Source organism: Helianthus annuus, chromosome 9 (genome assembly GCF_002127325.2).
Source record: "Helianthus annuus cultivar XRQ/B chromosome 9, HanXRQr2.0-SUNRISE, whole genome shotgun sequence".
In the NCBI taxonomy this organism is placed as follows: Eukaryota; Viridiplantae; Streptophyta; class Magnoliopsida; order Asterales; family Asteraceae; genus Helianthus; species Helianthus annuus.
In genome coordinates this window covers 183,960,590-184,104,768 of record NC_035441.2, presented here as the reverse complement: position 1 = coordinate 184,104,768, position 144,179 = coordinate 183,960,590, and the positions used below count along the sequence as shown (strand labels likewise).

Below are 144,179 nucleotides of genomic sequence, written 5' to 3'. Positions count from 1 at the left end.
CAATCAGAACCCATTGGGGTTCACTCAGCGTGCTCCAGCGCCTCAGCAGGGTCAGCAGTACCAGCAGTACAATCAACCCTACCAGCAGCGTCCATATTCGTACCAGAATCAGGGCACTGGGAGTAGCTCCCAGCAACAGGCCCCTCAGTCCAATTCCAAGCTGGAGGATATGATGGCTCAGCTTCTCTCTAGCTCCGAAAAACGATACCAACAAAGCGAGGATCGTTTTCTGGCTAACGAGGGAGAAATGAGGAGTCAGAAGGCCTCGATTCAGAATATCGAGAATCAGGTTGGTCAGCTGGCACAGATGATGTCCAAAAGGCCCCCAGGCGGTCTTCCGGGTAATACAGAACCAAACCCGGGCGGACAGAGGGATGTAAATGCTGTGATGACCCCGCACACATCATAAGTGTGGGGAGGAGAGAGTCTACGCTGCTGACTCGTGGATCAAAAATGCAGCAAGAGCGTATTTTACGCTTTAGGGGTAGTTTAGTCAATTAGGATTTATTTTCTAGTTTTAGGCTTGAGTCTTGCTATCGACTCGTCGACAAAAATTTAGCATGAGTCTACGCTACTGACTCGCCGACAAAAATGTAGCAGGAGCGTCTTTGGCGCTATAGGGGCAAAATTGTCCATTTTTATGTTTTTGTAGTTTTAGCGTAATTTAGGGTAGTTAGGTTGTTTCCGTTAGTTTGTACAGTTTCGATTCGTGCCGGGCGAGGGTTCTGTAGTGCAATATTGTTAGAACAGTTGGGGTGTCGAAAAAACGGCGAAAAACGGCCGAAACAGTTGCTGGAAATGCATTCTGCAGAAAATTCTGATCTGCAGCTGATGCACGACCGTGCCAGGATTCGCACGACCGTGCGTTTTCGAGTATCTGGCACGGCGGGTCGCACCCTCGGTGCATCACCGAGGAAAATGAGAAATCGCCGGAACCGCACGACCGTGCCATTCGGCGAACGACCGTGCGGCTCGCTAAGGGCATTTTTGTCATTTTGCACACTATATATACCATAACCTGTTGCAAAAGCCCTCATTCGCGAACCCTAGCAACTGCAGCCGTTCCAGAGCCGTTTTCACACGAAATCGCACGTTTCCTCGCACGATCTCGCGCCCAACTTCGCACGGTACGTCTCTAGTGTTAGATTTCCTGTTTCTTGCGTTCTAGGGTAGGTTTTCTCCGATTCAACAAGGGATTTCTTAGGGTTCTCTTCATAAACAAATCGAAACCCTAACCCTTGTTTGAATCATGCTTATCGTGAACAACCGGTTGAATTTCCGACCCCTGTTTGTACAAAAAAGTTGTTGATTTTGGAAAAATCAGGCTATTTAAAGTTCAGGGGTTCGAAATCTGCAGATCAGAAGTTGCACGGTCGTTCCCTGTCTGGAACGGTCGTGCCGTTCCGGATTGTTCCACGATGTCAGCATTATCTCGGTGTTGCACGGTGGTGCCGATTAGCCGCACGCCGTGCGGATCCGAGCTTGATCGGCAGAAGGTGCACGTCGTCGGTGATGCACGACCGTGCATATGGCCGCACGACCGTGCATGATGCCCAGATCAGATTCACAGTAGCTTCATAATGCGCTGCTCGGTTATTTTCAAATTCATTTTCTGCTGTTTCTGTCTTTCTAACAATATTCCCCATTGCAGATGAATCATCCCTTCTTACAGTTTGACCCCAACGACGAGCGTGAAGCTTTATGCATTCCAAAAAGAGATGAATTATGGGCCCGGAGGGGGCAATTCGGAGTCCCAAGATGGCTTGATTGGGAAGTGATGCAAGAACTGAATCAATATGATCGTTTGGAAAATATGATGAGTCGTCCATTAATAAATTTGGTCGGTTGCAACCGACCCGTTTACTTGGAGCTTACCATCGAGTTCTTTGCATCGTATGCTTACGAGAAGCCAGTTGCTGCTCGACGACCCAAATTCCGCTACAAGGATCGCATAGCTTTCAGATTGTGTGGAAGATGGCACAAGTGGTCAGTCGGTCGTTTGGGAAGGAGACTTGGGATCTACACTAGGGAAGACATGGATGATCCCAATGTCTTCACAGATAAATTCACCTTCCCGTCTGATGCAGCTAGGGATGAGTTTTGGGCTGAAAACGCTGTTGGGGACCCATACAACCCAAGGATGTCAAAGGCTTCACGCCTTAAAGACCCTCTGGTGCGAGTGATGCACCATGTATTCAGCCACACTATATGCGGGCGCATGGACAGTCTTGGTAACTGTCCAACACCAGATCTGATTTTTCTTTACGCATTGGTGGAGAAGGCGCCAATTAACTTAGCGGCGCGTATGGCTGAATACTTTATGAAGTGTTCAGGGAGGACTGCTAGCAGTCAAATACATGGCGGTCAGTATGTGACCGAAATTGCTTACAATGAGCATCTTATGACTGATGAGGTACTTCAGAGTCTCACTCTGATCACTGAAGGGGTCCATATTGACATCAGGTCGCTGAAGGCAATGGGTTTGATTGTAGAGACTGATCAGGGGGATAGGTTGAGGGGGCTGAATAACGAGGTCTGGGACCCGTTACCTCCGCTCCCATCAGAGGAAGAGGAAGAAGATGTAGAGATGCATGAGCAGCATCAGCCACAGACACCGCCACACCAGACACCGCCACACCAGCCGCAGCACCATGAGTTCTACCAGCACCAGGACTGGCCTGACTTTTATCAGCAGTTCCAGCAGATGCGTGTCACGCAGGAACAGCATGGTACATACATTGATCAGATCAGGACCAGCCAGGACCAGATCCGAGCTGGTCAGGATCAGCTCAGGGCCACACAGGATCAGCTGAGGCAGAGCCAGGAGAGCTTGTATCAGGGGGTTAGTGCCGGGTTTTCGTACCTATTTGGGGAAATGCACCATGCATATCCCAACTACTTCCAGAACCCTCCAGAGTTCCCACCGTGGAACCCTCCTGGTTACGGTGGTGCAGGCCCCTCATTCACGAGAGATGATGACGGCGATGACGAGTAGGCGTTGGTGGTGATTTTCGTTGGTGGTTTTTATGGTTATTATTAGTATTTGTTATTTCGGGTGTTCTTTTTGCATACTATTTCGAACACCCTCGGGCTGTATTGTACTTTTAAACACTTTTCTTTATGTATGTTTTTATTTGGATTATTAGTATTCATGTATATTATGGTTTATTTGTATTTATTCTGTTACTGTTCGGTGTTGCTATGCCATATGACATATTTACAGGTTTTGGCTATCAAGTCTTTGACCGGAGCAGATCACAGATTCAGCTTTGGAAGTCTCGTTTCATAACATCATCTTGAGGGGAGTATTATTATCCTTTTTCTCTATATTTCGGGTTTCGCATTGGGGACAATGCGAAGTTCAAGTGTGGGGAGGGGGTTAACTTTGTTAACTTTGTTTGTCCTCATTTATATAAAAAAAAAAAAAAAGAAAAACATCAGAAAATTCAGAAAATCATTCAAAAATACCTATATTTTGTATATATATTAGTAAATAAACCGGTTGGTTGTGTTTTAGAAAGCTTCGGACTTGATAAAAACTTGACAAGCAAAATATTTTTGAAAAAGGAAACCGGAAAGCGTGACAAACAAAGAAAGACTTGCATGATAGTTTTCATACTTTTACCCATTCCTTCCGTTACGTGAGCATGTTTGAGCCTTGATATTGTTATATATTTGTTCATTTCGGATATAGGAGTGAGCCGGATGTTATGTGTAATTTAGAACTTGTCACTAGTATGCTTGTTAAGACCATGAATGTGCGGATTTGTGTAAAAGTGATAGAGGCACTTAGATTACCCTTTGTTGTAAACCTTGTTCTTTGTGTTGTGATTCCCGTTCACCTTATGTTACCCTTTAGGATTAACCATGTCGAGCCTTCCCGTTTACCTTTGTTTACCCACATTATCGCCCACTTAGCCAAATTTAGCCTTTGTATGTTTTAAACCCTTTTTAGTGTTAAAACTCGGACAAAATAATCGTTTAACTAGCGTTTGTTTAAGTTTATTGTATAGTATGTTAAAAAAAAAAATAATAATAATAAATAATGAAAAAAAAAAAAACAGAAAATAAAACACCCTAAAATAGGGTGAAGTTGATAGAAATCGAGCGATTTTGAATGCTTAAATGTTAAAATTTCGTTGATAAGCTCGATTGCGCTTTAGTCGCCTTTTAAAGGCGTTTGTATGTATAGTTGTATTATTTTCTTGCTAGTTAAACGCTAAAGCCGAGTTTTAACCATTTTCGCCATTTTAAATGTCCACTTCCATACCCTTCGCCCAAGCCTAACGTTACAACCCGTAAAGACCTCTTGATTTACACTTATTTGCATGTTAGTTGGTGGAGACGAGATCTTATGACAAGCTTATGATATTACATGTTTCATTGACTAGGCGTTGAGTGTTTGCACATACACATTTTATGTATGTTTCATAAATAAAACCGAGTGTGTGTGAATATTGTGAGTCGTGTGAAGATTAACATGTCGAGTCAATTAAATGTGAAGTCACGGCTTTTTGGTTGTCGCTATTATAATTGCATATGCTTGTTGGGTTTTAGTCTTTTGATGATGTCTTTCGACAAACCGGCTAACCGTTTATAGTAGTTTTAAATAAAATAGTGTGTAAATTATCGTACTTGTTTGTTTCCTTCTTTTATTGCTTTTTAGTTCAGCTTGCTTGAGGACAAGCAAGGTTCAAGTGTGGGGAGATTTGATATTCGCTAATTTACACATATTTTAGTCCCCCGTTTTACCCCCATTTTATGCGTTTTCGGCCGTAAAACCGTCATTCGGATACTTATTTATCTACATTTTTGTTTACAGGCCTAAAACTGCATACCAGACAAGATGAAAGCGAAAACGAGGACTTTCCGGACAAAACGACAAAGCTGCGAAGATTCTGTGGAAAAACTGACCTGGGCGTTTGGCACGGTCATGCGGGCATCCGCACGACCGTGCATATCCGACAAACAAGAAAGTGTCGGCGGTGCACCAGGCGTGCAAGCACGGCGTGCAAGGCTATGAAGGCCAATCCGAAATGGCACGGTCGTTCCGGATGTGGAACGGTCGTGCATATCCGAGAACCAACATAACCTCGGAACTGAACGGCCAAGGAACAAAGCGTGCAAGCCAAATGCCGGTTTGGCACGCCCGTGCCATACCTGGAACGTCCGTGCGTGTCCGAAGACCAGTCAACGATCTGTGACGTCATGCGGTATGGTGGCCCACCACCAATAATGCTTAAAGTGCACGGTCGTGCCAAACCAAGAACGACCGTGCCGATCAGAAAAACCATTTAAACAGAACAGAAGCATTTTAGACGTAACTCTGGAATTTTGGAGAGCTCTGCAGGCGATTTTGAGGCTCCGAAGGCTGCTGCTTTCACTCGGATTCAAGCCACATTGCCCGGTTTTGCTCATATACTATCCAGATTCTCATTCTTATGCTTGTTTATGGTTTGGTTTCTCAAATCTTTCCATACTTTTGTTATATTTCAAGCATTTAGACTGATTATTATGTATTAATGTAAGCCTTTGGGCAAAAACACAACAATCCCTTGCTTGATTAGTATGTTAATCTATGTTTGTAATGACATTTTGAAGTATTTTCTATGATTATCTTTGATGATTAGTTTGCAACCTTGTTATTGATATTGATTTCTTGATTATAAGTAATTGTGTTGGATGATTGGTGCTTGGTTAGGTAAGATAGTTGCAAAATGAAGCTTATTTAATCATGTATTAGTAAACTTTTAATTTGGTTAACTAGTTTAACTTGGTTAAAATGTAGGCACCATGATACTCTAACGGGTTAGTGGTTTAATAAAATGCAATTATTATTAATCAAGAGAGCTTGCCCTCACGGAAGGACTCTAACGGGTTAGATGGTGTTGTTACGAATTCTTGCCATGATTTGTTAGCTTAGTTAGTAGTTTCGGCCAAAATTGCTATCTTGGTGAATTTATGTGTAAGATTTGTAAAATGAACTCGGTTGTGATTTAATCTAGTTTATGCTTGTCTCGGTGGTTGCATTGTGTTTATCGGTGTTGCTTTCCTTGATTAAGTGAGGTTAGAAAACTCCTAACGGATGACTAACTTATTTTTAGGAGATCTTCATAGACATTTATCAATTGCACGTTAAAGAACAATTTTAGGTGGTTAAAGTGTGTTTATCGTTTTAACTTTCCGAATGATTGTCATGTTAGGATTCCCGAAAGGGATACTAATTGTCTCGAAATGGAAAATTGACCGAATGTTTCTAAATGCCAAAACTGACTTAGTTGACATGCTGCGGTTATGTATTAAGCAAGGCTATTTATATATAATCTACTATGTTTGATAAATATTTATTTATGCTTACTTTAGATTAATTAAAACCAAAACAAATTATGTTTTTACCGGTAATTTAGTGGCAAAGGTCTAGTATTATTTCTCCGCCCATTTCCGTGGATCGATACTTGGTTCTTACCGATACTTTACTACATATATGACGGGGTACACTTGCCTCTTTCGTGTGTGTTTTGATGTAAAAGTAATAATCACTTTTATAAATTTAAAACCAATTCGTGTGTAATTTCATTGTAAAAATATGTATAGTCGCGCACGTACCAACACCTATCCTCTCATTGCCAGAGGGCACGGAGGATTTTGTGGTTTATTGTGACGCATCGATACAGGGTCTTGGGTGTGTATTGATGCAACGGGATAAAGTTATTGCCTACGCTTCTCGTCAACTCAAGGTTCATGAATGGAACTACACGACGCACGATTTAGAGCTGGGAGCTGTTGTTTTTGCGCTTAAGATATGGCGACACTACCTGTACGGTACCAAGTGCACTATTTACACCGATCACAGGAGTCTCGAGCATATCCTTAAGCAAAAGGATTTGAACATGCGACAACGAAGATGGGTCGAACTTTTGAATGATTATGAATGCGCCATCAAGTACCATCCAGGCAAAGCCAATGTTGTGGCTGACGCCCTCAGTCGGAAAGATACTACACCTAAGCGCGTACGAGCATTGCAACTCACCATTCAGTCTAATCTTCCAGCACAGATAAGAGATGCTCAGGTAGAAGCATTGAAACCAGAAAATGTCAAGGCTGAAGCCTTACGCGGCTCAAGGCAACGATTAGAACAGAAGGAAGACGGTGCCTACTATGTAACAGGGCGTATTTGGGTCCCACTTTACGGCGACTTGCGTGAGCTAGTGATGGATGAAGCTCACAAATCTCGCTACTCAGTACATCCAGGGTCGGATAAAATGTACTACGACATCAGAACAACGTATTGGTGGCCTAGCATGAAGGCCAACATCGCTACCTATGTCAGCAAATGTTTGACCTGTGCAAGAGTCAAGGCAGAATATCAGAAACCAGCAGGCTTACTTCAGCAACCAAAGATACCACAGTGGAAATGGGAGGAAATTTCCATGGATTTTGTTACAAGCCTACCTAGATCCCAGCGCGGGAACGATACTATTTGGGTGATCGTGGATCGACTCACCAAGTCTGCTCATTTCCTGACAATCAAAGAAACAGACAAGTTTTCCACACTAGCAGACCTATACTTGAAGGAAGTAGTCTCAAGGCACGGGGTGCCCACCTCTATCATTTCGGATCGCGATGCACGATTCACATCAGAACTATGGCAAGCAATGCACAAGGCTTTCGGCTCTCGGTTAGATATGAGCACGGCTTATCACCCTCAGACGGATGGGCAGTCTGAGCGCACGATTCAAACTCTAGAAGACATGCTTCGGGCATGTGTCATCGATTTCGGCAACGGCTGGGAAAAGCATCTCCCTTTGGTGGAGTTCCCATACAATAACAGTTATCACACCAGCATACAAGCCGCTCCATTTGAGGCATTATACGGGCGTAAATGCCGGTCACCTCTCTGTTGGGCAGAGGTGGGGGATAGTCAGATCACGGGTCCAGAACTTATAGTGGACACCACGGAAAAGATTGCACAGATACGACAACGCATGGCGGCAGCTCGCGACCGTCAGAAAAGCTACGCGGATAAGCGTAGGAAGCCATTGGAATTTCAGGTCGGGGATCGGGTTTTACTCAAAGTCTCACCCTGGAAGGGTGTGGTTCGTTTTGGCAAACGGGGCAAACTCAATCCGCGGTATGTCGGACCGTTCGAAATCGCAGAAAGAATAGGCAAAGTGGCCTACAGACTAAACTTACCAGCTGAACTCGGTGCAGTTCACAATGTTTTTCACGTGTCGAATCTGAAGAAGTGCCTTTCAGATGAAACCCTCATAGTTCCCTTGAAGGAGCTCACTATCGACGAGCGGTTGCAGTTCGTCGAGGAACCTGTTGAAATCACGGACCAGGATGTTAAGGTCCTCAAGAACACGAGAATCCCTCTTGCTCGCGTTCGTTGGAACTCCCGTCACGGCCCAGAGTTCACCTGGGAGCGTGAAGATCAAATGAAACTCAAGTATCCCCAGTTATTCGGAACCAATGCAACCACTACTGAGGCTGAAGCTACTACTGCAGAATTTCGGGACGAAATTCCAAATCAACGGGGGGATGATGTGACACCCCAGGAAAACCAGTAAACGATACAACTTACCTAGCTTCCTCAGTAACCGCATGCTAAATTTCGGGACGAAATTTCTTTCAAGTTGGGGATAATGTGACAACTCGAGTTTCCGATTTTCACTTTCACATTTATTGTGCACGTTGACTTTGACTGTTTAATTGTTTGAATTTGTTTAAATTGTAACTGTACGTTGGATTATAAGTAAGATGAATGTTGAATCTTTATGTGATGAATATGTGTAAAGTACTTGATTGCATGAACGTGTAAACTGCTTAAAACTTGAGCAACCCGGCGAAACACAAGTGTGTTTCGCCATACGCACCTCGACGAAACAAGGGTGTGATTCGTCACCCGTAGCTCGATGAAACATGATTTGTTTCGCCGGCCCAACCATTTCGCCAAAGCCCATCACGGGCCCAGAACGTTAATTCGTAGATATTAACATGTAACGACTTTTATATCACACCTTTGGCAAAAGTTTCAACCCTAGAACTCTCTGTGACGCCAGCAACTATTCTCACCATCACTTTCCTATCTCGAATCCTTATTCACCCCGAATCGGTTAGTGCAAACCCTACTGTATGTGTATCTGTTAATTGACGCCTTTATGTGTTTAGGCTAGGGTTCAATGAGTGATGGTAGTGGTGGATGTTTACGATCACAGTGATTTGCTTATGTTAATTTGTAAACATGATTCATTGATATATTATGTAAGGCTCTATCATGCGTTCGAATTCTCCATAAGTAGTTAGTTGGTGATTATGATAATATATGAACAGGATAAAAATACTTGTAAACCTGATTCAGACCTATGTGATTGGTGACATGTCGAACCCGTTAAAGATTAGGATTTGTTAATGTTTGTTATTGCTAAATCTGTAAACTGCATGTTAGATCGTTAAGATTTCAAATGTATGATGATCGCTTGATGATAGCATGTAGCGGCTGTTAGCAATAGTTAGGGTTTCCTGTGATATTGCGTAACTGTTGAAATTGTAACTGATCTGATTGACGTAACTGACATCACCCCGAAACAGACTTGACGAAATAGACCTCTCGGCGAAACAGAATGTGTTTCGCCAAGGGGCAGTCGACGAGACAGAACTTTGTTTCGCCAAAGGAGATCACGACGAAACATAATGTGTTTCGCCAATTCTGTGTTTCGCCGAAGGGGAAATTTTGCACAGTAACTTGATGTAACTCTGTTAAGTGTTAACTTGATTGACTAACTGCCGTTAGATGATGAACATGATTTGTATGGACAAGAATACGTACTCTGTGCTACTTGATGATCACTAATTCATTAACCACTGTGATTATACCTATACGTGAACAACATGAACATAAACTGATTATTGTATACGTGCATACTTTAGGACGTGATTGGTTTACTTTGAGCACATAACTTAGCATACCGAGCAAACCAAGGTGAGTTCACACAGCCGAGGCATGGGTTCCCGGGGTGGGAATGGGTTTTGGATTATTTACTCGTACTTACTTAGCTTATGGAACTTAGTTATGGTCCTCGGGAGAGGAGGGGTTATTGATATGATACGACTAGACTAGTGATGCTCATAGAAACTGATCTTCGCACACACGCCAGGGGTTGGCCGCGATATTATGACTAATCTTCGCACACATGCCTAGGAAGGCCGCGAACTATACTCTAAACTTCGCATACATACCGGGTGGCCACGATACAAACATACCTAGTCTAGAATACTTGGGAACTTTCCCCAATCTTCGCACACATGCCTAGAGGGCCGCGATACGAACTAATACGATACATGACTTAATGAACGAACACAAGGCTTACTATACTATTACGATTACTGAACTACTAACTGTGAACTCGCTCAACCAGTTGTTGACTCTCTGCTGCATGCCTTGCAGGACCTTAAGTACTTATGGAGCTTGCACAGGAAAGAGCCGGTCGTTGTGGAGCATGGATCGTGGATGCCATGTTAACGTTTAAACATTGAACTTATGATTTACACTGAATTTACATACTTATGCTTCCGCTACTCAGATTACGTTTTTGTTAAACACCAATTATATTGTGATGGGTTGTTTTGATTATCTTTACTATTTAAATGATATGTTCAATATGATTGGTGGCTTGATACTGGTCATGTCACGCCTCCAAGCGGTGGTACTCCGCGTGTGGATTTTTGGGGTGTGACATTATATATTGTTAGATAGTGTTATATAGTATTACATAGTGTTATATGGTGTTACATAGTGTTATACGGTGTTATATGATGGATGTATAGTGTTCTATATTTCTTATAGCAGTTACATATTTCTAGATTTTTTAGAATGTCTGGATTTTAGAGTAAGTTTAAAATTGAATCGCTAGAATTTAGGAGTGAATCGTTAGAATTTAGGAGAGGTTACCTAATTTGAAACATATACAATTATACAAAGACACTATTACCTCTACAATTTTCAAATCAGTCTAAATAATTAAAACACAATTTATAATTTGGTCCCTATTGATCTCAACCATTAGATTAAAGATCTAATAGTTTAAAACGCTTCTTACATTTCTCACACTTAAGACACTTCGTACACTATCCCTACTCTATATATGTATTCAGAATTTTAATTGTATAATTTAATTACAACTAAATTGAGTTTTATTGTTAAATTTACCACTAAATAAAGTACCATTATTACAATTTTTTTAGTATGCACTATGCAATTTGTAAAGTATAAAAAGTTATATCCATTTGGATTAACATTGGGCGTGCTCATATAAATAAAAAAATGAAAAAAAACAAAACATTAAAATTTATTTCGACTTGAATATCAATGTTTTTTTCAACTTTTCGATTTATATATATGAGCACGCCCAACATTAATACAAACTGATATAAGTTTTTATACTTTACAAATTATAAAGTGCATATTAAAAAAGTTGTAATTAATGTTCCAGCTATATGGTTGGAACGGTAAATTTGTTTGCGATTTTAAAATAACGGCTTGTAAAAGTGGCTTTTCATTGGTTTTGTACTGGGGTTTTCGCTAGTTCCCCGCTAGCCTGTTTTAATAAATGTTGTTGTTCAAAAAAAAATTAAGTCGCTATGATCTCTAAAAATATAACATCTAAGATAAACTGTAAAAAAAAGTTGTATATGATTAATGTCTTAAGAACACTTCATATAATTACCATACCTGTAGTAAAATAATTCTCCCTTAAATTATTTAAAAAAAAAAACAAAAGAAAGAATTATGATATATGATCAGTGTTTTATGGGACATACCCAAATATAAATGAAAAGTATAAACTAATGGTTGGCATTTATGAGCTCAAATTGTTAGGTTGGAAAGATTTGAGAAAGTTTGACATTAAAGAATTATGATAACACTGGTGCCCCATGTCTTACCATCCTTTGAAATGTATTCAACATTCTTGTCCAACAAAGTTATTAATATTTAGTCGACACGTTATATTTATGTTAATTATATGTAACAAAACAAAGTATAATGATGTCAATAATATTTTTCTTAAATCCATGTGATTTTAATGCAAATAGTCCACACACACCCACAATTTAAACAAAACCATAAAATGCATAAAACATTAAAACCATAGATACCTAAAATAGGTAATCCAGTTACAACTGATAGAAAACCTGAAAAACAGAAATGCATGACAAAGTCTTATTGTAAAAAAAACATCAAGCAAACTAGAAACTTCAGGTGATAAAACCAGACCAAACTGAACATTAACCATGCATCACAAACAGCCACACGCATGCTTCCAGCTAAGCCGCCTAAGTATGGTTCGGATCAGGGTTGATGCTAGGACTTGCACTGGATTCAGCCAATGGGTCACCGCCCCACTGTTTGTCTGCTTTAAGTGGCTCGAGAACATAAACTCCACCATCCGAAAGCCCAATTGCAAGTTGATTTGGATCAGAAGGATGTGCAGCAATTGCTTTAGGACTCACCCTTATTGCACTGTAAAAAAAGTAATTTCATCATGTAAATATATAATCTTTACTAGGAATGTTTATATATATATGTATGTATGTATGTACCTGCGTTTCGATGGCATATAGGCTGCACAATTGATCCGACACTTGAGCTTGAGGGGGTTTGCTTCAAGGATACTCACACTTCCATCCTCAACACACACAAATATAGATTGACCATCACATGAATAAACTGCATCTGCTATAGAACCACTTGCTTGCCGAGGGACCCACTGGCAACAAGATTCCCAAAAAAAAAAAGTTAATACAATGTATTAAACGCTAGAAGTTATGAAATGGTTACTAGCTAGTTAAATGTACCTGCATACAAGAATCCAGTTTAGCTGGATCGTAAACGGCTATCTGTGTCTCGTGAACAGCCATGAAGTGTGTTTTGTCCGGGTTGAAATGCACTCGGGTTTCTGCTTGTGAGTTGTTGGTTCTTTTAGAAGGAGGCTTTAGGAACTTGCTTGCGACTTTTTTCCAACTGGCAGTACTCCACACGCACAACTGAATCATAGAGTCATATACGAGGGAATTAGACAAACATATTAGCGAATAAGAAAAAGAATTATTGCGCGCAAGTGACGTACCTCGGCGTCAGTTCCTGCTGAGACTAACATTTTTCTCTCAATAGCGAAAGCGAGCCCTGTGACAGGCTTTTGATGACCCTTTAGCGTTTGTACCACCTATAAAGGTTAAATTATTTTACAACAAAACATGATTTGTTAGCTATACAATCAGCACAAACTATTTGGTTTAGGTGCATGAGAGACATTGTACCGAATTAGATTGAACATTGTACATAAGTATAGAACAATCCGACATTCCAATCGCGACTAGGTTATTGTCCGGTGGATAAAAAGCCAGACATGTGGACGCCGGCGGTGGGGCCTTGAAGGACGTCATGGTCTGCAAAGCGAAAGAAGGAAGCATTAATATACGAAACGCAAAAAAAAGGTGAAAATACATCCATAAGTTTATTTACCTTAAAACTTGGCAAGTTGAAGAGTGAGATTTTCCCTCCCGATGCTGATAGAACATATGAATTGTTCTTAGACAGCGCGAAGCTAGGAATAGTATCATCTGTGTTCGCATCCTTTATATCATTAGTCATCAAAATGCCACTTGGAGGTTGCCAAATTTGTGGCGCAATATCAGCAGTTGCCTATTAAAAACAAACACACTTATAAGTTGAAGCCTTAGGGATATCATAATAAATTAATAATCATATCATGGATGTTAATTTTAGTACATTTGGAGTTGGATTTTGTTCACTCTTGTGCCATCTCCAAAGCTTGTGTATAGCATTATAAGCAAGTGCAAGTACGCCACTACCCGAGTGTGTATACATAAGCCTTATAACCTGATAATACCCACAAACAAAAGAATTAAGTGAAATATACAATAATACAAAACCCTATAGCATGTTAAGCTCAATAGAATTGAGTGAAATATATATTAATACAAAACCATATTGCATGTTAAGTTCATTAAGGTGTACTTACCTTAACCGGTAAAAGACTATCAGGAAGTCTCAACGAACGAAGTTGTGATGGTTCAGAGATTTCTTTCGGCCTCCACAAAATCGGGAATTCAAACTCGTCTGTTATTTTACCTCTGACATCTGACATATTCTGGTTATCCTGATTCTAAATAATTCATAAGAAGTTGATTAATAGTTAGTTAATTAATTACAAAATAAAAAATACAGGCATATAGTGATGATTAATCAGTCTTATGCTTAGCACAGTAGACATAACTGGAAACGGTACACTTCTATCAGGAAAACCGATGTTTGTAAGTGTTCCTGCTGATGAGGTAGAAGCAGCGTTAACGTTAGAGGCCTGCACAACATGTTATCAATGTAAGAATGACATTAAATAGTTTTAGAAGATGTTATATATTTACACAAGTGAATAGAATCATAGATCAGATTACCTTAGCAGCACTTGCAGAAGCAAGTCTAAGTGCTTCTGGATGATTCTCAGAAGATTTCACCAACCGTTGACCTTCTGGATTCGCAAGTATTTTTACGCCGTTATCAATAGTTGTTACAGCCAATAGTATGCCGTCTTTACTGAAGCGAACACAAGGTGAGGCCTGAAAATTTATTTAATAAAATGAGTTATGGAAAATATAACAATTTAAGAATTGGAAAAATAAAAATGTTAAACGGATTCATGAAGATGTTACCGGTAATCCACCGTCTGCATCCGTGGTGTGCAGAATGAATTTGTTATCCATGTCCCAAAACTTAACTAGAGACTCGTCTCCAGCTGCCAAAAATCTGTTGGCTGTATCGAATTGCATAACACCTACATGTTGTTTCCCAAGACCGATATATTGTCGTTTGACTGTACCTTGACTTTCGGCCCATTCTACAAGGAACGAAACCCTGTCTTCTCTTGAACCGCATGAGAAAAACCTATGAGTTTTATGTGAATAAATACAAAGATCCACCAATAGTTAAAATCAGTGTTAAATAACTAAATATAAGCAATACCGTGACCCATCGCTACTGTATGCCATTTGTGTCCATACATAACCAGGGGTTTCGTAGTCAATCTTTGAAACCCGATCAGCATGTAACCATGCCTTGATCTTCCCGTCAGTAGCAGTTGAAAAGATGTACTATAAAACAAACACTTCAAATTAAAAAGAAAGAAAAAAGAAGTTTCCATTAAATTACTCGAAAGTTTGATGTTGAAGAAGAGCATACACTATCACATGCCTGAACGTTATCTTTCGTATGTGGGCATATAGAAGTCACAGGTGCGTCATGACCTTCGAAGACGAAAAAATTTGCACCCGTCGTAGCATCCCAAAGCTGTACAAATCCAAGAAATTAAAGGCACATTTCATGGTTTTATCCATTTAATATTGTGACAACGGTGAATTTGTTGTGGTAAATAACCTTAACAGTTTTGTCTTCTCCACAAGTTATGAAGATTAATTTCTTGTGTCTAATGGTAAAGGCAAGATCACTAACATGGCCGGCATGAGCTTCAATCTGAGTAAAAGTAACTAGTAATTAGTGACAAAAGAAAATATTAATATATCACTAAGCGAAGTACTAAGCAGCTAAGTTATGAAGTTTATTGCTGGACACACCTCTAGGTGCCTTTTTAGTTCATGACCAGCACGATACAAATATACATGTACAATATGCTTCGAGTACGCAACACCTGATACAGAAATTGAAGTATTAAGACCAGTTTCAGTAAACATCCTTAGAAGAAGAAGAATGTTAATAATACTTACCCAAAAATAAGCCATCAGGACTCCACCTAAGACAATTGACCACCACAGGATATCCATCATTGAAAGTAGCCTGCACACCATAAAAATGACATAAGTGTTAATACAACTATTATAACCTAATTATTCAGTTCCAAATGAAAGGGTCATACCTGAATAGCCATGGAATATGCAGTAATATTCCATACACAGAAATTTTTATGTTCAATCCGCATCCGGTTACCAATCTCCCATATTGAAACATCACCAGTGTTTGTGCCAACTGAATATATAAGCCACATATAAAATCGTATTGTGTACAGAAAATAGTTGATTTCGAATATATTTCTTTATTAATTAAGATGGACAGAACTAAACTAAGTCTAACCTGCTAGTAGAGTTCGGTGTTGAGGATGAAAATCCATGGTTTTCACTTCTGAACCCTGATTAATAACCGAAACAACTTCTTTGGGCACGTCATCAGTTGGAAGAAAGTTAAACATGTGATGGCTCTGAGTAGTGCGCGCAACCGATGATGTGGGAACATTTCTAATCTGCACAAGTTTATAACATGAAATTACATTTGAACTGTAACTTGTTAGTACTAGTATACTCAATATCTAATATATATATACCTCCTCTGACATCCCAAAATGCATTGATCTCCTTAAGACAATCTCAGTATCTGCATGTTTACATTTAATTAGTGTATTGTTAGATGTAATGGGACACTTAAACGGCTAGAATAAAATTAACAACTTAGGTTACCTGCATTATTTTGATTATTGCGAACAAGAACCCCTGACATGTTAGGATGTTGAACCAAAGCGGGTGGGTTGAGCGACTGTTGACCACGGGATGCACCAAGAAAAACTGCTTCGGGTGGTGGCATTAATGATGGCTGACAAAACCAAACCAAACCAAACCAAATCATTGCATCCGTAAAAAGTACATTAAATATTAGCAAATTCGAAAGTAAGTTAACTCGTTAAGTTGCCTTACCTGATGCAAAAAGCCTGCTCTAAACATGGAAGCCGTTAACTGATTGTTAACCACCGGGGCTGGAGCCTGAGCGGCTTGTGGTGGAGGCGCACAAACATGGTCCTCCAAGATTGTTGTGATCTCTGGATCGGGCCTCGGGGTCCTGCATAGATTGTGCTGCCAGTTTAGGCTGCAAAAAATGTTCATGTAAACACATGGATCAAACAAGATTAATACTGATGAATGATGATCAAGTTGACAGTAGAAACATCATGTGAGTGATATTAATAATTACCTCTGGTTGACTAAAACCCGCAGCCTCGAGGCTTTCACAGAAGGAAACTGGATCTTATCGCGCAATTCTGGGTTCGATTGAATCAGTTTCTTGAGATCATCAACCAATATACCCCTTGCATTTTTGTCATCAGTGTACTCGCTAAGCTGTGGGTTCTCCCTGATTTCAAAAGTGTATACATAATTGATTAGTGCGAGGTTTAATAATAGAAATCATTAAAAATGGAGAACCGATCAATCATAAAAAATATTTTTACATGTAAAAAAATCATTTTTATCTGTTTTCAGAACTTTTACATTTGAACTCATATAGAAGCCTAATGTTTGAGAAATAAAATAGTAAAAAAGTTGTATTTTTTTTTTATTTAAAAAACTTCTAGATGTGTTCAGATGAAAAAGCTTCAAAAAATTTATATTATTTAGTAATTTCCTGAATTCCTTATTTTTTTTCTGTGTACCTCATCGAACCCAACACTAATTGATTAAACTATATTTCCTTAGATAATATTTGAAATTGTTAAAAAAAATTGTGCTAAAGTTTAACTGTTAGAATTTTACAAACTTTCACAAGACGATTTTCACTAACCATAAATAAAATACATGTTTCATTATTGTAAACACATGTGTGTGACACATGATATATCCCCCGTCCTCACATGTCACATGAAAAATCTTATAACAATGAAATTTTAATCGACTTTAATCATATCTTAATTCCATAACTTTTCAATTTAAAAGCAAATTGATTCACCAACCACCTAATAATAATTTTATTAAAACAAATGCTTTAATGAGAAAATGACAAAAACTTTAAAATGCATGCATTTTCCTGAGGATGCTATACATGCATTCATTTAATTAACCACAATTTAACCATGATAAAATTATAAAAATGAATCACATATTACAGATTGACAAGTAAATATTTATAAGCTTTATATTAACCTGATATCATTAAGGGCGATAAGACTTGTCATTTGTTTGTAAACATCTTCATTCATAGATTTAAAAGGTTTAAGGTCCTTTTTGAGGATCTCCAAAGCCATGGGTCGATCTTTCCTGTCATACAACAAACAAAATTACAGTAAAATTTGAATCGATCAGCAATACATAAATAATAAAAATCTAAAGATTTATCGATCAACCGATCTTACGCATTCAATGCCTCTATGTATCTTTGTTTACGAATTTCAAATAACATTTTGACGGAATGGCGACTGCCATTAACGTTTATGAAACCGGCTAAGTAATTCTCCAACACATCCCAATCTCCATTAGTAACAAGCTCCGCGATATAGTCCACGTTACAAAACGCTCCAGATTCAGATTCCAACCTAAACCGATTCATAAATCCAACAAAATCGTTACAATTCGCAACAAATTCCAACATGAAATTAAGCTAAAAATAACAATAACTAGCAACTTAAAGAATTGACAAAAGATTACCTATGTAACGTTTCCCTATACTTCTCCTCATCTAAAAACTGAAGCACTAGTAACAGAAGTTCATTGCACAACTCAGTCGACATCACCTGTGTCTGATGTATAATTTCAAATTTAAGCAAAAACACAAATACAAAATCAAAAAAGTTAAAAAAAATCATAAGTCGGATTTTTAAAATTAATGAGAATTCCCCTAATCCAACATTTGAAAATTACACCAGAAAAAACTTTTTTGTTAATGGCGAATTTAAATTAAAAAAATAGAACGATACAGAAAAAATCTAATGGCTGTGCGCATGGATTACATGCACAAATGGAGAAATGTTTAAGAAAATAACTTCTATATGAATTTGGTCTGAGTGCGGGTATCTCCGTCTTGGAGATTCCCGTCTTTTTGGTTTTATTGAAGTTAACTTTTCAAAAAAAAAAAGGTAACTTTTAAATAAAATAGCCGTCGTTCCAAAAAAAAAAGAACCTAGTTAACTTTCAAGTGTTTCAACAATTTCCTTGTTGACCACCGTCAAGTATAGCTTTCCGTACACCGATGAAACACTAGAGGCGTTACACACACATAGATATTGAGAGAGAAAATCAAATATCAAAGTGAAATAAAGTTTAACAGAGAATTGATCGGCGCCGAAGCCGGAGATTTTTTTAACGGCGAATATCTATGAAAATATAGAAAACTCACCAAGGGTGTACTAAGAGAGATGTGGAAAATAGTGTGTGTAGAGAGAGAAAGAGAGAAGGGGTGTATTACACAACTGTGATTGAGAATCAGAGCTATGAAGCCCTATTTATAAAGGTTATTTGGGGTATTCAGGCGTCAATCTCAAGACGCGCTCCATTGGAGCGTTACAAGCACGCATTCAGTCGGCAGGCTTGTAAAGGCATGTTTGTGATATTCACATGCGTAAAGCGCGAGTGGACGTTATTGTCTCGCATGTTATTTGAGAGATACATACAGCTTAGTACTTTTGAAAATAGCTTAGTACTTTTGAAAAGAATGCATTAGTAGTTTTGAATACAATGCATGCAATAACTTTTTGATAAGCCAGATTACTTATCAGACAACCTTGGGACAACTATGAACATATAAAACTGTGTAATTTTATTGTAATAAATGTAATAAGATATTTAGACATGCTATGAAAAATAATATTCATGATGTTTTAAAAAATAAAATCTTATATTAATGTTAGCACTATAATATTTTCATGTTTAAAATCAATAAAGTTAATATAGAAATCAATGAGTTCATAACTAAAGTTTTATTAAATTCAAACACATTATTAAAAAGGATTTTTTTTTTTTACAAAAAATGTATAATTGAATATAAAAGCGCGTAAGGCCAACATGGCCGAGACCTGCATTTTTAAATTTTAATCAAAACTTTAATGCTGGTTTTATATCATGTTTGAGATTTACAATCTTTTTCCGCAAAAAAACGCATATTCACCTGAATCATGAGTGTGTATTTGAATTAAAAATTGTTTCATGCTTTCTATGACGGGCTAATAAAATGTTACTCAAATAATATATGAAATACATGAAGCCTTACGATAGGCATGGCATGTCTAGGGTGTTTACAAGTCGAGCTTGCTGCAACATTGATTTACGTTGAACCTAAAAGTTGTCGAACTCGAGATTGAATTGAAACTCATTTTATAAACGAGACCGAGCTTCATCTACTGAGTTTGACTAGGCTCGCAAGCTGATGAGCCTTTTGTTTTTATAAATATAATAACATTTATTTAATGTAATAAATATATATGGCAAACTAGCTATTAATATACAAATAATGAAAAAATTTATAAACGAGACCGAGCTTCATCTACTGAGTTTGACTAGGCTCGCAAGCTGATGAGCCTTTTGTTTTTATAAATATAATAACATTTATTTAGTGTAATAAATATATATGGCAAACTAGCTATTAATATACAAATAATGAAAAAATTAATATATTGTGCTAATATGCAATTATAAAGTATGTTTATTAAAAATATTTACATTGTGCGTAAATATAATAACTAGTAGATGATAATAACTAGTTTTTTTTATGTCGTGCGTTGCGGCGAAATCGAACAAATGATAATGTAAAACAAACATGATTTGAAAATAAATCATATTGTTTAGAAAAGCCAAACCATTAGAACGGTTTAGTTTGTCATCGTACCATTTTATAATATCAAATAAATACTTTATTGTGAGTACAACTTCGTTTTTAACAAAACTTATAACGGAATGTCAGGGAAAAATCAAGCACAACTACGTACTTAAGTTTTTAGAAAAAAAGTTATAAACATAAATTATTAGAGAAGTATCAAATTAATAGAAAAATTAAAATATGTTCTAAACAAAGAAAAGAGAATTATTAAAAAATGGTAAAGGAAATATATGGTTTTAAAAAAGATAAAAAATATTAAAAATATGTTACTAAAAGTTAAAATATGTTATTAAAAGTAAATATAATAATAAACTATTTTAATATATTAAATAAAAATAATAAAAAGCTAATAAAGTCACTATTTATCATCCTTCATCAACAATATATATAAATATAATTATATGAGCGAGCTCAAGCTTAGCTCATCTCAACTCGTTACGGTAGTCGTGTCTGTAATATTCATATGTGTATGAGTAAAGTGCAAGTGGCGTCTTGGTACATGAACATAATAACTTCTACATCATTTTTATTAACAAATTTAATACATAAAACTTTTTAACTTAATTTAAAATTAAAAAGAATTAAGTTTATATGTAAAACCAATAAGTTATATTAAATTTACACTCACATTATAAAAGTGTGAAAAAACAGTTAATAAGAATTTATAAAACTTCCGATACTTATAAGTTATTTTTATAACACTGGTAATATGTAATTCCGTAATAATGTTAACAATCTAGAAAAAGTAAAAAAAAATCATAACTAATTAAAGTTTAATTAACTTAACACTTAAATAACAAAATAAATAAATCTTGAAACGCATTACTGAATATGTAGTTGTGTGAGGCCAATATAATTGTAACCCTATTTTTATAAATTTCAATTGATATTTCAGTCATATTCTATTTATATTATTCATTAAATTCATAATCTGTTTTTCGTAAAACACAGGTATGAATTTAATACATAAAACTTTCTAACTTAGTTGAAAACAAAAAAGAATTAAGTTTCTATGTAAAATCATCAAGTTATATTAAATTTCCACTCACATTATGAAAAATATGAAAAGCAATTAATAAGAATTTATTAAACTTCTAATACTCATAAGTTATTTATAGAACACCATTAAGATTCACATCCTTTCTTAAATGTAATTCCATATTAATGTTAACAATCTAAAAAAGGTTAACAAAAATTAAAAAAAAAAAATCTATGGGTTCACAACTAATTAAAGTTTAATTAATTTAACACTTAAATAACAAAAAGGTAAATAAATAATCTTGAAACGTATAATTGAATATGTAGTTGTGTGAGACCAACATAGTTGTAACCCTGGTTTTATAAATTTCAATTAATATTTCTATTATATTCTTTTTATATTATTCATTAAATTCATAATCTTTAATCCGTAAAACACGCGTATAAATTTAATACATAAAACTTTCTAACTTAATTTAAAATAAAAAAGAATTAAGTTTCAATGTAAAACCAATAAGTTATATTAAATTTACACTCACATGATGAAAAGTATGAAAAACTATTAATAAGAATTTATAAAACTTCCATATAAAGTTTAATTAACTTAACACTTAAATAACAAAAAATAAACAAATAAATATTGAAACGTATAATTAAATATGTAGTTGTGTGAGGCCAAGATAGTTGTAACCCTATTTTTATAAATTCAATTGATATTTCTGTCATATCCTATTTATATTATTCATTAATTTCAGCATCTTTTTTTTCGTAAAACACGCATATGAATTTAATACATAAAACTTTCTAACTTAATTGAAAATAAAAAAGAATTAAGTTTCAATGTAAAATCATCAAGTTATATTAAATTTACACTCATATTATGAAAAGTATGAAAAAAAATTAATAAGAATTTATAAAACTTCCAATACTCATAAGTTATTTATATAACACTAGTAAGATTCACATCCTTTCTTAAATGTAATTCCATATTAATGTTAACAACCTTCAAAAGGTAAAAAAAATAAAAAAAAATCTATGAGTTCATAACTAATTAAAGTTTAATTAGTTTAACAATTAAATAACAAAAAGGTAAATAAATAAATCTTGAAACGTATAATTGAATATGTAGTTGTGTGAGACCAACATAGTTGTTACCCTGGTTTTATGAATCTCAATCAATATTTCTATTATATTCGTTTTATATTATTCATTCAATTCATAATCTTTAATCCGTAAAACACGCTTATAAATTTAATACATAAAACTTTCTAATTTAATTTAAAATAAAAAAGAATTAAGTTTCTATGTAAAACCAATAAGTTATATTAAATTTACACTCACATGATGAAAAGTATGAAAACCATTAATAAGAATTTATAAAACTTCCAATACTTATAAGTTATTTTTATAACACCAGTAAGATTCACATCCTTGTTTAAATGTAATTCCATATTAATATTAACAATCTTGAAAAGGTAAAAAAATCTATGAGTTCATAACGAATTAAAGTTTAATTAATTTGACACCTAAATTACAAAAAATAAATAAATAAATAAAATCTTGAAATATAATTCAATATGTAGTTGTGTGAGGCCAATATAGTTGTAACCCTGGTTTTATAAATTTCAATCAATATTTCTATCATATTCTTTTTATATTATTCATTAAATTTCAATCAACATAGTTGTAACCCTCGTTTTATAAATTTCAATCAATATTTATATCATATTCTTTTTATATTATTCATTAAATTCATAAACTTCTTTTTCCGTAAAACACGCATATTCACTCGGATCATGAGTATATACTATATTAAATATTATATCATGCTTCTTGTGGCGGGCTTAAGTGTTTACACAGTATGAAACATATGAAACCTTATAGCTGGCATGTCTAGGGTGTTAACGAGTCAAGTTGCTCGTGAATTACTTGAGATCAATTCACTAAAAACTCAATTTGAGACGGTCATAAGTGAGATCAAGTTCGAGGCGAAATTAAAGTTTGTTTCGTAGCTTCATACACTGAAAGGCTCTTGAGCCTAACCATTTTTTAAACATAATTCCAAACTAATGTGAACAATTAATTTTAATAAATATTTCTATATTGTGTTTAAATCGTTTATTACATTCATAGTTTTTTTTCTAGTAAGAAATATGTACGCACCCGGAACATGAGTGTATACTAGAATTGAATATTGTTCCATGCTTTTGTGACAAGCCTATGAGATACATGAAACCTTATCCTAGGCATGCCTAGGGGTTAACGAGTTAACCTACTAATGAGTTACTCGATATCAATTCCTTAAAAGCTTAAATTGAGTTTGATATTAGATAAGGTCGATTTTAAGGCTAAATTAAAGTTTGCTTCATAAACGAGCTCATACTTCTTATTTGAACAGGCTCACGAGCCTAATAAACTTTTCCCTTGTATATATAATAATTTTTATATAATGTAAAAAATATAGTACATAGTAAATATTATTATATATACTTATTAATAAATAACTAACAATGTATAGTTTGTTATATGAACAAAATTATATATTGTGATTTTCTAGCCAAGGCACGACAGTGCCTAGCTAAGGCACAATTGTGTATGGTTGGGGAACGATCGTGACTAATCCTTAGTTATTGAGAATCATAGATCGCCCATGAAGCATGACCATGTTATGATGATGCGGAACCATGCTTATCCAATAGAAAAGCTCATCTTAGCATATCTTTAGTTGACTCTCTTATCAAATCAAATGATGGAAACGTTTTTTCTTCATTGGGTTGATTAATTGGGCGGTAACGGGATACATGAACGAGTTTTGTATATTCAATTTTCTGTTGTTTGGAAACCATCGATCACTCTCCAAAACTATATGTTCTTTCTCTCATTCATATAAATAACGATATAAAAAATCGAAAGCTATAACACCCCAACAGGAGTCCAATCATTCAGGTAATGATACTCTTTAAGAAGAAAATGGTATAACAGTAAAACATTAAATAGTTTACAATATCTTACATTAATTATTCTCTCTCTAACTAATTAGTTAATTTCATTTTTTCACACACATAAAATTTTACCCAACATATATACTACATATTATCAAATTTTATATTACACATGTCGAAATTTATCCTACACGGCTCGTAATTTATCCAACACGACTCGTAATTTAACCAACACATCTCGTAATTTATCTTACACTCTAAATTATTTTGTATTTTTTATTTTTTTTAAATAATGTATATTTTTTGAAAATAAGTTAAAAATTTAATGGAGTTTGTTGTTAAAGATGAAAACTACAAATTAATGATTATGTAACTTTACCAATACACCCTTACAAATATTAAATGAAGTAAAATGAAACATTCTTATTGGCTGAAATTTCTTCTTTTTTCTTTTTACAAATAATATCTTCTCATTTAAACTATCCACTACTGGTAATAGGCTTCAAGATAACAAGTTAATGACTCACAATTGTGATATCTAAACCTTTTTGTTTTCCTGGTAATAGGCTTCAATTGGAGAGTTGAAGACTCACAATATTTAATCTAAACCTTTTTTTAATTGGTTGTGTGTGTGTGTTTAGGCTACAATGTTCATGATATTCACATACGTAAAGTGCGAGTGGGCATTGTTATCCCACATGTATTTGAGAGGTACATACAACTTAGTAACTTTTTGATAAGCCACATAGCTTATCAAACACAACCTTGGGAAATTGTGACATTTGTGAAAATCACGGTAAACAAAAACATTTATCTATAAATGAGAATTTTTATCGATAAGCACTGTCGAGGCTCTCGATACGCAATCAAACATGTTTTATATGATTCCGAGGACGTGGATTAGTTAATCTGATGCATTAACAGGTAACTTAGAGTTACAATCCTTGTCGCACTTGAAAAACATCTTAGACGATTCGTTTTTCCGATAACGAAACGTAAATGTTATGCAACTTACAAAATAAGGTCATTTGTGACGTGAATGATTTCGGGGGAATGATTTAGCTTGAACATGATCTTTAGCCGTTAACATAGGGACACTGAGACTTTAACACGTAGCGTACACGTTAATCGAAGTAGTTTCTAGTTAACGAAACACCTTCGATTTAAACACGCATTGCATCATCCGTTAAGCCTAGAAACACTTATAAAACATTTATTTAATATGTTTTAAGCAAAAACGTGAAAGCGCATGGGTTTTCATAAAGGTATGACCAACACGAAAACCACTCGTTTCGCGAACGTTTACCTAACCAGGAGAGCGTTTAAACTTGGTTTTATCCACAAACCTAAATATCTACTTAATATCATCCACAAGGTTGAAAACCTGTGAAGTCAAAGTCAAAGAGGGACATTTGTCCCCCTCCCATGTCCGATCGGACATCTACACACACCCCTCCCTTTCTTCTTTATAAAGCAACCTATTCACCCTCAAACCTTATTGCACTTTAGCCATACTTGTTCAAGCCCTTTTTCATACAAAACCACGGTATCAGAACTCCCTGTCAAGTGAATTTATAGGTATTTTTATGTTAAAAAGTGTTTTAACAAAAAGAAAGATGTTCTTGATCCATGAAACCTAATCCTTTGGCCACAAGGGTTGTTTAAACTCCTATTATGTGTAACTAGATGGTTCATAATGTTTGATGGTGAAAACTTTAGGTTATGGATCAAAAACACAAAGATTCGACAAGAAACACGAGTTTAAAACCCTAATCGGAAAAAAAAAGATGATTTCCAAGGCTTGATATGTGATGTTATATACATGTTTGTGTTGAAAATGGTTTGTAAGTATGGTACCTAGCTTTACACAAGGTCTAGTATATTTAGTATGGTACATGTTTTTCTTCATTGGGTTGATTAATTTGGTAGTATTGTGATATATGAACGAGTTTTGTATATTCAATTTCGTCATCGTTTGAGCTAGATTTCTAAAGGTAATGATACTCTTTAATCTAAAGACTTTGATTTCTAAAGAAATTCAACGATATTAATAATTAGGCTATACCAGTAATAATCAGAGAAGTTAAAGACTCATAACATTGATATCTTAACCTTTTTGTTTTCCTAATAATAGGCTTCAATCATAGAGTTTGAAGACTCACAATATTAATATCTAAACCCTTTTTTTAACTGGTTGTGTGTATGTTTAAACTACAATGTTCGTGATATTAACATGCGTAAAGTGCGAGTGGTTGTTGTTGTCCCGCATGTACTTGAGGTACATACAATTTAGTACTTTTGAAAACAGTGCATGCAAGAACTTTCTGATAAGCCATAGTTTATAAGACACAACCTTGGGAAAACAATTAATATTTAAAATTATGTAATTTATTGTAATAGATGTAATAAGATATTTGGACATGCAATAAAAATCACATTCAGGATGTTTAAAAAAACTAACTCCATATTAATGTTAGCATTCTAAAATTTTCTTGTTCAAACCAAAATCAATAAAGTTAGGATAAAAATCAATGAGTTCATAACTAAAGTTTTATTAAATTGAAACACATTATAAAGAGGAATTTAAAAAAAATGAAAATGTATAATTGAATATAGAGGCACGTAAGGACAACATAGCTGCGTCCTATGTTTTTTAAATTTTAATCAATACTTTAATGGTGATTTTATGTCATTTTTGAGATTCACAATCTTTTCCCGTAAAACGTGTAGCCACCTTAATCATGAGTGTATATTTGAATTTAAAAATGTTTCATGCTTTCCTATGACGGGCTTAATAAAGGTGTTACTCAAACATATGAAACAGCTGAAGCCTTACGAGCTGAGATTAAATTAAAATTCAGTTAATAAATAAGACTGAACTTCACCCATGGCATTATAGCCTAGTGGTATCTTGGAGGTGGGATAAGGCTTATGACTATTAGGTCATGGGTTCGATTCCCACAAAGGGGGTTTTTCCCAGATTTATTGGGTTTCCTCCTGAATTGGTGTATAGGCATTATTGCCTAGTGGAGATGGATATGATCGGGTGGTTCTGCTGGTGGCACGATGATACTCCTGTGGTCCGTCAGTGATCCAAATTTGCCGTTCAAAAAAAAAATAATAAGACTGAACTTCATCTACTATGTTTGACTAGGCTCGCGAGCTAACGAGGTTTTTGTTTTTTTATAATATAATAGCACTTATTTAGTGTAATAAAGATGTATGGAAAACTAACTATTAATATATAAACTAGTAGGGTGCCCGCGTGATGCGGTGAGGGCGACACTTTGCATTGCGGCACTCGTTTCTAGGAGTTTTCTTATTCATATAATATTTTTGATAACATTATTGTGGTGGATATATGTCATAAGTGTTACACATTTGTAAAGTTTTATTTATTTTTATAAAAATTAATAATCAAAAGACAAAAAATATTGTTTTTTTTATAAATATTAATAATCAAAAGACAAAAAAATAGAAGATAAGTTTTTATAATTGTAAAGTATGTTTATTTTATTAGTTAAATTACAAAGTATAATTTTATTCTTTAAAGTTCATAACTTTTTTTAAATATCCACATAGTACTCATCCAATAAACTTTAAGTTTAAAATTTTCGTTTTTATAAAAATTAAAAAAATAGTAATTGACCCATAAGTACGTTTTATACCTTTAACTTAAATTGTTTAATTTCGTTTTTTTATAGATACAAAAAAATTATATTTTTATTAAATTTAAAGAACCGTTTTTATAAAAAAAAAATAGGATGTTAAGAGTTTATATCTTTAATAACTTTATATCATACTAAGTTCTGATTTTTAGTTTCTAACTAATCTTATCTATATGAGTCTACTCTTAACTTATAATCCCTAAAAATATGTAACATAATCTACGATGTATCTAGTCAAGCTGATAAAGAATTCTTTCGAAACTAACTAATATTATCTATAACAATATAGTTGAGCTTATAATTCCTAAAAATTTGCAACACAATTAGTATTTATCTAGTAAAGATTGTAAATTTCTGAAGTATTTTATTTATATTACTTGTTACAAAAAATGTTTATAAAATAATTAATTTTTTATAAAAACAAAATGTTTTGTTTATAAATAAAGTAAAAAAACTGTTTTGCACATGTAAAGTTTCGTTTTTTAATAAAAAATAATAATCAAGTGACAAAAAATAAAAGATAAGTTGTTATAGTTGTAAAGTAAGTTTATTTTGTTGGTTGAATAATAAAGTTTATAATTTTATTCTTTAAAGTTCATAACTCTTTTTAAATATCCACATGGTACTCATCCAATAAATTTAAGTTTAAATTTTTGTTTTTACAAAAAATAAAAAAATAGGAGTTGACTCGTTAGTAAATTTTACACATTTAACTTTAATTGTTAAATTTCGTTTATATATATATATATATATATATATAATTTATATTTTTATGAAATTTTAAAGACATTTTTTATAAAAAAGTAGGATGTTAAGAGTTTATATCTTTATTAACTTTACATCATAGTAAGTTCAATTTTTTTAGTTTAGCTTTAAATTTTATTAATTTGTTATTTTTTAATTAAGAAATACAAATTATTATTATTAGATTAGTATCCAAGAATAAATGCAATATTTTATAATTTCAGCTCGACTATATCTAACTGCAATATCTACATATAGCAACTTTAGGATATTAACTTATATAAGTTTAGTGGACTTGTAAATTTAGGATACTAACTTTATTTTGAACTTTATTAATATGGTCAATAACTGCATTATATTAACATCAAAAATAAAGTTCAAATATAAAATAAACTTTATTCATACGTCTAGATCAAATATAACAACTGAAAATGAAAAAAAAAACATAAAAATACTTGATAGATTTCATATTAGACTACATGAAATCTGTTCCACTTCTGAATTGACACTCGAGGTATTTTTAATCGGGTTTTCTGGTTTGTGCTTGGATTGGCGGTATCTTCTAATTCCTCTTCTTTGTCATTGTCCTCAGAATCGTCTAAATTAATAACCTCACTCCATTTTTATTCAGAGAGTCTCTTGGATCTCTTCCTTTGAGTCTCAAACTTCTGATCCTTAAAAAATACAAAAATTGAATACAAAAGTTAAAAAAAGGATTAAATAAACTTTAAAATTACCTCTTTACTAAATTCATGCAAAAATTGAATCATCTAAATTAATAACCTCACTCCACCAATTGCCGCCGCCCACCACCACCGTCGCCGCCACCACCGCCACCACCAACCGCCGCCACCACCCACCCCCATCTTTGTAGCCACCCACCACCAACGGCCACCTTGCCGCCACCACCGCTCGTCGTCACCGCCGCACAGCCACCCGCCACTACCACCACCACCCATTGCCGCAGCCGACACCCACCACCGCCACCTATAACCACCCACAATCACTACCACCAACCACCACCACCACTCACCGCTGATTTTATTACTACGTTTTTCTTGCCTACCGAACAATATGCAATAATAATTCATTCCATTCACACATGGTAACCAAACAAGACATGGAATGGTAATGATCCATTGCATTCCCTCGTCCATTCCATTACCTCGTCCATTCCATTCCATCCCTTTGTCCATTCCATTACCTCATACCAAACGGACCCTTAGTACTGGAGGACGGGTAGTTGAGTCATATAGAACTTCGTTATCCCCCATTATTGTTGAGGCAATAATTTGCATGCAAGATGTCAAACCCCGATATTTCAACAACACCCGATGGGCCCGGTTGAGGTATATGTGACGAGATTGATATCAAATACACAGATAGCACAGCGGAAGTCTTGGATTTAAATTATTACAATATAAATGTCCATGTTTTTAAAACATTATACAGACGGATAATGTATCAAAAGATCCATAGGCGGATTGTAAATTTACAAAATGAAATAACAGACTATTAGGCTTCTATGTAAGGAGTTGCAGATTCCTCTTAAGCATTATCGGGCACTTCCAGCCTATTTCGTAACCTTGCGACCTTTCACTTAGTCTTTTGAAGATACGTCAGTTTACACTGGTAAATACAAATAACCGACACATTTTGAAAATATTCTAAAATTGTTTTAAGTGCATAAGGCACATGCATTTTATAAATAATTTGGGACAATAATAATTATCTTGTACACAGTTTTACGTGCCTGTCAATACATATGGGGCCCGGTATAGAAACAAATTATATGATTAACCGAAACGGACTTTTAACCCACAAAGGGGTATCCCCAATATGGGTAGAAAATATTTAGCATCTGTCGGGTGTATGCCTACACCCTGTGCTTAAGTCGTCGCCATTTTCAATTTAAATGAGCCGAGGATATCTAGGACACGGTCGCGTTAACCCCCAATGTTTAAGTTATCAAGCAAAACAGATTAAAATAGGTTATGCGGATTTTCTAGTTACAATCCAACATATGTTCCCATGCCTGACCAAGTGGTAATAATTTACCGTATCCCAAGCCCGTATAGGGAAAAAAGGTTAAGAGTATTTACCTGGCTTAAACAAGTCTTACAATGCAAGAAAATTTAATAAGCTCTAAGCTTGGTTGCAATCTACTGGAATGCCTTAGTCTGCAATGAATGGTATTATAACCAATTAGAATGTTAACGGGTCTTATTCAAGTCATAGACTTGGACCGCTTAACTTAAAATAATGAAAATGGTACGATACGCTTGATTAAGCGATGACCGTATAGAATGTAGTTTAATCCCCACAAGTACTAAGACTTGTATAATATGGGAAAACTATATACATTCTGGTATTTGAAATAAATATGAAAACATTTGACCCGTTTCGGTAAACTTACGTAAACTAGTTACATAAGCTAACCGTATGCGAATAAGCGGTATCGGGTGATCGGATGAGTTATACAAGTTCACTATGCCAAAATACTTTAATTAAGTTGTAACATCAGTAGGTTATCAACTTATATGACCATTATAGTTTTAAAATCAAACTATGCACCATAAGGGCATTTTAGTCATAATTTGGCATAATTCATGAACTTGTATAAAAACTAATGTTATAAACAAGTTCATTCTGCCAAAACATGTTAATTATATTACCATATCAGTAGGTAATTCGTTTCATATGTTTATCATTGATTAAAACCATGTTTTGCACAAAAAAGACATTTTGGTCATTATTAGGCATATAATAAGAACTTGTTTAAAAACCCAGAATCTGATTATGATCTGAAACGCCCATATTAAGGAAAAGGTCAAAAAGACACTTGGAAACGTGACTTTTTAAAACTTGCTATATCATAAATCAAATTTACTAAAATGCCCTCGAAACCGACTTACTTCACTTACACATTTATTCATTTCTAATAAAATTTCGAGACCCTAGCATCATGAAATACGACCAAATTGAACATCATACATTCTTAAGAAAAACATTGGTCATGCTTTAAGTAATGACCATATTAAACTAGTTATAGATACCCAAAATTTACAAAAATGTAAACATAGTTCTTAAGATAAAGTTTTTAAAACAACTGATCAAAATCTACATCATAATCAAAACATTTTGACCCATTTGCATATACTAGTTCGGAAGCGTGTTGTAGGCGTTGCAAATAGTGTTCGTCCCGAGCAAGGCGTGGTCATCTAAGTAGGAGCTTTACCTAAAACACAACAACAAGCATTGTTAGCAATTTGTTTCAATATTTAATACTAACTTTTAGCAAACATGATGTTCGTCTTATTATTTCATTCTAGACCTTAGTTCTTGTTCGACTAAGGACACCGTAATTTGTTGACACGTTCAAACGGATCAACATGAAACCAACCATTCTTCTCTCGTTCTCATTCTATTCCGACCGACCCATTCACAACGAATCGACATGAAACTTTACTTTTTTACTTTGTCATTCTAACCCGGTTGACCCGTTCACAATGAATCAACACGAAATCTTACTTTTTACTTTCTCATTCTAACCCGGTTGACACGTTCATAACGAATCAACATAATTCCATTCTTTTTGCATTCTCGTCTTAACCCGTATAAACCATTCATAACAAAGCAATACAAGTCCATACTTTTTACATTCTAAAATACAAACTTATCATTCAAATAGAAATCGACTAGTAGTCAAAATATTTTACAACTATAATCCTAACATAATTATGATATGGGTTCGACGACTTCTAGATATTAATGATAAGAAAGTAAAAGAACTTACCTCGTTCTTGAGTCTTTTGTTGATTTCTGGAACTTGCTCCTTCTTCTTTCAATCCTACACATAACCCATTCTTATTTAGATTATGTCATTCACATGATGGCAAACACATTCACGCATTATTCGTAATTCACATCATGTTTCGCAACATATCACATTTTATACTTCCCTTATGCAACTCAACTCTCAACTCATTCAAAACTACATAATTTATCATTTAGGCAATTCATTGAACGCTTGGAGTGCGTACAATATTTTAAGCATTGTGTACATGTGTTTATAACTAATACGTACCCTTCTAACTTATCAATCAATTCATACAATTTCTTCATGGAATAGTGATTCTAACACATCTTCTACTCTAACCCAAATCATACATAACTTAGTTCATCTCAATTTGGCTCTAGCTTCATAGTTATATCAAAACCCATTTCAAGTTTGCATAAGGTTTTCATAATAACACAATCATATGACAAATTTTATATCATACTCGTTCACACATGGTTCCAAATTTAAAATCTTTACCTAAATCATATAGCATATAATCAAGTACTTTGCAATTTGACATTCCATTGCTCTAATCATACAAAAACTTCACCAAATCAAAACTTACTACTTACCTTGTGATCTACAAGCTTAGATGGACAAGAGATTATGTTCATGCACATACTAAGGCTCCAAGTTCATCCTTAATTGCTGAATTAGGTTAATGTTGTAGTGGGGACTCTTCTCCCCTTTCATGCTCTCTATCTCGCGTACACACACTGAGCACCCATTTTTTCTCATTTAATAATTCAAGTTTTCTAGTTGTACACTTTCACCCCCCTTAACCTTTGATGGTTTTTATTATGTGCATCATATTTGGTTTGTCCTCTATTTTAAAAATAAAGGGCTTCTCAATTAACCAAGTTAACTACCCTTAATAACCATACTTTATTTTTCATTTAAGAGTGGATATTTATCCTTTCATCAATAATAAATTTTAAACATCGAGATATTATTATATAAGCATTTTGGGGTGTTACATGATCAAGTAGTATAACCACAGAGGGTTATTCTACACTATAATATGATCATAATGCAACTTAGAATCAGTAGCTAAAGTTGTTAAATCGGGTCAGAATCGAAAGTCAAAGCAGAAGTCAAACTGCTTGACTTTCGGTTGCGAACCGACACATAAGCTGGAAATGACGGGCTGAACATATTCATACATATTCTAATATCAGTTACCAACTGATATAGTGTTAAAAACATGAGTTATAACATTTACAAGTTCATTTTATAAAGTTTTCAAAAATCTGCCATTTGACTTTTTATTTAACTTAACTTTGACTCGTCATTTGACCAACTTAACATGATTTCCAGGAGGTGCCCTTTTGAGGGATTAACACCTACCTTATTATGATCAGGTAGCCATGTTCAATTCGAACAATGGCTAGACCATAATGGTCTAAACCGAAAGTGAAGCAAAAGTCAATTTGCTTGACTTTCGGCTTACAAAAGCCTATAAAATGAAAAGAGCAGGGATGGCAGATGAGAAGAGAATGAGAAAGGTGCAAGGAAATGAGTTCACATAAGGTGTCTATTTGTCACACCCCAACCGATGGCGGAATCATCGGGGCATGGCACTGAGCGAAACAGTTTGTCCAGAAGTTTCCACAACAACTATTAATACTATTCAGTTAAATGATATGTCCCATACCGTATCCCAAATAATACAATATATTATTACAGATAACAACTAGGCAAATATTCTGTTCCGACAACTCGGATTTAAATAAATAACATAAATATTGTTCAAATGCTCCTAAAGACCCAGCCTGACAAGATCTACAGACAACTATGCTCTAGTCGCTCATTCTTGACAGACAACTATTTGTTGGGGGCCTCTAGAGCTTTATTCTAGCCTCGCTTTCCTAGCAAGCAAACATCTTAAACACCTGTCACATACGTTAAAATAAAGTCAATACATATAATGTAAAGGTGAGCATACAAGTTTGATAATAGCATATAGAGTTCGAAATAGTTTACGCATAACCAGCACGTACACAGAGGAAAACGAAGCATGTTAATTATCGACACGGACCTATCGATACCAATGACTGTGGGTTGACTGTCCGAGACAGTTCGCAATACATGATTACCACCGTAATCCATGCAAGTAATTGTCCTTAACAACCCCCGTGTGAACGGGTGCTGAGTCCAAACTATAGTACTACGTCGTTAAGGCAGGTAGACAACATTCCACGTGTAAACACAATCAACAAGCATTCATTTAGTCACGTAATACATGCGAATCGGTTAGCGTTCAAATAGTTTGAGTAGTGTGATCGATTGTGTTTTGATATAAGTAACGTATGTAACACCCAAAAGTGCTAAAAGCAAAAAGGGATCGAGTATACTCACAGCGATTGATTGATGGATTGAAGGGAGCGCTTGCGCGTAGGGTTAGCCTGAACAGTTTGATAGCATAACGATGAATACACGTAAAATGGAAACAAGTGTAAGTGGGTCGAACAGCCTGGTCGATCGAATATCATGTTCGATCGAACGGGTTGTTCGTTCGGTTGGAAGGTCCGTTCGAACAGTCTGTTCGATCGGCCGGTAGGCTCGATCGGCTGGACTGTTCGAGTGGATTGTTTCTTCCTTTGAGTAGGATGTGTTTGTGTATGATGGTTTGACCTTTTGAAGTTTTCGTTGTAGTATTTGAGAACACTGAAGTGTCCTTACCTTTCAGGTCGATCAATCGAACGGTCTGTTCGATCGGCCGGCTTAACCGATCGGTTAGGAACTTCAGAAGTAGTCCTCAACAGGATGTCACTCGATAGAACAGCATGCTCGATCGGGTGGCACTCCATACTACGAACGAGTTGTAAAATCAATTAAGTGTTGAAGCATAGTATCTCATGATCCGATGAGTAATGTTATCGAACAGCTCGTTCGATCGAACATCACCTCGTTCAATACTATACTTCATGAAATTGTCAAAGTGTGGGGCCATATGCGAGCCGATCGGCTGGCCTGGTCGATCGGCTGACATGTTCGATCGGTTGGGTTGTCCGTTCGGACAGCCTAACCGTTCGGCCAGCATCCTGACCTGGTCGGCCTGTTCGTCTAACACTTGGTTGTTCTGATTATTTGACGCTATATTGAGGTAGTTTGACAACGGGTTGAACCATAACACTTTCGTTCTTACTTATTTCCCCCGCTCGGACAGGAATCACCCAAGTCCGGCCAGTGAACGGTTCGGAACGGCGGTTTAACGTTTCACCCGAAGTCGGTGAACCTCGTAGATAGAACCCGAATCTTGAACCCCACAACCATTGGAATGATTAGTGAGTTGGCTCAAGCTCCGTTTCTACCGGTTTGAAGGCATTGAGTGTAAAAGAGTTGAAAGAAAGTTGGAAATCCTTCTTTCAATCCTTTACATCATGTAAATGTTCAGATCTGTAATAAATCTTAGTTTGTTTATGTGAAAATCGGTTGGATCCGAGCTATTCATGGTGGATTGAGGCTAAAACATGATGTCCTTGAAGAACACCATGATGACATCATCCTAGAATGCTTAGATCTTGGTGATTTCACGGTTAGAAATCAAGATTTGAAAGATGGAAAGGTGTAGGAGCATGTTTTGATCAAGAAAGTACAAGATTTAGGATGAAAACTTACCGGAATCGGAAGAAATCTGAGAAAAGAAGAGGAGCACGAGCTGGCCGGTCAGAGAGTTTCCCAAAGAGGAAAGAATGATAATGATAGGCCTATTTATAAGCTTCCCAAAGAGGAAAGGGCTGGCCGATCGGCCAGGCTTCCCGATTGGACAGCCTGCTCGATTGAACAGCCTGTTCGATCGGCTGGGTTGTTCGATCGGTTAGGAGCCTGATCGATCCACAACCTGTTTCGAGTGTTCGGTGCGACGATTTCTGATATTTCGATTTCGATTGAAGACGATACGCATACGATAGAGTTTCCTATTCAAATTACTTTTAATCCCAACCACTATATCTACATACAAGCATCTACATCCCATATTCGATTTCGATTTTCGACTGAGTTCGATTGAGTTCGAGTTTCGATTGATTCGATTGATTACCACACAAAACACAAAGTAAGCACACACAGGTAACACATAATGCACACACACACAAGTAATATAACACCAAGTTCACATAATTCGAGTTTCGAGTTCGATTGATGATTCGATTAGCGTGATTACTGATTGATTGACTTTATCGCATTGTTACTTCCTACTATTCACAGTCGTAAGTCGGTTCGCGTCGATTAAACATTCGATTACTTCGATTTATTCTGATTAACAACACTTACTCCACATAATACAAGTAAAACATAAAATAGACTATTTACAGTCAAAGAAGTCAAAGTTGACTTGGACTTTGACTTTGACTTTGACTTTGACATTCGAAAACACGGGGTGTTACACTATTTATACTAGAAGAGGTTGGACTAGGATCATGACAGGTGTTGGAACTGATGTAGGATCACTCCAGGTGTTATTGGACGTGTCATGAGCAGCGGTGGCAAAGATGCAGAGAAACTTGGCCTCCAAACAAAAATCTGCCACTGGCAGTCCCTTATGGACCGGAAGGGATAAGTCCTTGCGGTCCGTAAGGACCTTATACGCACACAGTTTTCAACAGGCTTACGGACCGTAAACCATAAGGCTTTGCGGCCCGTATCCGCTATTTAAAAACCAAAATAAACCATGCTTGCAGTTCGTAAGCACAAAGGCTTACGGTCCGCAAAGGGTCACTTAGAGGCAATAATTTGGCATGTTGACACCTTTAGTCCCTCCACATTCAAACTTTCATAATTTGACAAAATTAGTCCCTCTCATCCAATATTAAGCACATTTGAGAGTGGACACGTGTCTTTAAATAATTTGACACGATTTTACGAGGTGTACACAAGATTGGATTCGAACTGGGAGAAAATGTATATACGAAGAGGAGGAGGAATGTGAAAAATTCGACGAGTTCACAAAAGGTAAATATCATTATTTTGTTAATTCTATTCATTTATCTTTATTAGTTGCTAACACTTTGAGAGGATGAAGATCGAATGAAGTTTGAAGATGTTTATTTTAATTGTTAACACACCAATGGTTGGAATTGTTTTATTTAGAGTTCGTTTTATGTTTTAAAACTTTTTATTGTTGTTACTTTTATTTTGGATGGTTTGAACTTGAATGTTGCAACTCTTACTTATATGTTTTGAATGGTTGGATTGATTTTTATTGAATTGTTAATTTTAGGATTTAATTAACAACCGGTTCCTGTGAGAACCGTTTCCACAAGAAATATTTAATCTAGTTCTAAACCAAATCGGAACCGTTAAAATACGGTTCGGTTCCGGTTCTTATTTTTAACATTAAACGGTTCTGGTTCGGTATGGTTCTGAACCGTTGCACAACCCTAGTTACCTGAAGAAATGGCAGGAGTACATGATGTATTTCATATACGTAACCTAAAGAAATGTTTAGCCGACGAATCATTGATAGTACTCATTCAAGACATAGAGGTAAATGAGAAACTGAAGTTTGTGGAAAAGCCAATACAAATTGAAGATAGAAAGATTAAGAATCTCAAGCATAAGAGGTTAGTTCTAGTCAAAGTAAAATGGGATTCAAAAAGAGGACCAGAATACACATGGGAACTAGAATCAGATATGAAACGAAAGTATCCTTACTTATTCCAGTAAATCTCGATGACGAGATTTAAAACAAGGTAGGGAGGATGTAATAATTCCCAAAACACCTTATAAGGACCTCCGATCGCAACCCCGGACTTGTACGGTGCGAACCAGTACGAAAAACAAAGAAACTAATGACTGGATTCTCAGGAGACACGCGGGGGTACCCCTAAATCTTCCGCGTGTCGCTAAGGAGTACCAAGACACGTGTGACTCGAGCGCGACGTGTGGCGGGGCTATACGAGCAACGAAGCCTGTCTAGGCAAATTACGCTGCCCAAGCGACATACGGGGGTGTCCCCGGGAGCTGGGGAGACGCGCAGGTGGGTCCGGGTTGACCTATAAATTCAGCTACGAGGGACTCAAGTTTCTGCACAAAAACGAAATCATTTCATAAAACTCTGCTCTCGTTCTACTTGTTTTATTCAACACCCCTCCCCTAAACCTGCGAAACTCTGCCCCGTTGTAAGTGTTTTAACCATGATCACTGATTCGATACCTTGTCTAATCGATCTGAAACCCAGCAACGGATGCCAAAGTGCTGCCTGAATAAGGCTATACTATAACAACCCTCAAAAAACACCCCATAACACTCCATAATTGAAAAACCAAACCCGTATAACCTTACTTTAATTAAGAAACCCAATAAAATAATGATTTTGTTCCGTCGCGGGCCGCGACTGACAACAGGGAGACCTCTCGCGTGGCGCGAGAGGCTCGTTTCTTTCTGGTTACGCTTTAAGCCACGTGTCGTCCACGTGTTTGATCTACTTGGTGACTAGGCAACCCTAGCCGTAGCTAAAGTGGCCTCGCGGGGCACGATAGGATGGCAAGGGGCCGATCGCGGGGCGCGAGAAGCTCCAAAAACTCCTATAAATTGAGCAGACATGCCTCAGTCCCAACTCGCTCAATCTTTCTTCTCTCTCTATAATGTTACACAAAATTTAAAGCTAAAATACCCCCGAAATCACGAAGCTTTGCCTCGTTGTAAGTGTTTTAACCCTTTATCACTAATTCGATACCCTGACCGATTAATCTGGAACCCAGCAACTGATGCCAAAGCGCTGCTTGTTTAGGGTTATGCTTTGTAAACTGAGTTGGGGTTTTGTCTCGTGATGTATTGGTTAAATTGAATTGGATTATTATACTAACACGCGTGCAATGCATGTTTTTAATAGGAACACAAGAAAATAATCAGAAAATATCACCAGGAAGCCTATAGAAAAACCTAAGCTTACAATGTGAGTCATTCTCTATTTTCATCAAATTGTTTACAAAACCCTAAATGTTTTTCAATTATACTTACAGTAGTTAAGTCTTTGTATTCTACAAATTACTGTCAGTATGTGGGGTTTTGTATACACTACTTGTCAAGCGTTGCTATTGGACAAAGAGTTAGCCAATAGTAATATGACCACAGTCATTGTAACTGCCAACATGACAAATACTGATTGAGTGTTTGGTAGATAAAAACATTGTAATATCCTTCTTAGGGTGGGAGTTGGCTACAAAGTCTATTTTTCCTACAAAGTGTAAAAAGTCAAAAAAAATACCACAATGTCAATCATAAAACACACTCAAAACGCACAAATAACAAAGTGAAGATTATTAAAACGCCATATTTGTGGGTTTTGTGTTGTGTTTTGATTGATGAGGCTTGGATTATTGAATGACTAACATTAGTGTGCTTTATGTTTATTATCATGGTGTGTTTTATATTCGTAGTTCTACGATAGCGTGTTTGAAGTTTTTATGGACTGTTAGGGTTTGGATATTATGTTTTAGTGATCTTCACTCAGTTATTTGTGGGTTTCGAGGGTGTTTTATGGCTGAAAAAGTGGTGTTTTATGACTTTGTACACTTTGTAGGAAAATTCGACTTTGTAGCCGAACCCCACCCAAACCATCTTAATACTGTAAAGTATAACATCATGTTTTTACAAAATGGAATGAACTCGCTAGTATTTCTTGCTGATAAAATGTTTTTAAAACGCATTTCAGGTAACTTGATGTGAAGCTATTAAGAAGCCAGTTATGGAGCACTGAAGGCTTAAATAAAGTGGCTATAAAGTTACCTAAAAGAAAAAGTTATATTTTCAGCAACTAGGGTTTATCCCTATAAAGATATTATAAATGAAATATGGGTTTTTATCCCATTTGTTTAATACAAAAAGTTTGGTGTTTTGCAAACTCTGAATTTATTTCCTAACTACGATCCTGATGTTTTAATTCCGCTGCAAATTTAATAAACACCGATACCACCGGCTCATGCTCGCGGCTCCCGCTCCTGGGGTGGGGTCGGGAGTTACGATAGAAGGTGGTATCAGAGCCACTGGTTTAAGCGATTTAGGTGTTCTTTTAAATACCTAAACTTTAAACACTTGTGTTAGGAAATATCCATAACTTATGTGTTATTCTGTGTAAATATGTACATTATGATTTTATGTATTTTGATGATTTTTGAGTTCACAATATGAGTTATTAAAATACCTCTGATGCTTATCGTCACCTGTCCCACTCTCCAATAGATGAAGGACCATCCAATCCAGCATCAATACGTAGCGGATTCTGAGGATACTTTTGTTTTTAGAGCCAAATCCGAAGATGCATTTCCTCATAAGAAAAGAGATGGTTTAGTAAAGAGAAAAGGGTGAGAATGAAAAGAATGAGGAATATCCAAAAACAAGCCACAATAAGAATAGCTGAGGGAACTGCCCAAATTCCAATAACTTTACCTCTGTGGGAGGAACTGGATAGGAAACTAGCAAACCTTGACATGTTTCAAACTGCAGAAAATATTCTAGATCTAAACCATGTAGTAGCACTTGAACCACAACTCTTACCTTTAATAGAATTTTCTTACCACAACAGCTATTATACCAGCATCAATGCTGCACCATTTGAAGCCTTCTATGGACGAAAATGCCAAACACCATTGTGTTGGGCAGAGATTAGAGAAAAGCAATAGTCAGGTCCTAAAATTGTACAAGAAACAACTGACAAAATTATTCAAGTCAAGGAAAGACTGAAAGCAGCTCGAGAGTGTCAGAAGAGTTATGCAGATAACAGACGAAAACCGTTGGAATTTCAAGTTGGAGACAAGGTTTTATTAAAAGTCTCACCATGGAAAGGAATTGTAAGATTTGGTAAAAGAGGAAAGCTAAGCCCAAGGTATGCTGGACCTTTTAAAATTATCAAACGAATAATGCCAGTAGCTTATCAGCTACAGTTACAAGAAGAAATGGCAGGTATACATGATGTAGTTCATGTATGTAACCTCAAGAAATGCCTAGTAGATGAATCCTTGGTGATACCTCTTCAAGACATAGAGGTAAATGAAAAAATTAAGTTTGTAGAGAAGCCCATTCAGATTGAAGATAGAAAGATCAAGAATCTCAAGTATAAGAGATTAGTTCTGGTCAAAGTGAAGTGGGATTCAAAGAGAGGACCCGAATACACATGGGAGCTAGAATCTGAAATGAAAAGAAAGTATCCATACCTATTCTAGTGAATCTCGAGGATGAGATTTAAATCAAGGTGGGGGAGAATATAACAACCCTCAAACAACACCCCATAACGCTCCATAATTGAAAAACCAAATCCGTATAACCTTAATTTAAGTAAAAAAACAAATAAAATAATGATTTTGTTCCGTCGCGGGCCGCGACCGACAACGGGGAGACCTCTCACGTGGCGCGAGAGGCTCGTTTCTTTCAAGTTACGCTTTAAGCCACGTGTCGTCCACGTTTTTTATCTACTTGGTGACTAGGAAACCATAGCCGTAGCTAGGGTGCCCTCACGGAGCACGACAGGATGGTCAGGGGCCGGTCGCGAGGCGCGAGAAGCTCCGAAAACTCCTATAAATTGAGCAGACATGCCTCAGTCCTAACTCGCTCAATATTTCTTCTCTCTCTATAATGTTACACGAAATTTAAAGCTAAAATACCCCCGAAATCACGAAGCGAAGTGTTTTAACCCCTGATCACTAATTCGATACCCTGTTCGATTGATCTAGAACCAAGCAACTGATGCCAAAGCGCTGCCTGTTTAGGGTTATGCTTTGTAAACTAAGTTGGAGTTCTGTCTCGTGACGTATTGGTTAAGTTGAATTGGGTTATTACACTAACACGCATGCATTGCGTGTTTTTAATAGGAACACAAGAAAATAATCAGAAAATATCACCAGGAAGCCTATTGAAAAACCTAAGCTTACAGTGTGAGTCATTCTCTATTTTCATCAAATTGTTTACAAAACCCTAAATGTTTTTCAATTATACTTACAGTAGTTAAGTCTTCGTATTCTACAAATTACTGCCAGTATGTGGGGTTTTGTATACACTACTTGTCAAGCGTTGCTATTGGACAAAGAGTTAGCCAATAGTAATATGACCATAGTCATTGTAACAGCCAACATGACAAATACTGATTGAGTGTTTGGTAGATAAAAACATTGTAATATCCTTCTTAATACTTTAAAGTATAACATCATGTTTTTACAAAATGGAATGAACTCGCCAGTATTTCTTGCTGATAAAATGTTTTTAAAACGCATTTCAGGTAACTTGATATGAAGCTATTAAGAAGCCAGTTATGGAGCACTGGAGGCTTAAATAAAGTAGCTATAAAGTTACCTAAAAGAAGAAGTTATATTTTCAGCAACTAGGGTTTATCCCTATTGTAAGGACCTTCAAAAATGTCCCTAAACAACCCATAAATGAAAACCCGGACCCCTGAAACCCTAATCCATATCAAAAATCAAGAAAATCAAAATTCTGGTCTTCAGGCGGGCCGCGTAAAGATAAGCTTAACCCTACGCGGGCTGCGTCAACTCCAAGGTTGACCGGATAAGCGTCCAGATCCACGTGTCGTCCACGTGGCACACCTACGTATGACATGGATGCCCTAATCTACGATTAGACCCTCTCGCGGGCCGCATAAATGTCTTGAATGGTCTTACGCGGGTCGCGTAAGACCCATTTTTCAGCTATAAATAGGATGGATCATGGGCAGTTCACTGGTGTCGAAACCAAAACTCAAAAACGAATTCTCACTGCTCAAAATCAAAAATTCACATAGCGAGGCGCTACTACGATACCGGGTATTAACTCGATCGCTGCTACGATTCAATGTCCGATCGATTGAAACTATCCGATGAATGTTTAAGTGCTGCTCAAATTAGGGTTATACTTTGTCATTCGTCGCGAATTCGATGGATGTTTAAGTATCGCACTTTGTCATTCATCGTGAGGGTTTTAATCTCATGAGTTATCGTAAATGTTGTATTAGTTACTGACCTAGTTCGTGTGCATTAATGTTTAAACTAGGTTATCAGGCTTATCAGTAGGCTAAACTCTGCCCGTATAAATCTGCAATGTGAGTCATTCTCTTTTTATCAATCATATTTTACAATACTCCATATTTTCAAAAGTTATAATTACAGGGATTAAGTCGTGGTTATCTTAAATCACTGGCTAGTGGGGTATTGTGCACATTACTAATTTCTCACGGTTAGGCTAATAAATCCTAACAGTGATAAACGTCACTACTTGGGGAAAGACCCAATAGTGGTATGACCATCGTCACCAGGTGACACGGCGCCAGATAAAAATAAGATAGAAGCCATTGTAATCGCTCTTATGCTGTAATTTATAACTAGGCGTCATTTTATCAAAATGAATGATTCACCAGTATTTCCCCGCTGACAAAATATTTTTAAAACATGTTTCAGGCGACCTGCTGTAAATCAAGGAAAACGTGCTACGGAGCACTAACAAGCTTGAAGAGGTGGCTCAGTTAAAATAAATAAACATGTTTTAATAAATCAGGGAATTTCCTAATAAAATTCCTCTATTGTAAAATTACGGGGTTTATCCCAAATTATGAAATAAAATAATCGGGCATTTCAAGTTTTAAAAGATCCTGTTAAAATCTTCCGCTGTCGCATCCATTAAATACCACGGGTTCCTGTCCCGCGGCTCCTGACCGGGTCAAACCGGGGCTGGGGCCGTGACAGGAAAAGGTGGTATCAGAGCCACTGATTTAAGCCAATTAAGTATTTAAGAGAATACTTAATTTTACTGATTGCCATTTTGTGATTACATGTTTTATTATTTGAATATTTGTTTACAGTATGGGTAAACAAAGACTTTCGGACGTTTATCATAAATTAGATACTTCACCAAAAGAAAAAGGAACTTCATCCTCAAAATACCCAGAAGATACTGAGGAAGGAATATTTGTCCGTAAGGCACAGTTTGAGAAACCACTTTCTCCTAATAAAATAAATTGGATTATTAGAAAAAGTCAGGAGAAAAGAAAGAAATTACAACCAAAAGAAGTGAAGGTTGATCAGGAAACCCAGGAAATAGGCAATAACCCACCATGGGAAGATGAGTTAGATGAAAGATGGGCAGATCTCTATATGTTAGCCACTATAGCAGTAAATGCTAACGTTTAAAATACCCTGACCCAGTACTAGCACCCATATCACCTACAAAACTGAAGCTTTGTCCTTTAAATAAAACATTTAGTAAGAGAAAATAAAATAAATTAGAATTATGCCACCTTAGTATATTTTAAATTTCACTTATAATTTGTATTAGAAAGTCACAGTATGTGCAGTAATAATATTTGAATAGTTATATTAAATATTCGCTGTGAAATTTTTAACTTAGCATTTTGTGTGCATTTTGCATATATGCTAAACAGCATGAATGAGTTATCTGAAGCCCTTCAGAATCTCAATCTTTATCCCGTAAAAGTGGAGTTTCCAGAGACTTTACTGGTTACTTACCCGATGTAGAGGAACCTATGGAATTTCGAGCTCCACCTCTGGAGAAACCAAAGCCTAAGAAAAGGAGAAGATTTGTAGGCTGGAGGCGAGTACGTAGGAGGAAACCAGCAACTAGAAAAGTTCCCAAAATAGAAAATCCCATTGATAAAGGAAAAGGGATTGAGATTGAGGAAAATGCTAGGCAAGTAGAAATGGAAATTGGGGAAAGTTCTAGGCAAGTCGAGGAATTGCCACTACAGGAGGAATTGGATCGCGTACTAGCAAGCTGCGATATTCTCAGGCCTATCAATAATAACCTCTTTCCTTATCCTACTGAAACCCAACTTCCAATAAATTTGGAACCAGCCATCCCAGAACCTTTGATCCACACCCAACCTTTAGGTGAAATGGACGAGTGGTGGACTAACGACTGGCAGTTTCAAAACCTCCTCAATAACCCCTATACCCTTTTCCCTCAGTTCGACCCAGAACCTATACCAAACCCACCAATGAGCAATGAAAACCTAGCTAAACTCCGCCATTTTGGCGAGGAGCTGGTGGATGCTGGAAATAGGATCCGAGAGGTGGGAGAACAGATCTCCTGGAAATACGACAAGAGGGAACGTCGTTTCTGAAATATCAGCAGAAGGGATGGTGTGAGAAAGTAGTTGTGATTGTATAATAATAATAATAGTAATAAAAATATAATCTTGTAAAATAACTTAAAAATAAAACTTTTTGTAAGATAACAGGGTGTACGGATGCATGATATAATATATATAAAAATGGAAGTCGAGAAATCGACAATTTTGGCTATACATGTGTTGTGAAATTGTGTGGTTGTTTTGCATATAATTGTTATTTATTCTATAATAATAATTTATACATACATTAATTACCAGATGGAACACGCTAGTAATGAACCAGTTAACAAAGTTAACCAATCAGAGCAAAACCAGGATGATCAATTTATGACTAGGCAAGATATCGAGAATATCGTTGCTCAAGGAATAGCCAATGCTATTCCAACAATCCTTGCTGCTGCCCAGAAACCTGTTGAACCTCAACAAATTATTCCTAGCAAACGTACTCATGAAGATAACTTCAGTAATAGTGTAAACGGGGGCGGTCATCATACTAACAACGATAATGAGATCCGGCAAGCCCCAATTCTCAAAAGAATGAAAGTTGCAACGCCTGGTTGCACTTATAAAGAATTTCTTGCTTGTAAACCAGCTGAATTTGCAGGCAATGAAGGGGCGACTGCGGCACTACGTTGGTTGGAGAAAACTGAAGCAGTAATTATGATAAGTAAATGTGCTGAGGAAGACAAGGTCATGTATGTGTCGCATCTTTTTAAAGAAGGGGCGCTAGAATGGTGGAATACGGTACTTCAAGCCAAAGGAAGAAATATGGCCTATGCCATGAATTGGGAAGAATTTAAGCAGCTAATGGAAAGAAAATTATGTCCCGAATATGAAAAGGAACAAATGGCAAATAAGTTCCTAAACCATCGGATGATGGGTGTAGATTGTCGAGGGTATACTTCGACATTCTTCGAGTATGCGAGAGTGGTACCAACCCTGGCTTCGCCAGAACCGGTGCTTATTTCCCGCTATATTTGGGGATTGATTGGCGAAATCCGTAATATCATTAAAGCTGCAAGACCTCGCACTATTGACGATGCGGTAGAATTAGCTAACACCCTAACTGACGAACTGGTACGCACAAGTGAAGAAAACCGGAAAAAGGAAGTAGCCTAAAAGATTACCCAAGGATTCTGTGTGGGTAACCGTAGTAATTTCTGGAAAAAGGGAACTGGGCAATCTTCCACTGTTCCATTTTGCAATGCCTGTAAAAGAAAGCATTTTGGAAGATGCAAGGGGTATTGCAATTTCTGTAAAATTCCAGGGCATCAAGAAGAAGATTGCAGGAAGAAGAAAGCAACTGTCTGCTCTAACTGTGGAGGAGCTGGACATTTTAGGCCTGACTGCCCAAAATTGGTCAAGCCAGCTGACAATAAAGTCAAACCTGCAGACGGAACTACCAAAAGGAACGCAAGAGCCTTCCAGTTAACTACTCAGGAAGCCGAGCTAATCCCTGATGTGATAGCTGGTATGTTCCTAGTTCACAACGTTTATGCGAAAGTATTATTTGACTCTGGTGCAAACCAAAGTTTTATAAATACTTCGTTCTGCCAAGCTCTTAAATTACCATTAACTAAGCTTAGGCAGGTTTATACAGTAGAAACAGCCGACGGTAACTCTGTTAGCATAGATCGAGTTTTGCAGGAAGGTAAAATAGAACTTTCAGGTCATAAATTTTCTGTAAACTTGTTACCCATGAACTTAGCTGGATTCGATGTTGTATTAGGAATGGATTGGTTAGTACCCAACCATGCTCGAATCCTTTGTGAAAAGAATTCCATAAAAATTTGTGCGTCATCATGAGAAATAATTGTGGTTGTAGGTGATAAGCCACGAAAGCCAATGAAGTTCATTTCGGTAATGAAAGTTGCTAGTTATGAACGTAAGCAAGGAATAGTGTATATGATTTCGGTAATCATTAGCACTAAGGGAAAGGAACTTAAGGAAATCCCTGTAGTATCAGAATACTCGGATGTATTCCCAGAAGAACTACTAGGATTACCGCCAGATAGGAAGATAGAATTTAGAATTCATGTGCTTCCGGGAACTACACCTGTAGCTAAGGCACCCTACCGATTAGCACCCACTGAAATGTTAGAACTAAAGAAGCAATTAGATGAATTGCTCAGTAAAGGGTTCATACAACCTAGTTCCTCTCCGTGGGGAGCTCCGGTGTTGTTTGTAAAGAAGAAGGATGGGTCGATGCGGATGTGTATTGATTATCGGGAATTAAATAAAGTTACAATTAAGAATCGATACCCATTGCCTAGGATTGATGACCTTTTCGATCAACTTCAAGGAGCTAGGTATTTTTCTAAGATAGATTTACGCTCCGGGTATCATCAATTGAAAGTCCAAGAAGAAGACATACCTAAAACTGCTTTCAAAACCAGGTATGGTCATTACGAGTTTACAGTCATGCCCTTCGGATTGACAAATGCTCCTGCAGCATTTATAGATATGATGAATAGGATCTGTAAACCGTATTTGGATAAATTTGTAATTGTCTTTATCGACGACATACTTATTTATTCCAAAAGTCAGGACGAGCATTGTGAACATCTACATGCACTCTTAACTTTGTTAAGAAAGGAGAAGCTTTACGCCAAATTCTCGAAGTGTTAATTCTGGCTCCAGGAGGTACAATTTCTAAGGCACATGGTGAATCACGAAGGTATTCACGTAGATCCCTCCAAAATAGAAGCCATCACCAAATGGAAGGTCCCGCAATCGGCTACGGAAGTTAGAAGTTTTCTAGGGTTAGCCGGATATTATAGGAGATTCATTAAAGATTTTTCTAAGATAGCTGTGCCATTAACTAAGATAACCTGTAAAGCAGTTAAGTTTGAATGGGGACCTAAGCAAGAAGAGGCTTTTAGGATTTTAAAGCAAAAGTTAACAAATGCCCCAATTCTCGCCTTGCCAGAAGGAACGGAAGATTTTGAAGTATACTGTGATGCTTCAAAGCTAGGATTAGGATGTGTGCTAATGCAACGCAAAAAGGTAATTGCGTATGCCTCAAGGCAATTGAAAAAGCACGAAGAAAACTATACGACTCACGACCTAGAATTAGGAGCGGTAATTTTTGCCCTAAAGATTTGGAGGCATTATTTGTATGGAAGTAAGTTTACTGTCTATACATATCATAAAAGCTTAAGGTACATATTTGGGCAAAAAGAATTAAACATGAGACAAAGAAGATGGATGGAAATTTTAAGTGATTACAACTGTGATATTCAATATCACAAAGGAAAAGCAAATGTAGTCGCAGATGCCTTAAGTCATAAGTATCATGAAAAGAAAAAGCGAGTTCGTGCTCTTAGATTAAATCTACAGTTAGATTTAATGAAACAACTGAAGAATGTTCAAGCAACAGCAATCAAGGATGATGCTGAAGAAATGAAAGGACGAATAAAAGAATTAGAGCAATGAGCTGATGGGATTTGGAGATCCCACAAGAAAAGGATTTGGGTACCTAAGAAGGGAGATTTAAGAAATAAGATTTTAGAAGAAGATCATAAATCTAGGTATACCATGCACCCTGGAAATAATAAGATGTACCAAGATTTAAGAAATAATTTTGGTGGATAGGAATGAAAAAGGATATAGCTAAATATGTATCTAAGGGTCTTACTTGTTCGCAAGTAAAGGCAGAACATCAGAAACCTTCGGGACTACTACAACAGTTAGAAATGCCTGTATGGAAATGGGAGCTCATAACAATGGACTTTGTTACTAAGTTACCCAAAACCAGAAAAGGTAATGATGCGATTTGGGTAATTGTGGATCGATTAACCAAATCAGCTCATTTTCTACCCATGAAAGAAACCTTTAGTATGGAAAGGTTAGCCAAGTTGTACGTAGACGAAGTAGTATCCTTACATGGAGTTCCACTCTCTATTGTATCGGATAGGGATAGTCGTTTCACTTCCCATTTCTGGAATAGTTTCCAGGAAGCAATGGAAACCCGACTAAATTTAAGTACTGCATATCATCCACAAACAGACGGACAAAGTGAAAGGACGATACAAACTTTGGAAGATATGCTCCGAGCATGTGTGATAGATTTTGGTGGAAATTGGGATGACCACCTACCTTTAATCGAATTCTCCTACAATAATAGTTATCATGCAAGCATCGAAGCTGCCCCATTCGAAGCACTGTAAGGGCGAAAATGCAGAACTCCAGTTTGTTGGGCAGAAATAGGAGAAAGTCAATTATCAGGTCCTGAAATCGTGCAAGAAACCACCGACAAGATAACTCAAATCAAGGAAAGACTAAAGACGGCTCGAGATCGTCAAAAGAGTTATGCTGACAATCGACGCAAGCCATTAGAATTTCAAATTGGAGATAGGGTACTCTTGAAAGTTTCTCCTTGTAAAGGAGTAGTTCGATTCGGTAAGAAAGGAAAGCTGAGTCCAAGGTACATAGGACCATTCCCAGTAATTCAACGAATAGGACCAGTTGCTTATCGTTTACAACTACCAGAAGAGTTAGCATGAGTACATGATGTGTTTCATGTATCCAACCTCAAGAAATGTCTATCTGACAAATCCCTGGTAGTACCTCTTCAAGATGTAGAGGTAAATGAAAAGCTGAAATTCGTGGAGAAACCACTACAGATAGAGGACAGAAAGATCAAGTTTCTCAAGCACAAACGACTCATGCTAGTCAAAGTCAAGTGGGATTCGAAAAGAGGACCCGAATACACCTGGGAGCTAGAAACAGAGATGAAGCAAAAATATCCTCACTTATTTCAATAAATCTCGAGGACGAGATTTTAATTAAGGTGGGAAGGATGTAAGGACCTTCAAAAATGTCCCTAAACAACCCATAAATGAAAACCCGGACCCCTGAAACCCTAATCCATATCAAAAATCAAGAAAATCAAAATTCTGGTCTTTAGGCGGGCCGCGTAAAGATAAGCTTAACCCTACGCGGGCCGCGTCAACTCCAAGGTTGACCGGATAAGCGTCCAGATCCACGTGTCGTCCACGTGGCACACCTACGTATGACACGGATGCCCTAATCTACGAGTAGACCATCTCGCGGGCCGCGTAAATGTCTTGAATGGTCTTACGCGGGCCGCGTAAGACCCATTTTTCAGCTATAAATAGGATGGATCATGGGCAGATCACTGGTGTTGAAACTAAAACTCAAAAACGAATTCTCACTGCTCAAAATAAAAAATTTACATAGCGAGGCGCTACTACGATACCGGGTATTTAACTCGATCGCTGCTACGATTCAATGTCTGATCGATTGAAACTATCCGATGAATGTTTAAGTGCTGCTCAAATTAGGCTTATACTTTGTCATTCATCGTGAATTCGATGGATGTTTAAGTATCGCACTTTGTCATTCATCGTGAGGGTTTTAATCTCATGAGTTATCGTAAATGCTGTATAAGTTACTGACCTAGTTCGTGTGCATTATTGTTTAAACTAGGTTATCAGGCTTATCAGTAGGCTAAACTCTGCTCGTATAAATCTGCGATGTGAGTCATTCTCTTTTTATCAATCATATTTTACAATACTCCATATTTTCAAAAGTTATAATTACAGGGATTAAGTCGTGGTTATCTTAAATCACTGGCTAGTGGGGTATTGTGCACATTACTAATTTCTCACGGTTAGGCTAATAAATCCTAATAGTGATAAACGTCACTACTTGGGGAAAGACCCAATAGTGGTATGACCGTCGTCACCAGGTGACACGGCGCCAGATAAAAATAAGATAGAAGTCATTGTAATCGCTCTTATGCTGTAATTTATAACTAGGCGTCATTTTATCAAAATGAATGATTCACCAGTATTTCCCCGCTGACAAAATATTTTTAAAACATGTTTCAGGCGACCTGCTGTAAATCAAGGAAAACGTGCTACGGAGCACTAACAAGCTTGAAGAGGTGGCTCAGTTAAAATAAATAAACATGTTTTAATAAATCAGGGAATTTCCTAGTAAAATTCCTCTATTGTAAAATTACGGGGTTTATCCCAAATTATGAAATAAAATAATCGGGCATTTCAAGTTTTAAAAGATCCTGTTAAAATCTTCCGCTGTCGCATCCATTAAATACCACGGGTTCCTGTCCCGCGGCTCCTAACTGGGTCAAACCGGGGTTGGGGCCGTAACACCTATAAAGATATTGTAAATGAAATATGGGTTTTTATCTCATTTGTTTAATACAAAAAGTTTGGTGTTTTGCAAACTCTGAATTTATTTCCTAACTACGATCCTGATGTTTTAATTCCGCTACAAATTTAATAAACACCGATACCACCGGCTCGTGCTCGCGGCTCCCGCTCCCGGGGTGGGATCGGGGTTGCGACATATACTTTGTTAACTACGTTGGGGTTTTGATCTCGTGATGTATCGTTAAAGTTTGAGTTGGGTTGTTGCACTGGCACGTGTTGCATTGTATTTTTATTAGGAACCAGGATTAGCAACAAGAAGCGTAAAAGTTAAAACCCTAAATCTACAAAGTGAGTCATTCTTTCTCTTTACCAAATGCATTGCATAATCCTAAATGTTTTTCAGTTATACTTATAGTGATTAAGTTTTTGTATTATGGAATTACTGCCGGTATGTGGGGTTTTGTATACACTACTTGATAATCTTCACTATTGGAAGAAAGTTAGCCAATGAGTGATATGACCACCGTCACATCGGAACTGCCACCGTGTGACCAATACTGATTGAGTTTTTGATAGATATAAACAATGTAATCACCCTTGATACTGTAAAATATAACAATGTGTCTTTTTATACAAGTGAATGATCTCACCAGTATTTTTCGCTGATAAAATATTTTCAAACGCGTTTCAGGTAACTTACTGTGAAGGTAATAGAAGCCCGCTATGGAGCACTGAAGGCTTAAATAAAGTGGCTATGATTACCTGAATAAAAGAAGAAATTATGTTTTTTCAATTAGGGTTTATCCCTATAAAAACCTTTGAATGTAATATGGGTTTTATCCCGTTTGTTTAATATTAAACTTTGGTGTTTTACAATCTCTTAAATATTTCCTAACTACGATCCTGATGATATTTCCCAATGCAATTTTAATAAACACCGATACCACCTGTAATCTGGCTCACGGCTCCCGTCTAGGGTGTGGTCGGGGTTGTGACAGAAGGTGGTATCAGAGCCACTGGTTTAAACTATTCAGGTGTTCTCTAATACCTAAACTTAAATATTAAAGTTAAGAAATTTATATAAAATAACTTATGTGTTATTTCTGTGAAAAATAAATTTCAATACATATATGATTTTTATATTATTTTGACAATTTTTGAGTCCATAGTATGAGTGACAAAAGTGTGACCGATGCTTTCCAACATATGTCTGATTTTTATATTAATTTTCATTCATTTATTGTTTTCAAATTTTAAATTAGTTACCTTATTTTCTTCAAGCACCTTTTATTTTGTTGATTTATTAATTAAAATCTTGAAATTTTAAAAATCATGTTATAAATTTTTTAACAGCTAAACTTATTTTCTCCATACTATACTAAATTACACCCAACATTGATCTCCCCATAAAAGATAATTCTCTTGAGCACTAGGCCAAAACCTCAAGTGGCTAAAAATCATATTATATATGTATAACAATCTAACTGATTAAAATCATTGGTTGATTGTATTACTAAATTATAAACACGTTATTTTTGTTGAACAACTAATATTACTTTTATTACACCAGTAATCATAAATTATTCCTTTGCCTAGATTTAAACATTACCTTTTCTTCGATAGGTATCTGCTTTACAAAGTGAGCTAGCTCCACATTGGTATATACATGTTATTTATTTACTTATTACAAAATCAAAATTCATAAAATTGTATTATTATCATTTTAATCAGTTTTTCAAAACATTTTATTAAAATACTAATAAAGGTTTACTTATTATTTTTCAGATCTTTTATTTAACTTTTATTGATTCAATGGTTTTCCTTTATATAGAATATATGTAATGAGTAATTTCAGCTAAGAAATATTGAAACGTATTTTTATAATATCGTTTTTATTATTTAACCCATTTAATACATAGGGTTTTAACTTAGTGCACTAATAAACAAAAACATTTTCTCTATTCTCTATTTTTTTTAACGGGAAATTTAGATTACTGACAGACCACTGGAGTATCATCGTGCCACCAGCAGAACCATCCGATTATATCCATCCCCACTAGTCAATAATGCCTATACACCAATTCAGAAGGAAACCCAATAATCTGGGAAAAACCCTGCTTTGTGAGAATCGAACCCATAACCTAATGATCATAAGCCTTATCTCACCCCAAGATACCACTAGGTTTTAATGTCATGGGTTCTCTACTCTCTATTAAATTCTTCAAAATCCACTCACAGAAAAACTCTATAAAATATAGTCTCCTTTTTTTAGAAAACATTTCAAAAAAAAAATAAACTAAGGGTGTAAGGGGTGCTCACCTCTTAGGTGAGTCCCCCCTCTTACACACAACCAATCACATAGTGCCATGTCAACTCCCCTAATACACTCCCCTAATACCGATTTTTGATGGCGGCACTCCCCTATTAGGTGAGTTCAAAATTAATTTTTTTTTTGGTAAAATTATGGATGTTTAAAAATTAAATAAAAGACATTTCATTAAATTTAAAAAAAAATACATTCAAAGTAGAAAATAAAAAACACATTCAAAGTAGAAAATAAAAAACACATTCAAAGTAGAAAATAAAAATTACATTAAAACTAGAAAACTAAAATTTTAGAAATCGCATGGCCACCCGTACTTGTTAGCGATTTCTCGCTTTCGGGCGAGGATGATCGGCAACATACTTGGGGGAACATCGTCGTGCGGCTTAAGGAATATTTTCATATCTCGATCGAAATTGTAGTTTTTCATCGTCTCGAGTTGTGCCGATATGAGCTCGCGAGCCTCCGACTCTCTTTTTTTCCTCAATTCGATCGCCTCCAATTCTACCGCTTGCTTCGCTTCTTTCATGGCGGTGTACACTTTGAATTGTGCCGCCAACTCGGCCGAGCTTCCCTCGGACGATGTAGCTTGACGCTTGTCTCGCCGTTGTGCTCTTTGTGGCGAGGGATCTTCGTTCATATCCGGTATCGAAAAGTCCACGTCAACGGACTTTCTTTTAGGTGCCGAACCTTCACCTTCCTCACCCATCAATGGGACTTGGGCCCATTTCTCGTGTCTTCGAACGACCTCCCACGCCTCGATGTGTTGAAAACCGCTTGGAAATCTTTCTTTAAATTCTTTTAGCGCGACTTTCATCACGTCGAGATCCTTACATCCGCTTGCTCGTGTGCGATCCTACATGTTATAAAATAAAAAAAATTAGAAAGTGTTAAAAAAATATGAACTTAGAAAAAAAATTAAAAATATGCAATGTTAAAAAAAAAATATAATTTTTACCGCTTGTTGGTATAGGCCGTTGAAAAAGTTTATTTTCGCATGCATCGGGTTCCATTTAGACCGTACTTGATGAACGGTCCGGTTACTTCCACCGATAGTTTTGTTAAAGTGCTCTAAAATTTTACCCCAAAAACTTTCGCGACTTTGTTGATTGCCCTTTTTTTGTTGGTAGAACAATGTACCCACGCCTTCGCCAACGTCTCTTCTTGTTCTTTTGTCCATTTTTCGCTCACCGTTTTCCCTTTTTTTTCTCGAGCCTCATCTTCTTCGTTGCCCGCGTCTTCGTCCACATTATATTCATCTTCCTCGTCGTCGTCGCCCAAATTTTGAGTTTCGGGCACTACCTCATCGTCCTCGTCGTCGTGAATAGGTAGAGGACGTTCGACATTTCCTCGTGTAGAAGGAACTTGTGAAGAACGATAAGCATATGGGTCGAAGGCGGGGGATTGAGGAGGAGCGTCCATTGATAACAAATTTTGAAAATAGCCGAAATTGGGTTGTTGGGTGTTGTAAAACGAGGGGTGTGTAGGTTGTTGGAAAAAAAACGGGGGTTGTGAAGTGTATCCGAAAGGGGGTTGTGGTTGAGCATTTGCACCGCTCGAACCATCTCGAGACGGTTTCGAGACCCGTCCCTTAGTTTTTTTTCTTGGCCTCGCGGGGTCGGTTCTCCATTGCTCGGTGTATAAAAAATAAAAAGTGAAGGGGGTTTGGTTGGAGAGTATAAAAAATAAAAAGTGAAGTGGGTGTGGTTGGAGAGTTTAAAAAAATAGAGAGAATGAGATGGTTTGAGTATAAAAAATGGTGAGAATGAGATGGTTATTTATATTAGTTTAAAAAAAGTGAATTTTTTTTTATTAAAAATCCGACCGTTTGAAGACGACCGTTCCTCAAATCTCGTGCACATTCAATCGGTGAGCCCACGCCCAAAATACACCCCGAATCGGGACCCCGCTTTGATGGCAGCGGTTGCTTACCCTCACCAAAGACGCCCCGTACACCCTAACCGAAGACGCCCCGTACACCCTAACCGAAGACGTCCCGTACACCCTAAGTTTGAAAATCAAAACGTTTGAGGAATGATTCAGTCAGAGTAGACCCCATTACAGTTAGCTGATCATCTCCTTTCTCTCTCCAAAAAAGTCGGCTTCCCCAACAGGATTCCTTTACGTTTTCAACAGCGAATCTTTACAAACCAATTCGTCAGACAGCAGCACGTAACTCGGTTGCTTTCTTTCGAAGTAATCGCTTTTCAATTTCAACTTCTGCAGAAACTGTTTTTTCTTTTTCTGCTCTTTTGCCGTTGAATTGAATAGTACAATTTACTAGTTGATTGGAGCTCGAATTAGACAAGATTTTTTCAGGGTTTTTGTGGGTATGGATTTTCGCTCTTTCTTATGCTGCACAGGGGGGCTCGATCGGTATGTTTTAGTTTTCTTCACTGTTCAATTGGGTTGGCTACTTTAAAATCTGATTTTTATGGTACCTTTAAATTAAACTCATGTTTAATTAGGGTTTAGTGGGTTGATTTTGATGCTCCGTTGCTTATTTTTTAGGCCTTTGAATTTGGTTCTTGATTGAGTTTTAGATGATAAATTTGTAATTTGTACTACCAAGAAAGTTTGTATTTAGTTTGTAAATTAAAAAAAAAAAAAAAAAAAAAAAAAAAAAAACAGATTTTTTTATGTTTAATTAGGGTTTAGTGGGTTGATGCTCTGTTGCTTATCTTTGAGGCCATTTGGTTCTTGGTTGAGTTTTATATGATAAAGTTGAAATTTTTAGTACCAACAAAATAAAGCAAGAAAATTTGTAATCAGTTTATAAATTAAAAATCAGATTTTTATGTTACCATTAGACTCATGTTTAATTTTGTTATTCTATTGGTTATCTTTGAGGCCTTTGAATTTGGTTTTTGATTGAGTTTTAGATGATAAATTTGAAACTTTTAGTTCCAACAAAATAAAGCAAGAAATTTGTAATCAGTTTGTAAATTAAAAAACAGATTTTTATGTTACCATTAAACTCATGTTTGATTAGGGTTTAGTGGGTTGATTTTGATGCTCTGTTGCTTATCTTTGAGGCCATTTGGTTCTTGATTGAGTTTTAGAGGATAAAAGTTGAAAGTTTTAGTACCAACAAAATAAAGCAAGAAAATTTGTAATCAGTTTATAAATTAAAAATCAGATTTTTATGTTACCATTAAACTCATGTTTAATTAGGGTTTATTGGGTTTAATTTGCTGAGGCCTTTGAATTTGGTTCTTGATTGAGTTCTAGATGATAAACTTGAAAATTTCTGTACCAACAAAATAAAGCAAGAAACTTTGTAATCAGTTTGTAAAACAAAAAATCAGATTTTTATGTTACCATTATACTCATGTTTAATTCGGGTTTAGTGCATGGGCGGACCTACATAGTGGTCAGGGTGGGCGGCCGCAACCCTTGAAAAAAAAATTTAGTGTATATTTTAGGCAAAAAACCCGACCGCGCCCCTTGAAAATATGGTTGAACACCTCATCCGCACCCCCAGCAAATAATTTCAGGGTCCGCCACTAGTTTAGTGGGTTTCTTTTGCTGTTCTATTGCTTATCTTTGATGCCTTTGAATTTGTCTCTCTTGATTGAGTTTTAGATGATAAACTTGTAATTTTCACTACCAACAAAATAAAGCAAGAAACTTTATAATCAGTTTGTAAATATTCCCAATTTTTATAATTTTTTTGGCTTATGCTTCTTGTGATTGTGGCTGATTAAATAGGAAAGAGAAAGAGAAGAAAGAATCGACATGGAGGATATTCTCGTTGAAGGAATTACATGCTGCTACGAACAACTTTAACTACGACAACAAGCTTGGTGAAGGCGGTTTTGGAAGTGTTTATTGGGGTCAACTATGGGACGGATCTCAAGTAATTAAAACGTCACTTATTTCCTATTTTTCACTGTTTTTTCTGTCAAGTAATTGATGAAAGATAACCCACTTTGATCACCCATGGCATTATAGCCTAGTGGTATCTTAGGGGTGGGATAAGGCTTATGACCATTAGGTCATGGGTTCGATTCCCACAAAGAGGGTTTTCCCAGATTTATTGAGTTTTCTCCTGAATTGGTGTATAGGCATTATTGCCTAGTAGAGATGGATATGATCGGGTGGTTCTGCTGGTGGCACGATGATACTCCAGTGTGGTCCGTCAGTGATCCAAATTTACCGTTCAAAAAAAAAAAAAAAAAAAAAAAAAACTCACTTTGATCAAATCTTGATAAAATGGATCATAATATTACATGGGTGTGTGTACTCAGATTGCAGTGAAAAGGTTAAAGGTTTGGAGCAATAAAGCCGAAATGGAATTTGCTGTTGAGGTTGAAATACTTGCACGCGTTAGACACAAAAACCTGCTCAGCTTACGTGGCTATTGCGCCGAAGGTCAAGAACGGTTAATTGTATATGATTACATGCCTAATCTCAGTTTACAATCTCACCTTCATGGTCATAACTCTTCCGATAGCCTTCTTGATTGGCCCCGAAGAATGTCTATTGCAATTGGATCCGCAGAAGGAATTGTGTAAGTTCTTTAGAACCCGTTTTTGCGTTCTTCTTCGGGTTTTTAGGATAAAAAGAAGTAAAATACCATTTTTTGTCCCCAAGGTTTGGCCAGTTTTGCGAATTTCGTCCAAAGGTTTGTTTTTTCGCATCTGGATCCAAAAGGTTTGAAATCTTGCCATTTTCATCCGGCTCGTTAACTCCATCCATTTTTTTCCGTTAAGTTAGGGGTATTTCTGTCTTTTTGTTAACTTAAAGGGCATTTTGGTCTTTTTCACTTTAATTTACAAGCATTTAGCACAATGTACAAGTATTTATTTAAAGGGCAATTCGGTAGTTTTCACTTTATGTACGAAAATACCCCTGACTTAACTTAACGGAGAAAAATTGATGGAGTTAACGAGCCTGATGAAAATGGCAAGATTTCAAACCTTTCGGATCCGAATGCGGAAAAACAAACCTTTGGACGAAAGTCGCAAAACTGGCCAAATCTCAGGGACGAAAATGGCATTTTACTCGCATAAGAAGTCACTAACTCTGGTCTGATTTTTGCGTTGGATAACCATTTTTTTTCACCCGATTAACTGTTGCCAAATCTTGACTAAACTTTATTACTTTATCCAGTTATCTTCACCATCATGCAACACCACACATAATACATAGAGATATTAAAGCAAGCAACGTGTTACTAGACTCCGATTTCAAAGCCCAAGTGGCTGATTTCGGGTTTGCAAAGCTAATACCCGACGGTGCGACCCACGTAACCACACGGGTCAAGGGAACACTCGGGTACTTAGCCCCAGAATACGCCATGTTAGGTAAAGCATCCGAGAGTTGTGACATTTACAGTTTCGGGATTCTTTTACTCGAGCTCGCTAGTGGCAAGAGACCCCTTGAAAAGATAAATTCAACCAAACGATCCATCACAGAGTGGGCCCTACCATTGGTTTACGAAAGAAAATTTAGTGAAATCGCAGATCCAAAATTAAATGGGAATTACGTAGAAGAAGAGTTGAAACGGGTTGTTCTTGTTGGGCTCATATGTGCACATAATCAGCCCGATAAAAGACCGTCAATGCTTGAGGTGGTTCAGTTGTTAAAGGGAGAGTTGAAGGAAAAATTTGCTGCTGTTGAAAACGATGAGATGTTCACAACGGGCCAGGCTGCTGACTGTAACGATGAGGCGTCGGTTGCAGATGATAGCTCGAGTTTTATTTCAGAAGATAAGGAACGAATTCAAGAAATCGAGAAGGCAACATAGAAGTGTAAAAATGCTTGTTACTTTATCTTTTTTTTTTTTTTTTGCAGGTATGTATGTTTGTTTATTATGGTTAATTTATTGAGGGTGTGGTGTGAAAAACTGTGAATGGTGTTTGCAGATTTGTGTGATATATATATATATATATTTTTTTTTTTTGAACGGCCAACAAAATATTATTTTATTCCAACTAGAAGTGTAAAGATGCTAGATTTGTGTGATATTAGCATTGTAGTATTGTAAGCAACTAAAGTCTACAATCATGGGTTTTCTTATTAATGTAACATTGGTCATTGTTGGATAAAATCTTTTGCCTGTTATACAACTACTAACGGGCCTCGAACCCAACTCGACCCAACGATGGGCTGAATTTCATCCACCCACACTTGCCACACTCTCTTGGCTAGGTGACTGGGCCGGGCCTCCTTAGCTCCGTTCCCAGCCCGGTAAAAAACCGAGCAGTACCCTGTGACCCATTTCATTTTGAAGGCCCAAAAGATTATAAGCTGAGAAAAGGCCCACTTTGTGTGCCATTGAGTTATGGTTTATAGAAGGGAATATGTCACAGAATAGTAACCAAGTTTCAAAAGTGTTCTAATTAGGTCACTCGTATCGTTTTTGTCCCAATTAAATAACTTAACATTCAAATCGAGTCATGTCCTTTTTTCTATGTGTCAAGAAAAAAACGAAGACTAAGATATTGGGAACGGATTATTCTAATATATGAAGTTATATTTATTAAAAATAAAAACACTTTAATTACATTAAAAATTAAAAAAACAAGTTACAATTCACGTCATCACTCAAAGTTAGCATCAAATAAAAGGGAAAAAAAAAACAAAAATCCACATCACCATGGTTACTTATGAAATGGATGAAAAGACCCTTAATTTTAATGAAAAATGAATGTTGAGTGACCTGATTGGAACACTTTTGAAACTTGAGTGACCTAATTGGAACACTTTTAAAACTTGGTTACTATTCTACAAAGTTACCCCTTTAGAAAATGTCGGATTGATAGTGTTATATTTTTATGGATAACTCATACACCCTTTAATTATACTTTTAAATCTATCATTAGACTTAGTTCACTTGGGGAGGGACAAATTTCTTACACACTGAATATACTATAACGAGTTGACGCTACCTGCGCATTGCGACTGAGATATTGATTGTTTAAGTCATTAGTATTATTACTATATGTTTTAGTTTTAGAATATTATGGTATGGTTTATTTTGTTTTTAGAGAAAGTTACGAGAAAATCTAATTTTTGGTATGTTTATAGTATTTATACCGCACTTTTTATGTTATGCAATTTTTTTTACCTCTACACCCAAGAAATATCAAATATGTTATATTACTTTGTGTATCTGTTTTATATTCGTATATCGTTATATAAATGTATTTAATACAGAAATCAAATCAGATGTTTACTTTTTTCATTCAAACTTTTTGTTTAAGTGTTCACATTTTACCATAGTTACTTTACTGTCCTTGAAAGAATTGACCGGCTTTTTAATTCCAATTTTCAGTACAATTTTTATGATACATAAAAAGTAAATAAAAGTAGATATGTGAATTCCACATAGAGTCTAGATTAATTGGGCTAAATTGTTAATATAATGAAGACTAGTGGATATTATTCATCCACATTAAAGCGTTATACCAATTGATTACCTTTTCGTTATAGGTGGGTGTAGAAGAAGTAAAAAGTCTTTGATATGTATTCAAATTTCAGTGCCATCAATTATATATAGATGAATAAATTACATAACAATAACAAAATGTCAAAATGGATTATTAATTGAGTTGAGTTTGATTGATTTTCTGTTTGCTTCATATGATTTTCTGTTTTTTTTTATATCAAACATCACTTAATCTAACAACTAAAGTTTTTTTCATTAAAGATAAACTAGTTTATTTTTTATTATTTTTATATATTATACAGAGGGACCCGGTGTGGGCGTTACCCGGTGGTTAAGGGCATCGATGCCATGGAGTTAATGGACGTAAGTGAAACTTTTTTTAATCAGTCATCGCTTGCCACATCACCCACATTTTTTATTTTATTTTTTATTTATTTACTTTGTTTTAGTTAAACAGCTACACACTTTTAAAAGTATAGTTAGCTAAGGCTCTACTACTTATATGACAATAACATAACATAAACTTTTTTACTTTTTAATTAAACCATCACACATACTTTTAACTGTTAATACTGCCAAACGAGGGCATACATATGCCAATCAATACTAAAAGAGACCACCCCGGATACTACCCAAATAAATAATAGAGTAAATTACAAGTTTTGTCCTTTATGTTTACAGCAAATTGCAGGCGTTGTCATTTAGCGCAAAAATTAACAAGTTTTGTACTTAATGTTTCAAAATTTTGCACGTTATGTCCTTTAGGCCAAACCTAGTTATATTTTTTGGTTAAATCTGGTCATGTGCCTTGCACATGAAGGCATTGTTGTCATTTCATTTCTTTATTTCTTCAGGGACTATAGTGTAAAACATCTTATATTTAGGACTAATTTGAAATAAACTAAAAAATCTCTCTAACATAATCTGAACTCTCTCTCTCTCTTCTCTTCTCTCTCATAGTTGAAAGTTTCAGATGATGTCATCCGAAATTGTCAATCTCTAATCTCTATCCCTTATATTTCTCAGTGTTTTGTTTTGTTGGTGATTTAATCCAGTGAGGATGCTTCGGTATATTAAGTCGCTATTTTCATAGATCTTAAATCAAAATAGAAAAACAATTTCATCATTACCCACACGCTACATACTCGATCAGTATAAGTTCGTTTATTACGGTACGATATCAAGTATAAGTTCGTGGATGTGGTGGTGGGTTAGTGCGGCGGCGGCGAGTGATTTGGTTGCGGCGGCGTTTGGTGGTGGGTGGAAGTGAAGGGGTGATTGTGGTGGTGGGTTAGGTGCGGCGGCGGCGGTATACGACGTCGTTTCTGTTGCTCCGGTGAGTTTGTAGTTATTTTTTGGGTTTGATCTTGTTTTGTTTCTAGGGTTGTTGTTTGAAAAAGACTGATTTGTTTTGATTTTGGTCATAGGTTCTTGTTAGTACTTAGTTGTGTTGATGATTTGTGAAGGGGTGTTTATAGAAAATCAACATTTAATTTGGTGGTGGTCGGTAGGTGGGGATGGAGGTGATGAAGGCTGAGGTGGGTGGTAAGTTTCAGAGGTGTTTAATGGTGGGTTTTCGATGGTGGAGATTAGATGGGGGTAGGTGGTGTATGGTGAAGACGGTGATGGAGTTGGTGGTTACAATAGTGACAAGGTTTGTGGTAGTGTTCACAGGTGAATAAGGGGTTGATTATGGGGTGTGTGGGTGACGGTGGTGGTTGGGATGGGTGGCGGTAGGTGTGCGGTAATGGTGGTGGTGGTTGTGGTGGAAAGTTGGAGAGAAAGAGAGAGTTAGAGAGAGAGTGCAAGGTTTTTTCATTTATACTTTAATCTTTTATTTTTTACATAATTAGTCCCTTAATATAAATCATTTACTCAATAGTCCCTGGTGAGGTGAAATGACAAGAATACCCTCATGTGCAAGACACATGATCAGGTTTAACCAAAAAATCTAACTAGGTTTGGCTAAAAGGACAAAACGTGCAAGATTTTGAAAGGTTAAGAACACCGCCTGTAAACTTTTGGCCCAAAGGACAGCACCTGCAATTTGGGGTAAACATAAAGGACAAAACTTGTAATTTACTCTAAATAATATAATAATAAGTTGATATGGTATATAAATTTGATTATTAAATACTTTATGGGGTTTATGGGAAGGAACTTTTACCCAACATATAATCTAAGGGAAAGGTTCATTTAAGAAGAAATTTAATGTGAGAAGAAAAAGAAGAAAGGGCATAATGGTAAAAAAAATAAATAGTTTATAACTCTTCCTATTAATTATGTTATCTCTCATTAATAAAGCAAAAAAAAAAATATCTTACACATTTTAAAATTTATCCTACATATGTCTTACATTTACCGAAATTTACCCTACGCATATATAAATTTATCATACACATTTAATAATTTATCCTACACATACTAAAGCTTATCCTTCACATACTAAAATTTATCCTACACATGTCGAAAATTGTCATTCACCATAAATTAATTTATCTTGAAAGAGTATATTTAAAATGGGAGTTACAAGTTTAATAAATTAATTAATTAATTACAATTAGAAATTTACCTATATGTCCTTATTAATAACATTAAATACACATATTAAATGAACTAAAATGGAGTATTTCTATTGGTTTAAAACTTATTCTTTTTATTCTTACAAAAATTTTCTTCTCATTTGAACCTTCCACTATAATCTAATATGTATTTTAACTTTTAGGATAAAAGGTGTGGGGTAATGGTTGAGATATGATTTGTCATGTAAGAACATGAATGGAAGGCTATACCATCCTCTTTACTAATTCATCATGGTTTGCATGGATTAAACTGTTAAAATGGTCTTCCTTTCTATTTTTTCAAGAAATCATTTTCTTTTGTCTTTAGACAAAGATAAATTAAAATAAATAAGTGGATAGTGGTTTAGGTCATGACCACACCCTTAGGATAGTGGTTTTGAATTGTGGATTAAAGGTGAGTGACATGACACTGACGTGGAGGGTCATGGTGGTCATGAGAGTCATGACCACACCCTATAGCCTTGAAAGAAGCGATTGAACCTTTACCTAACATATAGAGTAAACTTTAAAATGGCCCTGAGGTTTAGTCACTTTTGTTACTTTAGTTCAAAAATCATATCTTTTGAATCTGGGTCCTTGTGGTTTCAATTTTGTTGTCATTTCATCCAAAAGCAAAATCTGGTTAGATTTTTCAGTTAATATCCAATTTTTTTGTCTTTTTCCTCCCTTTTAATGAAGGGGCAAAATGGTCAGATTTTTTTAATTTGTTATAATAAAACCTTAAAAGACCATTTTGCCCTTCATTAAAAGGGAGAAAAAACATAGAAAAGTTGGATGTTAACTAAAAAATCTGACCAGATTTTGATTTTGAATGAAAATGTAAACAAAATTGCAACCACAGGGACCCAGATTCAAAAGGTTTGAGTTTAAACTAATGTGACAAAAGTGAGCAAACCTCAGGGACCATTTTAACAGTTTACTCAATCAAATATGTATTTTATTTATTAAAAGAAGCAATTGAAGCCCATGAGTTCCATGAGTAGTAAACATTTTAAGCAATGCTTTCTAGAAACAAAGTTTGCTTCAAATTTCACATCATCTGATCACATGTAACATGGCCTTAGATATGGATACGCTTGTCTCCTTTTGGATTTAACTTGATTGGTATATGATCAAAACTGTAATCACTTCTAACATAAAGGGAAATTAGGCATAGAACCCATTACATGTTTGTATACAACATTTAACTCAAATTTTATAAACCTTACTTAGTTCGTTCATCAGTTTAATATATTGAAGTGTAATGCCCGAACACACAGACTTATGTTACACGCACGAACATGTAGCCAAGGGCGGCCTGAGGGTGGGCGGGGAGGACCACCGGCCAGGGTCCGATATTTCGAAGGACACGCTATTTAAAAAAAACGATATGTATGTGTAAAAGAAATTTTTTAAGGGGAAATAGCGAAAATAGTCATTAACCGGTCAAAATTTCCAAAATAGCCATCGGAAACGTCTTAAAAAGCCTTTTCACGGAAAAACATGGCGTGGAAACATTTTAAAAAAGCCTTTTCAACCCAATCAACTGTGTTCCGCCACGTGTCAATTTTTTTTTGTAAAGGCTTAAGACGTTTCAGCATTTTTTGTAGAGGCTTGAGACGTTTCAGCCTTATTTATTAATTTTATTTTCAACATTTGTATATTTTTAGTATTTATAATATTTAAAACAAACATAAATTTATGTTTGTTTTAAATATTAAATGAAATTTATTTTTAAATACTAAAAATACTAAAAATATATTTTTAGTATATACAAATGTTGAAAATTTATGTTTGTTTTAAATACTAACTAGCTTACAACTCCGTGTATTACACGGGTTCAATGACGAAAAATGTAAATTATAAACTTGTATATAATCCTTATTAATGAAATGACTTATTTAGATAAATTAGTAAAACAAAAGAACAGTTATATTTTCGTTACTTGTAGATGTGATTTATACTTTATTAGTAATTATTGTTTATATCCAAATAATATATTTTATCTTAACAAATATATATGGTTAAAGTAAAATGAAAACTTCTATGAGGTGTGAGAACTTAGAGAACTCAACCTTACAAAAGGTTTTTTGAATTTTTTACAGAGGGTGTGAATGCACGGTTAGAGACTCAGGACGTTAAATTTTTTGATTTTGAATTCAAGTGGTTAAAACCACTAAAATATAGGGACTCAAAAATTAATTTACTATTAATTAAATTTGAAATTATACATTTGATCTCTAACTATATTAAATAAATTATACTTATTATATTATTTGATACATTTATATTTGTTATAGATAATTATTAATTAAATTTGAATTTAGGCGTTTATCTCTAACTATATTAATTAACTAATATTATATTATATTATATTTTGTGTATAAAATTAATTAATATGTAATACTATTATTAAAGGAAGGAGGCACCGGAGAATGACACGTGTACAAAAAGATTTTCGTTTATTAATATAGGAAGATATTTAAATTTCATGAAATCAGATTTAAATGCACTTTATGTTTTAATATTTAAATGCACTTTATGTTTTAGTATTTAAAAAATAAATTTCATCAATCTGATTTGTATATTTTTAGTATTTAAATACTTATTAATGGTAGATAAGTTTATGTTTGTTTTAAATATTAAAAATACTAAAAATATACAAATGTTGAAAAAAATAATAAATAAGGCTGAAACGTTTCAAGCCTCTACAAAAAATGCTGAAACGTCTTAAGTCTTTACAAAAAAAAAAAAAAAAAAAAAAAAATTGACACGTGGCGGAACGCAGTTGGTTGGGTTGAAAAGGCTTTTTTAAGACGTTTTCACGCCATGTTTTTCTGTTAAAAGGCTTTTTTAAGACGTTTTCGTTGGCTATTTTCGCTATTTCCCCCTTTTTTTTAATAGGATATATCCATATAAACACCAATATAGGCTCACTTACAAAACTATTCTTATGGTTTATATTAGTCATTAGCCCATTGGAATTAAGTTTAGACCTTTAGTGAGCTCAATGCCCAATTTCTTTAAGGCCTAAGGGTACGTTTTTTCAAACTTGAACTAGGGATGGCAATGGGTCGAGTTTGGGTCGGGTATTGGTAATCCTATACCCATACCCGGTTGTAAAATCGTGTCTCATACCCGACCCAATACCCGTCGGGTATATGTCGGGTAATTACCCATCGGGTACCGGGTATACCCATTAGTTTGTTAAAAGATATACATTCGGATTTTCAAATACATTTTTAACTATTATAATTATTATATAATTTATTTATGCAACAACTATTATAAACTAAAATATACATTACATACATATAAGTTTTATCATAAATTAATAATAACTTTATAATATTTATACACTTATATGTTTATACTTCACAACATACAAAATATAAATACTATCATCAAATACATATGGTAAAAGAAAATTTATTTTTCACACTATGAACATACTAAAATAAATCATTAATAGATAAGGGTTAATGGAAAATAAAAATATAAATTAATAACTTCAGGTATATGATCGGGTAAACGGGTATTTGGTTTCGGGTATTCGGGTCGGGTATCACCTCCATACCCGACCTATACCCGCGGAAATTTTTAAAACTAATCTCATACCCGGCCCAATACCCGTCAGGTATCGGGTATACCCATCCCATTTATGTTGGGTTTTGGGTATACCCGTCGAGCTCGGATATTTTTGACATCCCTATCTCGAACAGGTACATAAATTCTCAGGGCCAGCCCCGCATGTATCAAACATGTGCACACGTGTACATGTAGCGAACACACTAAGCATATAGTGATATGGTAGTAAAGTGTATGTGCGATAATATGAAAGCCAAAGTGGTTAAAATTTCACATCGCTATACACTTGAAGACATGATGCGTGAATTGATAAATAAACTATAGATTAAATTTCTACCTTCATACTATGTTTTTTATTCAAGAACCTAGAATGTGCTTTAGATGCTATCTATTTTAATATTGCCACAAGTGCATAATATGTGCAAAAGAACGTAAATAATACTACATGAGCTTTGATAACACATATTTAATTGGTATACTATACAATACGTTTCTCACATTACATATTATATTATTGAATATGTTTTTCTATGTTATATGACCTTTTAAGATAACTTTAAAATTTTAATAAACCCTCGTTGGAAACTTAAAAATTGAACATGGCCATCATATATGTGTGGATTAGGGGGGGGGGGGGGGGGGGGGTAGTGTTTAAGGTTAAACGTAGTGGGGCGCGACCAAGGGCCATAGCGCCGCTATGGCGCCGCCCACACCCCCCCCCCCCCGGCGCCATGATAAAAAAAAAACAAATGGCGTTAAAAATTTCGCGGCGCGAGGAGATGAAGATTTTTAATTTTTGACTGTTTGATAACGGTCATATATTAAAAAAAAAAATCAATTTTTTTTACTTTTCACACTATAAATAACCTCATATTCTTCCATTTTTTTTACAACTCAATACATTCTCATTCTCATTCTCTATATATTTTTAAAAAACCTAGTGTCACCTTATAAAAAAATGGGTTCCCCGTCGGAAGAGTCTTTCACCGAAATTCACCGAAGATATTTTTCGCCCGACGAAGACGCGGCCGAGGAAGAAGCGGTTACGAGTGCATGTACTTTTGTGCTACAAGCATTTGAGAACATTATAAATTAATGTTTTATTTAATTTAATGTTTTTTTCGGATTTGGTTAATTTTAATGTAGTGTTTTTTATTTAATTTAATGTTTTTTTATTTTATAAAACTTATAAATTATTTAAAAAAATGAAAATTAAATTAATTGAGTAATGATTACACAGGGGCTTTATGACTACGGCCTCAAATTGCATAACGCCCCATAAAGCCCCTTGCTGACGTGGCGTGCCACATGTCGCATAACGCCCCTTTGAGGGCTTTATGACTACACATGTCCTAAATCAAATACAATGACCATAAGATATATTAAAATTGATATCATGATGATTCGACTCTATCCTAAACCAGCAATTTATCTTGGAATAAAATCCACATATTTGGGCAAACAAACTAGGGGCAAACTACGGCAAGTTAGAAAAAAAGTGAAATTAGGTATGCAATGAATGTAAACAAGTCATATCTACATGTGATGAATTTTAGCTATTCCAAACACTAATTAAACATAGAGATGATATTCGTGAAGGTTGTTCAAGTATCAATTCCTTATCGCTATAGTAGGGATGAACATTTGATACCAGGTACTAGTACTAAATCGGTACCGAATTTCCTGTACCGAATTATTTTTGGTACAAAATCGGTACCCACTTTTTGAAATTTTCGGTACCGGTACAATAGTACTCATATTTGACAAATTTCGTTACCGGTACCGAGCTCATCCCTACGCTATAGCGCTCATATATAAAATAGGAGGGTTTTTTTATCATTGGATGAACACCGTAAAAAATCCTTTTTTTTTTATTTTGCACGAAATAACCAACCAATTAGATGGCAATAAACACAAATATCAAAAAAAAAAAAAAAAAATCCCTCAACCAAAGTGTGATACGTTTTCATTTAATTTCAAATGTTGCATCATTAATTAAGTAAATATATGACTTTTAACAGATAATTTTTTTTTTTTGAAAGGTGTGAATTATTCGCGAATGTCGGGAGGTCTAGCATACGTTGTCTTAACCGGATCCGCGCTAGAGACTCCCCTTGCACAATAGATCCCCAATTTAAACCCCTCAATGAGAAACCCTTATCACCAAGACTCGAACTTGAGACCTTGAGGGGAAAACTAACCCGGGCCCACCATAAGTGGAACTTAAATACTCGTGGCCACCACTAGAGCACTAGTGATGGTTTGATGTATCTTTATTGTTAATTTAGTTATTATCTCAACCGAAACAAACAATTTCATGCATATATTTTTGTTGGTGTATAAAATCACATGTACTACGATATGTCATGTTTAATAGCTAAAAGATTTTTAAGATGTTTTAAGTCGTTAGAAATTCTGTTCCTTTCAAATAATCAGTACGAAAAATCTAATGAATATATAGAAAATAATTATAGAATTATAACAAACATGAACCGTGTAAAAAATGTAATTTAGCATGAAGAAAGTCTTATATGAGACAATAGGATCGCACATGATACATATAACACAACTCGCATAGAAAATAAATATCCATTTAGTGAGATTCGAGTTTTACCCAGAAAAGTAGATAAGCGACTAAAGATTCGTATATTACATGACTAGACGTGTAAAACAGTTGTAACATTATTATAGATACAGTACCACCTACTGGAAAAAATTATCAAAAAGAAATTGATGACATATTTAAGTGGTATGACATGAATGTGATTAATATGGTATGCATAAAATAAGCACGTATCGGTAGCAACTAGCAACACGTCTGTTGTGGGGGGCCAATTCGTATAAATAGTAAAATAGAGGGGTGGGGTGGGTCGGATCATGTATGACAGTACTATCACGCATGCGCTTAAATAGTGACCTCTTTGTGGACCCTTTATTTCATAAATTTTCTACACCCTCATCTTTCCATTTATTTCAAATTAAAATCAACATTTCAATTTTGTGACTGTTTTTTAAACTGTATATATATTTAATTTAAAAGCCAAAGTAAATTACCTTTTTTTTTTCTCAAGATCGGTTTCTACTTTGATTAATATAACCAGAAAACTTGTTAAGTTACATCAAAACAAAAGGTAGACGAGCAACAAGCTGCGCCGCCAACCCTTTCTGAATTGCAAACCCCAACCTCCCGAACACAAACCCCTGCCCCCTTGGGGTCAAACAATTGTTGTGGATAACCTGTTGAACCCTCGTCAAGAAGTTGATGGCTTCTGGCGCTAGGGAGCCAAAAGTATCAATGGCAAAAGGGATAAAGACATGTTGGTTCTCTGCGCAAGCTTTAGCTTGCTTATCCACTTTCTTTGATTCTGCCTTTCTTGCCGCTAGTCCATCTACAAACCCGTTTTCCCTTAAACCAACCAAAGGTTTAATATATTGAGTTCTTAACCACTCATTTTATAACATAATGAGTCAAACCTTTTAACATTTGTACTTTTGATTTTAAACTTAAGTGGTTAAAACCACTAAAACATAGGGACTCAAAACGTTATAAAATGAACAGTTAGGGACTCAGAGCGTTAAACTTTTTGATTTTGAACTCAAGTGGTTAAAACCATTAAAACACAAGGACTCAAAAAGTAATTTACTCCAAAAGCCATGAGGGCTTGAGGGGGAATAGGATCAGGCAGTTGTCTGACACTTCTCTATTGGTCCGTACAAATTACGATTTTACCTCAATTCAGAATTACGTTTTTGCCCCCATTTCAAAATAACGATTTTGCCCTCAGCTCAAGATTACGGTCTTGTCATCGCTGTAGCTTTTGACAAATTACGATTTTACCCCTAGTCAAAATTACTATTTTGTCCCCAATTCAAAATTACAGTCTTGTCATCGTGCTAGCTTTTGACAAATTACGATTTCACCCCTAGTCAAAATTACGACCCCCCCCCCCAGTTCAAAATTATAGTCTTGTCATCGTTTTAGTTTTTTTAGCAAACCTATGACAGTGTTTTGTTTTAATTGATTGAGAAATATTTGATCTAGTGTCTCGCAATACGGAAGACGCATAAAACTAGTTCAGTATTATTTCTGACATCTCATCAAGACATCAACAATCAAATATTTTAATTAAATTATAATATCCAAAACTGAATCTTCAAACAATATCTATATTTTCTAGGCATCTTGTTGACATTGCATGGACATAACAATTGTCGTGTTAGAAAATAAATCATTCGTCAGATTTGATTACAATAATTTCGTCACAATACGTACTCCTCGTGGGTTGTCGGTATGTTGACACCCACTTTGTGCAAGTGTTCCCTCAAATAAAAACTTATTTATTGTTTTTGTTATTCAATAGCTTTATTAAGTTATTAAATCTAATTATTATTTGTAACTATTAGAAAATTTAATATAAAACAGAACTTCACAGCTTGCTTATTGTTGGCTACAGCATAAAATCCAAAACTACTTGTTGAGTTCTTTTCATATATTATTTTCTATATATCTCTAATGATTATGATTCCCAATATTTTCTCACATGGGGAAGAACCTTCATATCCTTGATGGCATTATGGATTTATGGCAAGGTCCTTGGGGCCACACGGGTCACCAAAAATTCATCATAACTTAATAAAACACGAAGTTTGTTCAAATAAATATGAGTTGGACGCCTCAATTACCTAACAAAAAAAGTAATGGTACTTCAGTCATAACTTGTTTCCCTTAATTAGTAGGTGGTTTTGACTACCAACCAACACCGATAAAAACACAACAAGTGAAGGTGTTGGTTTAACTGATGTTGTATGTGGCGTTGCTATTACAGTCACCTTGATAATTTGTTGCATACGCCTTTTGTTAGTTGTTACATGAATCTTCTTCACCTAGTGGCTTAATTGGGTAACAGTTTCAAATGGAGCTCAATGGCAGGGCCTGATCGAATGAACTCTCTTTTGATCAAACTCCAATGTAAAAGTAAGTGTATTGTTGAGAGAATGAATATGATTAAAAGACGAAGATAGAGTTGATAGAAAATGCGAACCCTTTTCTCGTATAAAATTGGTATTTATAATTTTATGCCGTTAGTACTTTGGACACGTTAATATATTGAGATGTGGCGAAGCTTTGGAGGCACATTGGATGGTAGTGAAATAGGGACTTATCTTGCCAATGAAAGAAATGTTAAGAGATGAGGAGAAACAATAATTTTGTTATTTTATGAAATAAACAATAATTTTGTTATTTTGTTATATCCATGGGATAAGTTTTACTTTCACCTTTAATAAAAATCTCAACATTAAGAACTAACAAGAAGCTAGAGATACAAGACATCTAAGCAGTGTTTTCAATTTCGTTATCGGGCTAGACTAGCAGACATGTCGTCGGTTGGGTAGGTTTGGGTCGGTAATAAGGAAAAACTTTTTACAAATATTTTTAAAATAATTTTTTTAGCTGCCATGAGATAGCATTTTCCATTGTTATAGGAAAATGTTAAATTTGCAATTCTAGCCATGTGAACTAAACACACTTAAATCATTTATTTATGTATTTATTTAAAAAAAAACATATTTCCTCCTACACTTCTTCATTAAAAATATTTTATATGTTAAGATTTATTTATATTTAATCTTTACGCTATTTATATTTGAAAATTTGAATATTCTTTTACAAAGAGGTGTGACAAATCTCCATATTTTGACGGTGATTAAATATGTTGAACCCACTATTGTCAAGCCTGCTCCCAACATCCAATTGTATAAGTAATTTATGTTATCTTTTATATTTTTTAAGCATCCAATATAAATTTATTCGAACACAACAAAATATATTGAGCATATAAATATATACATACCTATATGCATGTGGTGGAAAACAATTGTTTCCTTGAAATTCAATAATTGACACAAAAATAAAACAAAATTATTATTATCTTAACCTCTTGTTTTTACATATTTTTAAACTCAAATAAACCAAAAAAAATAAATAAACATATATTATATTTTCTTAATGTCCAACAAATCCCAGCCACCCATAGCCGCTATTGCAAATAACGCTGATGACTCGGTTTGTCACCAATTTCATAGGAAATTCATCACTCGAAGACCCACTGTAGTAAAATTCTGGCTCACGAATGACATTTTGTCACGAACGAAACTACAATCAAAGACCTCCCCTAAAAAGTCACCAGGGTACCGCTAGATAGAGCACTACCACTTTAGTAAATATATATTATACTAGTTATGAGGACAAACTTTGTCGTCATCATCATCATACTCAGTAAATCTCACCAATAGCTAAGGTAAGGTCTGAGAAGGGTAAGATGTAGACAGCTTTACCTCTACCCCGTAGGAATAGAGAGACTGCTTCCAATGAGACGCCCGACTCGATGGTAGTTTTGCATCAAACCTTGGACATAAGGCACATAACACTCAGCAATTAAGACAAAGGCCAATTAGTGCATGTACTCCCTTGTCTTTCGGCTATCAATGTCACCACATGATGCATTATTAACCATCCCCCTCTTTTAACATTATTTTCACAAAATTAGTAAAATAACATTAAAATTAGCGCACTTTCACTTTTGCCCCCCCGAGTGCCCACATATATACATTATATGTGCATACCGCAAGCGGGGCGTAGAGGATAAACTTTGTCTGTATGATAAATATGTATATATTTGGGGTAACTTTGTTGAATAGTAACCAAGTTTTAAAAGTGTTTCAATTAGGTCACTCAGGTTTCAAAAAAAAAGTGTTTCAATCAGGTTATTCAACATTTATTTTTCATTAAAATTAAGGGTTTTTTCATCTATTTCATAGGTAACCGTGGTGATGTAGATTTTCGTTTCTTTTGTTCCTTTTATTTGATGCTAACGTCGAGTGATGACGTGGATTGTAACTTTTTTTATGTAATTAAAGTGTTTTTATTTTTAATAAATATAATTTCATATATTAAAATAATCCGATTCCAACATCTTATGCTCTATTTTTTTCTTGACACACAGAAAAAAGGATATGGCTTGATTTGAATCTTAAGCTATCTAATTGGGACAAAAACGATAACACTTTTAAAACTTGGTTATTATTCTTTGACATTTTCTCTATTTTTTATTTAATTAATGATAAAATATATTATTTATATACTATTAATTTGAAACATTTGTGTGCATGTTTGGTTATAAGTTGTGCTTAAATACTCGTACCTTAATCAGATATAGGTTGTAAGTTGTGCTTAAGTGGTTGTACCTTAATCAAATAATAATGGTTTCATTACCTTACCAAATTCAATATGTTTTGTATGCATGTATGGTTGTAAATTGTGATTAAGTGGTTGTACCATAATCAAATAATGGTTTCATTATCTTACCATATTCAATCGGTTTGATCCATTCAAAGTTGTGTTGTTTTATTTGTAAATGATTATTATTTATAATAATCTAATTAATTTAGCCAAAATCTTGTATAAATATAATTTGCAACATATTGATGCAATGGTTGTTGTAATGTATGCATTATGGTTTGTATAGTGATAATGATATGTATTATATTTAGATTACGATGAACCTGTCAAATGGGAAAAAAATAGATGCGGGTTCATCGTAACGCGCGAGTTCTAGATCAACTTAGTTATTTTATTCTATGTTTTACGTTTCGGTTTAATTTCTTCGCATTAACACCGTAACTTCAGTGTCGGTGGTCGCTGACAGGAGTGTGGCATTAGTGTTCGCCCCCGCCGCAACGCGGGGGGTGTTTAATACTAGTTGTCATTATATAGAATAATTTTCATTCGTGGTAACTATAACACTTTTAAAACTTGGTTATTATTCTTTGACATTTTCTCTATTTTTTTATTTAATTAATGATAAAATATATTATCTATACTATATAATAAAAGAAACCTGTTTTGGGACACTTGTCATTCTCTCATTTAATTGAATAAAATTATTAACTTCAACAAATTTAAAATCAAAACTCAAGCAAAAATAAATAAATAAAACGGTACGTATTCAATACTATCAATATCCCCTCATTTGTTTTTTTAAAATTTGGAAAAGTGTACGTTCCAATGTTTTGTCCCCTTATCTATACTATATAATAATATTTAATCTAATCTAATACAAATAATAATAATATTTAATCTAATCTAATACAAAATCTTATTATTAATTCAATAACCTATTGTTAAACTAAAACTTCAATAGAATCTTAAATCCTAGCTAAACAAGTTTCGAAATTCATAATCTATACTATATGATAAAAGAAACCAATTTTGGGACATTTGTCATCATATTAGGGCATCTCTTATAGATAGTTATTATTTTAATTTAATCTTTTATAACAGAAAACATAATATTTATTTACTATAATTTGTAACCTAATATTTATTTCTATTAAATCTTTACGGCTCTAATACCATGATCTACACAAATTATATGCGGATATAAATAATAAATATTATGTCATGGTATTAGAAAACATAATATTTATTTAATTATTAGTAATCATTTAATATTTACTTATACAAATTATCTCTTATAGATAAGTAGATTAGTTCCCCGTGTGTTACACAGGTTAAATAATTTAAACTATATAATAAATATTTTCTCTAAATGTAAAACAAAGGTGAAGACATTTATATACCAAACATAAATGTAACCAAACATAAAACATAAATGTAATGTTATATGATTCATACTAAAAAAATAATGTTTTAAAAACTATATGCATTGAAGGGTTAAATAATAATTGAATAAAGTATAATGTAATTTGTTAACGTATAGATTTGTCAAGATATGTATTTAAGAAAATGAACATTCGCGTGATAATTTTAAATTTTGTTAAGTTTATTTTTTTAACATTTACGACCTGGTACATAAACTTCTGCACACAATCATGGTTATAATGATGAAACATTCAAATAAATTAAGAAACACATGTGTTTCAATAAAATTATGTACATATCCATTGAGAGACTTAGTATAACAATTCAACACCATACATAACCAACTTTATAAATAGTTTCATTAAAATATATAGGATTGACATTTTACCTATAAGTTGAGTGACTAAATTGGAAAGAAAAAACTTTAATTGGTTTAATTGAAAATATTATAAATTTTTGTTACAATACTATTTAATTTTCCAAAAAAAAAATAAATGAAAAAAATAAATAAGGCGTATTTTTATTTTCATGGCAGTTACATGCATGGAACCATACTCATTATTATCTTCGAAATTTAAATTTTATAATCTCCATTTTTCTCTTTATCTTTTTTTATCATTATCGCCACTAACAAACTCATCAAATTAGTAGATTAATTTAAGAGGGAAAATATAATTAGAGAGTGCCTGAGGAAGTGACATATGTCACTCAAGAGGTTTCTTTTATTATATAGATAGATAGATTATTATTTTAAAGTTATATATCACTTTTACCCTTTTAGCCCAAGAATTTTTAACATCTGAGCCTCCAACATCTTCTTTTCTAACCCTTTTGGCCCCTAACACTAACCTCATCCATTAAATGTTAGGGGCCAAAAGGGTTAAAAAAAAAGACGTTAGGGGCAAAAAAGGTTAGAAAAAAAAGACGTTGGGGGCTTAGATGATTTTGGCCCCTGTAGTTATATCACTTTTACCCTTTTAGCCCAAAAAACATTTTTTTAACATCTGAGCCCCCAACGTCTTCTTTTCTAACCCTTTTGGCCCCTAACACTAACCTCATCCATTAAATGTTAGGGGTCAAAAGGGTTAAAAAAGACGTTAGGGGCCAAAAATGTTAGAAAAAAAGACGTTGGAGTCTTAGATGTTAAAAAATTCTTTTTTGGGCTAAAAGGGTAAAAGTGATATAATCAAGGGGCCAAAATCGTAATTTTATTATTTGATGTATGAAATTAGATTTATTCAATTCGTACAATACACGAGATTTTTTAAGGATACATATTTTTTTTATTATTTAGTACAGAAAATTATATTTATTCAAACCGTGTAATACGCATATTTTTAAAGATGTATTATTTTTATTATTAGGTATATAAAATTACATTTATTCAACCCGTATAATAAATGGGTTTTTTTAAAGATGTATTATTTTATTATTTGGTAAACAATATTACATTTATTCAACTCGTGTAATACACGTAGTTTTAAAGATATAACTTTTTTATTTTGTATATAAAATTACATTTATTCAACCTGTACAATATTGTTCTTATAGATATAACTTTTTATTATTTAATATATAAATTATATTTATTCAACTTGTGCAATAAAGAAGGTTTTTAAAGATATATTGTTTTATTATTTAGTATATAAAATTTATTTATTCAACCCGTGTAATACACGGGGTTATATCCTAGTTGTTATTATATAGAATAATTTTCATTCGTGGGAAAGTACATGTTAATCCGGTTATAAATAGCACACAAGGCAACTCGAAAATTAGAAAACTAGAAAGTGTAGCACTGCAACTGAAACTGAATCACTTTCCATCGGACTCTCGCTGATTTCTGCCTGAAAAATCACCGATTTACGGAGATATGTTTGCAGAAGAGAACGGTTTGTTTGGAGACCCAAGGATAAAGGCCATATCAGATGCCATAAGAGTGGTTCCACACTTTCCTAAACCAGGTATTTTATCTTGTCTTTTCACTTGGGATTTTCGTCGAACACTTGGTGGCAAGACCCATAAACTCGAATTTCTGTTGCAGGGATAATGTTTCAAGATATCACAACGCTTCTGTTGGATCCAAAGGCGTTCAGATACACTATTGACATCTTTGTTGATCGTTATAGGGACAAAAACATTTCACTTGTTGCTGGTATTACTATTATTATTATTATTATTATTATTATTATTATTATTATTATTATTATTATTATTATTATTATTATTTTCTTTTTTTATTACACTTTCATGCAGTCATGCTCTGTTAATTTAAGATTTTTCTTTGAAATTTAGGGGAAGAAATAGAAAACCCCACAAATCCACCTTCTGTTTGTTTTTCTTCAAGAATTTTGAACTCAAAATATATATATATATTTTTTTTTATTTTATATACTGTTCTGAGATTTACAGAAATTAGGGTTTTTTAACATTCAGGTGTATTATTATTTATTAGGTTAATTTCTACATGTAAAAGTTTAAAACTTTTTTTATTTTTATTTTTCAATGACAAGTTTAAAACTTTATCTGACTAAGCATTTTTGTTTTGATATTGTAGAGACAGAATGTCATTAGCAGCTAGCAACCTTGCCATTTTTAAGAATAAACAATATAAAATGTGGACCCTTTTTTTTAAAAAAAAAAAAGTAGATTAATTAGCATAGATTGTTCTTCCTTGTCTAGTGTGACATTAACATTATAATAACTGTCAATTAGATATGGATTAATGACAAAGCGAATTCATAACGACAAAAATGTCATTAGCAGGTACAGTAACCTTACTAGTTGGTTCATAATCTATGGTTCAATACGTCCATGATTAGTTTGTCTAGATGTTTTATAATGTAGTATGTGGACCCTATTTCTAGCCCTCATTGTTTGTTAGGCATAGGTTATTAAGCTTATCAGTATGTAATTTCATATTCAAATATCTGTACTAAGAATAAAATAAAAGAAAAAAACAAAAAAAAGTGTGATTGGTTGATTGGGGGTGGACCCCACACCCTTACCCTCTAATGCCTGTTAAGGGGTGGTGCTGCACTTTGGCGCCCTCCTTTTGCGCTTCGTTTCGGCAGGGGCGGAGCCAGAGGGGGGTCAAGAGGGTCCGTTGACCCTCCGGTCACCGGAACTTTTTGAATTTTTATTTATAAATTTTGAGTTTTTGAAGAACAAACTTAGAGATGGACCCCCTAATTTGAACCAGTATAGAATATCATATAAGCTTATGATGACCCCCTAACTAAATCGTTCTGGTTCCGCCACTGCGTTTCGGTGTTTAACACCTAAAGTTGCTTAGGTGGCTTTGGCGACAGTGGGTTTAACGCTTATAACGTGGAGTCCTGAAACTTGTTTCTTGTTACTTATGATAGAGTTTTTCTCACTGTAAGATTCTAATGCGCAGGAGTTGAAGCTAGAGGGTTTATATTTGGTCCTCCAATTGCACTAGCTATTGGTGCCAAATTTGTTCCGCTTCGGAAACCGAGAAAATTGCCAGGTACCCATAATTATAAATCTTGTCGTTTGCCAAATTTGTTCCGCTTCGCATATTATTATTAGATCTATTCGCTAATAACTTTTCCCACCTATAATCAATAAAGTTAACGTGTTTCTTTTCGATAAGTTTAAACTCAGAATTATGAATGATATTTCATTGTGCAGGTGAAGTTATATCTGAAGCATATGTGCTGGAGTATGGTACAGATTGTCTAGAGATGCATGTCGGGGCTGTACAGCCCGGTGAGAGCGTTTTGATTGTAGATGATCTAGTGGCTACCGGTGGGACCCTCTCAGCAGCCATACGGCTTTTAGGTAAACACGAGAGGTTACATCTTTTTGCTCTTTAATTGCAATCATACTACTTGATGTTGATGAGACCGATAATATAATGTTTGAACGTGTTTTATTTCTAGAACGTGCTGGAGCTGAGGTTGTTGAATGTGCTTGTGTTATTGGGTTGCCACTCGTGAAGGTAGCCTTTTTTTACGGTAGTTTACTTGTTTGTGGTGGTAAAACGGATGATAAATGATTTGATAAACCTCTTGTTTCTAACAGGGTAATTGGAAGCTCAATGGGGTACCACTTTATGTTCTTGTGGAGCCTCGCCTAGATGATCTGGTACACTTTTGGCGAATAATTTCCAAATTTACCCTTCAGTTCCCGATATATCAATATTTGTCTACTCCACATTATCATAAATTATTTAAGTCGTGATCAACAGGAACGTACGTTATGAGATAATGCAGAACATGATGTTAGAGCAACACTTGGATGGCGAAGGGGAAATTCGTCTTTTTAAGCTCCTGCGAGATTGCACTAGCGCTTTGGGTTTAGGTTTTAGGTGTTTTTTCCGCCCATTTGAAGAATAGCTTTGATGGGTGCATTGTGGAGGTGAATACATTACCTTAATTGAACTCACATCTCAGCTTTATAAATATAAACCATTGGTAATGATGGGGTGGTTAAAACTTCATAATTCTGTGTTTGGGTATTCGGGTCTGGTAATTTGATCAATTCAACAGTTGGGCTGAACAATATGCCTTAAATTACTTACATACGAAGCAGATGGTTTGTTGGGCTTTTTGACAGTTCCTAGTTTAATTAAGATTTAGCCTAATAAGTCTTAAGGCTGCAAACAAACCAAACAAACGCGAACACAACCTTGTTCGTGTTCGTTTGTTAAGGAAATAATGTTTTCACGAATTGTTCATGAACACTCACTGAACAAGATTTTTTGTTCGTGTTCGTTTGTTAAAGATGTGTTTGTTTGTGTCTGTTCGTTTGTTTGTGTCTGTTCGTTAATTTTAGGTATCAGACGTAAGCAAACATAGACGAACACAAACGAACATTCATGAACACAGACGAACACAAATGAAGGTAAACAAACACAAACGAGTGTTCATGAATAAAAACAAACACAAACCACCCCTATGTTGTACTGAGAATGACGAAGAACACGAGCGCAAAAACCCTAAATTAGAGACTGGAATGAGAGAGGGGTCGAAGTTGCGTCACATCTGCTAGGAATGAGAGCAGGAACGACAATTTTTAACTAGGATTTTCAGGAAGTAAAGAGTAAGACTAACACGTAATACCCTATATCTAATAAATCATTAATTAGTGGGAATTTTAAAGTTGCTTAAATAAAAACTAAAAGTTAAAACCCTAATAACTATGGAACACAAACGAACACGATACTTAACGTTCACGAACATAAATGAACGAACACGGGTCTTGTTCATGTTCGTTTGTTTAACTAAACGAACGGAATTTCTTGTTCGTGATTGTTCATTTATTATACGAACGAACAAACGAACTTCCCGCCAAACGTCTCACAAACTGCTCACTGAACGTTTTGTTCGTTTGAAGCCGTACTAATAACAAATGAACCATTGTCTGAAATATATGTTGGATTTACCTACGAAAACTGAACAAACACCGGATACTCAAGCCCAAAGGCCCAACTGAGAAAATGGATTAGATGGGTAATGGGTTAATGGTTTAAAGTTTATCCAAATATAAAAAAGAAATCCCGTAAACGTGGTTAGGTTGTAGCCTATAGGGTGTGGTCATGACCACCACGGCCCTCCATATAGGCGTCGTGTCATCCACCTCTAATCCACCATTCAAAACTGTTATCCTAAGGGTGTGGTCATGACCCAAACCACTACCCCCTTTATTTTTTTAATTTGTTTTTGTCTTAAATTATCAAATTGGAGGGTTGTGGTTGTCACGGTTTAATCCACGTGAATCACCACGATTCAATGAGAGGGGTGGTGTAACTCATGAATAATGGTCTTATGTAGCAAATCATGACCCAACCATAGCCCCATACCCCTTAACTTATGACATATTCACGTACAATTTAGATATTAAAGGCTTGGGTTTAGAATAAAAGATTCTAAAAGTAATAATATTGCCGATTGACACTATAACTTGATACCTGTATGTATAAAAAGTAGGTAAGGACTGTATAAACTGTATTTAAATATCGCCGGTCGGACATTACAATTTCAAGGTAAGTAGGCTAGATGATTCCCGTAGGATACATCAAGCCTGTAGGACTACTGTTAATATGACAAAACTATCAAACCGAAAAAAATAGACGACATAAAAACGTTGAACCATACACATACGTCATGTTATGTTAACCCGCGAAATTTAGAACTAAGCGTAAAACTAAACGTAAAAACGTTGAACCACACACGAACGTTGTGTTGTGTTAACTTGCAAAATTTAGAACAAAACGTAAAAGGAAATTTTTGCGAAATATGAAAAGTATAGGGGACCAAAGTTGAAAGTAAAAAAGTTGTGAGGTTAAATTAGAAAAGATTAAAAACTTTTTGGTTAAAAGTAAAAAAACAAAGTAATTTAAGGTTAATTAGGTTAAAAGTATAATATTATTTTTTTTAAATCTCCCTAAGCATAGAGAGTACAACTTCTTTATGCACCGAAGAGTTGTTAATTTATAATAGGTAAATAGCTATTTAATTTTCATAATTTTAGTTTCTGACAATGTCAACCAATAACATGTCGTCACATGTTAACACCGTGCGTTGCGGCGCAACAAATGAAATCTTTTAAGCCAATTCTCTCGGCTGCCACGTTTTGGGAGACTAAAAACTTTCCTACACCAAGAAAGAAAAGATTTTTTTTTTTGCGCCAAAAGAAGGATGCACAACCCTGTGTTGATTTATTCGACGATCAGATCCAATATGTTACGCCAAAGTAATACAGTCATTGTGCTAGACTGAAATATATTGTACCAAATGACACATGTCGCATCTTGATTCATTGATAATTTTGAAAAACGCGGAGCCTATTATATATACTATAATATGTTATTTCGTCAAATCAATCAACTTTAGCATTAACCAACTTTAATCCCTCAACTTTGATAATGACAGGTTTAGCCCTCAACTTTGGTAATAACATGTTTAGCCCTTTAACTAAAACACTTTTAGCCCCTAAACTATGATAATAAACAACTTTATCCCCTAAACTTTAACAATGACATGTTTAGTCCCTGAACTACATCAAACAACTTTAGCCCTCAATTTTAATAATAAGCAACTTTAGCCCTTCAACTTTCATAATGACATCTTTATCCCCTTAACTAAAACAACTTTAGCTCCTCAACTTTAACAATAAACAACTTTAGCACCACTTTAATAATGACATGTTTAGCCCATTAACTAAAACATCAAACAACTTTAACTCTTGCGATTTTCTTATTTTTATCTACGTTTCCAATCCGCTAGTTTTGTTAATTATCTTAATCGTTATGTATAACTTGATGAATTTTTATTTATTTATTTATATATTTAGTTAGGTTTTAGGATAGGAAACAAGAAACCTTGTGACCCATTTGAAAGTCACCCCTAATTGAAGCAAACACGCGCCCTCCATATACACGCTTTCACCGCCTTCCTCCATTTCCCTTATAAATACCCCAAATCAAAACCAAATTCGTTTCTCTCCACCGATCGCAAAACCCTAACCCTAATTTAACTCCACATTCCATATCAATTTCATCATCATTATCGTTCTCAAAACAGTATTGGATCTGCATCTAATCTGTTGACACACAATGTCTGCGATTGTGTGTGGTAAAAGATCCTTCTTCGAAGAATTATCCACGTCACCGGCCTCTGCATCGCCTCCCGTTGCTAAGAAACTCCGTTGTTCTTCCACTTCTCCGGTTCGGCTTCCGGTTTTTCATAATTCATCGCATGTATCCGCTCTTACTGACCAGCTTCAGGCTCTGTTTCCTAACATGGATAAGCAGGTTTGTTCTGAGTTCATGTTCAAAGTTTGAAGTGTTGAATTAGTGATGAATGTTTGATTGTCAATTGGAAGACGTATTCAAATTGTACTCATTTTGTAGATGTGTTTGTATTTTTGGATATTTTCGGGCTGGTTGCTTGTAGATTTGGTTTACCTTTCTAATGCATACAAACTGTTTGTTTCATCCGTGTTGTTGATAGTTTGCGTGAATTTGTTGGTGTTGCGTGTGCTTGACTACTTGTTTGATAAGAGACCGGTTGTTGACTTTTTTTGTAGTCTTTAGGATGGATAAGCTGATGGTTATGCTTAATTGCTTACACGTTTGTATTTAGGAACTAAGATGGCTAATGTTGTTTGATTAATGGAGTTTGTTTTTATTAATTTAGAAACCGAGATGAGAAGTTATGATATGTGTGGAAGTGCAATGGGCGGTTTTTGTGATTTAGAATGCTTGAAATGATCGAACAAGTTAAGTGTTTGCTGCTTGGTGGCTGCAAGTAGGGCTGTAAACGAGCCGAGTCGAGCCGAGCTAGACCCAGCTCGAGTTCGGCTCGAACTCGGTTTGAGCTGGCTCGGCTCAAGCTCGAATTTAAAATCGAGCTGAGATTTGAGGCTCGAACTCGACTCGATTAGAATTCGAGCTAGCTCGGCTCGGCTCGATCTAGCTCGAACTAACAAAAAACCGCAAATTTTACTACTTAAAAAGCCCTTAAAAATGAATTTCTTCATAGACTAAGGGTCATAATTATCATTTAATTTAACCATATGGCTAAATATGCAAGTATAAATAGTTAATTCACTTTGTACATTATCTTTACTTTCTTTTATAGGGGAAATACTCCCTTAGTTTTTGTTTTCTAAGTGATGTGGGACAAAAAAATGAAGGGTGTAAGCCTTATCGAGCCAGCTCACGAGCCGAGCCAGACCAAGCTCGAGCTCGGCTCGTTTACAAACCGAGCCGAGCCGAGCTGGCTCGTTAACAACCGAGCCAATTTCGAGCCGAGCTTTCTTCGAGCTTTTTTCGAGCGAGTTTCGAGCGAGCTGTGAACCACGAGTTTTTTGAACACCCCTAGCTGCAAGTTTCTAGTGCTATTATGATGTTCACATTCCCAAATGAATATTATTTGGCTGCAAATTTCTAATTGTAACAATCAAATCCCACACCGTTTTTAAAAAACGCTTTGAGATTGCACTGAACAGCCATATGAAGGTTAGGGCTTGCGTCATACCCTTACCCCACCCAGTCATATGAAGGTTAGGGCTTGCATTGAACGACCGTTTGAAGGTTAGGGTTTGCTCCATAACACCCCCCCCCCCCTACACACACGTTTAATCAACTGTTGAGTTTTTCCTCAAACAGCCATTTGAGGTTGGTGTCTGGTTTTAGATCATTACTTTATTTTTTGTTGAGACTTAGTTGCTAGAATTTAATCTGTATGGAAGTCCAATCATTACCGTTGTTATTCTGTGATTGAAAGCACTGCTTGTGAACCCCCTGTGTTCTTGAAACTTTGCATCAGATGTTGATTAAGACATGGTATCTTTTTTTTACATTGAAGTGCTTATGAATTGAAGAAAACTTTCTTTTTGCTTTCAGCTTTTGGAGAAAGCTCTAGAAGAGAGTGGAAATGATTTAGACTCTGCCATCAAGAGTCTTAATGAACTTTGTATTGGATACGTGGATGGGAATGCAGGTATGAACACGATGACATTCTCTTATGATTCTTGGACTTACTATAAACATATCTAACGGGCATAATTCTTCTCTCAGTTCAAAATCCAGTTGCAGGCACTAGTGATGAGTACGTTAATGCAGAAAACGCATCAGTTCATACCAACACTCCCAAAAGTGGTTTAGAATGGGTTGAACTATTTGTCACAGAAATGATGAATGCTACAAGTGTTGATGATGCTAGATCACGTGCCATGAGCATGCTGGAGAGCTTGGAGAAATCTATAAACCAACATTCTGTTGGTTCTGCTGCAGAAAGCCTTCAAAAGGTTGGTACTGCTACGTGTGTGTTTTGCACACAGTTGACTTTTTTTTAGTGTGTTTGACCAACTATATGTTTTAGGAAAACATGGTTCTGAAGGAACAAATTGAAGGTCTTCTACGGGAAAATACAATACTGAAACGGGCTGTAGCTATTCAGCATGAACGCCAGAAAGATTACGATGAGAGCGCACAAGAGGTGCAACATTTAAAGCAGTTGGCGATGGTGCATCAGGAGCAGATCAGGACGCTTCAGGTCAAGCTTCTAACTTTGACTCTCTTTTTGTTATTTTGTTTAGTATTATCCAAAGCTAAGGTGATCCACATATCAGGAAAAAGTAGACCTGGCAAACGGGTTGGGTCGGGTCGGGTTGGGTCATGGGTCAAAACGGGTTCGGGTCAGGACGGGTTCGGGTCAAAACGGGTCAACTAAAAAAGGGGTTGTTTTGGTTCGGGTCGGAACGGGTTTGGGTCGGAACGGGTTCGGGTCAGAACGGGTTCGGGTTGAAACGGGTCCGGGTCAGAACGGGTTTCGGGTCGGGTCGGGTCAGTTTTGTTAAAAAAATGTTTTTCTTTTTTAAAAAAAAGAGAGATTGTACATCAAGGGGCAATTTTGTCGGGTTGAAACGGGTCCGGGTCGGTTCGGGTTGATTAAAGAGCTTAGTTAGTGTAAGTGTTGGTGATTTAAATTGAACTGTGGGGGATTGTAACAATATACACACATACACATAGATCTAACATTATACTAACAATTGGAGAAACTATGTATCTAGAAATGGGCTGCTAATCCGATTGTTACTAAAATTGAGATGGAAATGTTTGGAGTTTGATGGTAGTTATCATCATGATGTCAACAACAGGATATCAGCCACAAACTTTATTTATAAAAACAATCTGTACATCTACTTCGAACAAATTCAAACGCTGCAACTGCTATTCAAGCTGTAACACACTAACATCACAAGAACAATCTGTTCAGTGCTGTAAAAAGAACCAAACACAGCAGTAATCTTGTCCGCAACTTGCCGCAAATCTGGAACAAAACGCAGCAGATTATCAACTGATAATCTGCTTATTGTGACGATTAAAACACGGCTGCCAAGACAGAGAAACGACAGAAACGGCTGGAACTTTGAGCTGCGAGCGATGTTGTGAAGACAGAGAGATGGGCGTTGAATATACCGAGAGATGTATGTTGTGCTTGTACTGGTCGAAACGGTTCGCGTCGAAACGGTACGCGTCGAAATGGTTCGCATCGAAACGGTTCGCTCGAAACGGTTCGCGTCGAAACGGTTCGCGTCGAAACGGTTCGCGTCGAAACGGTTCGCGTCGAAACGGTTCCGACGTCGAAATGCTACGGGTCGAAACGGTTCCGACGTCGAAACGGTTCGGACGTCGAAACGGTTCGCGTCGAAACGGTTCGCGTCGAAACGATTCCGACGTCGAAATGCTACGGGTCGAAACGGTTCGCGTCGAAATGGTTCGCGTCGAAACGGTTCGCGTTTTTGGTTGGAAAATGTATAGAAACTCGTCCCGACCCTAAACTCGTTTCGTGTCGTAACCCGTCTCGTGCGGATACTTGTGCCGGCTCGAAACCCATTCCGATCCGAAACATGCCCCGTTTCTTTAAGACACTAACCCACATCGACCCATTTCTGTAATGTTGTCGACCCGCTTTGACCCGAAAATAACAAGATGGAATTTCAAGTGACCCATTGTGACCCATTTGGTTAAAATGTTTTACCCAAACCAACCCATATAATTTTAAAAGCAACCCAAATTAACCCATTTGGAAGGCTTTGGGTCAAGATTGCCCCCTCTAGGAAAAAGTATGAATGTGTGTGTGTGCATATATATATCTGTTTATACCAATTCTGATTACATGTAATATGCATCATTGATGTTTTGACATATTTTACATTAAGTATAATTTATATAGTTTTAATTTTATAATGGTGTTTATATGCAGGTGAATAACTATGCATTAACAATGCACCTAAAGCAAGCTCAAGAAAGCAACTCGATCCCTGGACGTTTTCATCCGGACATCTTCTGATAAAACAAAAACTGATACATAGATAGAGGGATGAAGAATGAAGCAACATGTTGTTAGATATTGTTACAGTTGTCATGTAAACATAGATGAATGAAGAATGAAGCAACAAGTATGTTATTGTTAGATATTGTTACATTTGCCATATAAACATTAATCTAGAGGACAAGACCTCCGTTAAATGTGTAATATGATTTATCTTGTTGCTGTTGGTACAAATGCAATTGTTGATTTTCACAGTTCATATTCCGAAAAGCAAAGCCAAACTTGTGATATGGTCATAAAGATGTTACACATTATTATTGCTTGGTATTCAACAAGTTATGCATTTGTTTACATATGATACATTAAGGGTAGTACATTTCAGCAGTCTCCTTAACGAGCGCCTCCAGCCACCTTTCTTGCTTCTTGTTTATGATATCGTTGTTTCATCGGTCATTGTGGTACACGCTTCAACAGTTTCCTTGATGAGCGTTTCCAGCCGCCCTTCTTGCTTCTCGTTCTGGTGCGCACTCACACAATTAGGTCAATTAGACAGTAATTTAGAAATCATATTAATGTCGTAACTAAAGGATCCCCAAATGCCAAATACAACCTACCTCTAGTTCGACTTTATCTTTCAATCGTTTGTTAAGCTCCTGCTCTAATTCTGAATGACTTGTTTCAAGCGATTTAACTTGTTTTTTGACATCATCCAACTCTTTTCTTAACATTTCATTCTGCTGGATTATTGTTGCTGCAAATGATTCTGCATATGCTCTAGCATCCTGACACGTGTCAACAATGCTTATTCACAATTCTAATCAATGTAAAACAGTGTTTAAACATGAAACATGACAAAACTAAAACTAAAACCTGTTCAATTGTTAATCTCAGCTCCAATTCCATACACTTTCTCGTAAGTTCTTCCCAATCCCATTGCATATCACTAGATCTTTCTCGTACCATGTTCGGTTCACCATGATTCTGATCTTCAGATGTTTCATCAGCACATCTATTTTCCAGATCAGACGTAACGGATGAACTGCTCCCAATTAAAGAAGTTGCATTGGAAAGAAACTGATCTGACGGTACAGAGGTTGCAGCTGAACCATCCAGATTCAACTCGGAACACGCTGAAATACCAACAAAATAGTTAGTACAATTACTACAATATAGTGTATACATAATAGCTAATAATCAAGAGAAATAAAAACACACATTGCCTTGCAGCTGCTTCTAGCTCCAAAAAGATTGCGACAAAAACAGTTCTAGATACATTAACATCCGACAATAGCTTCTCCATCCACACCTCCAAAGCACACCGTCGCTGTAACCAAACAGACCCTTTTAACGACACTATAGCAAAGTTCATAGAATTATCAAGTAAACATAGAAAACGGTGACATAAAAAGCGGTTTACACCTCTTCCAAAAGTGTCTTGCTTCTCATTTTCGTAAGCCTCTTTGGAGGAGCTGGCGGTAAATTTTTCTTAGGGAATTCCTTCTTAAGCTGAAAGAAGACATTAAATATCAAATAATTATATTCTTTAAATGAATAGAGAGAACAGAAAAGCCTAAATGAACCTCAGAATAGAGCTTCAAGAACTCATTGAATCTTCTTGGTACTTGTCGAGTTGAGGTGATTCCTTCTGGTGATTGTATACCAACCTGAACTTTGAAAAACTGCATGGAGAACATTGAAATAATCACACGGATACAAAGAGAAACTAGTTTTTTTAACACATTATTATATTAAATTGAAAAATCCCCAAATTATACCACAGTGTCTGAACCGTCTGCTTCAATAGTCCATGAAGGAACTGTGACACAGTAACTCCATTTCTTGTGTGAATCATGGGGCCAGACAGTATTTCTTCCTTCCTGCATATATTATGTTAAATTAACAGTTATAACTACAAAGAACAAAGTCTATAAACAAATAGATGGAAATTGGTACCCAGAGACGTGGGGGGAGGCTCCAATCCATGCCTAGAGGAAGCGGAGAAGTGCCGTCGTGACGTTTTTGCTCCGGCAGGGTTTCGGTTGGAGGCGTCTGCCTAATAACAGGCGGCCGTCGTCTAAAATAAAGGTCGTCGTCAAAGTCAATCGGGTTTCCATAGAAGGACCTGGTGATTGCCGGATCGGAAAACCCGTAATCGTAGAAAGACGCGTCGAATCCGTACATGCTCATCTTTTGCTTCAATTTCTGATTTCTGATATGCTGCTGCTCAACAAATCGGTGTGAATGACGAAGTGGGTTTGGGTACTCTGAAGCGATTATCGATTTTGACTCGTCATGAATAATGAAAATAAAGTTGTAAAACTAATATCAATCCAGCCCGAATCAGATGGGCAAACCAAAGATACTAGAGACGGGTATTCGGGTATGTGATTGCATATAATTTTTGGTCTCGCTTAAAATTTAATTAGAAAGCATCAGTTAATTTAACAATGTCTAGAGACATCTTAAACCATTCGACATCACCTGGGAGCACACTGTGATTTTGTAAAAACATTAGATTACAGTTTATCGGTTTTAAGGTATCGATTTCATAATTAGATCAAGTAGTGTTTAAATTTGGTTTTAGGTTTATAATTTGATGTTGAAGTTTAGTGGTTGCAAACACGTAAACATAATCTTCGCGTAATTCTTAAGTTGATTCTTATTTGTCATAGGTGGCAATTGGTCATTGAATAAACGTTGTCCTGTGGTGTTCAATAGCTAGGAAAATCATCTGATTCCGATATTGGTGTTGGTCATATTGAAAGCTTTCAAACGGTGATTTGATATTAATTAATTTAAAAACAATATACAATATCATTTTAATTTTTTTATTTTTTTTCCACACAAATCTTAACATTTCTCCCTTTTGTTTAAATCCACATTTTTTTACAGTGGGTCCATTTAATATCTCATCAAGTTCTGACAATGAAGTTTATATATGGAATGCTCATAACTCTCTAACTCTCGCTACCATTGTTCGTGCATTGTTTCAAGACATAGCAGACACTCGAAACAAAAGCTCCCAAAAGTTATGGTTTGACATGACTTCTTTGGTGTTGTCGGTTCCAACAACGACCTCAATGCCCTCAATCAGTCACCATTAGTCAAGTAGATTGTATCAAAGCGTCCATTTGAGGTCAATGGAGTAAGTAAATCATGGGTTTTATCTTGCTCATGGTCTTGCTGATGGGATATACCCAGTTGGCCAACTTTTGTGAAATCATTGGTGTATCCGTAAGACAATAAACATATAATTTTTAAAGCGACAAGAAAGGACATGGAACAAGCTTTTGGAGTCCTAATAGCTTGGTGGGTTATAGTTTGACTCTCTGCACGAGCACTACATCCGTCCAGAATTATAAATTTAATGCACGCATGCATTATATTACATATATAGTCTTGAAGAATGAAGGTTCGACGACATACCATGAAGATGAAATTGATCCCTCAAGAAACTAGTAAGTAAATGATAACATTCTTAATGAATTATGCTGTAAAAAAAACTCATCACACCCTTCATGCGGATCTTGTGGAGCATATTCCAAACACCCACAAACCTAACCTTGATGAGTAGTATTTTATTTTTTCTAGAGTAAAATGCCATTTTGGTCCCTGAGGTTTGGTCACTTGTGCCATTTTAGTCCAAAACTCAAACCTTTTGCATCTGGGTCCCTGTGGTTTCAGTTTTATTGCCATTTTGGTCCAAAAATGAAATCAGGTCATATTTGTCTTATAAAATCCTGCAATTTTGTCATTTTCCTCTGGGGCGAATCAGGTCATATTTGTCTTATAAAATCTGGTATTTATTTATAAAAAAGAAATGACCATTTTGCCCATGATGAAAAGGACAAAATAGCAGGATTTTATAAGAAAAATATAACCTGATTTCATTTTTGGACTAAAATGACAATAAAACTGAAACCACAGGGACCCAAATGCAAAAGGTTTGAGTTTTGGACTAAAGTAAAAAAGTGACCCAACCACATAGACCAAAATGGCAGTTTACTCTTTTTTCTATGTTTATTTCAATATTTTTAGATTTGTATTAATAAAATGTTTATGTTTAATGTAACAATATTTAACATTATCATCTTAAGGGCTAGCATGGATGGGATGATAAGAAAAAAAGGAAGGTTTCGCATTTGGGATGTTATGATTCATATTTTGTGCACTTAAGCAAAAAGGAAAAAAAAAAGGTCGGCCTAAAACCAAACTAAAAGTTTTTTCTTAATAATGTTAGACATTGGCGGATTTTGAACAAAAAAACCAGGAGAGGGGGACGGACTCTCAATATCCAGTATTTTACACTACAAAAAGATTTCTGGTAAAATTAACACTTCAAGAGAAAAAAACAGAGGGGGCGAGGACCCCTTGGCCCTAAGGAAGCTCCGCTAGTGTTGTTAGTAAAATATGACTAAAAACGTAACGATTGACCGAAAGACATATATGATTGGTTTAGTTAAAAGGTAAACAAGACTAAAAACGCCGAAAGACATATATGATTGGTGTAATTAAAAGGTAAACAAGACTACAAATGCAATGGTTGAGCGAAGGACATAAATGATAGGTGTAGTTTTTAAAAGTTAAGAAACAAATGTGAAACTTTGACATATTTCGTTGTAATTGATTTTATGATAGATTGTAGTATCTAATAAAATGCGTAAACATAAAATTGCCGTATTCTAAATGTGTATATTGATATTAATCTTTTTTAACAAGTAAATATATGATATTAGTTAGGAGTTATATATACGAAATCGCATCCAAATAAAACTTTGTGATTTTTTTAACCCTAAATTTACAAATACCCATCCATATTTATTAATCGATAAAAGTTGATAATTGTTTGAACGGCCGTGATTAAAGATTAGAATAAAACAGCGGTGGGCTAGAGTAATATAAATGGATCCATAAACCACAAAGCCTTTTCCCCATCTGGACTTCTTGCTAGGGTTGAAGCGCAGCCCCCCAAAACCGTAAGCCCAATTTCTCTTTTTTTCCTTACTTCTGTTCATGTTTCTTCACTTCTTATGTCGACGAACATGCTACACTTTCTGTTCTTCATTGCTTTTAATCTTTAATTCTTTATTATGTTGATCAGTGATTCTTTCTTGAATGAAAAATACGTGCTTTTTACGTTTTAAGGGTTTTTAATATGTTGCTGTAATGATTTATGGATCATATTACATCTAAATCCTTAAAGAAACAGAAATTTACAAACCCTTTTAAAGATCATCACAGAAGACACTATTTAATTGTTTGATTCTTTCTTATTAAACACTTCATTAGTTATTTTTCTTTTCAAGTTATTATCTTATGATCATGATTGGGCAATGATAGAATTTGTGTGTTGCAGACATTATTCATATATCGATGGATAACCCGAGAAACAGCAATGAGCCGCCCAATGTGGGTTCGCAGCAGATGATTATTAAGAGTAGACCGAAGAAATCCATGGTTTGGGAACATTTTACAACCGAAACTAGTGATACTGAATCTGAATGTACCCGGGCCCGTTGTATGCTATGCAAGAAACTGTTTGCGTATATTTCGGGCAAAAAGGTAGCCGGGACTAGTCACCTTAAACGGCATATTACAAAGGGTATCTGCCCCATGATTAGAAATAATATGAGAAGCGATCAAACTACGCCAATCGTCTCTCTTCCCGCCATTACAGGCCCTCAAGATGACAATAGCCCGTCAAGAAAACGCCGTAAAAGCACTCCAGGATCGACATCGGTTTCCATTTATCAAGATGAGTTCAGACAGCTTATTGCAAAGATGGTTATTATGCATGGATATCCACTTAACATAGTCGAATGTCCCGCCTTTTTGAATTGTGTAAAATCGCTTCAACCGAAATTTCCCATTTTGCCCCTTCATGTCGTTGAAAGCGACTGTTTGGCGTTATACCAACGGGAAAGACAAACTGTTTTGAATCTCGTTAGCAGCAGCGCTGGTCGGATTAACCTCTGTCTTGAATCGTGGGCCACAGATCAAAGCGTCGCGTATGTCCTCATAACGGGCCAGTTTATAGACGATGATTGGAAACTTCATCGAAGGATTCTTTCGGTTGTTTTATTACCGTTTCCTGACTCAGAATCTGCTCTTAATCAAGCTGTTTGTTCTTGTATTACCAATTGGAACTTGGAGAACAAGTTACTTGCGGTTACTCTCGATGAATCTTTTGCAAACGAAGCCGCAAGAAAAAGTTTAAGAAATCTATTGTCTGTCAAGAATCCGTTGGTTCTTAACGATAACTTCCTGATCGGGAGTTGTTATGCGCGAGTTTTATGTCATCTCGCACAAGATGCTTTAGGGGTGTTATCGGAAACCGTTAAAAAAGTTCGTGATAGTGTTAAGTATGTGGTGACGGTAAATTCTTCGCAAGAACGATTTAACGATCTCAAGCTTCGACTTCAGGTACCGAGTACGAAAAGTCTCGTACTCGATGACCAAAGTCAATGGAACACAACTTATCATATGTTGGTAGCTGCAAGTGAGTTAAAAGAGGTGTTTTCTTGTTTCGATACGTTCGACTCAAATTACCAAATTACCCTCACGATGGATGAATGGAAACAAGTTGACATTCTTTGTACATTCTTGAAACTGTTACTTGATGCAGCTAATCTTTTAACGGGCCCGTTGTATCCAACGACAGATGCGTTTTTCCATGAGGCGTGGAAAATACAACTCGAGCTTAAACACGCATCGACGAGTGATGACGCGTTTATTAGAAAGTTGACCAGGTCAATGCACGAAAGATTCGACGAATACTGGAACAACTGCTATTTAGTATTTTCGATCGCTGTTGTTATGGACCCGCGTTTTAAAATGAAGCGTGTGGAATTCAGTTTTGCTAGAATTTACCATGAAGATGCGGACCGCTGGATTAAAGCTGTGAGCGACGGTGTTCATGAACTGTTTCTCGATTATCTTGTGCAAATGCTTCCTCCGCCTACTTTCGTCGTTGACGAAAACTGTTCTCTTACGACCGACACGCTTCAAGAAGAACAAACAAGTCTTCATTGTGAAACAGTGAAAACCGAGGCTCCTGAAAATGAAATACTTCTTTCGACAAGTGACGGCCTTTCTGATTTCGATGTTTATATATCAGGAATCGCAAACCATCAGTACATGAAGCCGGAACTTGATGAGTACTTAGAAGAATCGGTATTACCTCGGATGCAAGAGTTTGATGTTTTGGGCTGGTGGAAACTAAACAGAAGAAAGTATCCAACTTTATCGAAAATGGCTTGTGATATATTGTCGATTCCGATTTCTACAAGTTTTCAAGACTCGGTTTTCGCTACGACCCGTAACAAGATGGATAAATATCGATGTTCGTTAAAACCGTCGTTCCTCGAAGCACTTGTTTGTGCAAAAGATTGGCTGCAACATGGAAATTCTTGAGTAGTATATGCAGTAATCTTTTTGGTATACTTTGATTTTTGGTATAATGTAAATCATTTTCTTGGATATCTTTTATAGTTCTACTATTCATGCTGAATTTGTTTCTACCATTTTTATTTTTGTCTTGTGTATTTGATTATATATGATTATATATTGTGTTATATACAGGTTTAATAAGACTAATTAGAATGTGTGTTTGGTTTCTTATAGTGGTTAAACAGTGCACACCACAGCAAATTGACTTGTTCAACTGGTTTATGATTTGTACTAGGGCTGTTCATGAGCTGAGCTAGGGCAAGCTCGGGCTCGCCTCCATTATAAACCGAGCTGGCTCGGCTCGGATTTGAGACCGAGTTGAAAATCTAAGCTCGGGCTCGGCTTGGTTTTAAACCGAGATGCCTTGACTCGGCTTGGTTTGATTTGATTTTAAAAAGAAGAATTAATACATAGCTTTCAAAATTCAGTAGTTTAAAATATAAGTCAATAGTTTAAAAATACATATTCAAAATCAGTTCAACGTTCAACCTAATACATTATAACTTATAAGCCAAAATCAAGTTTAACAACACAAATAAGTTTCAACTTTCAACGAAATACAACAATGTTAGTTTATTAGCATGGTAATCAACCTTCAAATATACCATAAATATCAAATTACACTCCTAACTACATGTAAATAATAATCAATTATTTGTAATATATTATAATGTACATAAAAATAAAATATATTAACTGGTTGATGCACCTAGGTTTTACCCATAGTACCCGAGTTCGATCCCCACTTGAGGCAGTTTATAAAAAAAAGTAAAATAATTCGAGCTACCAAGCGAGTCAAACTGAGCCGAGCCGGCTCGACTCAGTTTCAAATCGACCCATATTAATCGAACTTTTTTTAAGCTAAATTTGAGCGAGCTTTTTGAACAGCCTAATTTATACGGAACTGGATTGGATATCGGGACTATTTGCATAAACCAAACCGGTCGTTTAAGCATATTATTGTTTTTGGAAAATGTAGCTATGTACACCTATAGTATTAGTTTTTTTATTATATTATAAATTAACTAAATAAATAATATGAACTAGTGGTGATTAAAAAAGTTGTTCTAGACCGAATTTATATGGACTGGCATTAAACAAGTGTCAGCCTAAATAACAATAATTGAAAGGGTATGTAGCAAATCTAGTCTGGCCCAGCCCATCATCAAAGGGTAACAGTGTATCAATAAAATATGCGCTCAATTTGATCCAAACTGAGTGCTTGGTATAATTATTGGCCTATGATATAATTATTAGATGTCAACTTTTATTGAGTCCAGAAATAGTTTCTTTAGTCTCTTATATAAAATGGTTTTCCATATTTAAATTTTCTGTTAAGGATGGTTTAGTTTTTCGGTTTTTTTTTTCTTTTTCTGAAAAGACATTACAAGTTCAATTATCTCTTGACACGATATGTTGGCTAAATAGGCCGTCATAGTTGTGTGGCAAAATGTAATATGGGTTACTACATATGTCTTTAGTAATTTTTTAATCAGCTAAACAATTGTTTTGTTTGTTTTTTAAATGTATTTTTTTAATCAACTAAACAATTATTTTGTTTTCTAAAAGAAAACTACAAATAACGTCTTCTCAAAAGTTCCTTTACAGTATTTTAAAAACTAGATTGGTTATTAAACCAGTCATTTTGGCGTTCTTTAGTTTAAGCTAACGTCACTCTCCTTAATCAATGGGAAATCTTGATCTCCTTTAGATTCTATGGAATAATTAAATAAAAACCAACGGTGTGTTTTCTTGTCAGGAGCATCATCGATTGCAAGTTAACGAATCACGGATGTGGATTTTTTTATCAATCGAACCTGAACCAATATAATAAGACATAATCTCGATATAATATCAATGGAACCTGAACCTATATATGGTATTGCTTTTGAAAATTTTCATAGATATGAGACTGCTTTTTTAATCGTCACGCTTTAGGTCCAAAATGGAAGTCTTTGTCCTCCTCTATGTTTGATTCTTGATTTCAATTTTTGATGTCGCTCAAATTTCGATAAGAAAGCATCTATTAATTTAACAATGTTTAGAGACGCTTAAACCAGTCGAAATCACCTAGGAGTCCATTGTGATTTTGTAATAAAGCTAGATTACAATTTATCGATTTTAGGGGTACCAATTTCGTAATTAGATCAAGTAGTGTTCAAATTGGGCTTTAGGTTTATAATTTGATGTTGAAGTTTAGTGGACGCAAACTCATAAACACAATCTCCACATAATTCTCAAGCTGATTCTTAGTTGTCATAGGTGGCAATTAGGCACTGAATGAACGCTCTCTCGTGGTGTTCAGCAGCAAGGAAAATCATCCTGATTCGAATATTGGTGTTGGTCATACATAAAAGCTTTCAAACGGTCATTTGATCGTTACACGTTAAAAAAATTATTAATTAATTTAAAAACAATATACATTATCATTTCAAATTTTATTTTTCATACAAATCTTAACATTTCTCTCCTTTATTTAAATCCACATTTTCTATAATGGGTCCATTTAATATCACATCAAGTTCTGACAATGAAGTTTTTATATTGAATGCTCATAACTCTCTAACTCTCACTACCACTGTTCGTGCATTATTTCAAGACATGGCAGAGTCAAGAGTTCGTGTACTTAGTGACTGTGTAGCCGCAAACGAAAGTCTCGTTCAAGATTACTTTGTTGCATGGTTGTAAAACAAGGTTTCCAAGGCCGAGTACTCCCCGAGTAGTCGCTACAAGGTAGGCTGTCGAGGCGACTTTCTCTAACTCCGCCTAATTACTCGGAATCGATCAAACGCGGTCAAACTCGGCCAAAATCGGATCTAGTGGGTCAATTCGGGCTGAGTTTGACTTAAAAAATAATAAAACATAATTTATATGACTATCATATTAAATAATGAATATCATTTTCACGTATTTTGTTATAAATATTAGTAAATTTATGTTATTAGACATATATTTAATTTCTGAAAACTAATTTCTTTATAATTTAACATGTCCGAGTACTCTCCGCCTATGCCGAGTACTCTCAACTCCCCGGTCAACCGACTAGGAAGCGCCTAGCGACTTTTGCAACCATGCTTTGTTGAGAATCCTAAACACATAACTTTAGTAATTTTATAATCAACTAAACAATTGTTTTGTTTTTTTAAAAGAAAACTACAAACAACGTCTTCTCAAAAGTTCCTTTACAATATTTTAAAAACTACCCAATCCGGTCATTTTGGCGTTCTTTAGTTTAACCTAACGTCACTCTCCTTAATCAATGGGAAATGTTGATCTCCTTTAGATTCTATGGAATAATTAAATTGTAGGATCGGTTTGCCGACCAAACGAGTCGTTCAGAAGAGTTTATGCTCAAAACGAAAGGCGGAAACAGACGTAATGAGTTCAATTCAGCAAGATATACACTTTAAACTGTCTCTTGATTGATTTGACAACAATTTACAGTGAGTCGACACTTCGGCAGCACTTCGGTACTTGAGCCGGAAAGTTACAAATGACTAGAGCACTTGGGTATTTATAAGCAGCTAATTCCGCATGAACTAGTCCAAGCGGAACTTAATTCCACACGAAATTAACTCAAACGGAATTAGGTCCAAGCGAAATTAGGGTTCCGTGCGGAATTACAATTCCATGCGAAATTACCTATAAACTACATTTCTCGTTTTGCGTGCCCTAATCTAACTAATACAATACAAGACTCGATACAAGACGAAGTTGACAGACGCATGCACTAACAGACTCCCCCTCGAATGTTGACGAGTCTTCAGTGTCGAGTCTTCAACATCTTCAGTCTTTATCAGTCTTCTCGAATTCTCTTGAAGTATCTAACACTGTAAAGCATCCTCAAATCTCTCTCTTCTCTTCTCTTCTCTATCAGCACCAACAGACTCCCCTCGAACAAATAATCTTCTCTCGGATGTTGATCCAATCTTCAATCTTCACTCTAACATCCCAAAATCTGTAGCTGACTCTTACAATTCTCTTGATCAGACCTCTTGATTCCTTAAGTTCATCAGTATCAGCAGCTTGCGTGAATATCAGGCTTCCAGAATCATAATCTGGCTCTTTTCATCTACAGACTCCCCCTATCGATATGCTGGGATCGCAGTCTGGATAGTGACCTGGTTCACACTCTGCTCAGGATCGAAACCTGGCTCTCTAAACACAGACTTCTCAGGAATCGAAACCTGTCGTACCTGCACATCCTCTACCTCAACATAAATTTCATGAATTTAAAATTGACAAATTTATGTTCTCTGTTTACCACTTGTAAATTGACAAATAATCAAGAATGATTTTACAATATTAATTTCTGATGAACCACTTGCAGGAAAAACCTTTTATTTCAACCCAACTCCCCTCACTGTTTGTGGATCATGTATAGCACTTGGAATTTTGAAAATAAGCTTTTCAACATCAGTTTTCGAAAATCTTTTTGTATTTTTCAAAAGTTTATGCTAAAACACACAGAAAATCTTTTTGGAATTTTTTATAAAGAAATGCAGTAAAGAAATATTTACATACAATATTTTTGTGAGTTTGTGTAAGAGGATCATATCAGTTTTTGAGACAAATCACCAACACCGTTAAGCTTTAAACATTTTAAGTTCAAAACAATTCACTTAGATTGTCAGTATACTGGTCCTCTTAAATTTTCACACAAAGTTCAACTGTTTCGAGATACGAGATTAGTGTTTTAAGCACTTAAACTTATTCGCGTGTCCCACCACTTGAATATACTCCCGTATCCAGATCCCAATATTCAGTCTTACAGGTGAATATACCTAGATGATATCTGTAAAGGGTTAAATGCTAAACCGTGAGAGCTCAGGTCAGAACTTCTGTTCGTGCAACGAGATGACGGCTCGACTTTAGGTGTGTTCCCTTTAGAGAATCTTTTCTTCAACAGCACATGATTAGCATTTTGCAATGTTTCATCATTTTTATGTACTGAGGGCGAGCTTTAAGATTAAACAAATGTAAAGTATTATACGGGGACTAGGCCATTGCTTCCGCAAAATCAGAAGTCCCGGCATAATACCCAGATATCACTGAGTATAAAGACCTAGTATCTCAGAAAGAGGGACCTTTCAAACAAGATTTCGGGGGTTACCCATATATCCAAGAAATGTTCCCCACGAGATAAGCAAGTTTGAAATTTAGATTTATATCTCGAAAACAATTTACTGAATGTGCAAAAACCTACTGGCACATCCACAGTGAGATTGTTTATCACTTTTTAACTTTCCAATTCTTTAGCATGTTGTGATAGTCCACTGATGTACTATCATTTCCTCTTTTTACAACAAAACTCTTTTTGAATTTTATCATGTTTTCGGCTTTTTCAAATTTTCTAATGTTTTCTGGATTTTCTGAAATTTCTTACTCCCCCTAAAATTCAGAAACATTTAAAGAAACTTGAAAACAAACTATACAAGTAAAATGACAACTGTTGTGAATTGCTTCAATTTGCCATTCACTCGGCATAAACAATCAGAACTCCCCCTTACAACAAACTATTTTCCCATTATGATTTCAAAACACTTAAGTTTGTTTCAATCATAATGGTTTTTCCGGAAAATAAGTTTTGTTGATTTTACCACTTGTAGAAAACGGGGATCATTTCATCATTTTGTTTTCAAACACTTGTAGGTTCACAAACCAAACATACCACTTGTAGAAAATCAAGTACAACTTAATGTCCCTGATTTACCACTTATAGATCGAAATATCACAGTTACCAACCTGTGAGTTTCTCAAAAAAGATGTCGATTCCTACTCCCCAATTACCAACCTGGAGTTCCTGCAAGTCAGGTTTTTAATCAAAGAATATATCCACCCAAGCCTGACCAGCCTTGGGTGATTCCGAGTTACCAACACTCGGTTTCTTACCTTCCATCTTCGTCTCATAATATTCCTTTACCCCTTTGACCTTTCTGTCAATCATTTTACAAAAAATATGTTTCACTTTAGGGTTAAAGGCTTTTTCAACATCAAATTCCTCCTTTTCAGAAAAGAACTGATTTGAAATCTCAACTTTTCCAACTTTTGTTTTAAAATTTTCAACCCTCAATGGTGGAAAATTTGCATCATCCATTGGAGGTACTGATTTTTCACCTTTCGATTCAACCTGTGGCTCCTCTGACTTTGTGGAATCAGATTCATCGCCAGAAGATAGCTCCTCTGATTTTGATGAATCAGAATCATCGCTAGAATTATCATCAGATTTCTTAACAACCCATTTTTGGTTGTCAAGTTTTGCTTTTTTCTTGTAAAACATGTTTGAACATTCACCAATTTCAAATTTTGAATTCTTGAAAAAAAAATTTCTTTCAATTAGTGGTTCAAACACAACCTCTTTATCTTTCAGTTTACGAGACACTTCCTGTTTTGATTTAATTGTCTTAGGACAATTCTTGGCAATATGACCAGTTGTTCTGCATTGAAAACAAGTTCTCGTTTCTTTCATCTGATCAGTAGTCTTCATCTCTTCTTGCTTCTTCGCAGGGAATTTTCTATTCGACTGCTTTCTGAACAAATTTTATTTTTCTTCCTCAGAAGATGTACCTGAAATAAATATCATTTTTGATTTAAAATCTCTAACATATTTTTCATTTTTATAATTCTCTGGGGGAGTAAATCCAAGACCTTTCTTTTTGAAATTACCGTTATGGTTTGGTTTCTTTTGATAACCAGAACTAGAGCTGTAACCCTTTTTCTTGTTTTCTCTGTTGAACACTTGAGGTGTATTTTTAGGTTTTTCAGAAAGATTTACATCTTTTATTTCAGAAATATTAATTTCTGTTAGTTTGAAAACCTTTTTGATCATTTCTGGTTTAACACCTCTTATTGGAAATTCCTCATCAGAATATAATTTGTCAGAATCATTCAAAGTATATGCAACTTTAAACGTTTCGTCATCCAAATTAGATTTTGATAACATGAATTCTTTATTATAAACTCTTTTGCCCTGTTTGGAGGTTTGACTTGACGTGTCTGACTCAGACTTTGACTCTGATTTTGACTCCGACATTGACTCCTCTGACTCATCCTTTTCCAACACCTGATCGACCACATTCTTTATTAACTCGGACTCATGATCAGTGTCAGATGATGTAAACGTGACATCAATGTTTTCTGGCAAATTTACTGAAGTATCAGACTCCCACTGTAAAATTGTTGCCTTTCCGACTCTTTCTGAATTTGGATTTCTTGGCGAATATCCATTTTCAAGCGGGGTGGACACTTGTTGTAACTGACACCTTGTTTCTTACCAGAATTCTTCACTTTAGTACTCTTCTTCTTTTCAGAATTCTTTTTCTCAGATGTCTCTTCTTCTGTGTCACTCTTTTTCTCTTCAGAAATGTCTTCTTCAAAAGCCTTCATGCCTTCCACAGTTGGATAAATCATGTCAATGACATAAGAAGTACATGAGTAACTTTTTAACAAACGATTAACTCTTTCTGTTTCAATTTTTTGAGTCTCCAGTTTCTGTTCCAGCACAGCACACTTTTCGATGTAATTGTTGACAACTTTCTACTTTCTCATGAAAGCTCCTTGAAGTGTCTTCATTGCTGTTGCCTGTTCATCGCTTGTTTCATTGTACGTATTCATTGCTTTGTTCAGCACATCATATGATTCTTTCAGTCGGTTCATGTTGTTAATCAATTCACTGTTTTTCTTTTTTATGATCTCACAGTTTTCACAAATCACCGGAATCTTTCTTGCATCAGCTTCTTCATCAATTTTGAAAGCTTGAACTTCTTTTACTTTTCTTTTGATCACTGGAACTTCTTCGTCATCACTGCTGACAGGTGTTTTAATTTTCTTCTTTTTCTTTTTAGCTTTTTCATCTTCACTGTCACTCTCCTCCATCATTTTCAAGTGTTTCTGCATTCTTTTTGCATAATAATCATCATCATCATTATCACTATCTTCTTCAATTCGAGCAACAAAAACTTTGTGACTTGAGTTTTTGTTAGGATCATAGTCATCCCAACTAAAATTTGCCCAACTAAATCCTTCTGGTAATTTTTCATCATCTTGATTTATCAGACATGCTTTACCATCCGCTGAAATATATTTATCCCAGTTGAATCCTGTTGATGATTTCTTCTCATCATGATTCACCATACAAGCTCTCTTTGAAGAATCCTCGATCACCTTTTTACCATGAGCCACCTGTGGTTCTTGTTGATGTGATTGTTGAGCAACTTGATGATAGATTGCTTTCCGATAGTAGTCATTGTTGTTGAACGTATTTTGAGCTCCACTTGCTTCGCGGTTTATGCACTCCCTCTTGAAGCGTCCTTTTTCCCTGCAACGAAAACAAGTAACTTTAGATTTATCAAATCCTAAAGTAGAAACACATGCATCACGGAAATCATCTCGTCCCGTGATTTGTTTGAATTTCTTAGCTCTTCTTAACACACTCGCCAAACACCATTTTATATCCATCAATTCCATCTCTTCAGCATCTATCTGATCGTAATCCTCTTTTGTCAGCATTGGATTCCTGATCCTTCCTGCCACTAAGCTTCCATATGATTCCAATACAGTTCCCAGCAAAGACATGTGACTTTTTGCAACCTCTTCCGAGTAATCTTGATCATCCTCAAGATTCAATACAATGTTGCATTGTAACTTTTTGCCATTCTTTGATGCTGTTAAGTTTGGATCAAATGACGGATATGATGAAAAACTTGTCTTGCTGCTTGATCCTTTAGATGAACCTCCCGATGAGCTTTTTGCATTGAATGCTGTTTCAACTTTTGGTGACATGTTTGTCTTTTCATTCAACCCTGCTTTGTAATACAGCCCAATATCTTGTTCACCATAAAAAAACTTTCATTCTTGAAATCTTCTTTTGCTCCATCTCCTGAGCTTCAAGTTTTTCAATAAACTTACTCAGTGTTAGAGTATTAAACCCTTTCTTATTTCTTAGCATCATCAAGTACGTGCCCCAAGTCTCATGTGGCAATGCATCAGCCAGTTTCTCAATCAACTCTTCATTATCCTTTGTGATGCTCACCCTCTTCATGTTTACTAACAAATTGCAGTATCTTTCAATTATCTGCTTTGTGCTTTCATTTTTCAGACCACGAAATAGATCAAACTCTTTTTTCAGAAGCGATTTTTTGTTCTTAATCATTTCTTGACTTCCAACAAACTTAGATCTTAACGCTTTCCAAATCGAATATGCACTCCCACTGTGTTGCAATAAAACCAAAATATCTTCTTTCATAGCTTGTTGCAATAAGCTGATCATCATTTTCTCATTTTTGTATTTCTTTTTCTCATCCGCACTAAGATCTTTAATAGCAATCTCCTCTTCATCATCATTCGTCGGTCTAACATATTTCGTTTCAATACATTCCCAAGCATCCAAATAATTTGCTTGTACCCAGTTCTCAAACCGTTCTTCCCATCCCTTATACTCCTCGATGTTCATGAGTTTGGGCGGTTTCTGCATAGTGCCCATTTTATTTTCCAACATTGCTTGCTGAGTTATGGTGATCGGAGTAGCAAATGCGTTGTAGAATTCCTCTTCCATGTTTCAGTTTTCAAAGTTCACAAAAACTGTAACACCTTGAATTTTTGTGTCCAATAATGTGTTAACACGTGTCTTTTGATTACACGTGGCATTGATATTAAATAAAGGACTAATATTGACAAACCTTGAAAGTATATAAATTCGAGGGTTATAAATGTCAATCGAGGGTAAATGTACTGTATAGTAACCCTAAATAATGCTTGTACCTTCAAACGAATAAATCATGGATAGTACGGAAACGAAACGCGGAAGAAAGTGAGAGATTACGAGCTACAGGGGTTAACTGTGTCAACATGTTTAATTATACCTCTGAGTGACCCTTTAACGCTCCCGAGGCTTTGTAACAGTATTATACGCTCACAAGAACATATTGTATAAATTCCGCGAAGTTCCGTTTTAAAACGAGAAAGTTATAATCAAATTCGTATGAGAAGGGTTAAAAGCGTCAACAATGAAAGTTAAGGCTTTCTGAATAATTAATAAACTAAACGGGGACTTAACAACGCGGGTAAATAACACGAGGTCCTTAGTTGTAATTAACCGAGGGCCAAACCGCAAAGTTACCCCTTCAAACCCGAAAGGTCAGGTAAATCATTACGAAAGATTTCGTTATTAATTATCAGATTCTGAAATCATTACAAAAGATTTAAAATTTCTGGAAATCTAACCTCTCGCGACCCGCGTGAAGTTTCGGGTTAAGTTGAGGCGGGCCGCGAGCCACCTAAGATACGCGCCTGAAGTTTGAATCTCAGGCGACCCGTGTACAAATGCATGGGAACTCCCATGCGGGCCGCATTAGACGCCCAGATGCAGAATGTTTGTAGTTTCTTGCCTTTTGAGCTTGTGAACGATCAAAACGCCAATAAATGAGGCATGGGCACCCTATACTCGACCCATAGCTCTATGGGACACCTGCCCATCATCCATGATCAGTGTAGATTGTTGTGTAATGATCTTGAAGGCTTTGTTACACTATAAATAGCCACATTGAGCTCATAACATTCACACAACTCAAACACTCAACTACTAATCATTCTAAAGCTCCCAAGCATTCCTCTCTGCTCTCTAAGCAAGATACAACTTCTGTAAGTCGTTCAAATCCATTTTGGTCTTATATTTCCATAGATTTAGCTTATAAACTCAACCGTCGTAACTAACGGTTGTCATAACGATAATTCACAGATGGTCCAGTGAATTGTCGGATCAAAAGTAGTTTTGAGTTGGTATTTATGTGGGTAATAAACCCCAAAAAGGGTTCCCTTTGATCACCACTCTAACTATGTCAAATGTCGAGTCAAACGTGCACTTAAAAAGTCAACAGAAAGCTATTTTGTCGTTTTATACATAATCTGTAATGAATACCTTATGAAACCTGTTTTGGCACTCATAAAACACGATATTAAGTATATAAACTTGTTTACGCTCGTTTGAATCGACCATTAGCTATATTGACCCGGTTCGGAGCCGAATGTCGCAAAAGTTTGACTTTTGCTTTGACTTCAGTTCTGACCCGTTTTAGTGAGGTATAGATATGCCTTAGGACTCTCTTAGGACCAGGTTACATGTTGGTATAACCCTCTGTGACCGGTTCATGAATTGTCCGAGCCTTTTTCGCATTTTCCGTTAATCGCCTAAAAGTTGACCGTAACGGCCTTTTGAAAATAAAACGAGTATTTCGGACACGTGAATGGACCAGAACCTTGCTTACTAAATTATAAGCATGTCCTTAAAGTTTCACGTCAATCCAAGGTCTAGAATGAGAGTTATGCTAAATAGCGCGATTAAAGTAAACTTTTGTAATAAACGGCGCAATTAGCATAACGCCCATCTAAACCAAGATTTCGTCACCAAAACTTTTACCCACTGTTATAAAATAATATTTTTGGAATTTTAAAGATTTTTAATAATTTTTAACTTGCTCATAACCTGCGGTTATGGCTACGGTTCGGTAAATACCGAATATGCCCTTTTCGGCCAGAACTTGAGTTCTACAAGGTCTTTTGACCCGATTCCAGTTGCTACTGATTTTAAATAATAAATAAAGTATTTTAGACTTTATAAACTGTTCGGGAAACTCAGATTTCCTGTAGAACTCGAAAAGCTCTTTAAAAGTCTTTAAAATGACCGGAAACCCCCTACGGGGCATAATATTAACTTAAACTCGTTACGGGCATCACGGAAGGTATCCTACTGATACCACAACCTCTGTAAGGCATATTGACTTAGGAAATAAGCGTAAGACTCTCATGGTTAACCGTTTCGCCTATTGCGCGCACGGTTCGGCTTATGAAACTAGTTTTCATAAATTAGCCGATACGGGTCAAATTATATTATTTGGACCCCAAAATCCAGAGTGTGAACCTTAGACCTATATAAAACAAGTCTCTGAACTTGTTGGGTCAAAATCACACTCCATTCTCGGTTTTCGCCTTTTCGCGCGATTAAACCGTATTCACATATCGGAACCAACCGGTCTAGGCTACGGCCATTATAAAGACTCGTTAGGATTCTAAGAGGTTAATTAAAACCTTCGTTCCAGATTAGGAGCCCGGTAAAAGCTATCGGTGATTTAATCAAATTAAGGAAATATACTTGCAAAGGTAAATACTTTAACTTATTTCCCCTATACGGGCTTGGGTTACGGTATGTTAATACCGCTTGATTGAGCATTATATTCTTTCCATCGCTTAGGTGGTTAAATTAAATAATATGATCGGCTCATTTAAACAGTTTTGTTTCTTAAAAGCCTTTGGGGGGTTTAATGACCGTTGTCCCGGATATCCTTGGCATCATTTTACGAAATGGCCACGACCATCGACATCCCGGTGTAGGCGTACACCCGGTATATATTGTCGACATTAAATTAAAAGACGTAGCCGTTGGTTTTTATACTACGGTTTTACGCAATGTGGTGTGTCTATAAATCTTTAACCCGGCACGACCCGGACTACCGAACGCATAAAAGAACATGTAATACATTCACAAGATTTTAATAATTTTCCCAAGTTATAAAAGAGTTTGTGCCTTGTGCATTCAAATCAATTTTAATAAACATTTTCAAATGTGTCAGTTGAATGTATTTACCAGTGTAAACTGACGTATTTTTCCCCAAAAGATTAAGTGCAGGTACTATACGAAATGGGCTGGTAATAGCTTCCTAGGCATCACGAATAGTCTCGCAAACTCGATGCCGTATCTGAATGAACAATATTTTATTATTATTTTGATCCGCTGTGGATACATTCGACTTCTGTAATACATTTTGATATTACAACCAGAGGTTGAAGTATATATTTATCTTTAAAGCTTCCGCTGTGCATTTATATAATTGTGTGGTTTGACTATATTGTTGCCAACATCGTCACGGTAATCCCCCACCGGGCCCACCGGTGATACACGTGGAAATCGGGGTGTGACAGGTTGGTATCAGAGCCAACATTGAGTGAATTAAACACTATCCTAATGTGTTTAATCTCAATGACGCAATTGCACATACTTGAGTCTAGACAAGAACTTAGGACGAATTCGAATTATTATTCCAATTTTGTCTTTTTCTTTTATTATTGGTATTTAAAGTTTTACAAAGCAGGAAAAATGCCGCCCGTAATATTCCGAGGAAGAGGAAGGGGAAGAAGAGGCAGAGGAGATATCGTGACACATCACGATCACGAAGCTGGACCGTCAGGTACAAGATCTCCTTCAATGACAAGGAGTGAAGAACCACAACGACGAAGAGACCTCTACGAACCCGCGAGGCATTCCACCTCGCACAGCTCGACGCCATCATACCGGCACTCCTTTGGGCCAAATTCAGAGAATGATCCCAACAACCCGCAACCTTCCTTCATACCTCTACAACGTTCGGTATCACACCGAAATTACGACGACCCTACTCCATACTTCATAGGTCAGTTTAATCCAGCTGACTACATACAGGAACCTTCAGGTTTTGTACCATTAGGGCCATAAGATCACTTCTCCGAAGACCATATGGATGAAGATACTGATCCAACAGAACCTGCTCGTGGTACGCCCACGCATCCGATAGAAGTCTCTGATGGGTCATCCTTCCATGGCACACCCTATCAGGGGCCAGACAGTTTCTAAGCGTTGTTCGACCGACATGAGTAGTACTACACACCACCTCAACAGACATCACAACAACCGCGACATCCACAGGATCCCTCTGAGGATTCACGCTTCGTGGCAGTTACGCCACCACCTCCGCCACCGGCGCAACCAGTAATGCCTGATCCGCCAAGGCGTAAGAGGACAAATGCTCGTATGTCCACACGAGGGGGAGGGGGTATCCACTTCAGCACCCCTCGACATTCTAGTAGTAGCCACTATCTGCCACTACAAGAAGAAGGACCTTCAAGTCTTATACAGGAGGCGAACTCCGCACCAGCTGCACCAAATTCGCCACCATTTGGGTACGACCAACCCATACCTGCTTACACGGGTCCAACGGCTTACAACCCGTTCAAACCGTCACAAGCACATTACAACTACAATTATGAGCGCGACCCGTATGTGGTGTCGGCTAGGTATAATGCACGCTACCCTGACGGAGCACATGGAAACATGGGAGCTCCGGACTACTCAGCTCATGGGTATCCAATACCTCCCAGACCTCCAGTTCCACAACAAGCGCCACAACCACGATTCTCTCCTCCTGAACAGGAAGAGATACTCCATCGACTAGATCGTGTGGAGATAGAGTTCGAGGAAGAGAAAAAGAGCCACCGAGGATTTCTCAAAGGCTTGGCGAACCTACTAAAGGGCAAAAAGAAGAAACGTGACCACTAGCCCTTAATAGTTGTACTAATGAAATTTCTACTTTGAAAGAAGTCCCTGCGTGGACACTTATCTTTTAGTCCTTGCATGGACACTTATCTTATGTTAGTCCCTGCGTGGACTTGTCACTTATTTTTAAACCTCTATGGAGGTATGTACTATTTGAAAGACCCGTTTAGGGCAATATGTGATTGTATTTGAGATTATGAAATGTATGTTATGAGTTTTGTTTTAATATGTATGAAATAAATCAAAACCATTCCTTTTAAATTGATCTGCCTAAATAAAGAATCTTACGAGTGAAACCTAGCCTGGTGTCTTTTAAGATCCGGCCAAGATGGTAGGACTTAATTAAAAGATTCAGATTCCCTGTTAACCGCTGCAAGCATGTTAACAATCATGGCAGAAGTGATTCGTTAAAATCACGCACGTCATTCTTATACAATAATCCTTTAAGGATTCCAAAACCCAACTAAATGATTTATAAATCATGGGTTAAATCATCAGTAGGGATGATCACTTATTGAAACATCCATTAGTGATGTAGTGCCTACGGGCCAACCTTATTTAAACATCCATTAGTGATGTAGTGCCTACGGGCCAATCATATTAAACATCCATTTGTGATGTAGTGCCTACGGGCCAACCTTATTAAAACATCCATTAGTGGTGTAATGCCTATGGGCCGTAATAATTGTCTTACAAAGACAAAAGACAGTGGTGGTCTATGACTCCCTGCCAGAACGGGGTAAAAGAACTACGGTTCAAATCTCTATGCCTTGATTCTCTGAAATCTCGGCTAATGTTATAAAACATCCTCGTGATTAGGCTTTACGCCGCCAATATTATTGTTATAGCTAAAATAGGATGTATTCAAAATCCTAAGATTTAATGAGTAATAAGTTAACCAAATATGGTCTCTGTTACCATGGTTGACAAATTGTCATAAAAGACAATTATATAATAATCTCCTGAATAAAATTTTGTTATCTTCTGTAGCAGATTCAAGTTACAATGGCGGATCCCAATGGAGAGAATAGCCATACTAATGAAGATGACTACGACAATGCGCCAGTGCATCTGACAGGCGCACAGCTAAAGGCTCTAATTGACAACGCTGTCCAGGCAGCTCTTGATCGTCAATACACTGAGTCTCATAGCAGATCTGTAACAAAACCACCCTCCAAACCAAAGACACACTCCAAACCACCCTCTCAACCCAAGAAAGATGACGACAACCACTCGTCAGCTGAAAATAGTATTCGTCGTGAACGAGAGTACACTGATGCATCTGGTGCCAAGGGTTGCACCTACAAGTATTTTGTATCTTGTAAGCCCCGGGAATTTACGGGGGAGAAAGGTGCTGTTGATTGTATTACCTGGCTAGATGAGATGGACACTATTGTGGACATCAGTGGGTGCGCAGAGAAGGATGTGGTGAAGTTTGTGTCCCAGTCATTTAAGGGCGAGGCCCTGGCATGGTGGAGGGCGTTGGTGCAGGCATCGGGTAAGTCTGCTTTATACAAGATGACATGGGAGGAATTTATTGCTCTCATTAAGGAAAACTACTGCCCTCAGCATGAGGTTGAGAAGATCAAGGCTGACTTTGTGTCACTGGTGATGACGAACCTGGACTGCCAGGCTTATTTGACGAGCTTCAATACGATGTCTCGCCTGGTTCCGTACCTTGTGACACCAGAGTCTAGAAGAATCGCCCGTTTCATTGGGGGCTTGGAGCCTGCGATAAAGGCGAGTGTAAAGGCCTCCCGGCCGACGACCTTCAGGTCAGTTACTGACCTCTCCTTGTCTCTCACTTTAGACGCGGTCCGTCTGAGGACCCTAAGGAGCAAGGAGGCTGAGAAGAGGAAACGTGAGGATGATACCTCACGAAGGTCAGGGAAGAAGCACTGTGGAAACGGTGAAGGCAAAAGAGGGTCGGAGGCAAAGAAAGATGGGCAAGCTGGTGAAAGGCCCAACTGCAAAATCTGCAAGAAACCCCACTCTGGGAAGTGCAGGTTTGCATCGAATTCACAGTCACAACCAAAGACTCCTTCCTGTGGACTGTGCAAGTCCAAGGATCATAAGACTGTGGAATGCAAGAAGATCAAGGATGCAACCTGCTACGGTTGCAATGAAAAGGGGCATATCAAGAGTAACTGCCCTAAGAACGCCAAGAAGGCGGAGGAGACCAAGAAGACAAACGCGAGAGTCTTCCACATGGATGCAAAGGAGGCTGTGCTGAACGACAATGTGCTTACAGGTACTTTTCTCGTAAATAATATATTTGCAAGAGTAATTTTAGATTCAGGCGCCGATAAATCCTTTGTAGACCAAAAGTTTTGTAAACTATTGAACATGCCGATCAAAACCCTAGATATGAAATACGAGGTAGAGTTAGCAGACGGCACGATAGAAACCGTCTCCACTGTGCTAGAGGGATGTGAAATGTCCATTAAGAACCATTCTTTTCCCCTATCTCTACTTCCCTTCAAACTAGCGGGTTTCGACATTGTTCTAGGCATGGACTGGTTATCCCGTAACCAGGCCCAAATCATTTGCGGCAAAAGACATATAGTTTTAAAGACTCCGAGTGGTGAATCGCTCACCATTCGAGGAGACACGCAGTACGGATTAACCGAAGATGTATCTATGCTCAAAGCTTCTAGATGTTTGAACAGAGGCTGTGTCATTTACATGGCTCAGGTGATAATTGAAGAACCCAAGCCGAAGATAGAGGATCTTCCTGTCATTTCTGAATATCCCGAGGTTTTCCCCAAAGAACTACCTGGTTTACCACCAGATAGACAAGTGGAATTCAGAATAGATATCATACCAGGAGCAGCACCTATAGCTAGAGCACCGTACAGGCTAGCTCCTACTGAAATGAAGGAACTGAGAACCCAGTTGGATGAATTGTTGGCAAAAGGTTTTATCAGACCTAGTTCGTCTCCCTGGGGAGCACCTGTCCTATTTGTAAAGAAGAAGGACGGATCGATGCGGTTGTGCATCGATTACCGTGAGCTGAACAAAGTTACCATAAAGAATAGATATCCTTTGCCAAGGATCGACGATCTGTTCGATCAGCTGCAAGGTGCGAGCTACTTCTCAAAGATCGACTTGAGGTCGGGCTATCATCAGCTAAGGGTCAGAGATGAAGATGTACATAAGACAGCATTTAGGACTCGCTATGGTCATTACGAGTTCCTAGTGATGCCTTTTGGGCTCACAAATGCACCGGCTGCGTTCATGGATCTCATGAATCGCGTCTGCAAGCCGTATTTGGACAAATTTGTCATCGTCTTCATCGACGATATTCTTATATATTCCAAGAACCAAGCTGACCACGAGAAGCACCTCCGTTGCATTCTCGAATTACTACAGCGTGAGAAACTCTACGCCAAATTCTCGAAATGTGAATTCTGGCTATGAGAGGTTCAGTTTTTAGGTCACGTTGTGAGTGAGCGTGGTATCCAAGTGGATCCCGCTAAGGTAGAGGCGGTCATGAACTGGCAAGAGCCAAAGACGCCTACCGAAATCCGTAGTTTCCTGGGGTTAGCAGGGTACTACAGGAGGTTTATTGAAAATTTTTCGAGGATTGCTGCGCCCTTGACCTCCCTGACCAAGAAGAAAGAAAAGTTTATTTGGGGCCCAAAGCAGCAAGAGTCCTTCGAAATACTGAAGCAAAAGCTAAGCAACGCACCTGTGCTGACATTACCGGAAGGTACAGATGAATTCGTAGTTTACTGCGATGCATCACACACGGGCATGGGGTGTGTGCTTATGCAGAAGGGCAAGGTGATTGCCTATGCTTCAAGGCAATTAAAGGTGCACGAAAAGAATTACACCACCCACGACTTGGAGTTGGGTGCCGTTGTATTTGCACTAAAATTGTGGAGGCATTACCTTTATGGTATTAAATTTGTGATTTATTCTGATCACAAAAGCCTCCAGCACCTGTTCAACCAGAAGGAGTTGAACATGAGGCAGCGCCGTTGGATGGAAACCTTGAATGACTATTATTGCGAGATCAGGTACCATCCCGGCAAAGCGAATGTGGTCGCTGATGCCTTGAGCAGGAAAGAAAGGGTAAAACCTATTAGAATCAATGCCAAGAGCATTGAGGTCAAAAACAATTTAATTGAAAAGATATTAGCTGCGCAACGAGAGGCTGTGTTGGAAGCTAATTATCCAAATGAAAAGTTAGGAGTAACTGAGGAGCAGTTGACTCTTAGCAAGGATGGAATCCTTAGACTGAACGGACGTATATGGGTTCCGATTTATGGAGGACTACGAGATGTTATCCTCCAGGAAGCCCATAGTTCCAAATATTCTGTCCATCCTGGTGCAGACAAGATGTATCAAGATTTGAAGGCGAACTATTGGTGGATAGGCTTGAAAAAGTCTGTGGCCGCCCATGTAGCAAAGTGCTTGACTTGTGCTCAAGTCAAAGCCGAGCACCAAAAGCCGTCTGGCTTGCTACAACAGCCTGAACTTCCCGAGTGGAAGTGGGAATGCGTAACTATGGACTTCATAACCAAGTTACCCAAAACCAGGAAAGGAAACGATACAATATGGGTTATAGTCGATAGGCTGACTAAATCAGCTCATTTCTTACCCATCAAGGAGACGTATAGCTCCGATATGTTAGCCCAACTTTATGTTGATAAGATTGTAGCCTTGCACGGCATACCTGTGACTATTATCCCCGACAGAGATACCAGGTACACGTCTCATTTCTGGAAGAGTTTCCAGCAATCTTTGGGCACGCGTTTGAACTTCAGTACGGCTTACCATCCACAGACGGATGGTCAGAGTGAGCGTACCATTCAAACATTAGAAGACATGCTACGCGCGTGTGCAATCGATTTAGGTGGTAACTGGGATAAGAATCTACCCCTGATCGAATTCTCCTACAATAATAGCTACCACACCAGCATAAAGGTTGCGCCTTTCGAGGCATTATACGGTAGGAAATGTAGATCGCCTGTTTGTTGGGCGGAAGTAGGAGAGGTCCAATTATCGGGACCAGAGATAGTTTTCCAGACGACGGACAAAATTGTCCAGATTCGGGAACGTCTCAAGGCTGCCCGCGATAGGCAGAAAAGTTACGCTGATCCAAAACGTAAGGATCTTCACTTCGAAGTAGGTGAAAAAGTGTTGCTTAAAGTATCACCCTGGAAGGGGGTGATGCGTTTCGGCAAGAAAGGCAAACTGAGTCCGAGATACATAGGACCTTTTGAGGTCATTGAACGTGTCGGGTCAGTCGCCTATAAGCTGAACTTACCTGAAGAGCTCAATGGAATTCACAATGTGTTCCACATTTGCAATCTCAAGAAGTGCTTCGCCGATGAATCATTGGTGATTCCACACACAGATGTGCATATAGATGAGAGCTTAAAATTCATAGAGAAACCGTTGTCGATTGAAGATCGACAGGTGAAGAAGCTTCGCAGAAAGCACGTACCGATTGTAAAAGTCAAATGGGATGCTCGTAGAGGTCCCGAATATACGTGGAAGTCGAAGACACAATGAAAGAAAAGTACCCCTATTTATTTGAGTAAATCTCGGGTCGAGATTTATTTTAAGGGGGTGAGGATGTAACACCTCGAATTTTTGTGTCCAATAATGTGTTAACACGTGTCTTTTGATTACACGTGGCATTGATATTAAATAAAGGACTAATATTGACAAACCTTGTAAGTATATAAATTCGAGGGTTATAAATGTCAATCGAGGGTAAATGTACTGTATAGTAACCCTAAATAATGCTTGTACCTTCAAACGAATAAATCATGGATCGTACGGAAACGAAACGCGGAAGAAAGTGAGAGATTACGAGCTACAGGGGTTAACTGTGTCAACATGTTTAATTATACCTCTGAGTGACCCTTTAACGCTCCCGAGGCTTTGTAACAGTATTATACGCTCACAAGAACATATTGTATAAATTCCGCGAAGTTCCGTTTTAAAACGAGAAAGTTATAATCAAATTCGTATGAGAAGGGTTAAAAGCGTCAACAATGAAAGTTAAGGCTTTCTGAATAATTAATAAACTAAACGGGGACTTAACAACGCGGGTAAATAACACGAGGTCCTTAGTTGTAATTAACCGAGGGCCAAACCGCAAAGTTACCCCTTCAAACCCGAAAGGTCAGGTAAATCATTACGAAAGATTTCGTTATTAATTATCAGATTCTGAAATCATTACAAAAGATTTAAAATTTCTGGAAATCTAACCTCTCGCGACCCGCGTGAAGTTTCGGGTTAAGTTGAGGCGGGCCGCGAGCCACCTAAGATACGCGCCTGAAGTTTGAATCTCAGGCGACCCGCGTACAAATGCATGGGAACTCCCATGCGGGCCGCATTAGACGCCCAGATGCAGAATGTTTGTAGTTTCTTGCCTTTTGAGCTTGTGAACGATCAAAACGCCAATAAATGAGGCATGGGCACCCTATACTCGACCCATAGCTCTATGGGACACCTGCCCATCATCCATGATCAGTGTAGATTGTTGTGTAATGATCTTGAAGGCTTTGTTACACTATAAATAGCCACATTGAGCTCATAACATTCACACAACTCAAACACTCAACTACTGATCATTCTAAAGCTCCCAAGCATTCCTCTCTGCTCTCTAAGCAAGATACAACTTCTGTAAGTCGTTCAAATCCATTTTGGTCTTATATTTCCATAGATTTAGCTTATAAACTCAACCGTCGTAACTAACTGTTGTCATAACGATAATTCACAAATGGTCCAGTGAATTGTCGGATCAAAAGTAGTTTTGAGTTGGTATTTATGTGGGTAATAAACCCCAAAAAGGGTTCCCTCTGATCACCACTCTAACTATGTCAAATGTCGAGTCAAACGTGCACTTAAAAAGTCAACAGAAAGCTATTTTGCCGTTTTATACATAATATGTAATGAATACGTTATGAAACCTGTTTTGGCACTCATAAAACACGATATTAAGTATATAAACTTGTTTACGCTCGTTTGAATCGACCATTAGCTATATTGACCCGGTTCGGAGCCGAATGTCGCAAAAGTTTGACTTTTGCTTTGACTTCAGTTCTGACCCGTTTTAGTGAGGTATAGATATGCCTTAGGACTCTCTTAGGACCAGGTTACATGTTGGTATAACCCTCTGTGACCGGTTCATGAATTGTCCGAGCCTTTTTCGCATTTCCGTTAATCGCCTAAAAGTTGACCGTAACGGCCTTTTGAAAATAAAACGAGTATTTCGGACACGTGAACGGACCAGAACCTTGCTTACTAAATTATAAGCATGTCCTTAAAGTTTCACGTCAATCCGAGGTCTAGAATGAGAGTTATGCTAAATAGCGCGATTAAAGTAAACTTTTGTAATAAACGGCGCAATTAGCATAACGCCCATCTAAACTAAGATTTCGTCACCAAAACTTTTACCCACTGTTATAAAATAATATTTTTGAAATTTTAAAGATTTTTAATAATTTTTACCTTGCTCATAACCTGCGGTTATGGCTACGGTTCGGTAAATACCGAATATGCCCTTTTCGGCCAGAACTTGAGTTCTACTAGGTCTTTTGACCCGATTCCAGTTGCTACTGATTTTAAATAATAAATAAAGTATTTTAGACTTTATAAACTGTTCGGGAAACTCAGATTTCCTGTAGAACTCGAAAAGCTCTTTAAAAGTCTTTAAAATGACCGGAAACCCCCTACGGGGCATAATATTAACTTAAACTCGTTACGGGCATCACGGAAGGTATCCTACTGATACCACAACCTCTTTAAGGCATATTGACTTAGGAAATAAGCGTAAGACTCTCATGGTTAACCGTTTCGCCTATTACGCGCACGGTTCGGCTTATGAAACTAGTTTTCATAAATTAGCCGATACGGGTCAAATTATATTATTTGGACCCCAAAATCCAGAGTGTGAACCTTAGACCTATATAAAACAAGTCTCTGAACTTGTTGGGTCAAAATCACACTCCATTCTCGGTTTTCGCCTTTTCGCGCGATTAAACCGTATTCACATATCGGAACCAACCGGTCTAGGCTACGGCCATTATAAAGACTCGTTAGGATTCTAAGAGATTAATTAAAACCTTCGTTCCAGATTAGGAGCCCGGTAAAAGCTATCGGTGATTTAATCAAATTAAGGAAATATACTTGCAAAGGTAAATACTTTAACTTATTTCCCCTATACGGGCTTGGGTTACGGTATGTTAATACCGCTTGATTGAGCATTATATTCTTTCCATCGCTTAGGTGGTTAAATTAAATAATATGATCGGCTCATTTAAACAGTTTTGTTTCTTAAAAGCCTTTGGGGGGTTTAATGACCGTTGTCCCGGATATCCTTGGCATCATTTTACGAAATGGCCACGACCATCGACATCCCGGTGTAGGCGTACACCCGGTATATATTGTCGACATTAAATTAAAAGACGTAGCCGTTGGTTTTTATACTACGGTTTTACGCAATGTGGTGTGTCTATAAATCTTTAACCCGGCACGACCCGGACTACCGAACGCATAAAAGAACATGTAATACGTTCACAAGATTTTAATAATTTTCCCAAGTTATAAAAGAGTTTGTGCCTTGTGCATTCAAATCAATTTTAATAAACATTTTCAAATGTGTCAGTTGAATGTATTTACCAGTGTAAACTGACGTATTTTTCCCCAAAAGATTAAGTGCAGGTACTATACGAAATGGGCTGGTAATAGCTTCCTAGGCATCATGAATAGTCTCGCAAACTCGATGCCGTATCTGAATGAACAATATTTTATTATTATTTTGATCCGCTGTGGATACATTCGACTTCTGTAATACATTTTGATATTACAACCAGAGGTTGAAGTATATATTTATCTTTAAAGCTTCCGCTGTGCATTTATACAATTGTGTGGTTTGACTATATTGTTGCCAACATCGTCACGGTAATCCCCCACCGGGCCCACCGGTGATACACGTGGAAATCGGGGTGTGACAAAAACAGACAGTTCAAACGAAATTAACTCTCAAACGAAATTCCCGTTCGAGGAAATTATACAGTTCAAACTAAATTACAGCTTTAGTAGGAAATTACCCTAATTTCGTACGAAATTAACTTCCTTTCAAACGATATCGCTAATTCCGTGCGAAATTATCAAACGAAATTACACTTTGAAGCGGAATTACTGATTTCGTTTGGATCTTTCAAACAAAATTATGACTTTGGAGCGGAATTACTAATTTCTCTTGAAACTTTTCAAACGAAATTACAAACTGGTGCGGAATTAGCCCCTAATTTCGTACGGAATTATGCTGATGTCATCATCTCGAGCTGAATTTTGTCAAATTGATCAAGTTATTGGCCGATTTTAGATCTGAAACTTTCTAGGGTTTGTTAAAACAGTAATGCACATATGATATGTGAAATTCAAAGCATTTTGACCATAAAATCAAGTTTAATTTAAAAAAGAAGGTGTAGAAATCAGAATTTGCAGCTGAATTGGTATGAACTCTTCCTCCTGAGCTCTGATACCACTTGTAGGATCGGTTTGCCGACCAAATGAGTCGTTCAGAAGAGTTTATGCTCAAAACGAAAGGCGGAAACAGACGTAATAAGTTCAATTCAGCAAAATATACACTTTAAACTGTCTCTTGATTGATTTGACAACACTTTACAGCGAGTCGACACTTCGCCAGCACTTCGGTACTTGAGCCGGAAAGTTACAAATGACTAGAGCACTTGGGTATTTATAAGCAGCTAATTCCGCATGAACTGGTCCAAGCGGAACTTAATTCCGCACGAAATTAACTCAAACGGAATTAGGTCCAAGCGAAATTAGGGTTCTGTGCGGAATTACAATTCCATGCGGAATTACCTATAAACTGCATTTCGCGTTTTGCGTGCCCTGATCTAACTAATACAATACAAGACTCGATACAAGACGAAGTCGACAGACGCATGCACTAACATAAATAAAAACCAACGGTGTGTTTTTTTGTCAGGAGCGTTATCGATTGCAAGTTGACGAATCAAGGATGTGGATTTAGTACCCGGTTACTTTTGGTAAACCACAAGGACTATCTTTGTAATTAACTGTTACATTTATTCAACCCGTGTAATAAACGAGATTTTTAAAGATATATTTTTTATTATTTGGTATATAAAATTACATTTATTCAATCTGTGTAATACACGGGATTCTAACCCAGTATAGATATATATGAGTAAGGATTGCTCTGTAGATTTGCAAACACCTCTTTTTAGCCACTCATTTTATTTGATTTGATATTTTCTTAATGAAAGGTACAAAAGTAATTTGACTAACCCAAATTATCACATGTTTTAATTTTAACTAGTTTTTTTTAGGTCGCGCGTTGCGTCGAAACCGAGAAAATGATAATGTAAAATAAACGTGATTTAAAAATAAAGCATATTGTTTAGAAAGCCAAACCATTAGAACGCTTTAGTTTACATCGTATCGTTTTATGATACCAAATAAATACTTTATTTAGAGTACAACTTCTTTTTTAACAAAACCTATAACAAAATGTCGGGGAAAAAATCAAGCGCAGTTACGTACTTAAGTTTTTAGAAAAAAGTTATAAACGTAAATTATTAAAGAAGTATGAAATTTGTCGATAAATTAATATATGTTCTAAAAAAGAAAAAAAGAATTTATGAAATATATGGTTTTAAAAAAGGGAAAAAAATTAAAAATATGTTATTAAAAGTAAATATAATAATAAACTATTATAATATATTAAAAAGGAAAAAAACTATATATTTTTATAAAAATAAAGTTAGTATTCATCGTCCTTCGTCAACATATACCAAATAAATACATTATTTAGAGTACAACTTCGTTTTTAACAAAACTTATAACAGAATGTCGGGGAAAAATCAAGCACAACTACGTACTTAAGTTTATAGAAAAAAGCTATAAACGTAAATTATTAAAGAAGTATCAAATTAATCGATAAATTAATATATGTTCTAAAAGAGAAAAAAAGAATTATTAGAAAACTGGTAGTTAAAATATATGGTTTTAAAAAAGGGAAAAATTAAAAAAATATGTTATTAAAGGTAAATATAATAATAAACTATGATAGTATATTAAATAAGAAAACAAAAAAAAAAAAACTATATATTATTATAAAAATAAAGTTACTATTCATCGTCTTTCGTAAACAATAATTATATTATATAATATATAATATAATATAATATATAATATATAATATTAATAATTATATAATATAATTATATAATATAATATATAATATATAATATAATATAACTTTCGTCAACAATAATTATATATCTATACAAAAACCAACTTCGGTTGCCTTTAAACACACCGTCGTAACGTTTCACTCGAGGAACCTATTTGATTTTAAAGCTTCGTCCACGTGGCACTTCTGTATTGGTCCAGTCAATTTGTTGGCACCTTTTCAATACACCCTTTACGTAAAAATTCGCCGGTCGCGTTCCTCTATCATAACCACCAACAACCGTCCACCGTCACACCTACAAATACGCATCCTTCACACCCACAAATCTTTATCCTTTTTTTCTCCGACGTACTTAATCAGATCCGTTCAAGATCATATTGTTTTCTTTTCCAACCGCAACTGCGGTTTCAAAGTCCATAGGTTTCAGATCAAACCCGTTTGAAAAACTCCAAACACATCATCAACAAAGAAAGATGAAGCTTTTTCTCCCTTATGTCCAAAACAACCAGAAAAACAATTCAAAATCTTGACATTTTCACCATGAATTTATCAAAACATTGTACAGGAGATCAAACTCACCATTAATACAATTTTTTCAACAAACTAAAAATGCAACCTGATGATTATTAATTTGATTAGAAAAAAAAATATGATTTGAAAAAAACCCTATCAGTTATTAAATAAACAAACAAAAATAGAACCCATTTCAAAATCTTTCAATAAAAGCATAAAAATGTTGTATCTTCGACGTAAATGGTGGATCTGAACGGGTGGCGCTACGCAACGGAACCACTGGAGAGTACCGTGATCCTCCGGCAACCAGATTGCGGGTAGGTTTGGTATTAATGGTTACCGAACAAGGATTTGCAAGTTATAGACGGTCCGCCGTGCGTCTCCGTCGTGCCGGACTTAAAGGTTGGTCAGCCTTGCGTCGCTGTCCGCCGATTTGAAGGTTGGGCGGACATGCATCGCCATCGTGCCGAACTTGAAGGTTGTCCGGAGGTCCGCCGATTTGGATGGTTGGATCCTCCCTCGATCTCTAATCTCACTCTCTCTCACAATATGTGTAATGTGTGTGAAATTAAAGTAAACCAGTTGTGGTTTTTATTTGATGGTTTTCAATAAAACCACTTAATGGTTTTAAAAAAATAACATTTTATTAGTTTTTTTTTTTTACCGAGTGAAGCAATTATTAGTTTGTTTATCGTAAATTTTAAAAACTTTTTGAAAGCTCTACTCAAATATGCTAATACATCATTTTTTTAATGGCAGACTTCATTAAAAACGCTAGCGAGACGCTAAAAACACAACATACAAGGACTATATGTAACTTTTATAGCAATGTTTAAAAGTATTTGTGTTTATTGATGTATAAAGCATATTGTAATTGTATTTGGTCTTAAAAGTCTTTGGTACAGAATACCTATAAATTAGTATAACCCTCTGTGCAAACCTCCATATGATCTTCATAAGTTCTCATTTTCTTTCTAATTCAATTTACTTGAATAATATCACCTACCTTTACCAATTATCCCCACCACCGTCTAGATCGGATAATAGAGAGAGGCGGGTAAACACGTGTTCTTGATTTGTTATAGGTTTGAATGTTAAACCAATGATATACCCAAATTTTGGTAAAGAAAAAATGATGTCTTTTTTTTTCCTTTACTCTTTTGCAACCTACAAAATTAAATGTTTCCATTCATGGAAAACCCTTTGATTTGTTTGTTGAATACTAGAATATATTCACCATAAAAATCCTAACATCTTTTACTTAGAATAATTTATTGGGTCAAAATCCTCATATTCTTTGCTTATAATAATTCATTCTCTCATTTGATGTGTTTTGAGTTTTAATGTAATTCACTAAATGATTCAAAATTAGCATCCTGCCGCAGCACATGTGATTCTCGAAACCCACGATGTACTGATTTTCTTCCATGAATCTTTTGTTTAATTTGTTGTCTGAATGATAGTTGTACATCATGCTGATACCTAAACATGTGAATTGTTGATGCATTCAATATTTTACGATCCAAGTTTTAATAGTTCTAAGTTTTGTTACATACATATTGAGTTGATTTCTTTTGGTGTAGTGTTGTAGACTGGGGATAAAGTAAAAGAAAAGAATATTTTGCATAAACTTTAACAATTTCTCATCTCACATTGTAATACTAAAGACATTCATAATCAACATCCCGCTGCAACGCGCGGGTTTGCGTCAACTCGTTATATAATATAATATAAATATAATATAATATATAATATAATATAATATATAATATATAATATAATATCTCCATTCGTCAATCGATTTTCACTTATTTTATCCAATCGATTTTCACTTGGTTTATCCAATGAGTCAAATAACTTCATAGTTATCTTTAGAAAATATCTGAAAGTTATCTTCATGACATTATGCAATTATGTAGAGCGTGTCCCAATTTAACCCACTATACAAAAAGATATCTGAAAATTTTTGGAATAGTTAGAAGCATATAAACCAATAATCAATTACACATGTGTTGATCATCAAAAAATAAACTAATTCCATGCTCAAACCTTTTGATTTTTAAAATCATCTTTTTTTTTCAAAATAGGAAAGCTTTAAGGCACAGTAGCTTAAAATTTAATCCCTAGACACTATAGCCAAAAAAAATATCAACATTTTTCAATAATGAAATACGAATGGTATAGGAGGTGATTTACACATATGTAATCAAGGTTATACAAAAAGAAAAATCATAATAATAACATGCAGTTTTTTAAAATTTATGGCTATTTTGAGGGACGATTTATGTGTTTTTCATAGACGATTATAACAAAATCTTCAAAATCAGTAATGTGGGATGGTTTAAACAAGAGTTAAATGTTAAAATGATTTTTGAGTTTAGGTCACTTTTGGCACTTCAGTCTAGAAATGATACTATTTGTATTTGGGTCCCCGAGGTTTCATTTTTATTGTCATTTCCATCCAAATGGCTAACTGGGTTAAAATTTCTGTTAACATCTCCCTTTTTTGTCTTTTTCCTCATTTAAATGAATGGTATAATTGTCATGTTAACTCATATTTTATTTTAATTAAAAACCCACAAAAACAAAACAAATCTCCCCCCCCCCTCTTTTTAGTCACAAATCCACCATTTTTGCACCTTCAAATAGGTATACATATGTTATACTGCCATGAAGAAAGGTTCTAAGATACGTGGGAAAGAAATTCTGAGATTGGATGGTTGTTTTATGAAAGGTCCATATTCAGGTCAAATCTTAACTATTGTAGGTGTTAATGGTAACAATGGTATATATCCACTTACTTTTGCTCTTGTTTAAACCGAAACTTTTCAGAACTGGTGATGGTTGTTAGATTCCCTACATGATGATCTTCATTTAACGGTCAATTCTAATTTCACATTTATCAATGACCGTCAAATGGTAAGTATTCATTAATCAATTATGTGTAATCTATATGAATGTGATCTAACTATTTAGTCTAAATCATGTAAGGTCTTATTCCAACAATGAAGTGGGGTTTTCCCCTAAGCATAGGTATTGTCTTAGACACATACACGAGAACATGAAGAAGCAATGGCGTGGAAATGTGTTTAAGAACATGCTATAGAGAGTAGCTTTTGTTACTAGTGTGCCTTACTTTAACAATGTTATGCAATACATAAAGGATGCAAACCCAACCATACATCATTAGCTACCTCAGATCCCACCCCAAAGCTGGTCAAGATCTCATTTTGTAGGTTGGGCACAATGTGATAGTTTATTGAACAACATTTGTGAGGTGTTAAACATGCAACTAATTGGAGCTAAAGACAAGCGTGTGATCACATGTTTGGAGTACATCAGAGAATACATGACAAAAAGGCTTGTTAATGTGATGAAGGTTCAAGCAAAATCAAATGGTCTATTAACACCATGTGCTGAAGGGGTCTTCAATGACATTAAAGAAGCAACATCACATATGAATGTCCTCATGTCAGATTCTTCAAAATACCAAGTAAAACGTGTTAAATGTTCATCATTTTCTAATACGGTGTTACTAATGCTAGAAATTATATTTACTGGTGAGTGATTCAAGGTCTCAGTGTGTGATGAATGTTGATTTGAAAACACGCTCATGTAGAAAGTGGGATTTCACTGGGATACCTTGTAAACATGCAGTGGCCACAATTTTGGTCATGTTTAGAAATGGTATTTGGGTTGGGATACAAGAAAATTGGTTCTCTAAAGTTTAATGGTTAGATACATGGAAAGAAGCTTAGCAGCATGTCATTGAACCAATCACAGTGCCCCACAACACTGGTTCCACATAAACATCATAGGCATGTATGAATTGAATATCTATGAATGGTAGCATGTTGAATGGCATTTGTTTGTTTTTTTTTACATAAAAGGTGTATGTGAATTGAATAGGTAGGAATGCCAAAGAAAATGAGGAGAAAGTATGTTGAGGATGTCCAAGCATCATTTGACAAAGGAGGTAAAATGACAAGGAAAGGGAACACCATAACAAGTAACAAATGTGGGAATAAAGGGTACAACTATAGATGCTGCAAACGTCAAGGACAGTCCGGAAGTACAAGACCTGCAACACAAGAGCCTGTTTGACAAGATGCCACACAGGGTGCACCACAGGCTACTAAAGATTGATGTTATGGATGTTAGCACTTTGTTTGAGGTTCTATTTAAATGATTTTAAGGTTTTTAAGACATGTTTAACTTCTATTAAGACATATTTTATTTTTGTTTAGTATGTTTTTTTGGATGTTCTTAAGACAAGTTAAACTATGTTATGTTTGACTTATGTTAAGACATGTTGTATTGGTTGCCTTTTATCACAATATTATGTTTGGGTTATTATTATTTGAATGGGTCATATTGATGACCACTTTGACTTCATAAAGTCAATGTGGCATGTAAATCTGATATAGGTTATATTGATGACCAGTTTGACTTCATAAAGTCAGTCAAACTGGTATGTAAATTGCATAAAACTATCAAACAAAGGTACCAACATATGTCATATTTGAATTCAAACATTACAAATAACACAGTTCATAATCCAACCATTACAACTCTTACAAACATGATATACATTATTGTTTATGACACTCATCGTTTTACCATTCAGAATCTCATTCATGCTTGCCTTTAATACGGATTGTGGTACAAGTGGTCCTCCCCTTGTTCGGGGCTTTCGTAGTCCCAAGCCTTTTTTAATACCTCAATGTCATATTCCAACTCTAGATCCTTTTCATATTCTTCTTACATCTATTCTACGAAGTTGTTGTAATCCATTCCATATTTCGCTTGCAACTCTTCTTCATGTTGTAGACCTCACCAAAGTTATCTTGAACCACTTCTTTTTCTTCCACATTTACAACTTGTTTTTCAACCTCATCATATTGAGTATGGTTATAACAAGGCTATCAAAATACAAAATTTGATAAAGAGACATGTTAGTCTACATAATCAACAGAATATACAGCATAATCAACATAAATATAGATCCATTGGAGGTTTCAAAAGGTTATTGCAGTACATTTTAAAAGTTCAAAACATACACAACAAATAACAGCCAACTAATTCCTAAAACAAACTTCAATTTGTGAGTTGCATAGCTTTGGTTTTGACGATTTCCTCTTTCTTTTTGATAGTATGCATCAAAGCTGAAACTACCCTTTCACATCTGGGACACATGAAAGTATCAACCCACCTATGCAAACCACAACTACCATTCTATAATCACATGTAACAATGTGATCATACACACCTAAATCTTATTACACACGTTATTAAGACATGCACATTAAAAGAAGGAACATACAAAGTGACACTCTGATGACACACACATTAATTAACACTATGATAACACACACATTAACAATCTGATGACACTATGCGATAGCAGGTACCTGCACCACAAGAGCAAATCAGATGTTTCAAAGATGATGACGATGAGTAGTGAGACATTGTAAACGATTCACCATAATTATAGACTAATTAATGATGGATTGTTGATTTCGAAGATAGATTGACTGAATCAAAGGAGGAAGATGATGAGTACAAAGATGAGGATCGATGGGAAAAAGGGTTAGAATTAGGGCTTGAAATGAGGGAGAGAAAGGATTGAGGGTATAATAGTCTTTTCTATATTTTTGGACGGTAAGGGAGACGACCGTTAGACAAAAGATTGCATTATGTGATATATTGAAAACAGGAGGGCACGTAGTACAAAAAACATTGAGGGTAACAACCTGTTTTGTCACCAAACCTTAGAGAGACAAATTGAGTTCAAACGGGCCTCGGTAACCTAGGTGAGTGAGAAATGGTAGTTTGATAACGTTAAAAAACATATAAAGCATGTTTGCTCTTATCATTTCTAAGGTCTATTTGGTGAAAAGTGCAAAGCTAAAATACAAAATACGTTGCTATAAGCAGGTTTTTGTTGAAAAGAACTACTAATATAATAATAATAATAATAATAATAATAATAATAATAATAATAATAATTGTGTTTGAATCAAATACAAATGTGCATTAAACGTGAGAAATGAAAAAATAAATGGATTTTTTATCTACTCAAGCATGTTTTTTGTTGAAAATTTTTTTAAAAAAAATTGTATAATTACTCTAGTAATTATATAAATTCATTTTATTTTTATTTTTTTAGGTTTTAGGACTAAAAACCATGTTTGACGAAACAGGAAAAAATAAATAAAAAATTCATTCACTTCTCACTTTCAGCATGTTAAAATTCATTTGTAAAATAATCTTACCTATTATTAATATTATTATTATTATAATAGAATTTCTATTTTTATATTAAAAGACATACTTATTCTTTTTAAACCTAACTTATACATCCTTTAAACCTATTCCTAAATATACACATTTGGTCTATCAAGAGACTTGAAGTCTTGAACTATCTCCAACTTAAAGAACAGCATTTTTTTCTAAATATTAGTACCACTAGACTAAACGTTTATGGCGTACAAAAACGACTATGCCTTCATTATATAAGAAATTAATTAAACCCGTACAAAAACGACTATGCCTCTATTATATAAGAAATCAATTAAACCCACATGTGACATTTGATTATAATTAATCACATTCATAAATTAGTGCACTACAATAGTCAAATTCATGGTACACCAGTACACCACCACATAACAACGTGGCTTCATAGGTTAATGATTGCTAGAGTATAGATTGCGACTTAAACTCAGAAGTCAGAACTTTAGACTAAGTTTGAAGTCGATTATAGAGTTTGACACATAATCATGATGCAACCCTAACTTAGATTCAGAAAATATGTGCTTGAGCAACAGTTTTAACATGCATATTTTTTTTCATTAAACTCATATAATATGAGACCATTAATTTTTTAAGGTTTAAAACGAATCAAAATATATTTCAATTCTAGGCTCATCATTATTTGATAGGTTCATCAATATTTTGTGAGGTTGTTATGAATATTTTAAGCTGATGAAACGGTGAAAGACTTGTATTTCTTTTAATAGATGCAAGTTTGATTTTCATTTGGTATAGATTGAGGTATTGGTGGGTAATTATATGAGACCTAGGAAAACATGAGTTTGATCCTTGAGCTAAACGAGTTTTACCGGTAACACCGTCGTGCCTATGGGCAGGTGGTTTACCGGGTTTTTCCCAGAATTTGTGGTGGACTCGGGTTACACTCGGAGTACTCCGTTTGGGCCGGTAGATGCCCCGGGAGTGCTCGGAATTGATTCTGTTGACCATTAAAAAAACAGTGACCTTTTTATTATTCTTTTAAAGTTTATACTCTTATTCATTTTCATTTTTTTCAAATGACTAGCTTAATACTTTCAGTTTCGAGTTTACATGAAAATATGAACAAATAACAACAAGCAACTAGGCAAATAAGATCAATAGGGATCTATCAATTTATGAAATTTGATGTCAAAATAGCAAAGTTGATGTTTGATCTTTACTTTTTTCCCTTCACTACTATGAAGTTTTTACAACACATCAATACACTTCTCACCAAGATCATTAAATTCTCAGGGAAAAAAATATTAAAACTTACCCAAAACATACAAGGGATCGAAACAATTAAACAAACATGAGCAAATAAGAAAGACATTGACCCACAAACAACATATAATAAATCATAATAGATTGAAACATCACAAGGTTGCATGGTATGGTTAGAAGCCCCTATTAGGGGTGTTCATGAGCCGATCCGATCCGAGCGAAGGTCTGCTCGAGATCGGATCGAATTAAAACCGATCGGATCGGTTCGGTTCGAATTTGTAAAACCGATCATAAAAGTGCTGCTCATGATCGGTTCGAATTTAAATCGATCGGATCGATTTCGATCGGTTTCGCTCGGTTTTTCTCAACACCTAATTAAAAAATGTGCAGCAACAACAACAAAAAAAGCTGAAATCATGACTTAATAAAACATGTCCAGCAGCACCTTTTAGGCTGCATTAAACTATAACAAAAGCAATACATAATTGAAATCACGATCCTAAAAATGTTCTTAACAATATCGAATCCAAAGCATTAAAATATAGTGCGAAATACAAATTGAAATCTAGCTCAAAAGCCATAAAGATCTTCTTAAAGCTTGGTCATCTCCTCCACAAAATTCCGCTTCAAATCAACATACATAACCTATTAACACAAGCGTTAAACAAAAATATTAAGTTCTACACATTTGACATTACATAACAGTTTTATGGTTTGTTAATTATAAAAATACCTTTCATTTGTTATCCGACCCGTCTGGAGTCAACACATCAATTTCCAATTTTTCTTCATCTCTTGCAGCTTGCTACACATTAAAAAAACAAAATATAAATGTTAATGCATAAACTACAAAAGTATAAATAGACTATAAATGTAATAAAATCTTACTTTCAACGTTTTTAAGGTTGTTTTTGAGCTGGCCTTTAACCAATCACTTCCACAAACAAGAAGTTCCACCATATCCTTTGAAAGAGAGCTTCGGTAGTCATCCAATATACGCCCCCCCGCACTAAAGGCTGATTCGGAAGCCACGGTAGTGATCGGGATGCCAAAAATGTCTTTCGCCATCTTACTCAAAACCGGAAACTTGCTACAATGTTGACTCCACCACTTCAACACATCAAATTTTGGATCCATACATTTTAGGTTCGGCTCATCCAAATACTCATCAAGTTCAGATTTTCTTTCAATCGAAACGGTTCTTGAATTGAGGCAAGCATAAAAATCATTCGTGTGTGCACTTGATTCATTTAAAGATGTGTTTGAGCTACTCTTGGAAGCCTCAGATGTCTTCTAAAGAAACCCTATTTTTTCAAAAGTTAATGTACGGAGAGTTGTGATGCGCGTGTAAACGTGATATATCAGATATCTATTTTAGGTTAATGGGCCAAGTATATTTTTATGGGCTAAAGAATGATTGGGCTTACTATTTTTTGTTATGCTTATATTAATTAAATATATATATTAATTATTTAATAAAAATAATTCGAGCGAAACCGATCGATCGACGAGCGAGCGGACCTATGCTCATGCTTGGATTGAATTTGAATCGAACCGATCCGAGCGGCTCATTTACAAACTGAGCGGGAATCGAACGAGCATTTTTCGAGCATTTTTCGAGCGATCGTCGAGCGATCCTCGATCGTCGAGCAGTTTGGACAGCCCTAGCCCCTATGGGCTCTATTACGCCACCTCAACGCCACATATGTATCACATCAACCAGGGGCTCCATTGTCTCCACATGTACGCCACATATTATGGAATGAAACCCCTCAATCATTACATACTTATTTTTCTTATTTTTTAATACTATTTAAATAACTAAAAAATAACATAAAATTTCATAACCTAAATAATAAAAAATAAAATATCATTTAAACAACTAAAAAATATAAAAAGCGAGTTTAAAAAAAAACTACATAACCCAAATAATATCAAAATTACTCGTCATCGTCGTTCTTATTATTTAGCATGCGATCTAACCATAGATGTTCAACCAAATCCGATCGAATATCCAAATGTGTGTCTCTTATTCATATTTTAAGGCGGATTTCTTCTTTCCTAGCATAGGTTAGAATTATATTCTCCGGCTAAACGGTTTCATCATATCCGGGACAAATGGCTCGGCCCGTGTCCTCCAAAATCATATTATGTAATATAATGCAAGTATACATTACATTTCTCATTCTTTTCTTTTCTAATACTAGTAATAAGGCTCGCGCGCGTTGCAGTGCGGGTACAACGCAAAAATCGAATGAATTAGTCCAAGCGTTATGTGATGCGTTAACCAATCGAACACGCATTTCAACGTATCCGATTGAACTCAATGTAACCTATATAAGCATTCCGATTGAATCAAAACATAAAATAAATCGATTTTATACTGTAGAATCATAATGTATTATATGGTATTAATTAGGGCTTTTAAAAAAGGAGAAAAAGCACAATTTGACTCCGCTCATTTCGAAACAAAATTTACGAAAGGTACATAAAATAAGCACAAAAATGTATTATATTTGACCTGACTCGTTTCCAAAAAAGTTTACGTCGAAACGTAGAACAATTCGAATTAATGAAAACACATACATAAAAATATGCACGTAAAAATGGTTTTTCTAAACGAAAACGTATTATATTTGACCTGACTCGTTTTCGGAAACAATTTACGTCGAAACATAGACACACTCAAATTTATACCGATTCGTACATAAAAATATGAATGTAAAAAAGTGATTAACAAAAGAGATTAACAAGTTATTTAAAGAAAATTAATTTAGTAAAAAGGTAGGGGCTAAAAATGCCAATTGCTAAAGTAGAGAATATTAAAAATGAGGAAAGGACTAAAATTGCCAAATCTAAAAGTTGAAGGGCCAACCAAAGCCGGTGGAAAATTCCACTGACTTTGATTTTTAAGATAGATAGAATAAGCGATGGTTGGGCAATGACAGTCCATCATTTCTTTAACATTCCAAATGCCTGTTCGATATATTTTCTCGCCGACTCATGTTTTTCTCTTGTAGTACAATCGATTTACATCATTGGGGCAAGAAATACTTTTTATCAAGACGGACCACTCCGGATATATACCATCAACAAGATAATACCCGTACTTGTAGTGCACATCATTTGCATAAAATGATGAATCTGTGCAACCCAGTCTATGACATCATCGAAAAGATTTGATGATTGTAAAACAGCAAGATCATTATTTGCATCGGTCATGCCAAAGTACACATGCTAAATCCATAGATCCTGAGACGCGATTGCTTGTAGGATTAGGGTTGGGTTATGTTGACATTTCCAAGCAGTTGGACAAGCAGCCCACGACCAATGCGTACAATTTAAGGTACCCAACATCCCATGAAAACCGTGTATACCTTGATGGGCCGCATATAAAAGCGGGATGTCACTCGAAGTCGAATTTCTCATATATCGTCGTCCATATAGATCAATAGAATAATAAAAGTAATAATAAAAAAATATTTATAATAACAATAGTCATTATAATAAAGGTAACATAGAAATAAAATTTAAATCTTCACAAAAATTGTCAATACTATCTCTACACGTTCGTGACGACATCCATAAATACTCGTCACAAGCTTCGCTCGTCATTCTAAACGCTAGTCGTCGAAACATAGTCGTATATTTTTGCAACGAAGAGAATCCGACTTTACCTCGTGCATCCGCTCTTTGTTTAAAAAATGTATATTTGCGCTCTAAATCACTATCCGCAAAAATAGACAGCGACTCATATGAAAGCGGCATCGAAATTGCTCATCATTGTATAACGGGTTATCAGCAAAATAATCACTCACCAAACAGTTGTGAGCACCAACCTAGTCTCGTTCAAGATGCGGTTGTCTAATACGTCGTGGTTGTGACGATTCGGCTTCGTCTTTTAAAAATTGAACGCCTTATGCGCCACAGCTATAAGCAAATCATCAAGCATACCTAAGTTGGTTGAAGAGTTGGATGACGTCTCGAAACTTGAAGACATTTTGTCAAAACAAATATAGGTTTGATTTTATTTTATGTGATATGTGTGTGTTTGTATATGAGTTTTTTTTTTAAACTACAATTGAGATTGCGGCGGGGATTCTTTAGTTATAACTAAGTCGATTTAGGACCCGCAAGTTATGTTAAACATGTCAAATGGAAAAAAGACGATGTAAAAATGTTCACCCACACACGCACGTTGTGTCATGTTAACTCGCAAAATTTAGAACGAAACGTAAAAACGTTCAACCAAAGACGCACGTTGCGATGTGTTAAGTCACAAAATTTAGAACCAAGCATAAAACGAAAAATTTGCGGAAAATGAAAACTATAAAAGACCAAAGTTGAAAGTAAAAAAAGTTGCGAGGATAGATTGCAAAAGATAAAAAGTTTTGGGTTAAAAGTAAAAAAAAAACAAATAGTTTTGGGTTAAAAATAGTTTATGAAATACTTTTTGGTGAAAAGTAAAACATCATTTTTTTTTTTGGAAAACCCCAAAGCCAAGGTCACGACAACCATATGCATAATCATTTATTCTTTAGAAAACCCCCAAAGCACACCCCGTGTTGCGGCCTAGGATCTGCGTGTTGCGACGAACCTGTCATCGACCTCCAACAATGACTCGACCTATGATCTGCGTGTTGTGACGAACCTGTCAAACATGAAAAAATAGAGGTAAAAACGTTGAACCACACATGCACGTTGCGCCGTATTAACTTGCAAAATTTGAAACAAAACATAAAAAAGTTGAACCACACTCGTACGTTGCGTTGTATTAAGTCGAAAAATGTAGAACTATACGTAAAACGAAAATTTGCCAAAGATGAAAAGTATAAGTGACAAAAGTTGTGAAGTTAAATTGCAAATAATGAAAAATTTTGGGTTAAAGTTAAAAAAACAAATTATGTAAGGTTAAAATTGCAAAAGCTAAAAACCTTTGGGTTAAAAGTAAAAAATCAAGTTTAGTTTTGGGTTAAAGTTAAAAAAACAAATTATGTAGGGTTAAAATTACAAAAGCTAAAAACCTTTGGGTTAAAAATAAAAAATCAAGTTTTTTTTTTAAAAACTCCCAAAGCACAAGGTACAAGTGGTTATGTACAAAAAAACCTTGCTTACTTATATATGGAATGATTTTTTTTTTAGAAAAGGGTCGTTATTCATCGGCTAGATTAGGTAGGGCCCCACCAAACTCCTTCGTTATTCACCGCCATTGCAACCACAACCCACCTATAGAGTTGTCCCATGATAGTGCTTGGGGTATGGATTGAGGAGGGGGGGGGGGTTACCGTGTAAAATTCGCTGAGGTGGCATGGGTGTGGCGCCCCAATACCGTGTCGTCTAATAGTATGCTATAAAACTTTTTAGATTTTTTTTATATAAAATAGTATTTGGGACCCACGCTTTGTGATGGGACCGTTAAAACTAATAAAAGGTAGACGTAAAAACGTTGAACCACGTACACGCATTTAGACCAAAACGTAAAACATAGAAAATAATAACTAAGTCGACTTAGGACCCGCACGTTGCGGCGAGCCCGTTAAACCATGAAAAATATGTTGAACCACACTTGCATGTTGCAGCTTATACCAAGTCTAAGCGAAGAAAGGGAAAATCATAAAAAAATGACAAACAAAGCATAATGTACAACCATATAAAGGATAAACTTGTATTTAAAAAATTGAATAGTAATATTGTTAAAAAAAAATTTAACGTCTACATAAGGAAAATGACAATATAAAGGTAAAATTGAAACTTAAAAACGTAAGGGTCAAAGACGTATATTATATATAGTGTAAGAGTAACATTTTGAAACTTGAAAAAAAAGCCACTTTGCTCACTCACATTAAAAATAAAAAATTAAAAAAAAAAACACCACCTTTAAGTCACAGGACCTACAAAATTGAATAGTATTTTTAAGACAGAATCAAAATTTGTAAATTATTTAAAGGGTCTCACCTAATAAAATACCAATAGTTGTCCTAAGAATATTTGAAATTAGAATAGCTAACAAACATAATGCTAACTAGTTTGTTTTAGATCACGAGTTGCGGTAAAATCGAGCAAATGATAATATAAAACAAACGTGCTTTGAAAATAAAGCATGTTGTTTAGAAAGTTAAACCATTAGAACGGTTTAGTTTATTATCGTATCGTTTTATGATACCAAATAAATATTTTATTTAGAGTCCAACTTTGTTATTAATAAAACTTATAACAGAATGTCGGGGAAAAAATCAAACATAACTACGTACTTAAGTTTTTAGAAAAAGTTATAAACGTAAATTATTAAAAGAAGTATTAAATTTATCGATAAATTAATATATGTTCTAAAAAATTTATTAAAAAATGGTATAGGAAATATATGGTTTTAAAAAAGGGAAAAAATAAAAATATGTTATTAAAAGTAAATATAATAATAAACTATTATACTATATTAAATAAAAGAAAAACAAAAAACTATATATGGTTATAAAAATAAAATTACTATTCATCGTCCTTCGTCAACAGATACCAAATAAATACTTTATTTAGAGTACAACTTCGTTTTTAATAAAACTTATAACAGAATGTCGGGGAAGAATTAAGCACAACTAGTTACGTACTTAAGTTTTTAGAAAAAAATTATAAACGTAAATTATTAAAAAAAGTATCAAATTAATCGATAAATTAATATATGTTCTAAAAAAGAAAAAAAGAATTATTAAGAAATTGTAGAGGAAATATATGGTTTTAAAAAATTGAAAAAATTAAAAATATGTTATTAAAAGTAAATATAATAATAAACTATTATCATATATTAAATAAAAGAAAATGTAAGACCCTAACACGCTTTAACTGAAAAGACGCAGCGGAAATACGTACCATAAAATTTCTTTCATTATAAACGTTTTGACTTACTTGAAAGTTCATTTTAAAATAACTCTTTTACAATATATGCATCCTTCGTACTCATTTAATAAAATAAAAGCCTAACTTATGTTTATCAAATTACATACTCAAGCATTCCCGTACAATCTATCTTGTGACTCGGCCTTTGATCGCTACTCCTCGTGATGATAATCTGTGATTCGTACATCCTGCACCCACCACATACATTCGCAACATTAGCATACATTATATACAAACAAGATTCTCAATCATATAGTCTCGTTACGTTCTATCCACATATACTTTCCATCCCGTTATCTTTCTAGATTTAATCGTTCCATCCGGGTGTCTAATCCTTGGCGAAACTTCAATAATGTACCTGCATTACATTTCATTCTCGAGGCACACTGTTAATAACGTCAATACTTAAATGTATTGAAACCACGTATACAATACATACATAACTACGTACATACATACATACCTTTACTTGCATACATACACATCTACTTACATACATACATGATTACGTCTTCACATACGTACTTACATACATACATACATAACTACATACATACATACCTACTCACATACATACATACATACAAGTCACATTCACTTATTTGTAAGTTGAGCCTTAACGACAAACATATCAACACAAATCAATGCAATTACAAACAAACATAACCGACTAACTTCCAACAAACATGATGAACATTCAGCAACATAATGAACATCCCATTAACACGATGAACATTCAACAACATAATGAACATTCCATTAACACGATGAACATTCAGCAACATAATAAACATTCCATTAACACAATGAACATTCAGCAACAAAATGCACATTCTATTAACTCGATGAACATTCAGCAACATAATGAATATTCCATTAACACGATGAACATTCAGCAACATAATGAACATTCCATTAACACGATGAACATTCAACAACATAATGAACATTCCATTAACACGATGAACATTCAGCAACATAATGAACATTCCATTAACACAATGAACATTCAGCAACATAATGAACATTCCATTAACACGATGAACATTCAGCAACAAGATGCACATTCCCTTAACACAATGAACATTCAGCAACATAATGCACATTCCATTAACACGATGAACATTCAGCAACATAATGAACATTCCATTAACACAATGAACATTCAGCAACAAAATGCACATTCCATTAACTCGATGAACATTCAGCAACACAATGAACATTCCATTAACACAATGAACATTCAGCAACATAATGAACATTCCATTAACACGATGAACATTCAGCAACAAAATGCACATTCCATTAACTCGATGAACATTCAGCAACATAATGCACATTCCATTAACACGATGAAACTATCACCTTAAATTTACATTAAGGATAGACGAAGTTCATATGAACTTACCTTGGTACTTACCCTTACCCGTAAATTCTTACTTGGTTTCCCTATATACAACATACCAAACTTCATTTATAAATAAGAAGTGATTTCGGAAATCACTTACCTCGAGTGCCCATTTCGTACATGCTTCCTCATATCCTTTCCGTTAGCCTTTCATGCTTTCCCCCATCTTGACATGATCCTTATGATCCCCTTGTGATGGTGATCATTAACCCATGTTCATTCATGAATTTAAGCCTTGATTCATCCTTCAATTTGAAGCTTTTTGAAGAACTAGGGTTTGGCTCCTTTGGAGCCCTCCTGATCATTCCAGAACACACGAAATGTGTGTTTGTGGGTGTATTTTTCATATATTAATTCAAGTTTCATCTTGCCCCATTTTAGTCCCTCAAGTTTGCCTCAAAAAATATAATTGGCACAACTTCATCTTTTAATGTTTTTTTATCATACTCTTAACTAAGTTAAATAACCTAGTCATTCATTTCTTGATGTACCATATCATAGCATTTAACGAATATAAACATTCGGGTTTTTGGGGTGTTACAGAAAAACAAAAATTATAAATTATTATAAAAATAAAGTTGCTACTCAATATTTATATTTATATAATATTTATATAATATCTAATTCTAGATAAGGCTAGTGACAATAATAATAATAATAATAATAATAATAATAATAATAATAATAATAATAATAATAATAAGTTGGTGAGGGTGATAATTGACTAATAGAAGTAAAACAAAATTTAGTAACGTTATATTGGTGATATAGAGTTATCTTCTCGGTCAATAACAAACAGAAAGTTCAACTCATTTGTTTTGAAAAAGAAATTTAGTTTTCAAAATTAAACTTTGAGAAAAATGCCCGGATAGTCCTTGTGGTTTCCGCTTTTTTCACCTATAGTCCCCAACTTTCTAAAATTACCTGAATAGTCCCCAACTTTTCAATTTTCGTTCCCGAATAGTCCCTGATGCGGATGAAGGTTAGTTTTTTCAGTTAAATGGGTGTGAAATTACTAAAATACCCTTGTTATTAAAAACAACTTAAAAATAAAAAATATATATTTAAATCAAGTGGGGCCAGCTTTATCCTACCCCTACCCCACCCCTACCCCCTCTCCCCTTTCTCTCTTCCTCTATCTCGTTTTAGTCTTCAAGAATCAAACCACCACCACCACTTCATCTTCCCCACCCTCACCACCCTTCACCACCATCTCCGCCATCTTCTCCGGCCGACCACACCCACCCTCACCCTCACCCTTCTCTCTTTCTCTGTAAACTAGGATTAACCACCACCCAAATCACAAACAACCACCATCATCATTGTCACTGGCAACATGTATTCAATCACAACCATTATCATAAATCATAAACAACCACCACCATCATTGTCGCCGGCAACCTGCAAATATCTCCGGCTACAGTTTACAAATCGCCGGAAACCTGCAAATATCTCCGGCAACCTGCGGCATGTGTTTGAGATCAGAGGCTGAAATCCGTCAAGCTGATTGAGAAGCTCGATTATAGTTCATCGTACTTCACTGCCACCATTCCCACTTCCAGATTCCATCCGAGCAGATCTAATGTTGTCGATTTCATCCATAAAAATAATAGATGGAGCATGTCGATTGGAAATCGTGTTAGTTTTAGGCAATTTGCAGGTTTGGTCTTGCATAAGCTTTGTTCGATGTAGGGTTCTTGGTGCTTCTGGTTAAAATAACAAAAAAAGAAGATGACATCTCTTTATAAAATCTTGTTAGTCTCTGTTCTTGCTTTTTGTTCAATAGCCTTTCAGGCTTTTGTTATTGTTTTGGTTCACAGCCTAAAAGGCTTCATCTTCTATGTAATTCTTTATACAGCAATAAAGCCATTTCAATTTTTTGAATAGTGGTAAGGTGGAGGCGGTGGTAGGATGGGTGTAGGGGTTGATTTAGGCGGAGGTTAAAGGCGGTGGAGGGTGGTTTTAGGTTTTAAGTAAAAGAATGTGGGCCCACCTGAAATCTCATATGTAATATATTTTGATTTAATGTTTTAATTGTTATATTTTAATATGAAGGGCATTTAGGTAATTTCACAGTCACTTAACTAAGAAAACTAACCTCCATCCACGCCAGGGACTATCCGGGAACGAAAATTGAAAAGTTAGGGACTATTCAGGTAATTTTAGAAAGTTGGGGACTATAGGTGAAAAAAGGGGAAACCACAGGGACTATCCGGGCATTTTTCTCTTAAACTTTGAATGAATTTCGGTGGTCAGGAGTTGAGACATCAAACTCCTGGTTCCGCAAATGTGAGAAGTACATGAGGAGCCTTAATAAATTTTTGTAACAGAGGTAGCATTTTGGACTAACATGGTTATAAAACGCATAACTCAGGGCTTGGTATGTTAGAAATTCATTTTGGACCGAAAAGATTAAACATAACAAAATTCTGTGACCAAAAACGTAATTTACTCCAAATAGTTTTATAACTTTTCATACTAATTCAATTAATATATTGCGTCTTTGGTAACTACAAATACGCATTATGCTAAAAAAGTTAAAAACTTAACTTTTTTCTGTAACCAAACAATTTATTTAGATAATTCTAAAAAAAGGTTTGATTGCAAGCTAATTGCTAAGAAAAGACAAATGAGAGATTCTCATGAAATGGCCGTCAAGGTTAAAATAGATTCTAATCAAACATTAAGCAAAAAAACTTATTCTCATAAAGAAATATATAAAGTACACTGTTAACTGGTTCCTTAACAATAAAATTAGATATTATATAATACTATAAATGTTGTATACGATATTAACCAACCATATAGTAAACAAATAGCTATTGACTCGCCTTGGCCTTGTTTGGTTTTCAAAAGAAGTTGACAAAAAATATGAAAAAGTAAGGGTTATTATACTATAACATTGAGTAAGACAAGACTAAAAATGTAATTTAAAGAGTTTTTTTTAGAGAAGTAGGAAAAGACGACGACGTTGAAAGAACGAACGTCATTTTCTAATTATATATTTAACATGATGAAGTATGTATTTATGTATAATTCTTCTCTAATGGAGGCTTCTAGAATGCTGGCTCGTCACATTTGTCCGAGGTTTGCACATGATATTGTAAGTTTTGTTTTTTTTTTCACTCGAATATTATTCTGAATCGTGTAAGAATCACTTTCAGATTAAATTATTTAGTGAGTTTACGAATTCAATAATCAGATAAGACATGAACCATCCACAAAAAAACAAGAAGTTTTGATGTAAAAAACAAAGTTATAAATTCATGTTATATATAAGACGAAACAAAATCCCCTTATATAAGAGTTGAACCATCGGAATTAATATGTTGAATCATTGCAACCTTTGTGAAAGAGTACGACGGTTGGGGTATACGTAGTAAACGTTTACAATTGTTTTGTCGTCACCAGTCGCATCAGCACCATTGCTCAAAGTTACCATTGAACATAATTGTTGCTGACGATAGTAATTTGCAACTGATGGTCATTTACGAGGGAGGACCTTTGGATTCTTGCCAAGGCATTGCTCCGAACTCCGCCAAGTGGGCATCCCTCTTGGAATAGGGACTTTGCCTTCACGGCCTTAGAGGTCTCTTAGTGCTCAAAATCATAACAGTCTTGATTAAGCGTGCACTCCACACCTTTTAACCGTATTAAAGTTTATTATGATTTCTTATTTGGTCTTCAAGTAAATCTTGATCACCCAAAATAGTTTGATGACACTACAATTAGCAACAAAATGAGTGGATGCACTCCTTCCTCTCATTCCCCTCTCGCAAACTCCGATCATGGGTACATATTTCTCTTACTCTCTCCTCGCTCTCCATCCGCATTAATGCCAATAATGTTGTCGTTAAGGATGCTCTAAGAATTACTAGTGACAGTTCGGAAAAATATAGCTTTTAACTCCCATATTTTAGGTTTAGTTTCCATCTAGCATCTAGTATTACCATTAGGCCGTGGGGTATGGGGCTTGAGTTGGTGTGTGGGTTGGGGGAAAACGCCTAAGGCACCACCCCGGGTGGGCTTGGGTTGGGGCGTGGCCCCTTGGGGCTTGGGTTTCAAGCCGGGCGTGGGGCGGGGGAGCAAGGTGACATGGCGGTTTGTGAATGGCCAAAAGAAAATAGCCGTTGGGCTAGCCGTTGGCCAACGGCTATATTAAAAAAAAAAAATTTCTTCCATTTTTCACTATAAAACTCACATTTTTCTTCCATTTTTACCACATTCAACCACATCTTCTATACATCTTCAAATTCTCATACAATACGAAAAAATGCATCCTTATAACCGTGCTTATGACCCGACCAACCCGTATGCATTCCAAGAAACTAATCCTAGCCCACCACCCAATCGTCCAATTCCTCGTCCATTTTTCATACACTCTTCTATGCCCCATGAAGCGAGTTATGCATCGCTTCTTGGGAATCGTGTATTTACTAACTTCCCACACTCCGATGATTCGATACCTACCCCGTTTACACAATCGCCCGTCAACCTTTCACCAACCTCCGTCGACCTTTCACAAAACGAAGCCGTTTCCGAAACTCAACCACCCAATGATGGTCCTTCCGCATCGAACCCCATCAAAAAGAGAAGTCATAAGAAAAAAACCGAGGAGGATAAAGTAGTTGAAACCGCCAAACGAAAACAACAAAAATGGGCCTATGCTGAAGAAGTTGCATCGGCGAGGGCTTGGTGTGAACAATCTCAACATTCAACTTTAGGTATTCTTAACATTTGTTTATATTAATGGAATGGTTATTTTTTATATAACTTTGTAATATATTAATATTTTTTTATTAAAATAGGAAATTCGCAACATCGAACCGCCCTGTGGGAATCGGTTAGTAGACTATTCCATGAAGAAATGGGTAGGGGGACTTATCGTGAAAACGATATCTTATCCTCAAAGTGGAGCGAGATAAGTGATGCGTGTGTAGTGTAATATATTTTTTAGATGTATAATTAAACCCTTTTTACACTGTTAACCAAGTTTTAAATTTATAAAACACGATATTCACTAACACTAAACACACATATGGGCAAGTGCACCCATCGTGGACGTAGTATAGTGTTGGTAAGATACCGAGGTCGTCCAAGGACACAAGAGCTTTTAATACCGGTTTATCCTCAACGTCTAATCAAATCAAAAAGCGAGAAAAATGTTTTTTAAACTAAGAAAATAAAAACTAACTAAATGCTTAAAAATAAAAAAAAATAAAACAGATAGACAAGATGAATCACTTGGATCCGACACGTGTATTAGTATAACCTTTGATTATTTTCGCACTTTTGCACTTGTTTAAGAGATTATCTTAGTTATTGTAGTAGGCCCCTCTTTTGAAGGCGACGTTACCCTCAACCCAGTAGTTTGAGTCAGCAAGGATACAATCCTAAAGGGTCGGATTATTGAAAGATAATGAATTAAGTTATTAATGCAAATTGTGGTAGGCCCCGCTTTCGGCGGTGACGTTACCCTCGGCTAAGTAGTCTGAGTCAGCAGGGATACAGTCCTAAATAGCCGGGTTATAGTATTAATAGTAGTTAACTTATGAGGGGGTCAAAGAGTTTGGATCCCCGCCATCCAATACCTATGGGCATTGAAGGAGATCCTACTAAATTTGACCCAGGTCCCAAGCAGGACCTCTAAACGCTGAACAAGGGCAAGACCCTTACCAAACCGTTCCCTTAACCCCCGACCAGGTAGCCAACATACCTCCATATAGACCGTGGAGATATGAATGGTGAAAATCTTTTATTTTATATAGACAGTAAAATAATGCCAAGACACCACGGACAAACGATAAGGAAAGATCACCTTCAACATAAGCAACTAGTTATTAAAGTCATTAATACAAAACCAAATAAAAAGTGCAAAAGATTGAAAATAAAAAGTATTATACTAAACACTTGTCTTCACCAAGTGATGTAAAAGACTTAGGCAAACATGGCCTTGATTGTCAAGAACTCTTACGATCAATCTTGGATCCCAAGACGACTCACACACTCTACGATGGACAATGGATGATGGTGTTATGGTGGTGGTGGGTGGTGGATGAAGTGTGAGAGATGTGGTGTGCCAAGGGATGAGATGGAATGAAACCAAGCACTCCTATTTATAGGCTGAACAGAAGGCTGGGCACGGCCCCGTGTCCACTGGACACGCCCCCGTGCCCGTCTGACACTCTCTCTCCTCATTAATTGTAATTCGCAATTACAATTAATGCGCATGCTGTACTTTCACCACGCCCCCGTGCCCGCTGGACACGGCCCCGTGGTGGGCAATGGAAGCTTCTATAAGTTTGTCTTTTATGCTGCTTCTTGGGCACGGCCCCGTGCTGGCTGAGCACGGGGCGTGTTCAGACTTCTGCTTTCTCTTCTTTGCTTTGGAGGATGCCGTTGAGGGTCCGGGCAGTCTACTTTTATTCCTTTTCTTGTATTTATG

General features: G+C 35.8%; 7 protein-coding genes and 1 long non-coding RNA gene across 9 annotated transcripts; 4 read left to right on the top strand and 4 right to left on the bottom strand.

The window, feature by feature from the left end:
* Window positions 1-12,139: 12,139 nt before the first annotated feature.
* On the bottom strand, window positions 12,140-18,578 carry LOC110901142 (topless-related protein 4). The gene is made up of 25 exons (XM_022147990.2): window positions 18,496-18,578; window positions 18,204-18,383; window positions 17,995-18,108; window positions 17,051-17,209; window positions 16,777-16,945; window positions 16,543-16,675; window positions 16,410-16,459; window positions 16,163-16,328; window positions 15,948-16,057; window positions 15,799-15,868; window positions 15,649-15,722; window positions 15,452-15,547; window positions 15,269-15,364; window positions 15,041-15,168; window positions 14,731-14,962; window positions 14,476-14,637; window positions 14,286-14,381; window positions 14,043-14,186; window positions 13,790-13,900; window positions 13,523-13,702; window positions 13,318-13,446; window positions 13,128-13,223; window positions 12,856-13,044; window positions 12,601-12,767; window positions 12,140-12,520 (listed from the first exon to the last, which is right to left on the bottom strand). The coding sequence occupies exons 1-25, from the start codon at window positions 18,576-18,578 to the stop codon at window positions 12,334-12,336; spliced, it is 3,321 nt and encodes a 1,106-aa protein (XP_022003682.1). The 3' UTR covers window positions 12,140-12,333.
* A 35,963-nt stretch (window positions 18,579-54,541) lies between these two features.
* Window positions 54,542-55,840, bottom strand: LOC118482275. Its single transcript, XM_035977980.1, has 2 exons — window positions 55,326-55,840; window positions 54,542-55,223 (listed from the first exon to the last, which is right to left on the bottom strand). Exons 1-2 carry the CDS (start codon window positions 55,545-55,547, stop codon window positions 54,660-54,662), a joined length of 786 nt encoding a protein of 261 aa, XP_035833873.1. The 5' UTR covers window positions 55,548-55,840; the 3' UTR covers window positions 54,542-54,659.
* A 544-nt stretch (window positions 55,841-56,384) lies between these two features.
* Window positions 56,385-60,274, top strand: LOC110927281 (PTI1-like tyrosine-protein kinase At3g15890). Its single transcript, XM_022170945.2, has 4 exons — window positions 56,385-56,743; window positions 58,079-58,226; window positions 58,618-58,880; window positions 59,483-60,274. The coding sequence occupies exons 1-4, from the start codon at window positions 56,700-56,702 to the stop codon at window positions 60,117-60,119; spliced, it is 1,092 nt and encodes a 363-aa protein (XP_022026637.1). The 5' UTR covers window positions 56,385-56,699; the 3' UTR covers window positions 60,120-60,274.
* An 18,072-nt stretch (window positions 60,275-78,346) lies between these two features.
* On the top strand, window positions 78,347-81,045 carry LOC110927282 (adenine phosphoribosyltransferase 2). Its single transcript, XM_022170946.2, has 7 exons — window positions 78,347-78,538; window positions 78,619-78,729; window positions 79,975-80,067; window positions 80,232-80,381; window positions 80,483-80,541; window positions 80,625-80,687; window positions 80,791-81,045. The coding sequence occupies exons 1-7, from the start codon at window positions 78,448-78,450 to the stop codon at window positions 80,803-80,805; spliced, it is 582 nt and encodes a 193-aa protein (XP_022026638.1). The 5' UTR covers window positions 78,347-78,447; the 3' UTR covers window positions 80,806-81,045.
* A 2,934-nt stretch (window positions 81,046-83,979) lies between these two features.
* Window positions 83,980-88,621, top strand: LOC110927284. 2 transcript variants are annotated; one of them, XM_022170949.2, is made up of 5 exons: window positions 83,980-84,357; window positions 85,954-86,050; window positions 86,140-86,357; window positions 86,432-86,605; window positions 88,319-88,621. In XM_022170949.2, exons 1-5 carry the CDS (start codon window positions 84,160-84,162, stop codon window positions 88,403-88,405), a joined length of 774 nt encoding a protein of 257 aa, XP_022026641.1. In that variant the 5' UTR covers window positions 83,980-84,159; the 3' UTR covers window positions 88,406-88,621. The 2 variants fall into 2 exon arrangements, with proteins under 2 accessions (XP_022026641.1, XP_022026640.1); XM_022170948.2 differs by having other exon boundaries at window positions 83,992-84,357; window positions 86,128-86,357.
* On the bottom strand, window positions 88,576-90,816 carry LOC110927283 (PX domain-containing protein EREX). The gene is made up of 8 exons (XM_022170947.2): window positions 90,341-90,816; window positions 90,163-90,264; window positions 89,968-90,066; window positions 89,807-89,893; window positions 89,603-89,711; window positions 89,258-89,517; window positions 89,002-89,169; window positions 88,576-88,904 (listed from the first exon to the last, which is right to left on the bottom strand). The coding sequence occupies exons 1-8, from the start codon at window positions 90,572-90,574 to the stop codon at window positions 88,815-88,817; spliced, it is 1,149 nt and encodes a 382-aa protein (XP_022026639.1). The 5' UTR covers window positions 90,575-90,816; the 3' UTR covers window positions 88,576-88,814.
* Window positions 90,817-93,274: 2,458 nt separating this feature from the next.
* On the top strand, window positions 93,275-95,916 carry LOC110927285 (zinc finger BED domain-containing protein DAYSLEEPER-like). Its single transcript, XM_022170950.2, has 2 exons — window positions 93,275-93,363; window positions 93,744-95,916. Exon 2 carries the CDS (start codon window positions 93,761-93,763, stop codon window positions 95,798-95,800), a length of 2,040 nt encoding a protein of 679 aa, XP_022026642.1. The 5' UTR covers window positions 93,275-93,363; window positions 93,744-93,760; the 3' UTR covers window positions 95,801-95,916.
* A 33,923-nt stretch (window positions 95,917-129,839) lies between these two features.
* Window positions 129,840-130,728, bottom strand: LOC110875102. The gene is made up of 3 exons (XR_002556512.2): window positions 130,327-130,728; window positions 130,172-130,243; window positions 129,840-130,083 (listed from the first exon to the last, which is right to left on the bottom strand). It is a non-coding gene; the product is annotated as an uncharacterized LOC110875102 (long non-coding RNA).
* Window positions 130,729-144,179: the final 13,451 nt, after the last annotated feature.

Bases quoted from the DNA above. Each gene is read 5' to 3' on its own strand.
- LOC110927282 (XM_022170946.2), top strand. From the start codon at position 78,448: ATGTTTGCAGAAGAGAACGGTTTGTTTGGAGACCCAAGGATAAAGGCC. The intron at 78,539-78,618 runs GTATTTTATCTT...TTTCTGTTGCAG, and splicing joins TCCACACTTTCCTAAACCAG to GGATAATGTTTCAAGATATC. The intron at 80,542-80,624 runs GTAGCCTTTTTT...TGTTTCTAACAG, and splicing joins TTGGGTTGCCACTCGTGAAG to GGTAATTGGAAGCTCAATGG.
- LOC118482275 (XM_035977980.1), bottom strand. From the start codon at position 55,547: ATGGACAAAAGAACAAGAAGAGACGTTGGCGAAGGCGTGGGTACATTG. The intron at 55,224-55,325 runs GTAAAAATTATA...TATAACATGTAG, and splicing joins ACGGCCTATACCAACAAGCG to GATCGCACACGAGCAAGCGG.
- LOC110927283 (XM_022170947.2), bottom strand. From the start codon at position 90,574: ATGAGCATGTACGGATTCGACGCGTCTTTCTACGATTACGGGTTTTCC. The intron at 90,265-90,340 runs GTACCAATTTCC...TAATATATGCAG, and splicing joins GCCTCCCCCCACGTCTCTGG to GAAGGAAGAAATACTGTCTG. The intron at 89,518-89,602 runs GTGTGTTTTTAT...TTGGTATTTCAG, and splicing joins AGAAGCAGCTGCAAGGCAAT to CGTGTTCCGAGTTGAATCTG.
- LOC110927281 (XM_022170945.2), top strand. From the start codon at position 56,700: ATGGATTTTCGCTCTTTCTTATGCTGCACAGGGGGGCTCGATCG. The intron at 56,744-58,078 runs GTATGTTTTAGT...CTGATTAAATAG, and splicing joins TGCACAGGGGGGCTCGATCG to GAAAGAGAAAGAGAAGAAAG. The intron at 58,881-59,482 runs GTAAGTTCTTTA...TACTTTATCCAG, and splicing joins GGATCCGCAGAAGGAATTGT to TTATCTTCACCATCATGCAA.
- LOC110927285 (XM_022170950.2), top strand. From the start codon at position 93,761: ATGGATAACCCGAGAAACAGCAATGAGCCGCCCAATGTGGGTTCGCAG.
- LOC110901142 (XM_022147990.2), bottom strand. From the start codon at position 18,578: ATGTCGACTGAGTTGTGCAATGAACTTCTGTTACTAGTGCTTCAGTTT. The intron at 18,384-18,495 runs GTAATCTTTTGT...GAATCGGTTTAG, and splicing joins TATAGGGAAACGTTACATAG to GTTGGAATCTGAATCTGGAG. The intron at 14,963-15,040 runs GTATTGCTTATA...TAAAACTCATAG, and splicing joins TACAGTAGCGATGGGTCACG to GTTTTTCTCATGCGGTTCAA.
- LOC110927284 (XM_022170948.2), top strand. From the start codon at position 84,160: ATGTCTGCGATTGTGTGTGGTAAAAGATCCTTCTTCGAAGAATTATCC. The intron at 84,358-85,953 runs GTTTGTTCTGAG...TTTTGCTTTCAG, and splicing joins TTCCTAACATGGATAAGCAG to CTTTTGGAGAAAGCTCTAGA. The intron at 86,051-86,127 runs GTATGAACACGA...TTCTTCTCTCAG, and splicing joins ATACGTGGATGGGAATGCAG to TTCAAAATCCAGTTGCAGGC.